Source organism: Neopelma chrysocephalum, unplaced genomic scaffold (assembly GCF_003984885.1).
Source record: "Neopelma chrysocephalum unplaced genomic scaffold, ASM398488v2 Primary Assembly neopelma1_23, whole genome shotgun sequence".
Lineage (NCBI taxonomy): Eukaryota > Metazoa > Chordata > Aves > Passeriformes > Pipridae > Neopelma > Neopelma chrysocephalum.
The window spans coordinates 27,305,759-27,430,463 of record NW_020897691.1 but is presented as its reverse complement, the minus strand read 5'-3'; the positions used below and the strand labels follow the sequence as shown (position 1 = coordinate 27,430,463).

The 124,705-nt window shown below is 41.0% G+C and overlaps 2 protein-coding genes across 11 annotated transcripts; one reads left to right on the top strand and one right to left on the bottom strand.

The window, feature by feature from the left end:
• The first annotated feature begins 26,251 nt into the window (after positions 1–26,251).
• On the top strand, positions 26,252–37,648 carry RNF146 (ring finger protein 146). Of its 4 annotated transcripts, none has more exons than XM_027691569.1 (3): positions 26,252–26,341; positions 32,093–32,249; positions 35,879–37,648. In XM_027691569.1, exon 3 carries the CDS (start codon positions 35,880–35,882, stop codon positions 36,936–36,938), a length of 1,059 nt encoding a protein of 352 aa, XP_027547370.1. In that variant the 5' UTR covers positions 26,252–26,341; positions 32,093–32,249; position 35,879; the 3' UTR covers positions 36,939–37,648. The 4 variants fall into 4 exon arrangements, with proteins under 4 accessions (XP_027547370.1, XP_027547398.1, XP_027547388.1 ...); XM_027691587.1 differs by lacking the exon at positions 26,252–26,341 and adding an exon at positions 26,518–26,536; XM_027691579.1 differs by lacking the exon at positions 26,252–26,341 and adding an exon at positions 26,805–27,236.
• A 1,630-nt stretch (positions 37,649–39,278) lies between these two features.
• ECHDC1 (ethylmalonyl-CoA decarboxylase 1) lies at positions 39,279–85,887 on the bottom strand. Of its 7 annotated transcripts, none has more exons than XM_027691676.1 (7): positions 85,660–85,887; positions 76,945–77,046; positions 75,268–75,489; positions 69,656–69,798; positions 64,195–64,247; positions 62,196–62,276; positions 39,279–42,950 (listed from the first exon to the last, which is right to left on the bottom strand). In XM_027691676.1, exons 3-7 carry the CDS (start codon positions 75,485–75,487, stop codon positions 42,545–42,547), a joined length of 903 nt encoding a protein of 300 aa, XP_027547477.1. In that variant the 5' UTR covers positions 75,488–75,489; positions 76,945–77,046; positions 85,660–85,887; the 3' UTR covers positions 39,279–42,544. The 7 variants fall into 7 exon arrangements, with proteins under 7 accessions (XP_027547477.1, XP_027547470.1, XP_027547451.1 ...); XM_027691669.1 differs by lacking the exon at positions 85,660–85,887 and adding an exon at positions 82,266–82,496; XM_027691650.1 differs by lacking the exon at positions 76,945–77,046.
• Positions 85,888–124,705: the final 38,818 nt, after the last annotated feature.

Genomic DNA, 124,705 nt, shown 5'->3' with positions numbered 1-124,705 from the left:
AGCCCTCATGAGTCACTATCATTTATTTTTTGCTTCTGTGGTTTTAGGCTCTGAAACTTACTGAAGGCTTAACTTTCTGATGCAGCATGAATTTACCATGACACTTGTACTTAACTGCTGTGCATTGCTATTTGTAGAGACAGCACTGCATTTAGTTCACATGGTTCACATGAACTTGCACAAATTCAAACAAAAACCTCTGCACAGGATGACGTAACAGCTGATCATGGGAGCCACTCTTCACAGTGACATTCTGCAAGCGTCAGCTGCAGCTTCAGCCTTTCCTAAGTCCAACAGCAAGGGCTTGGTCACATTTTCAGGCTCAGATTTGTTACTTCACTGCTGTTACTTAGCACAAAGCTTGCACAGAAAAAACCTTGCACTTTTACGCAGTAAGCACACTCTGCAGTTACACATCTTTAAATAATTCTCCCATATGGACTCTTGTTAATGGGGGAGTTAGATTTTTTCCTAGTATTTTTCAATAAATTAGCATAATTTAAAGAGAAGTTAAGTCAGCATGTTTGTTCACCATTATAATAATCCATCTGTCCCTTACATCTTCCTCTCCTAACTTAGTTGTGATATTCCTAGTAGGTTTAAGTCTGCCCTTTCAGATCTGGAATGCTAATTGTATTTCAGAAACAAGAGTACCTATTGATTGCCTTGACACAGAAATTTCTGGGTTTTCATGGGCAGATGAAATATTTGTTGATAGTGTTCTATAGAGTATTTCAAAGTACTGACAATGTCCATATCAATCCCTCATACATTCAGTTTCCTAAAAATCAACCCTCTGCACTCCTGCAGAAGGCTGGGTGAAAGTGAATCTTGCCTGAGAAACATTAGTTAAATATCTTTTAGATATAAAGCTGTCTGAGAATGATCATGCATATCTCAGCAAGAAAAGGGGCATTTAAGGATGTTTGAAATTAACCATCTGGTGATGCTTTTTAGAATTTACTAAATATTTCCAAGGAGTATCTTTAAAATATATTTCAGCTCTGTGGTTCTGTTTCCAGTTCAACCTTACATCACACAATCTGGCCTGTTTATGGAAAGGTTATAACAGGTATAGTACTCTCCACTTTCCCAATGCATGCACACATCTGCACTTACATTATGCATATACCTAAATTTCTCTGACAATTACTAAACTACTCACACAGACACTGTAAGTGGATTTGGGTTTAGATCATTAACCATTGTCCTTTATGACTGACTTTTCTTCAGTTAGGTACACATACTTTCTGAATTTGCTGTCACCAGCCAAACTTTTGAAGCTCTGGTCATTGTGGTCACACAAAAAAACGAGTGGTCTCACATTCACCTCTCTTCTTGCTTCTTCCTCTTATCCTCTCCACTGTCCACCTAAGTGTCCTCTTTCTTCTGCATTACCACCGTTCTTCTCCTACTTCTGATCCACCTTGGATATCCTCACTGACGGATCTGTTGCCCGAGTTGGAAACTGAGTGTATTTGATTTCTGAGTCTCTATCTTTCTGAATCTTCTTCCTTCTCTTCACACTTCTTCCCTGCTTATCTTACTTCAGTTGGTTCTTCTTATGAAGGCTATGAAATAAAGCAAAACTGTCTTGCTACCAGACTTGCTTGTAATCATGTTTGCCTGGGGAGAGGAGGGTAGGGTAAGCAGTCTCTCTTGGATAAAATCGGCGGCACGACTTTTTCTGTAGTCACTACTGTGGAGGCAGAACAAACTCTGCAGGTACCATCAGAATATGAGGCAATATAGCAAGGACAGGATGGGAAAGAGTTGCAGCTGGTCTGCCACCTTTAAAAGGGTGATGTAAACAATATTAAACTAGCAACAGCAACCAAGTTTTCTTGTATAAAGGTAATAAAGCACTAGGATAAATGATCCCAGAATTAAACCAATGGGTTTCAGTTAATTTAGTTCTCCACATGGCTATAGAGGGAAACCAGAGATGAAACAAATTAATGCAGAGAAGGGAACAGCAGACCGGCTGGCTGCAGGTAAGCAAAAGCAGAAAAACATACTGTCACTATTATTTAATCTATGCATGAAATAATCTCCACTCATTTATAGTCTACTCCACTACACCAATGGCTAAACAGATCATTAAAGTTCTACAGATGTTCATACAGACATTATCCAGGGGACCCAGTACCAATATCTTGCACTAGTGAAACAGGTGTGTTCCCAGAGCATGAGATTAAGGAACTGCTTTTGTGGTTTTAAGGGTTTTTCTGTGACTGAAAAACAGGAGGGCAGTTCCCCTTTCTGCTTTATGCTATAGTTCAAAATATCTGGTTTTCAAATGGTTTGATCCTCACTATATTTCAATGTACTGTTTAAATATGCATCAGTCCATAAAACAAGCTGCTATGAAAAAAGTAAATGTGGATAATATTTCTTAGAGAAATCAACCTAATCTGCTCAGAAGTATGTTCCTTCTTTATAAGAAATTACACATTGTTTTAATCTTCTGTCAAAGTTGATCAATGGTAGAAACTGAAAAACATCTTACAGCAAAAGCACAATTCAAAATGGTTGTCCTAGTTACAGGGGCTGGGACCAGTTTATCACTATGTGGGTATAACCAAAACTGTGTATTTTACACCCTCTATGTAATTTCTGATGGACTGTTAATAATTTTGTGTTTATTGTAATCTTTTTTAGTAAATTGTAACTCTGACATGTAATCTTTCGAGTTGGGTTCATTTCTTTTAAACCAGCACAATGGTAAAGCAAGCTATTTTTCACAGTGATGCTTTATTCATAAAAGAAATCTCCAGTGAGTAAATGACAACACAATCTGTCATATAGCTACTCTAATAATTCTGTTCTCTGGAAACGGGATTTACAGTTTCAGACAGCAGAAGGGGACTAAAAATGAGTAAATTCTGTCCACGTGACACTGACAGATATCAGTGTATCCCTGCTAGTTATTGGAAAAGTAATGTCCAAAATAATAAATAAACCCATGGTCATCCTTTTACCACCTGTTTCCTCCCACTGTTAATCCTAATCTAGCTGATAAAAAAGCATCTGATTTTGAAAGCCAGAGACCAAACAGCAAGCACTCTGCTTTTAAACCAAGAAATTTCTTGAACAGTGGCCAAAATGCACAATTCTGTCATGTTTGGTGATGATGTCTCCCATGTCAGATACTTATGTCCTGTTATCACACTATTCATTAATAATATCTGAGATATTACTGCTCTTCTAGTGTGTTCCTTCCATTGAAGAGTGATTTTGACTATTCACAGAGCATGATAAGCTTCTATTTTTTTCCAGATTCTGGTTACTTCTTTCTAAAACACATTTCTACCCACCAGCCCTTGCCTTCTGTTCCACAGATATGCCATATGTAGGATAACCAACCCAGTTCTGCTGAGAACCAGATTGCATAATTTAGATGTCTCGTGTGCGTGTATGTGCACTGGGGTCAGGGATGGAAGGATTGGTGGAGACTGCATTTTGGATCAAACCCCTCTAAAAGAATGAGGATATTAGATGAGCCACAATTATAGTTTAAAACACCTTGAAAGCCTATGGGAGATCATTCACACATTTTAGTCTCTTGTAGTCATCCTTGCATTGAATCCCAAGAGTTGAGGTGGAACCCATGGGCTACAGGTTTGGCCCATTTCTACACAATATATCGTGTTATTTCTGTATTACTCTCCTCAGTACAGATACTCAGCTCACTTCCTAATGGGATTTGTAATAAATGAACAGTCTTCCTGAATGTTAATTAAGTTGTTTACATTATAGTTAATGAATAGTGAGGACTGAGCCACTTGCAATTTTCTGTCTTGACGAATAGTCTTCAGAGTATCTTTTGGTGATAGCTTTCCAGATCATCTTAAGCTCGAGTGCATATTCTATTCTTTATGAGTCCTTTTACCTTGTTGGCATTATCTGAGCTCCAGTAGCACATCAAACAATGTAATTAGCATCTCGCATCTGTGGTTTCTTTTCACAACCTGTTTCCTACAACTTTACATTTGCTGTGCCAAATGCATTACTGAAGTCTACACACAGTGTGCTTGCTTCTTAGAGGGAAAGAAAAAGAGAAACAAGTATTCTTACGGCAGTGGAAATATTGCTTGAACTATCAAATTCTTGTTTTGGTTTGTTTTGCTTTTTTATACACAGGAGAAATGTCAACACAAGACAATTTCTTAAGCACGCACCCTGAGACTTACATTTTCAAAATTAACCCCAGGGGAAAGAAAAGAATGATAATTAAAAGCAAGTATTTGAAAGTCAGCTGGACACCTTAAGCTAAGATTCTGGTGCACCATTAGGGGGCCATCTAAACACAAGATCTTAAGAATGAAGCTTTTAGAAAGACTTAGAAGTTTTATTCAGCCGAGACAGACTTGCTAAGGGATAAGTAAGAATTCTTTGCAATTTTCTCATGGGTCCTGCAGAATCCTAGGAGCAATTTCATATATCAGGAAATGCAGGTCCACTGCACTTTAGTGTCTGTCAGTGGGTGGTTAAAAAGCACAATGTACACATTGTATCTAGGCTGTAATTAAAGAGGTATCAACTATTTTTCAATATAGAAAGCTTTGTCTTCTGACTACAAGAATAAATAATTCATTGCTCAGGAAATGCTGGACAGTCATAATTTCGTGCCTATAAATCATACTTAGTGTGTTTTGTAACGAGTTTTACTGAAATGCTACTTCATAAAAAATCACACTTGCAGCACCATACATTGTATTATTTATTACTACAAGAAGGCAGAAGCACCCTCCTCATCATTCAGCTATCTCTCCCCATGGGAGAGCAGTAATTGCCACGTTTTGAAAAACAGTTGACAGTATCATAAGGAATTTCAATATTAATTTGAAAAGTGGACATTCCATGCTTGCTATAAGACAACAGGCAATGCAAAGAATTAGAGGATTATTTAGAGGATGCATTGACACCACTGTGTATTTTCTTAAACAGCTTTTAACTTGATTTTTTAATACAGTGACACAGATATGTAGTCAGTATCTTTTCACATCATTATATGCAAGCAATAACAGTGACTTATAATTCCATATAAAGCTGTCGCCACAAAGACGTGTTCTCTTGCACAAGCTCTGCTGAAGCTGATCTGAAGCTCCTGAAGTCTCTTTCCTCAGCCAGGCACAAGAACAAGTCTCTCAGAAGGCTGCAGCCAAAAGCTGAGAAGGTTCCTGTGGGCTTCTGCAAAGGAGGAAGATGAAAATCAAAGTGGAAAACACAGAGCACCACATGAAGGCAGGAGCATACAAATTCAGAGAGTAAGAAGAAAAAACCCTTAGGCAGCAGTGGTAATTCACAGCTGAATGTAAACAGTGTCATGATATCACAAAGAAAGCAAACATCATACTGGGACACACATGCAGAAATATAGTCTATAATATATATGAAAAAATTCTTTTGTTCTACTCAGTAGTGCCAGAATTCTCAGCTGAAGTACAATGTCCCATTAAGGCACCACAGTTCAAGAAAGAAGTGGTATAACTAGAAATAGTTCAGGCAAAAACTAAGAATGATCAAAGCTCAAAAAAATAAGTTTCAGAAAAATGTTTCCACACCTACCTACCTACCTATGAAGCAGATAATAGGCATACAGCAACACTGCCAAAGATGAGAGGGATATGGCCATGAACAAGAATCACTGGGAAGAAACAGAAATAAAGAATTCTTTATCTGTACAAATTTCTCCCTGTCTGGATATAATAAACAACATAACTCACTGAGGGCAGGTAGCCAAAAAACCCAAAACCAAACCAAACAAACAAAACCCACAAAAACAGAAAACACTAAAATAAAACAACCCAGCACTAAAATTAATATATCTCTTCCATGCCATTTGTAGTCAGTTTATAATTTTACCTTTTCTCAGGATATGCAGTGTTTGCATTTGTAGCTCCCAAATCATTCATTTAGACAAGAATAACACCTTTCCTATTCTTTTCCAAACAAAATTTATCCTCCTTGTTTCCCAGTGACTCAAAGAAACACTGGAGCCTCCAAATTCAGAAGAAAATTGCAAAACATAAAGTTTATCATCTTTCTTAGAGGAACTTGTGCTATCATGCTGGCCATCTGGTAGGGAGCTGTCCCAGCAACTTTCTGCCTTCCTCTCTGGTTTCATCCTAATTTGAGGAAAAAAAATCCAAAAAATTTAAGTTTGTACAAGGCAGGCATTCAACAGACAGATCCTGGGCTGCCAGTCAGCACGTGCAGACTTCTAGACCTGTTTGCAGGGGTGCTGAGAACATGGGGCAGTGGCAGGGTCACTGGGGAAAAACGAGAAGGGCTGGGGCCCAAAGACACAAATGCAAAGGAAAACTGGCTTCCTTATTTTTGGTGCTCATTGAGTGACTTATTTTACTTTCTAAACTTAAAATTTTTTATTCATCTTCATGTTTTTGGAAGGAGGGAGAAAGGGTACAGGCAAACAATTTATGATTTCTTAAGTACTTGGTAGGACACCACTATTTCCATACAGAAGATGTACCACCGGATCAGTGGTACCTGTCAGCAGACAGGATTGTGGCTTTACATCGTACCTGAGGGACACTGCTTGGGATAGCAGAGCCCCTGCTAATATGACACATGAGCCTACCCAGGCAGACTGTAGAGGACCCCATTAATGACCAAAGCAGCTGAACTGTACATACCACATGCCACACCTGCTGCAACCCTGTTTAGTTCAGGGAAAGCTTCTCCAGTGAGGACTTGAGTGCAGAAGGCAGATGAGCACTGCAGGTTGCTCCACCCAGAGCAAGTGGGAGGGAAGATACAAGAGAGGGAACACACTCCCATCACTGCTCCACCAGTCTCCTTGGTACCCCGTCTGTGTGCAATCCCCCCAGTGATGCTGGGCATAGAAGCCAATGAGGAATGGTAAAGCAGGGCCACACCAGTAGTCCCTCTTTAAGAAGACGGATGAGATTTTGAGAACTGTTGATTCTGTCATCTGAAGATATACGTACACACATTAGACCTAAATCAATAAAAATTAGGATCTGTCTTGGATTTTCTGTAAGCCTTGGAGCTAGATTAGAAATCCAACTCATTCCTTTTCTGTCACATATGGCACTTCCCAAGCTCGAGATAGTCCCCCCCCTCCAAGTGTATCCCGAAAACAAGGTCCCTACAGGATCCTCAGAAATCAGAGCAAAGAGCTATCTAATGCGGTCAGAATTAAAAAGTGAATTCTTGGACTGAATCTTCCAGCTATGTGCATCAATGTCTACATCCACCCAAGATGAGTTATTTCGTGCATATGCTGTGACCTGGAAGTCAAAGGAACACATGCAAGGGGACAGGGAGCGACCTCTACTCCACATACCAGGATCCCAGACAGTGACATTGCACTGGACTGTGAGCTGGGCTCACAGCTGTGTCCCAGTTTGGAACAGAGATCGAAGTAGAGACCAGGGCAGAGCAGTGTTCCTACTGTGTGACTGTTCCAGCTTAGAGCATGCATGCTAAAGCAACTAGGATCATATGGCCAGGAAGGCAAGGAACACTTATTTAAAAGAAAACCTGTTTCAAGATCTCTTTGGCACTGGCCTCAGTGCCTGAGCAATGTAACATCTGCTCACCAGAAAAACACAGGTGTGTAGGGCAGAAAGTGATGTGGGTAGAGAACTGATCTGGGCACAAGGAAGGAGCAGTTTAAGGAAGGCAGTGGTTAAAGGAGCCCCTTCAAAGGCACCACAGGAGGCAAAAAAATCAGAAGTGTCAAGGAAGAATGCAGCTACTTGAGTAACAGATGGGACAAAAAATTTGGTCATGATAATATGTCAATAAAACATATTTTACATGGAACTCCTTTACTTCCTGCTCTGGATCATGTTTTTTCCTCCAAGTTTCCATTACAAAAAGAAAAAACATATTAATCACGCTTTTGTTTTGACCCTGCGCAGTATTCCAGACTCCCTGCAATTGGCTTCAGCCTTAAACCTGAAGATAGGATGTGAGTGAGTCATGTTAAAATTATTCTCTGTATTTTCTGACTCACAGCAGTTTTGTATTTCAAAATTTGAAGTTGTTTTTGCACTGTCAGCCATCTTAAATAACATGGCAAATTCCTTAGCTGCAGTGTTCTCACTCATTTCCTACAGAAGCTTAGGCAATACTGGAGAGCTACCCAGGGACTTTTTACTAACTTTTGCTATTTGACACTGTGTCCAGATGATCTGTTTTCATTTAAAACTCAATTATGCATTAATAACACATACAAAACATAAGATTTATTAAGATCTTGGCCTTAACATCAGACAATAACAAGGATGTGAACAAATACTTACATACACACATTAGTATATTCTCAATTCTAATTTAGAGGACTTACTTTGTGGTAGAAATCTTGAAATGTCATCTCTGTCTTTTTTTACTCTATTTTCCATGATTTTATTAAAACTGAATGATTAAGACCAAGACTCCCAGCCATACCCAAAGGAAAATGAAATGCAACCTTGAAGAAGGGCATGAGAAGTGATTTCAGCCTACTTTTATTAGCTCAAATAAGGGAAAAAAGAAAATGTGTCATCACTGTTTACCAGCTGGAGAGTTCCTGTATCATTTTCTGGTTTCCAGTAACTAAGAGAGCATAAGTCGCCTCCCAAGGTATTTGAGGTACATCCCAATGAAGCGTTGTCTTTCCTGGCAATGTTCTGTTTGGCAGGTGGGTAATTTCAGTGACTCAGACCATGGAGTGATGCCTCCATAACCAACAGAGTCAGGCATGAAGCAATCTCCATGTGGGAAAAATTTGAATCACTGATTCAGGGGTTGCTGATTGCGGATCTGAGACTCAGAGGGCCCTAACACTATAATTTTCTTCATTCTTGTGTTGTGGACTCATAATAATAGGTTAATTATGGTTTTAATTTTGGAAATAGAGATTATTGTGCTTCAACACACAGGCCAGACATATAATGATTTCTTTGTTGCAAGTCTGGCAGAACACAATGCTTCTTGTTTATAACAGCAACTGGACAATTTATTTGCATGCAGGAGGTAGTTTGTTCCACTGGATACCCTTTAACTTTTACTTTTGCATTTTTCAGAAATAACACAGTATACTACAGTTATAATTATACTACAATAAGCCTTCAATTATTGGGCAAACAAACTTAATTAAACAAGAGTATGGCTCATACACAGCTGCAATTACCTGTAAAGTTATGGATACTGCCAGTCAACAATACTGTCTTTCACTGCATCTTGAGAAATGACATACCCGAATTTAAATATGCTCAGCTATCAGCAAGACTCCCGTTGTTAAAGAATATTATGGTAATTATTCTATTATGGCATTACTCCACCTTACTACCCACAGATGGACAGCGGAAAGATGAAAACTTTGGTGTCCCTTGTATACGTTCTCTTTGCTGCCATCACAGAGTGAAATTCTATGTATATCTCATTATATATTAAAAAGAACACAAGTGTAAGCTCATGGGATGCAATTCTTAAGCATCTGCTGTCAGGGCACAAAAGCCTTTGCAGCCTTGACCAGTGCAGCAGCTATCAGCGCTGTTAGCAACAGCCTCTCTTTTGCGCACAGCTGTCCTTAAGACCTCTGGCTTTTGCCATCACATGCATGCTTGGGCACAGACAAGCATAATCCCCAGCAAGGAAGAGGAGTTTCAGGTGCAGGACACAGTGACTTACTGGAGCACAACCCATTGGCCGAATCAGCCTCTCTGCATGACCTCTCTGTTTCAGTGCTGAGGTAAAGGACAAGGTTCCATCTGACATGAACATGCCTAACTGTTTCCATGGAGGTGTCTGCACAAGTTAGGTGTCTAAAATTCTCTTTTTGTCAACAGAGAATTGGTGAATCCAGCAGTAGAGCCTGTAAGGTAATGCAGCTGTCCAAAGGTAGGAGCCCAGAGCCATTTTACATTCTCTATCAAGCCTATAACGACTTCCAAACAGAGCTTCAAAAAGGGCATGTGTCTCCTGTAAGGTTTGTGTCATATCTGCAATGATGCATGGTTCTCGCCTACCCTCTGAACCACTTTAGGGTAAACTGAATTGATCCAGTGACTCTTCTGACTGTACTGCTTAGAAGTTCAGTGCAACTGCCTGAACACGTCATGGATTGCCATCCAAGATGCTTTAGGACAACTTGCCTGGAGTTCAGTTACCACTGCAGAAAGACATGGGTATTCCAAAGGCCCTGTGTCACATGTACCAGCTGCAAGTGGGCATCTCAGAAACCCTAAGCATCTCAAGAGGCACAAGACAAATGTACAGAGGCACCTGAATCCTACCTATATTTCCATAAATTTAAATGGATGGCATAACTATAGACACTTACATACAAAGCTGAAGTGTGTGACCTAGCTTTGACCTGTTTCTTCTGGTTTAAAAGTTTATACAATGACAGTTATGGGTACTCGACTAAGAGCATCAGCTCTTAAGCTGTCATAACTGGACTATTTGTCTGCTCTACACCAAGTTAACAATTTTAAATTAGTTTAAAATATGAGTCCTCCCTTCTTTACCTTTCTAAGTCTGCTATTATCTCAGGTGCCTGTCTAATATGGGCTTTCATTTTTTCCACAGAGATCTTGACTGCTATGGCCTTTTAGCTGAGTGACCAGTTAGAGAATGCTCCTTTATAAATTCTTGTTCTGTGTAGAGCTTCGGGTTCTCTCACACTCTAATTTTAGTTACAAGAGCTTTCTATCCCATTGCTGGAGATAATCTTAATGATAAAAACAATGCCACAGGCTCCTAAAGAAGATTCAGGTAATCAAAGAGGAATGATGGTACCTCACTGAAGAACAAAGCCTGATGATATCAGAGACTAGAACTATAGAATGAGTAATCATGCCACTGCTAACCTTTTCAGCAGAAATATTTGGCTTCTGCACTCATCCAGCAACCCCTGTCTACCACAATTGTCCAGATATCCTGAGCTCCAAATATTCCTCTGCAAAGCTCACAAAACTTTCTGCCTCTCCTGCAAGGTTCTGCAATTTATCCCTTCTGATGCCATTTTACAGCAAACTAGAAACTGAGGCAGGATTAATGAGATGTAGTGACGACGGTCAAGAATGTGCTCAGACAGCAATTAAGCAGGGAAAGGCACTCGGCATAAGGTACAAGGCAAGGCACAAGGCAACTTTATTACAACAGGTTACAGATATTTATACTTTTCATACAATACACATGTCAACCTGTTATTGGTACTTTCATGTAAATATACATCACACCATACACATGTCAACTTACTATTGGAACACATACATCAGGCCATATACATGTCAACTTACTATTGGTACTTCTATTCACACGTCTGAACTCATCTTTTGATAGGTGGTTGACACTTCTTCGTATGCTGGCAAATCTCAAAACCAGCACATGTTATTTACAGCAGTTTTTCTCCTTATCTGCTTTCTCATTCTGGATTGTTTACATTATTTGCAACTTCACAGCTGCAACTGCTCAAATTCAAGGCCTACCATCCAGTTGTTTCCCACAATGTAGTAAGCTAGATGGTGCAAATAATTACTCCATCAACACAATTAGTTGATATCACATCGAGCTGAACCAAAACCACCAGCACTAATTTACCTGAACCTACATAGATATCTACTTTGCTGGGCCTGAGCATCACAGAAATTTGCCACAGAACATAAAGCATGATGCATCCTCAACTGCATGTGTGAGGATGTATACAACAGCACACATTCATTAAAAATCCATAGATACTTTTCACACCATGGAATTGCAAATAGAAGTACAGGTCCATTCATCATCTTCTCTCAAACCAAGCTCACTATGCCTCCTATAAAATGTACTGCTTAATCTTTGTAATCTATAGACTTGCAGAGTCTGTAATAGGAATCAGAAGTTCATTTGTTCATTGATTGATTGATTGATTCATTCATTCATTCATATCTGATCACCTTTTCTAGCCTTACTGCTCAGTCTTTAAGCCGTTACAATCTGTTTCAGCTTTGTTTCAGTGTCCAATTGTATTGGAGTCTTGGATGAAATCATAAAAATAAATCTGTGGCTGGTGTAATCCAATGTCACTTCACTGGAACTCAAGGAGTTATTTGCTCTTACAACAGCAATGAATTAAATCTTGGATCAATGGAATAACAAAGCTCCAACATCCTGCTCGAAAAGAATAATGGGGGCAGGTACCGGTCTCGTTGTACCCCAGGTGGGGCAGCTTTGAGCTCCCAGGTAAATAGATGCCACAAATTCAGCCCTCATATAAATTCAGGAATTTATACTATTGGTGAATACAACAACCTATCTTGCCTTTCACATACTTGTGTAGTTTAAAGGCTATACATTATCCAGTGCTGATGTGAGTAAGTGAAAGCCTGCTGAGCTCTGCTGGCTGTGTGTCCCTGTGGCATTGGGCAATACACAGCTAAAGTCAGTGGTGCTCAGTGGTGACACAAAATGGAGACATGCAAAGTGAGATTGTTCAGAACTTGTTTCAAGGTTAATGGAAATTGTATAGCCATTTCTTTTACCTGAATTTAAAGAAGCCTAACAGAAATTCCTTGGAGAGAGGACAACGGTGAAGGAACTGATCATTGTACATCTGAATGAATTAACTGAAATCAGTGAAACTAATTCTAGAGTAAAGTGCTACCCAGTAAGAAAAAGGGCACAAAAAACTGAGCCCAAAGTAACATCCTACTCAAAACCAGGAAAGGTGGTGAACTGAAACTCATCTGTTTTTAATGGGAACGCCTCATGGGCTTTTATCAGCGCTGCTGGAAGTCAGGAAGCAAGAACACTTTACTCCATTGCTTTTTTCCCTAGCTTTCAATGCTCTACATAATTAGAAATGCAGCTCATTTGAGGACTTCAACTGAAATAACAAAATGCCTGATCTATTTACCCTAGCCCTTTAAAAGACTCTTGAAAATTAATGATACATTAATACATCAAAAGTTTTTCAGGATTATAAAATGGACCTAAACCACAAAGAAACTCCAAGCTAACATTACAGATGTACCAAGAAACCTTATTCACACAAGAAGAAGCCCTAGAATAGCACTCTTAAACTCCAGTGAGGCCAGTAATTATGAACTGATGCACATAAAGGCTAAGGCTGAGTCATTCCCAGGGTAGCACCACCACAAACTGAACAAATTAATTACATCTTGAGATCCTATCAACCAAACTAAATAAAATAAAAAATGCAGTAAAGAAAATACAAGCAGATATAAACTCATGCATACATAATAAATGTGATAATTTATTGTATACACAATAAATGGTAAGTAACCGGAGTTTAAAAACAACTGCTTTCCTCAGAGAGTCCCCTGATGACACTTAGGAACCTGGAGAGGATTATGGTGTGAGCAGAATACTACCACTTTGTACTTTCCATCTTCAAAGGATTGTAACTAAAGAATCCTCACAAGGCTCCTGTGAAACAGGTCAGTATTATAGTCAGTATTATAGTCCATCTCACAGGTTGTTAAACTGACCAGATTTGGCAAATTTGGGATCTAAGAGGTACTGTAATCCTTTTCTGAACTTTGCTTTTCTGCCTTCCATTTTTCTTTGCTTGCTCTCTTCCTTTGAGTCCAGAGAGGGAATATAGTATTGCTGCAGCTAATTTTTGTCATCCTGTGAAATCCACAGAACTGACCTGGGCTCAATCAGAACAATTAGGACTACTAGAGCTAACAGAACGAGCAGGAAATGACCGAAGTTGAGGGATTAAACATACAGAAGGAAAGGGCATTGCACTCCAGGCTGCAGAAAAAGCACCCCTTCTCTCTAGAGGTTTCAAGTCATTTATCTTCTACTGGAGCACTTCTTCCTGATAAGTGATATTAGCAGGGCAGCCTGCTTATGCCATTTCTAAACCAGTCTGGCAGCAAACTCAACCAGGATGTAGATTTGTCTCTCTCTTCCCCCCAAAGAAGATCTACACAGGGGTTAACTGCACTCTAATGTTTTCAAAACCTCCTCTATGCCTTTCTTCAGGAGAAGGCATAAAAGTTCACATGTGCCCTTGGGCCAACCCAAGCAGATTGCAGGCAGCAGGAAGTTAAACACACACAGGTATTCACTTGGGCAGTCTATCCTGATGCATCTAATGAAACTACTTGCAAAATTTGTGTGTAAGTACTGGCCTGGGGGCTATGTGGGTAATCAGAATTATTAAATTTTGACTGTATTATTTATTTTGCAAGCTATGCTGGACATCCCTTTATCAATGCTTATGGATGCTATTTCCCCTTACTGAATTTGTTAATTAAACTCTAAGATATGACAGGCAGTACAGCATTACTGATTAATGCATGCCTCAGATCCTAAATAAATCCCATCAGCTCAAACTTCATGCCATTAAGAAATGCGCTTTTCTGTGCTATGCTGTCATATTGTTTGTGAACACTTTATAAGACAAATGCAAAAGCAAGTAGATAGTGTTGTTTCCATCCGCAACATCATCTTTGCATTAAACTGTCTCACTCTGTGTGGCTCTTAGATGTAAGTCATCAAAACTGCAATTATAATAATTATTTAAGCATTGATTAAAATTTATTTCCTTCAAAGATTTTACCATAACAACTTAATCTTCTTTTCCTTCTTTATGGAGAAAAAACTGTGGAAGCCATAGAAAGAAATACCTTCTCATGGATGTTCATTTAGTCTACATTATTGGCATTTAAAAATTCAAATAATATTAAGAAGCATTTCTCCTTGAAATTTATTCTAAGTAGTACTCCATGGAAAACTACTTCAACTGCATAGGTGAAAAGTGTATTACAAGTCTGACCTAATCTTGCACTTTCTGTAACATCAGTCATCATAGGCATCACACTGGGAGTGTACAGAGAGAGACTAGACTTCAAACAGGAACATTTATCCCAGTCTTTTAATTTACATCATGCTGTTACTCCTCAAACAAGAAAAAAAAGATATGCTGCCACACCACATGGCTACCTGTAGCCAAGACGAATGCCTCTTTTGGGTGCCATAGCTACTTATTCTTACTTTTCTGTGCCATAGTTCTATACATTTTCAGAAAATATCTTCTCTTGCTGGTCTTAAATGTTACAGAAATTGGTCTGTTCTCTGAGCCTCAAACCTGAGACCTGTTTTTGGGGAGCTCCCATTTTGCTGTGGAGATTGTAATGGAGGATGGTGCTGCATCTCTTTTCCTGTTTGCTGCCTTAGTGCCATGCTGGGAGATTATGCACCACACAGTATGGTTCTGCTCCTCACCCTCTTCCCTCCTGAGATCTGCTTTGTCCCATACTTTCTCTTCACTACTGGGATGGGAAGGACACAGTAACTTGTCAAACTCTGGGGAGAAGCGTTTGCTCCGAGGGGAGCAAAGACTCAGTGGGATTAGGCTGTGCAGAACAGAACCCTGCACTCTGAGTCCTTCTCCACAAAATTTCGTGCTACTGTGGAAACTGATGAGAAACTGTTATGGAAGCTTCAGATGATACTGTCTACCATAATGGGTCTCTCACCCAGAAGGCTGCAGAGTCTAAGCATATGAGAGACCAAGGGAATGCAGAAAGCACAAACACCAAACAGCAAAGTAGCCTCTCAAAACTGGACACATTTTTTTTCTAAAAAGCACAAAGAAAATTTTGGCCCCTACATGGAACAGGAGAAATAAGATTTAATTGTGGAATTCTGTCTACAAATTTTGATCGTGAGACCCTTTTCACACAAGTAAAGCCTAGAGGACAGAATCATCCAGACAAGTTTTAATTTTGAATTGAAAATTTTCAAACTTACAGTGTCATGAACTACTACAGCAACTACGTGAAAATTGGTCCATTTAAGTTGATGAACTGTTTATCCAAGCGGAAACAGCAGGAAATGCTCCTGGTTCTTTTATAACATAATAACAAAACCGTCTCACTTGTTAATCAAAATACTAGAGTGCTTGTTAACTTGTATCTTATCTGTTAGAATACTTTTATGTTCTAAAGTTGTAGTGTTACCAGGTCCTACCAAGAGCTCAGGCAAGGAAGCTTTCTTGAGTCATGTCAGCCTTTTAATGGATTCAGCAACAAAATTTTTCTCAGTTGCTAAAATTCACACTTATATTTTATAATGTCGGAGAAAAAATATTTATGGAGTTTTTTTGGAGGTCCTTTGCTCATGGTTTTATTATTTTCTTACTTGTTTCCTATTCTACATATTTTAAAATATACTTATAATTGTTATAGGAGATGGTGTTTTGTTTAGAATATTGAGGCATTCAAAAATATTACTTGAAAAAATAAAAATATGCCCTGTATTGTAAAAGTAGGTGCTTGCATGACAACTATATGGTAGTTCATATAGGCATAATTAAATTACAAACCTAAACTTGCATTGGTTCTGTCTCCATAAGGGCATTTACACCTATTGAGGACTCACCAGCAGGAAGCTCAGAGAGTCTGATGCACACAGTTTCAAGACTTTGCTAACTTTCCAATAAAGTGTTGGTGTTTTCAAAGATTTCAATACAGAGTTCCCCTTTTTAAAAATGTAATACTGAGTTAGAGGCATAGCTATGTGCAGTTTCCCAGAAAACATAAGCACAGAAGCACTCGGCAAGTTTTGCCACTGCTTGCAAAAGGACCGGGGTTTTGGTACAACAAGCAGCAGTTTTAGTTGTCAGGAACAGTCTTGCAGGCATTTCCTGTGTAAGCCAGGAGTCTGGTCAGTGCAATAGCTGGATCAGGAGAGACAGTAGTAGCTATACTCTATCAAAAATTTTTTGAAGAACTCAGCTTCCCTATAGTTACCATATACCATCTAGTGCTACAAAAGGAAATTGCAATTTCTAATTCACTATTCTTTAAATGAAAGATGAAGATGGCAACAACATATTTTTATATTTTGCTTTTCTTTCACTAAAATAAAATATACTATGAGTGCACTACCTCCTCCTTGTGATTAACAGTTTTTCCATTTATCAAGAATCTTGAGATTCCAGCTAATTTTCAAGATTTCATTTCTGAAGATGTATAATTATACAAAAATTTCAGCTTCAATAAAGTTGAAATAAAGTCTGCCTTATAGCTACAGACATACATCTTATATGTAGTTATATAAGTCCTACAGATGTAAAACTCAGAGGCAAATTTAAAAGAAATACAAAATCTAACCGAGTAATTTTTGTAAGTATCATTACTTTGAAGATCCCAAATATATTTTTTTCTAATACAAGGTTAGTATTCCTTGTTGATGGCGAGGAAGTCAAAGAGAAAGATATTCTAGTGATGTTGAGACTAAGGCATTAGGTTTGCTGTTGGGAAAAGAAGGCTTTAATCCTGGAAACTCTCTGACTGGAAAACTAAAAGATTTAAGCACATTGTATTGTAATGTAGTAATTGTTTTGGGGTGGGAGTTTTCTACTTGTCTGCATCACCATATGGATGACTTCAATTCAACAGCAACATATAGTGTGATATGATTCTCATAGCTAGGATGATGGAAAAAGTCAATGTTTACTTTTTGGCAGAAGAAAATTTTACCTTGTCTGCCAACTGGGGCAATAAAATAAATTTGTTTTGTATGCTGTGTGGACTTTTTTACTGCTACTAAATGAAAGCAAAACAATCATGAACTCTCCTTGGGAGTTCATAGACAGAGTGGGTACAGATCCACCAAAAGTAACAGATTGAGAGAACTGAAAAAAAGAATTTGCCCTCAGCTCCTCTTCTCCCACTTCTCCTCCTCAGCATCATTCAGCTTCCTGTTTTTAAAGCAAAATGGGATTGCTTTCATGACTAACCAGCACAATCCTTCCAAAGCGGTTAAATAACAGCATTTTTGGCAGAAGTTACATATCTAGATTATGTAAGCAAAATACAGATATTACAAGAGGTACAGTAGTTGCATTTTCATACGCCATTTCAGTTCATAACTATCTCTCTGTTCTGAATCTACAAATAGTGACTGGAAATCAGTTTAGCTACAGTGCAGCAGGATGTAAGTGTAGATTGCTGAAACAGACATGAACCTCAATTTCCAGCTAGTCAAAATGAAAACCACTTGCAAATCCAAGGAGGCTTTGGACTCCCATCGATCAACTTACATTTTGTACATCACCAGCACAACTTCAATAGAATTTCAAGGAAGTTGAAGTGATTGCCATTTTGTCTCACTGACACCATCTTGGACACTGCCCTTGCACTCTTTGCCTGGCTGCAGAGAGCCAGGATTGCCAGGTGCCAGTGATAGAGGATGAGGGAGGCAGCCTGATGCTGGCTGCCTGAGGAGTCCCTGGCTAGCCTGACTGGCTGCCAGGCCACTCTGCACTGCAAGCACATTTAAAATACTTTTAGCTCAGGGGACAAGCTTGTGTCTTGGACTGTAAAAAACTACAAGTATCATTTGTAAAAAGAAATAATCCTGGGAAATTTGTGTATCTTAGTCTTTGATGACTGTAAGAAATTCATCACTTCAATAGAAATGGCACTACAATATGGGGAATCTCATGCTCTAGGACAGTTTAGAGGAAAGGAATGCAGTGAGTGATAAGCAACAGGCATTCATGAAATTAATGTACCACTGAACCAAAATTAGGATTTGTGTTTAGTATATTTACATGTTGGAACTTGATTCTCAGCCCCTCTCTGGCTCCTTACACGGAAGAGCCAAGGGTACACTTGCACTCGAGCAGAGTGCTGTCACCTTTACATGTTCTCTGTTCAGTAGAGAGGGTTTGTTGAAGGTGCAGGAGTGTGGAATAGGTATGATATCAGACATCATTCACGCTTTTGCTTCTAGTGCAACTTGCAGTAGTTCTGAGGTTCTCCACACTAACTCCCCAAACTGACTGAAAACGACAGCAGAAGAAAACTGTTTTTCTCCCCTCTCATCTTAACTGCAGCAATGATTGAGCTCTTGATGAATATAAGACTGTATTAATTAATAATTTAGTGGCAAGCAAAAGATGTAAGTTCCACAGTGATGACATTGTAGACAGCAATAAAAATAAACAAGGAGAAACATAGGAGACAACAGAACTGTGAAGCAAGCAGAGGTATAAAAGATATAATGGAGGTGGCTTCAATTATAACAGGCAGGTACAAAGAAACACTAAAAAGGATATTTAAATAATATCCATTCTGACTGAAATAAGAGATGTTACTAAGGACTGATAATAGTGTAGGTAACGTTTTAGAGGTATAATCTTAATAGAAATTAAGCAGATCATTTCTGATGCCCTTATTCCAATCTATTCAACTAGATACCTTCATGCTCCTTCTTTCTTTAGCCTAGTAAGGTGTAATGCATTTAATTCTTTGGTTACTAGCTTTGACGGGCCCGCGCGGGGCCGTTCTCCCCCCCCCCGGCGGGGGAAAAGAGAGAGGGAGCTTCACCGGCATGGCTTTGTGCCCTCATGAGAAAGGAGAGTGGAAGCCTCGGAGAACACAGAGGTTTGCCAGTCCAGTTTAGGGGAGGGGGGCGGGGGGAGGGGAATGGTACCGGGTGGGCCGTGGGGGTCCTCGGACTGGAGGGTGGGCAGGTAAGTGGTGCGTGGGAAGATACAAGGTAACACGGTGGGGGGAGGATAAGGTCAGGGTGGATAATGGTTTCCTCTGGGGGGTTGGGGGTCTCGGCCGAGCTGGGGCCTTGAGAGGTACTCGAGCCCTAGGTGGGTATGGGGGCCAGAACGGTTTTGTTCGTTTGTATGTTTTTGGCTCACCGGTGGCTACTGCCCAGGTTCGCTATGTTCTGGATATATTCATTACATCCTGAAAGGGTGGTCAGGACAACGGGTTCTTCCTGGGTGTTTCCTTGGGACTGAATATAGATAGGTGGCAGAAAAGTAGGAAGTGTAAGACTTGCCCTAATCGTTTTAATAGTAGGAATGTAGCCTGTGTAATCCTATGTGGTTGCAAGCTATGCTGGCATTGGTACACGCCTTCGGTAGGGTCGCCCATGCCAGACAGGTCAAAACCGTAGGGTCAGATACAATACATCCTTGGGCAGGATGAGCTCGTTAGCCTTCTGGCAGTCATCCTAGGAGAAGGACATCTCTCATCCCAAACCTGGGCAGATGGAGCTCGCTTAGCCCTGTAAGACCATCCATCTAAGAGAAGGTCACTCTAATCAAACCTACGTCCTGAGGACCTCGCTGCCACCGTCCAAGCTCGCTCGGCCCTGGCAGATGAACCTTAGGATTAAAGGATAGGTTCAGTTCCGCGCATACTGCATCTCACCTAAAAAATCCATTGCGCAGGCTTGAAGGCTTTACCCACATTCACAAAGCCCTGTAGCGACGGGCGAGGGTCAAAACAGCAGGTGAAAGGTGCACTGGAAGCCGCAGATCCAACCCTGCATGCAGGCGGTTCAGGATATTGGTCATTTGAGACTGACCAGAGATGACAGTTTCTTGGGGCAGCACCCTGAACGATCAAGCAGCCTTTTCAAGGACAGCACTGCTTGCTCCACTCGGAGAGGGGCCTAGAAAAGGTGGCCTAAACAAAGCTCATCTCCACCTTCACCCGGTTGGTTAACCGCAGACCAACGGGCATCTTCTTCCAATGCGGTCACACAAAGAGCAAAAGACACAGGCATGCACCTGCCTCCAAAGGTGTACCCAAATTAACTCTAGCATGCTGGAACATCAGAACCATGCTCGATTCTGCGGATAGTAGACGTTCTGAGCATTGTTCTGCCCTAATTGCCCATGAACTGGCTCATCTTAACATCGACATTGCTGCTCTCAGTGAAGTTCGCCTTCATGAGGAAATAAGCCTCAGAGAACATGGTGCCGGTTACACACTCTTTTGGTCAGGTAAGCCCAGAAACAAAAAGCGTATCTCAGGAGCTGGCTTCATGATCAAAAACTCTATTGTTCCCAAACTCGAAAATCTGCCGACAGGTCACTCTGACCGCGTTATCTCCCTACACCTTCCACTACACAACAAGCAACACGTTGTCCTCTTTAGTATATATGCCCCAACTCTCCAAGCCAACCCTGCTGAAAAAGATAAATTTTACACTGACCTGTGCCGCCTTACCCAGAAGGTGTCTGCAGATGATAAGATCATTATCCTTGGTGATTTCAACGCCAGAGTAGGTAAGAATTCTGAAGCCTGGAAAGGAATATTAGGCAAGCATGGTGTTGGAAACTGCAACGATAATGGTCGACTTCTGCTAGAATTCTGTGCGGAGCAACAGCTCACCATCACTAATACTATCTTTCAGCAGAAAAATAGCCTGAAGACAACCTGGATGGATCCTAGATCTAAGCATTGGCACCTCATTGATTATGTCATGGTGTGACGGAGAGATGTCCGTGATGTCCACCATACCCGTGTGATGCCCAGCGCAGAATGCCAAACAGACCATCAGCTTGTGCGCTGTAAACTCAACTTCAATCTTAAATTCAAACCTAAAAGGGGCAGTATCCCAAGGAGAAGACTCCAAGTTAACAATCTCCAATCAGCCACAGTAAGAGACAGATTCCAGGCAAACCTTCAAACTAGGCTCGAAAACCATTCCACAGATTCTACAGATTCCTCTCCTGAATCAATTTGGCACCATATTAAAAACAGCATCCTGCAATTCTCTGAAGAATCCTTAGGGTTCTCCTTCAAGAACAAGGACTGGTTTGATGAAAACAATCAAGAGATCCAGGAATTGCTGAGGAAGAAAAGAACCGCTCACCAAGCACACCTTGCACTGCCATCCTGTCATGCAAGAAAAACAGCCTTTCGTCTTGCATGCAGCAAGCTCCAACAGAAACTCTGTGACATCCAGAACAACTGGTGGACCGATCTAGCTGAAAAAAATCAATTATGCACAGATATGGGTGATCACAAATGATTCTATGAGGCCCTGAAAACAGCATACGGGCCTACATACCAAGTCCAAAGCCCTCTACTCAGCGCTGATGGGCAAACGCTTCTAACAGATAAAACCTCCATTCTGAATCGATGGTCTGAACACTTTCAGACTCTTTTCAGTACCAATCGTGTAGTCCAAGACTCAGTAATACAGTCCATCACACAACAACCGGTGAAGTACAAATTGGATATTGCCCCCACTTTAGGAGAAACCCTCAAGGCCATACAGCAGGTGAAAATTGGCAAGGCAGCTGAGGTTGATGGAATTCCACCATAAGTCTGGAAACATGGGGGCCTTGCACTTCATGCTAAATTTCACGAGTTTGTGGTGCGCTGTTGGGAACTGGGTGAACTATCATCAGACCTTCGTGATGCAGTCATCATCACTTTGTGTAAGAAGAAAGGTATTAAATCAGACTCCTCAAATTACCATGGTATTACTCTGCTCTCCATTGCTGGCAAAATCCTGGCAAGAACACTCTTGAACAGACTAATACCCGCTATAGCAGAAGGAATTCTACCTGAAAGTCAGTGTGGTTTCAGAACCAACAGGAGTACCACAGACATGGTAGTTGTTCTCAGACAACTGCAAGAGAAGTGTAGGGAACAGAACAAAGGTCTCTTTGTAACCTTTGTCGACCTCACCAAGGCTTTCGATACTGTGAGCAGAAAAGGTCTATGGCAGATTTTGGAACGTTTAGGATGTCCCCCCAAGTTCCTTCAAATGATCATCTCACTCCATGAGGATCAGCACGGCCAAGTCAGATATGGCAATGCACTTTCTGAGCCCTTTCTAATAAAGAATGGTGTGAAACAAGGCTGCGTTCTCGCTCCAACCCTATTCACAGTCTTTTTCAGCACGGCAGACCTCGATGATCAGGATTGTATCTACATTCGATACCGTACTGATGGAAGCCTATTCAACCTAAGGCGACTGAAGGTCCACACCAAGACCTTAAACCATCTTGTCCAGGAGCTGTTCTATGCTGATGACGCCACCCTTGTTGCCCACACAGAAGCAGCCCTGCAGCGTCTAACATCCTGCTTTGCAGACGCTGCTGAGCTCTTTGGGCTGGAAGTCAGCTTAAAGAAGACAGAAGTTCTCTATCAACCAGCACCTCACGAAGTCTTCCATCATCCCCATATCACCATTGGTGAATCAGAGCTTAAATTAGTTCAGCAGTTGAATTACCTAGGTAGCCTCATCTCCTCAGATGGTAAGATTGACGGAGAGATAGACAACAGGTTAGCAAAGGCATATAGTGCCTTCGGAAAGCTTCATAAAAGAGTTTGGTGAAATAAACACCTGAAGAAAAGTACAAAGATCAGTGTTTACAGAGCCATAGTGCTGTCTACTCTCTTATATGGATCTGAATCATGGGTCATCTACCACCACCACCTGAGTCTCCTAGAACACTTCCATCAACGCTGTCTCCACACAATCCTAAACATCCACTGGTCAGATTATGTGACCAATACATCTGTTCTGGAACAAGCAGCAGTTTTGAGTATTGAGGCCATGTTGCTGAGAACACAGCTGCGTTGGGCAGGGTCCGTCGCAAGGATGAAAGATCATCGCCTCCCTAAGATCCTGCTTTATGGTGAACTTGCCACCGGCTGCCACAAGAGAGGAGCCCCGAAGAGAAGATACAAGGACTCCCTGAAACAACATCTCAGCCTTGGCCATATTGATCAAAATAACTGGTCTACTCTGGCCTCTACTCAGGAGGTCTGGAGACACACTATCTTCAACGCTGCTGATGTTTTTGAGAAAGCACACAGGTTCACTCTTGAGGAGAAAAGACAATGCAGAAAGAAATGTGCCTTGCAGAATATATCTCCTAGGGAGTCTTTCTGCTGTGCCTTTTGCAACCAGACGTGTCTATCTCGTATTGGCCTTTTTAGCCACCAACGCGCTTGCAACAAATGTGGGTAGTGCCCTACGCAAATCTTTGTTCGCAAAGCCTAGCCATGATGATGATGATGATATTAGCTTTAGCACTATCAGATATTCCTTTAACTGCCATGCTTGCTCCATAACTCATGGAGTGTAAAATAAAATCTTTCGTTCACTAGCATATTTTCTCAGTTGATCTACAGTTGCAGTGAAAGTCATAAACCTACCCAAACACAGCCATAGAGTTCTTTTATACTAAGTACAGTCTTCAAAGGTGCTACTTCTCTTAAAAAGCTGCATGCAGTGAGAGTAGCTTTGGTTGAACTCTGTAGATCCCTTAAGAGCACAAGCCTGCTTTCCTTTTTAAGGTCAAATTCTAACAGAAACTGACAGGAATTTGGCCTCAATAGCTTCCACAGGATCAAGGATTCCTGTAAATTTCAGTAAAGGATTAAGGCTATTGTTGCTGAGCACACACTGCCAGTAAGGGACCTTTCCTTCTCTCTAACTTCTAGTCTTTGACTCAGCCTCACACAGACCTCCTTAAATAGCAGCACAGGTTACCATGTAAATGTTTGTCCTTGGATGCAAACATGTCACATTTATTAAAACCAGAGGTTTTAATGGGTAGGCTTTTCTAGACTATTAGAAAATATAAGTGATTTAACCAAATGCATTTCTTTTACTGTTCTTGATTACATTTAGAATTTAGTATTCTTAGAATTTTCATCTTTTATGTTTTCTGATGCTTGTGATTTCTGGATGTTAAAAATCCACAAGTATCCAACAGTAACTTTAGGTCTAAGAAGCCCTTTCCTAGCTTGCGCATATAGTCACGTTGAAACATTTAGTTTTCCATTTATGTGCAATGAGTACCTGGACACAAAGCCTCTCCTCCCCCATCTAAATGAATAGCATTTCAGCCTAAATTATGTGTGGATTACTGTTTCGATCCTCGTTTATTCACAAGTTAATACAGCAGACTTCTGACAACAGCAGGCAGCACTCCATCTAAGGGAACAGCTCAGCTTTGGGACAGTTTGACCCCCTGCAGTTACATCTGGGTCATCCTCACTGTGGGAGGCCACCAAAGCAGCCAAACCTCTACAGTCACCCAAACATGGCCCGGCAATGCACAGCAGCACAAGTCACCGGCCTGGTTAAGCTGGAGCACTAACTTCACCTAACTGTCAAGCCATCAAAATTTCCAGGCAAATGAGCAGCAGAATGTGCTCCTGGAAAGGGCAGCAACTCTTCATGCTTCCTGATGTATCCAGCCTCTGGCCTCATCAGTGGGAACAGGCTCAACCGCAATCTGTCTTCACATTAATGAAGCATGGCAGAGCTGTGCTAGTTCATCTCCCCCAGTGCTGCCACCAGCCACTTGAATGATGAACCCCTAGGAAGCATGCCTGTCTACTTTCTGGACAGAAAGCTCCAGAGAATACACACACTGAGGCTCCCACCACTTCCAGACCTTTCATCCCTGGAGGGTGTATTTGGTTTGTGTAGCCAGGAGGCTACAGGAGTGGCTTCTGTGAGAAGCTGCCAGAAGCTTTCCCTGTGTCTGATGGAGCCAATGCCAGATGGCTCCAAGACGGATCCATTGCTGGCCGAGACTGAGCCAGTCTGATGGTGGTAGTACCTCTGGGATACCTTTAATAAGGCAAAAAAGTCTGCACAATGACAACTTCAGTGGAGAGAGGACTGAAAGTAAGTGAGAGCAACAACTCTGCAGACATCAAGGTCAGTGAAGAAGGAGTGGGAGGAGACGCTCCAGGTGCCAGAGCAGAGGTTCCTGTGCAACTCCTGGTGCAGACCATGGTGAGGCAGCTGTGCCCCTGCAGCCCAAGGAGCTCCACGGGGGAGCAGAGATCCACCTGCAGACCCTGGAGGAACCCACAGCAGAGCAGGTGTGTGCCCGAAGGGGGCTGTGACCCTCTGGGAAGCCCACGCTAGGAGGACCTGAACCCATGGAGAGAGGAGCCCATGCTGGAGCAGGTTTGCTGGAAGGACTTGTGACCCTGTGAGGAACCCACATTGGAGCAGGCTGTTCCTGAACACCTGCACCCTGAAAATCAGGAGTGGGAAACTAGAAATCATCCTGGGAAGAAGAGGAGGGAAGGATGGCGTTTGAAGATTCGGGTTTATTTGTCATCATCCTGCTCTAATTTGACGGTCGCAAATTAATTTCCCCTCGTCGAGTCTGTTTTGCCGTGACGGCAACTCGTGACTGATCTGTCCCTGTCCTGATCTCGACCCAGGAGCCTTTCACTGTGTTCCCTCTCCCCTGCCCAGCTGAGGAGGGCAATGATAGAGCGGCTTTGGAGGGCAGCTGGCGTCAGCCAGAGCCAGCCCCCAAAAGAGGCGAACCTCTACATCGCAAGCCTGTCCCGGCCGAGGCCGCCATGACACCACCGGGGTGGGGCGGGACTGCGCGCGTGACGCTTCACGCGCGCAGTCCCGCCCCCGCGCGTCACAGTGGCGCGTTCGGCCGCCCCGTCCCGCGCGTGACGTCGGCGCGTCCCGCTGTCCCGGCAGGGGCCGGAGGGAGCGGCAGGTGGCGGCGGAGCCGAGCGGAGCCCAGCCCAGCCCAGCCCAGCCGAGCGGCGCGGGCCGGCTGGCGGCCCGGCGGGTGAGTCCCCGCGCTCGGTGGAGCGGGCGGGAGGAGGGGGAGGCGGCGGCTGCGGCCACGGCCACGAACGGCCGCTCCGACAGCGCCCCCTGCGCTGCCGCCCGGGGCCGGGCTGGCGCTGCCTCTCCGCGCCCCCCCCCCGCCGCCGGCGGGGAGCGGCCGAGCCGGAACGGGCGGCGCGGCCTCCCCGCGCGGGTGGGTGCCCCGAACAAAAGGCCGGCGGAGCTGCGCTGAGCGGGGCAAGGGGCGACCGCCCGGCGGGCAGAGCCCTGCCCGGTATTGTTTTGGCGGCGGGGAGGGTGGGGGGTGTCACCCACCGCCGCCCCGCCCGCGGGGTCACGTGCCGGCTGTCGGAGCTGCGGCGGCGGAGCTTTTCTCAGGAGCCCTTCCCAGGAGCCCTTCCCCGGAGCCCTTCCCCATACACCTTTTCCGCTTCCCCCCCCCAGAGGGGCCGGGAGGGAAAGCCGGGACCGCCGGCAGAAGCCTCCCGGTCCTTCCTGCCTGGCTGGGTTCCTCCCGCGGAGCCGTGTCCCTACGGGAGGCGGCACCCCGGCGCCGGTGCGGGGCGAGCTGCGCGCCCCGACTTGGGCTGGGCGCGATGGTCTCGGAGGTGTTTTCCAACTTGCTTGATTCTGTGACTTGGGGGTTTCGTTGTGTTGGGCAGTAAAATAGGTCACGAGCATTAGTTGTGGCGGCGTCACGCGTGGCGGAATCCCCTGGCCGAGCCGGCGCGGCTCTAATTCCCAGGGCGATGTGCAGCGCTTTAGTGTAGCTCCGTCCCTCCGGGTGCCGCCCCTGTGTCCGGCCGGCTTCGATACCTGCCGGCAGCGGCTGAGCGGAGCCGCAGGGACACACGGACAGTCACGGGAGCGCAGCGCGGAGCACCTAGAGACAAGTAACTAAGTGTTCTTAATGGAAGTGCTTTTGTTTCTTTGTGCTTGACGGTCACTGCTCAAGTGTTTGTATTTGCATCCCTTCGGAATGTTAAAATGGGACATGAAAACGGCTCCCGCTCTTGGCGTGATACGTGTTGCGGCCGCTGAAAAATCGTTGCAAAATATGAAGTAGATGGAAGTTTTTCGTAGGAACAAGACAATCGGAATGGTGAAATAGTTTAAACCAATTACAACGGAGTGGGGGGTAATTTTAGTACAACTTTTCTGTGTTATGACTGAAAAATACTGTAGGTTTTGTTACTGGTGTGTGGTATGCAAGTATGTATTAAAAGATTTCAAGGAGGAGTAGGGAGAAGAGCTTTAAAACGTTTTGGTTTTGTCAGGTTTGTAATATTTAAAATCCCGTCTTGCTTGCTTTGTTAACTGCTGCCTCTGGACAGTGGACTACTCAAAAATAGATTCTGAAGCATCTCTAAAATCACACTACTAAAAATTAGAGTTTGTAATAGTATTGAAGGCACAGTGAAATCTTAATCTTCATTTGGTCATCTTGAGTAAATCTTAAATATTGAATGTTTTTGCAAGAACTTTCTTTATGGTTTTGTGTGGTTAAAACTGGTTTCTTTCTAAGTGTATCAGAGTGCCAGTTGTTTAAATTGCTATAATGCAAAATCCGTACTAAGTGAAAGACAAAGTTCTGTTCTTGTTTCCTTCAAAATATATTGCATCAATTTAGATTTAATTGAATCGTTGTTTATTTAGAGAGCTGGAACTGCAGTATTTTTATAGCCTATTGAATAGTGGTCTCCTGGTAAAGTCTTTATGTTGAAATTGATTTGTTTTCTGCTGTCTTCTGTGCATGTTAATCAAGTCTTATGTATAGGAAGAAATGTACTTACTTCAGTTTCTGAAGCATTGATAACTTACGATGAACCAGTCTCTACTTCACTTTTTGCACACTGATTTTATTTGAGAAATGAATATTTTTCTTTGTTAAATAGATAAAAATATTAAATATGCTCAAAATTCAATATTAGTGCTCTGATTGTAGCATAGAACAACCTCATTTTCAATACATATGTAGCATTTTAATACCGAAATGGTTGACTCTTCTGCACTTGACTATTCCTTTGTGATTCAGTTCCAAATGTACAAATAAATGTTGAGGGATTATTAATGAGTAATAAGGAATAAGGAATGACAGGCAACTTGAAGTCTTATCACAGTCAACAATTCCTGAAGATACTCTAAGTTTAAGAAATGGATACAGAAAAGTAGGCAAGAATGGGAAACAGGTTATTTATCTGTTGTGCTATCCAGTGCCAGGGACAGTTTTAAAAATATTTGATAAGACTCAGTACCTTCAGCTGATACTATATTGACAGTAGCAGACCTTCAGACAGGAGAGTAAATTTTCTTGTTAAATAAACCAGCCACCTTCTTTCTTCCGTCGCTGTTTGGCTCCCAGTGACCTGGGGGGAAGGGCAAAATTCTAGGGATCTTTTTCCCGCTCCTACCCTCCCCCCCGTAATTGAGTTACAAATTAGGGAGCTTGATGGAAAAAAATCCAAGTATTTTATTACAGAAGAGAATTTACTCTTACAAAGTAATACTGTAGCTGCTGAGTTTTCAAGTGAAGAAATGGTGAATTTGTGATAGATGTTTTAGAGTAATCTATATGGAGTTGCTGAATTTGTGTGATTAGCTGTCATTCGAAGTGGGACTCAAATAATAGTTTTTGTTTGGTTTGGTTAACAGCTAGTGTTAGCTAAATTTACCAATGGTTTGTGCTTGTTTGTTTTTAAAAAGCTACGATTTTACTCACAGAGGAGGTTTAAGACTGTAGGTAACTCATCATCAACATTTAGGAGCCAGCTTGTTAAATATGTATGTTTCTGGTTTTGTTGTTCTTTTTTTAAATTTTTGCTGTTTTAAATAAAAAAGTTGAAAAATTGTGCTGGGCCTGATAACTTACTGGGCGTGATAATTTGATAGGCACAGTTGACTGAACTGATGAGAAATGGTTTCATTCCATCTTGGCCTAGTAAGAACTTGACATTGTTCTTAAGGAGAACCTGAAGTCATTTTGGGAGATAGGTCTGGTGGGAAGTCCAGCACTTCAAGATCTTAAAATTGCATTAAAGGGGACAAAGAGAGCAATTACATGCTGGCTGAGCTTCAGTTTAGGAAGGGATGTTGCCCAGTTTGAATTCTTGCTCCTAATCGTTGTCCTTTATCTGTGGCATCTTTAAAGTTTCAAAGTAGATGATATTTCAGAACCGGTGATAGGATGCAGGGCTTTAGGAAGGGATACTTGCAGGTCGCTGCAGAGATTGTTAACAGGAAAAAAGAGAAAATTAGTTGCTAAGTATAGAGCACAGCTTTTACCCACTTGACTTCAAAGGAGGAGTCATCATGCAGGAAGGGGCACGTGTGTGTAACCACAGGTGTTTGTCAGTCTGTTTAGTAGAATTTTCAAGACTGGCTTATTAAATAAATAACCATGTCATGAAACATAGAGGTTACCTGATGTCAGTGTGCGAACTAGTTCTTTTCAAGAGCTGTGCAGCAATTGGAAAGTTGCTCTACCACAATCTTGTAATTATGCTTTAATTGGATTCTTCTAGGGATAATTACATATCTTGCATGCATTTTTATTTCCTAAGAAATCTCCCAGAACTGACCCAACCTTTTTCTGCTATCTCCACATAACATTTGGTTTTATGATATGCTACCTCTAGTAGTGGATTGTGAGAGTAGTAGATAAAAGGCTTCAGGTGATACCTACGGAAGTAACAGAAAGCCGGCTCCCAAGATGAAGGACTGAACACCACACCCACAGCATCAAGCTTGTTGCAACTGTCTCTCTGATCGTAGAAAACATAGTATCTTGTCTGAGTGGATTAGTAGAGCCATCATTTTAACGCGATTGCAGCTCTTGGTTTCAGATTGACGTGTGAAGAAAGGAAAGCTGCTAGAACGATGAGGGGAGAAAAGGTGTGGATAGGCTTGTTAATTTTTGCATTTTTCCTTAGGAGCTCTTTCTAAAAATATCTGGACAGAACATTACATGGAGCTCAGCTATAAAGTAAATAACATATTTGAGTAGTTTCTTACACTGAAGGCATCTGACCACTCTTATGTTGTTAATGTTAAATGTTCAATCATTTGCTGAAGGACTATAGCATAGAGGGGACCCCTGGTGGCCTAGTGGTTAGCATGCAGGACTCTCACCTCTGCGACCCAGGTTCAAATCCCAGCCAGTCCCCCGGGCAGATGGAGCCCGTTAGCCCTGTAAGGCCATCCATCTATGAGAAGGTCACTCTAAACAAACCTACGTCCTGAGGACCTCACTGCCATTGTCCAAGCTTGCTTGGCCCCGGCAGATGAACCTTAGGATTAAAGGGTGGGCTCAGTTCAGCGCAGGCTGTGTCTCACCTAAAAAATCCATTGCGCAGGCTGGAAAGGTAAAAAGACCTTTCCCCAAATCTTCGTTCGCGAAGACTGGCCATTATTATTATTATAGCATAGAACACTATAATGCTCCATGTTCGTTCAGGGACTTACCACTCCTTGACTGTACTCAACTCTTACATGTCTGATCTGTAGTGTATTTATGCTGAAATGATTCTTTACTTGAACAGATTGAAATCGAAGAGGTGACATTCTTAGGTCTGCTTCAAATCATTCCCGTATGTAATGTTTTGCAGCAACTGGAAATTGTAGTTCTAAATTTAAGAATCATCCAGAAAGCTACAGTCCAGAAGGAGGATGCAACTCTGTGGCTCATCAGTCTTTTTACAGAGGATTCCCTGAAAGTGGTTCTTTTAGATCAAGACCTTCCTGTTTAGGGTGTGAGAATGCAAGAGTGAAATCTCGATGATCTCCCTTCCCTACTTTCCGGTGATTATTATATATTTGTGAAATGACTTGGCTCAGATTCTGGTTTGCGACATATGCCAAATGTAGAGGGGTATATCACCTCAGAGGTGTGGAGACTGAGTTGTATCCTTGTCAACTGTTTCAGAGATTGCATGCCTTTCCATTGATGAACCTCAGAGCTCTTCAGCATGTTTTAAAGAAATAAAGGAAGGTTCTAATTAATTTTTGTTGTTGTTTATTTACCCTGTTAAGTATCAAATCGAGGTCATAGAGTTTGTTCATAGGCTAGTCTGAGGACATACATATGTAGATTTATAAAGAAAAAAGTGCTGAACAGTTCTGATGTTCATTCATTAAATGAATGTGTATGATTTCTCTAAAAGAGGACAAGGATGCAAGGCTCTGAGCCTTGAAATATGGAGAGGACCCAGGGGAAATCAGCTGTTCGCATGCGCTGTTTTTTCCTTAAGCATCTGATAGTAGTCCCTGTTAAGAGACAACACACAAGTCTAGATGGTCCTTTAGAATGATATGATATGGATAGTTTTATAAACAGCTTTAGGAAGCCATTGTGACTTTTTAAATTGCCTGAATATAAGGGGTCATTTATCAGAGGTTAAATTTGCATAAACATATTATACTCCTAACTTTGGTCTTGTTTCTCCTTTTGTGTACATGGTCACTGCATGGAAATGAGCAATTAACTTACTGTAATAGAAAATAATTTCCTTTTATAATACTTTAAAAAAAAGATAATTTGCTTAACCAAGACATCAAAACAAAAACTGTGGGCCAAAATTGATTATTGCAAAAAATAAAACAGAATTCTAATGATATTCTTGTTGAAAATAGCCTGCATCAAGTAAATAAAGGCATTTATTACTCTTTTCTGTAAGAGAACCATGGCATTGTATTTTGCTTGCTTGTACCTCTGGACAACATTGTAATGGTGGTATTATTTGCTTTCCATTAGTTTGCAGAGAAGCTGAAACACTGTAGTGTACCACTGGGCAGGACAAGTCAGGAATGAGCCAGCCTTGGGAAGGAGGACCTGCCATCCTAGCTGGAGATGTCTGAAGAGAGGACATTTTAGTCTTGTGGCATGCTTCAGTAGAAATTATTCAGAAAAAGTAAGCTGTTGTTTTGTTAATGGACTCATACATGTCAGCTCCTTGATGGACTGTTTAGTTGCAGTTAGAATTTGCCTGGAATGAAATGAAAACATACTCAGTTTTGAGGTGGTTTTGTGTGAACTTACCTTTCCTTCCATTAGAGTCTAAGAAGGCCTGGGGTATTTTCATGTAATTGTTATACATCACCTCTTCCATACTTTGTGTGTTGATGAAGGCCCCATAGCTTAGAAATTAAATGTATGTTTTAGTACTAAAAATAAAAACTCACGAAAGAATAATAGAGAGGTGGGTTGGATCTGGCAAGATTATGGACTAATTCCTTCTCAGTTGGTTTTAGGCTGTATTATGTTAAAATGCAGAGTTCAGGTGCTTATTGTTCCCTTATTTATACCTGAATTGAGGATCCTTCAAATACAATTATTTTTAGATTTTTTCCTTGTGTTTAATTAATTTTTAGCCTCACTGATCAATAATGTGATGTTCTGTGTTGCCAGGAATGTCTTAAGGGAACCCAGTCCTCCAAAATACAAAGCTTTCCTGTTTGATAACAGTTCTGATATGGAGCTTATTTTGATTGATTGTTATAAAATACTGCTCTTAATTTCAGGAAAAATATTATGTAGTCAGTTTTGTTTAGGTTTTAATACCGTGTAGTTGCAATGAAAGTGCTTCCACAGGCATAATGTAGCAGAATAGCAGTCCTAGATGGTTTTTTCCTCCTTTCTGAAGGATTACTTCTTCAGTAAAAATCTATGTACATGTACATCCTCACAGGAGCTTATAAACAAACTCTGTGACCTAGATTGGATACTTAAAAAGGTAAACAAAAAAGGATTAATTAGGATCTTCCTTTAAAAACAAGAAGTGAGACAGCATCAGTTTAGTTGATAGGAATCTTCGAGTGCATAATTGTCCTACATTCTGAGCACATGCAACTGCAGTTGTGCTTATCTTCTAAGAGTTTTATGTTCCTGGGTAGCATTTTTTAGAGATAAGGGTTTGCTCCTCCAGCTCTATTTATTTTATACTTAATATTTTCCTTAGAGTCATTAAAAATCAGGTAGGAATATCAAGATAAGGCATTTATTCCTTTTCATATCCTGCACTATTGTCTTGATCTAGTAAGGAATCAAAGATCCCTAAAATTAATGGGTGACTGATTGAGCACAGTTCAAGAGTTATAATTTTTTGCTTTCAGTGAGTAGGTGAAAACTTTTAACTCTTCTTTTAGATTACCTTTAGTTTAGCTCACACCATCAGAATTTTTTTTGTCACAGTGCATGGCCTTTTTAACCCCTGCATTGCATTTAAATCACCTCCAAAATCTTAATTATGATATGTGACTTTTATAGAAGTTACTTACCTACAGGTTGTACTAATCTTTTCTTTGCATCTGAAAAGGATAACCTTATAAAGGATATTCAGGGAGAAGCAGCCTTTTGTAAAACTGTAGCATGGAAGTAAAAATCTCTGCTGCTTTGCCTTTTTGCACAGTAGTATCTCATTATGGGGGCACTTGAAAATACAGATCCTTTACCTCAGCCATGGTTAGTGCAAATTAATCAATACATGGATTTCCGTCAGCTCTTCTGTTGTGAAATACTGGTTGGGTTGTGTTCATGGGTATTCTGAAATCTCAGGAGATTTTCTTCTCCCCTTTTTCTAGTAAGTTTCTCATTATAAACCCCTAGTTTTGCTGTAAAAAGCTGTTTATTATAAAAATATAACCTCAGAAGTGTGAAGCTTCCAAAAAGCAACTTGTTCACAACATTGTTAGCATGGATCTCACATAGAGATGTGTACTGTGGAGTGAAAACATAGTTGCCAGCTGGTAGGTAATGCTGTGTCTGCATCTGGCCTGCTGATTTAAGAACTACTATGCAGATTTGTCATTAATCTCAGAGAAAGAAATTCAAATACAAAACTGAAACATAGGTGTATACAATTATGTGCTACTTCGGGAAAAGTAGCCATAGAGCTTTTAAAAGAATTATTTGATAAAAAAGGATTAAAGAGGCATTGATCTTTCAAGAGGAAATTATAGTGATAGAAGGGAACAGACAGCATACAGAAATATATTTTTAAGAAAACAGCATATAATACATTATTGTAAAGATAAATACAGATACTGAAGCTTTTTTTTTTTTTTATCTTAGCATGTATTTATAAGATTTTTAAAGCAGTGGAGGCTTTTACAGTAATACTAGGCATTTTCTCTTGGGGTAACACATTCTGCTAGAAATGTGTGTAACATTAGAACAGACTGTCCAGGGAGGCCGTGGTATCTCCATCCTTGCCCTTTTCAAAAAATCTCAGCTAGACAAAGCCACGGCTGATTTAATATAGTACTGGTGTTGGTGTCATGTGGGGCAGGAGACTGGACTACGTGACCTCTAAAGGTCCCTTTTGACCCACATGCCTGTGGTAGTTTTGCATTAACTATTCCTAGCTGCCTGTACAACAAAGACTACTTTCACTGAAAGGCTGTTTTGTTGAATATCAGTCTCAAAGTTCCTTAGGAATGTAAATGAAAAAAGGCACCTTTTTAGACCCTGTTCCCCAAAGCCCATTCTTCTTCCTCATTTGATATCTGGTGTTTGGTTTTGACTGTTAATAAGTAAAAGGAAAATTACCATGAAACAGACTGTGAAAGATTGCCATGGCAAAAATGTAGTTGAGAAGGCATTTGCATATTTAGGCTAGAATTTTTCAACCACTTAAATCCTACACAATGCCAAAGTGACACAGTTTTGCATTACCCGTTCTCTTACAGTTACAAAATCATATTTAATGACAGAAATAAGATATGGCCAGAGAAAGTAAAGGCAATGACTTCCCAAGCCAATCAAGTCACAGCTGTGTGTCTGCTGGAATATACTGCTGCTTCTGCTGGTCTGCAGTGATTCCTTTCAAGAGGCACTCAGATATATCAGGGAGTTCTCTTGATGTTTAGGAAGAAGGAATCCAAGGTATTTTTGAAAAGACTGCCTCAGTTTTCCAGTCTGGTTCTTTCTGCAGCCCTGTGGTGGTTCTGAGCCCAGTTTGAGGGATAGTGTACCATGGTGCATGGGAACTAAGAAACAGAGTGGGGGAATACTTCAGCTGGGTGCTGTTGCCAGGCATATTTTCTACTGTGTAAACCTAGTGTGAGGTACTGTTCAGGCAATCCCTTAATCAAATGAGTGATCACCAGTAGTCTGAAGAGAGATTAAGTTCAGTGTTTGCAGCTAGGTCACCTCTTGAGGAAAGAATCAGTTTCTTTAAATTTCCTGAGGAGGCACCAAAATAACTGGTTGACTGAAGGTTTATTAGTCAACACTGCTTCAGCAAATGAATAGAGGTAATTCCAAAATTTGTTTTCTAACTTGGTATGTTAACATGGTGAAAATTAAACAGATAAAAGATTGGTGATCAGCAAAAGAAATTCTCCCAGTACTTGATTTAGTCTGTCACTTCCAGGAAACTGAATGTAAACCTATCAATATTTTTTTGAGTTGAGCTTCATAAATGGTAACTTACCTTAAATTAAGGTGTCTCATTCTGTGGATATTGAGGTAAAATGTGATGCAAGGTGCCAGTTTAAGTTGACATAATAAACTGATTTAAATCTCTTTGATCCTCTGCAGGATGGCTGGTTGTGGTGAAATAGATCATTCGATCAACATGCTTCCCACAAACAGGAAGACAAATGAGTCGTGTACTAATGCAGCACCTTCCCTGCCAGTCCCCGAATGTGCTATCTGTCTGCAAACATGTGTCCATCCTGTAAGTCTGCCTTGTAAACATGTTTTCTGCTATCTGTGTGTGAAGGGAGCTTCTTGGCTTGGGAAACGATGTGCACTCTGCCGGCAGGAGATTCCTGAGGATTTTCTTGACAAGCCAACCTTATTGTCACCTGAAGAACTCAAAGCAGCAAGTAGAGGCAATGGAGAATATGCTTGGTACTATGAAGGTAGAAATGGTTGGTGGCAGTATGATGAACGTACCAGCAGAGAGCTGGAAGATGCCTTTGCCAAGGGTAAAAAGAGCACTGAAATGCTAATTGCTGGTTTTTTATATGTAGCAGATCTTGAGAATATGGTACAGTATAGGAGAAATGAGCATGGACGTCGCAGAAAAATAAAACGGGACATAATAGATATACCAAAGAAGGGAGTGGCTGGGCTGAGGCTGGACTGTGACACTAACACTGTCAACCTGGCAAGAGAGAGCTCTGCTGATGGTGCAGACAGCACACTGACTCCGGGGGCTGCGGCTGTGCAGCCTCTAGCACCTATTTCTGTGAGGCCCCTGCCATCACTGGATGGTCAGCTGTTGAGTCCTTCAACACCATCACCTGATGCAAGCAATTCTCTAGAGAACTCTTTTGCCCACTTGCAAATAAATGGAGACAGTATGGCTGAAAGGAGTCATAGGGGAGAGGGAGAAGAAGACCACGAATCATCATCTTCTGGTAGGGTGCCAGTCCCCGACACCTCTGTTGAGGAGACCGAATCGGATGCCAGCAGCGATAGCGAGGATGTGTCTGCCCACATTCAGGAACGCCCATCCTCTGTCCAGCAGAGACATTTGAACGCCAGCGCGAGCCAGTCAGGAGCAGATAGACCAGTGGCAGGGGGTGGGGTGGTAAACACAAGTGTAAGATCTAGAAGGCCAGATGGACAGTGCACAGTCACTGAAGTTTAAATCTAGAGCCATGCGGAAAAAAAAACTCGCTTGTAATTTTCTGTAAATTTTCTGTCCACATTGGCATCGCACTCAAACCTAGCAGTGTGTTTGGTGGGAGGGTGGGGTGAAGGGGAGAAACAGATTTGGCCTGTTTTAACTTAAGTCTCTTAACACGTCTCAGCTGGAAGATTCTTAACCGTAGGAAACTGGGTTGTCCTGTTAATGGTTTGAAAGCTACTTAGCAATGCCCAGTTTTCTTGAGAATGTCTTGTGTTTATTTTGTAGCATTTTCCCCTGGAGATACTCTATCCCTCTTTAGCCAATGTATATCTACTGTACAACTTGAATTGTCTTCATTACCTGACTGTTGCATTAAGTGTCTTACTACTTTCTGCATGGATTGATGTATGAAAAGAACACTAAAGCAATGTGGAATCAGGCAAGGTGTTGGGTGTGAAGCAGGATGCTTAATTTAATGTGAGAAAATAGATGTGAGTTTGGAGTTAAAATGTGTTTTTGCTAGACAAGAGCAATCATTTACCTTCTTTCAATGGAAATGTAAAAATGCTGTTAACTTGTGTTGCAAATCCTACATGCTCTCCATGGCTTTTTCACTGGCTTTGCCATCTAGTCTTTGTAGTTTTGTTTTTGAGGTCTTTCTTGATCTGTCTTGTTTTTGTTACAGAATTTATAATTTAATAAAACTACATTTTATCAGTAACAGTGTCTCATGTTTCCAGTTTAATTGAACTTCACTGGAGGAATTTGAAAGAAAATTATCATAAAACAACTTCCTGTTTTTGCCAGAAGAGAGGACTAGCTCTGAGTGGCATCCTGAAGTTCTTGCATCTCTGACTGGCTTTTTCTCAAACACAATGCTGTAGGAGTATAGTCTTTTCTACTGAAAAATCATGAGTTGCAGGCTTAATGCTCACACAGACAACACTAATTTCTCATCTGAAGAGCTGATTAACTCACTTCACTGTTCATGGCGGGCAGAAGTATCACACACAACCTTAACAGCAGAAATATTGAAATGAAAGAGCATAAGTTATCAAAGTTGACTCTGTAACAAAGGACATGGATATTAAGGACTGTATTGCTGTTTATCTGTTCATAGCAAAATTAGTGGCAGCACAGAAGGGGTAGTTTGTGCATGTACTAGCAATCTAGGAGCTGCATTTCTGCAAATGGACTTCTGCTTATCACAGAATGTTAGAAGCCAGATCTTGAAAAGCACAACTTGTCTTTTCTGTCTGTGGCAATTGTTTTACATTTTTTCCAAATTGAGAAACAGCATTAGTTGATTCTGGATTCAACCTTTATAATCAAGATAATTAAACTCCAATTCTTAGTGTCTGTGTCCCTGAATAGAAAGGGACAGTAGCTGATATGTAGCTACTACAGATCTTAAAACAAAAGTTGCTTTAGAAAAACAACCATTTGAATGGAATGAAAAGAGATGATTTTTAAAGATGCTAGACTTAAACTTCCAAAATGTTCTCCTTCCTGTAATGATGGCTGACATATCTAATCTTGGACAAAGTTGTGCCAGCCCTCTAGTTTGTTTCCTCTGCCTACAGGTGAGATCAGTGGGTCAGGAAAGTGCAGAGGAGACTAGGATGAAATAAGGAAAATTTCATTCTTTCTCAGCTAGGAATAGATGCTCTTGATCACAGATATTTGCTATCATCTTCCAGTTCCATAAGAAAATAAGCCAGTAACATGGACTTCAGAAGAAAACAGGATGGAGTGGTTTTTTTCTCTTTGTTAGCTGTTTTATATCTCTGTTTTGAGTTAGCACACAGTGGCTCTAATCAAAATCTGACTTTGTGCTGCAAAAGCCTTCAGTAAGAACATTTCTGCTATGTGCACACGTTTTACTTTATGTGAGGGATATGTGTTGAAGAAAGCAAGAAGCTAAATACAAGAACTTGACTCACTATATACTTAATTTCAGGATTTTCAGCCCAAACAGTCTACAAATAATTTCATCAGTGATTATCCTTGGGTTTTTTGACCAAAGCAAAGAGGCAGACCTCTATTTAGCCCCCCACCCATGATGCTGCTTTTGGTTCCTGCTGGCTGACTGCAGCTGTGAAGTACTAAAATTAAAGTATGGCTAGTGAGAGATTAATATCCAATCATCAGAGTGGTAAATGCACTCCCCAGATCAAGCCAGGAAAAAGTAGTAACTGGTAATTCCCATCTTATATTTAAACGATTACCTTCAGTAGGGGACGTGCTCTGTCTGTTTTTGCAAAGCCACAGCCACATTGCATTTTGTGGTTTTCTGTAATCCCATGCATTAAGTGATTTTCAACTTGTACTGCACAGCCAGAGAAATGCACAGTGGAGCAGAAGGAAAAAGGAAATTTAAATACTACGTAATCTACAGCAAATCTTCATTTCCAGGAGAACAGATAACTACAGATACAGGAATCCTATGTCATGGTTAAAAAAAAATCAGATATTGAACCAAGAATTCTGTAAGAACACCTTGCTTATCTGGATTGACCATTTGCTTAGTATATTTCTATCAGCAGCAAATAAGACAGAAGTATTTTTATTGCTAAAGGTGATCTCCAGTACCCAACCCTTAAATGCTTGGTGCAGAATCCACACCCCCATTAAGCCCTCAGCATGATCCACTACACAGAGGAAAGAACAAGATGGGCATTTCACGATGTAATAGGAAACTTAGTTTGCTGAGGCGGGAGCTGGCAAACTAGTCCCTAGGAAGTACAAAAGCTAGCATGCTATTTAATTAGGAGACTGGGAGTATCAATTTTGATGTTTCTAATTTATTTTGTGCATTTAGAGCTTGCTTGGTTTTAAGCAATTTCAAAAGGGGGAAAAAATCTGAGAGGAAGCTTGTAGTCTTTTAATAAAGAAAATACAAATGCTTATCAGCTGCTGGTTACAGGTATTTGTCACTTTAAGATGATAAGCAAGTATTCTATGAAATAAAGCATTTAGCTTTCAAAGGGGGAAAACAGGATTCCATTTCATCTCAGTCAGAGCTCTCATCCTAGCACTCATGGTGGGCTGGTTTTCATGTGAAGGGCTCTAAAATACCGTTTCAAATAGAAAATAGACCAGAGAATATGGTATTAGAGTACTCACAAAATCCTTGATCGAGACCTGTAATGATCTTCAGAATGTCCTGTACCTATGTTTGGTATATTTATGATATCAACAAAATGAGTTTCCATAACCCTTTCTGTCTGAGCATGTCTTGCTCTGTAGGAGTTAAATATTTGTCCTGTTTTCTTAGAAGCAAATGTTGACCTTTGATACAAGTCAGAGAGGGTGGCTGGGGAAATGCATTTGCTGAAATGAGAAAGAAGCTCATTGTCTACAAATCAAAATGGAAAGAGATCCAACAGGTGTACATACTGAGTTTCACTTACTGGCTGCACAGATCTGGTTCAAAATGTGAAGGAAACCAAATTCTGCTTTTTTGTTACAATTTCCTCCTTTTCAAATTTGTATTACCCAGTACACAATACATTTATGAGCCTAATACATTAAAGGAAAAAAAAATTCAAGAGTCTTGCTCAGGTTCCAAGCAATTTTCACACCCATTTTAAAAATGTAATTAGGCTATTAGTAATGGCAAATCTGTTCTTGATACTAGCAAAGACATAACCAGTTGCCCTTTAAAGCACATTTATTTTGACTCACATCAACGTGATATGCGATTGCTGCAAAAAGCTGGATGAGTATGGACTGGAGCATGCTTTGAAGGTTCAGTGATGCTGGCAGTCTGGAATCTCTCATGAGTCTTGAGGAATTCCATGAAAAGCAGAACAGTTTCATTACTAAACAGTCAAGTGCAGCCGGACTATATTAAAACATTCATACCTGTGAAGTAACAGGTTTGAAGTCCTTTAGGGTACAGGAAAGAATCCAGCTACACAGGGGACTAACAACTGAGCTATTGAATAAAAAGGGGCAGGGGGAGAAAGAGGCACAAACCAGAACACTATCTCCCCATGTTCTCATTCCTGTCTCTTCTCTAACCTGAAAGTAAAAATTGGACTTTATTTTTGGGGAAGAGACATTTGAAATACTTCTCCATCAGTGCTTCAGATATTAAGGCAAAGATGCAGGATCTACAGAGTGGAGGCAAGTTCCTTATCTTCTCTGAGGTGCCAACTCAAAACACATCCCTTTCTTCAGCATTTCTCTTGATTGCTTCAGGCTCCTTGCTGTGAAAACCCTATAGTGAAACATCCCCAGCAGATCACAGCATCTGCTCGAAACCTGCAGAATCTTAACAGGCAATCCAAGCCAAATTCCCATCATTGATTTGTCCCCAAATCCTCAAACATGTAGTTACCTCACTGTCTAAAACTCAGGAATCCTGCCACACTGTGGAAATTGTAACATGGATTTCCATCCACGAAATTGCCTTTCTTAGGGGAGCTTGTTCCATCATCTGGAGCTAGTTATGCCTGGTCAGGCCAAGCACACAGCCCAAACTTTCCTCGTTAACATGCTCCCACGAGTACTTGGGTCCTGGGCTCAGATCTCAGTCTCTGCTGGATTTAGAGACAAGAGTATCCTAACCAACAGTACATGAAATTCTCAGTCATAGATATATCTGTATGGTTTTGCTCTCATAGATGTTGAATTTTAAGAATCATCTGCCAAAGCAGGGACTCTGTCAGTTTCTAATTTCTAAAGATAAAACCCTCCCCAATGAGTTATCTAATTACTTGAATAGTCACCGGCATGAAGTGGAGACCCAGTTCCAAATCTTCTGATCAGCTCAAATATGCCCAACCATAAAGAAAGATATAGACATATCCACACACAAGTCTTACCAGGATGCTGATGTACTCTGACACCTAGTCAGTTAAGGACATCCCATTTGGGAGTATGATTCATCATGTCCTTCCAAGATTTCAACTAGATTCTGTGTAAAGAACCAGGTCAGCAGCTTTGCACAGGTCCAGGATAAGGGCATGCGCAGATGCATGTGTAGGTAGTTGATTCCTTGAGCGGTGAGAATACTCCTAAATGCATTTAAAAACCTGAATCAGTGTCAGTGAATGAGGGCTAGAAGGTCTCAGTAAGTTAAAGCTTCTTCTGTAAAAACACCATTAAAATTGAAGTATCCTTGGATAGCGAAGAACTGAGTAGAGATGAAAAAATAAAAATTATCCTCTCACTAGTTATTATCCTTTCCAAGCTGCTTAAAGACACTGGTCTCATGTTGGGGAACTTGTATTTTGCAACTTTAGATGCACCTGTTCCGCAAATAAATAAACATTATAACTTTCAAGTAATTAATTTCCATACCAGTTAGAAAAAATTAACTCCAAAGAAAATAATCTTCAGCTTCATTCCAAAAGAATTATAGTTCTATTCTCAGCACAATATTTACCTTTACATACTAATTTCACTAATCTCCATTCAGTGGGTGATTAGGACAGTAAAGAACCTGCCAGGGATTTCTCTGTGGTTGCACACCAAATATGTCTGTCTGAAGTGAATGGCAGGAATGTTAATGCCAGTTTTAAATGGGCAAGTCCTTAAATGATTCAAGTGCAATGCCTGCTTCAGTGAAAGCTTTGTTTGCAAAAAGGTCAGGAACATTTCTTATACATTGACCATCATTTATGTTTTGGTCTTCTAACCAATGCCTGCAAATTGGCAGGCCCACCCCATACAGTTCCGAAAATGTCCTTTTCTGTCCTTAGGGCATCTTCCAGTGGGAGCTCTCTTCCTGCTGTCACCACCTTTTTCACAGCCTGTATCACACTGACTGGACCCTCTGTGTACTGATTCAGCCAGGCTCGGGCTTCTTCTAAGGCCCTGGTTTCATCTGAAGATGACAGGGTCTGCTCTGATAATCCCAGGCGCAAAGCTTTCTCAGGGTCCACCCGGGCAGTCCCGCTCAGCAGCTGCAGGGCTGCCCCACTGCCCACGATCCGCACCAGCCGGGCAGCGCCTCCCCAGCCTGGCACGAGACCCATGTGCTTGTGGACAAACCGAATTTCACTTCCAGGGGTCATCAACCTGCCAATGAAGAACAAACACACAGAGGTCAATCCATGCATTGACATTCATTGGCATTCATTTGCAGCTCGACAGCACTTAACTTTCTATTTTCTCCTCTCCTCTGCTTCCAAAGGCTGATACAACTTGACAGCCTGCCGATTACAGCCAGAGCTGGAGTATCTTCATTTTTACATCACACAGTGCCTTAACTGCAGCATTTGGCCCTTCTCAAAATTAGATACATAGGCTACTACAAGTAAAGGTGCTTAGTGCCCACACTGATACCTGTAGTCAGTTCTAAAAAGTGTTGAAAACAGAACTGCAGACATTTATACACAGTGTCAAAACTCCTTGCTAATTCATGCCTAAAACAACAGGGTATTGGGTAAAAACTAATCAAACTAACGTACAAAACATTTCTCAAGAGGATGAATTGTGATCTTAGTACTGATGTGCACTGGGGGAGGTTCTGTCTGCAACCTGGTGCTTGATTACAGCACAGGTGGGACTTTTTTGTTCCATATTTTTGAGGATCCATGTAAGTTTGATTTCTAACTGCTCACTACACCAAGGGAAATCGGGATGTATGCTCAACTTATGGCTCACAATTTATAATAGAATTGCTTTCTATTTATGCTTGCAATGTGTAATAAAATTGCTCCTCTCCTCAAAGTAAGTCACATTCTTCCTTTCAAAGATTTCCCATCTTTGCTTCTTTTCTACAGCTTCTCACCTCCTTTCCTTAAGAACTCACCCTAGGGTGATTAAGCTATAACCCTGGAGGAGCTCTGCTCCAGCAGATTGTTCTTCTTCACATAGTGGTCACACTGACACACATTAGATTAGTGGAAAAAACTTCTAGAAATAGAAACATACAGAAAAGATGTACAGAAACAGACTAGTACTTGCTCTCTCTCAAGGCGATGTTCTGCAGTGTGATTGCTTGCTGATGTTTGTAAGACAAAGGACGGAAATCGCACTTGTGAAGTCAATTAGCTTCTACTTCAAGCACTAATTGGCTTTCTGAAGACAAATCTTGTAATACTGAGATCTACACACAAGTCTGTTTCCTAACAATGGAGTTTTCCATAGTGAAAATACCAACAGGAACAGCTTTGAAAGGGTAAAGAAAAGGAAAACCTTTAAAAATGCAACTACTTCTAGGACTCGCTGTTCTCAAATCTGCTTAGTTATTGTTAATTGTAAGTTTGCTTGGTTGCTTTTTTTTTAACCAGAGCACCATCAGCATTCATGCCACACTGTACAGCATCAGAACTGAAGAGCTTACGCTTTATCCCAGATGCAGCACAATGCACAAAGGCAACAGCTGACCAGCCAGATTGCATAAAAGCCTTTTTGTAGAGATAGCAGAGGAAGGTTGTGTGACAAAAGGAAGAGAGCAGAGTATTGCGGGGGGGGGTTGGGGGGGGAAGGCTTTTAGCTAACATTATCAAGTGCTTCCCAGCTAACCCAGCAAATCCCAGAGAGCTCGGGTCTCTCCTCTTCAAAAAGAAAATTCTGCAAGTATTCCAAAACTCCTTTACTGGCTCAGCTTACTCTTTAATTTGCTGACACCCAGTGTCCCACTGGGAAAACAATAGTGAAAACATTATTAAGGGTTTAATTCTAGCTGTGCCGAGTGATGTGAGACATTAAAAAAGAAGTGGTCATAAGCAGCTGGGCATCTGATGCTAGACAACCTGTAGGCAGTCTCATGCGACAGCCACTGCAGGTCAGTGAGGTAATGTTGTGGTTGTATGTTGAATCTGAGACTGTCCCAGACACCTGGGACAGGCAATTCTGTGAACATCCTGAGGGCAGTGTAAGGACTCATCTGGGGAGTCAGGTCAATGTCCTCTGAAGTTGGCATGGAAAGTCAAATTTTACACTAGAAGCACAGCCGATCCATCAGCACCAACAAGAAAAAGAGTTGAAAACATTCAGTATGTGGGAAAGGCTCTGTTGCCCTGCAGAGTCTTTACTTCCCTCTAAGTAAATGGAACCAAATGCAATGCGAGGAAAATAAATGACTGACAGCTTAATCCACAGAGAGACTGCAAGGCAACAGCTTCTAGGATCTCGTTGGGATTCACCTCTCCCTACAATGCTCCTTTGAACATGCTCCACAGAAAATACTGAGATAAGCGGTGGTCAGTGGAAGGTGTAACTGTAGTCTTGGACTGCCTTCAGGCTTAAGAAAGGTATCTGTGGTTTTTCAGACTCTTCAACTGTGAATCCTCTCCTGAAGTCGCACCGTTTCTTACAGAAACCACCCATCACACTCTCTGTTAGTATACTTAGTATACCACTCACTTTTTACTGTCACCACCTGCGTCTCCTAGAACGCTTCCATCAACTCTGTCTCTGTACAATCCTAAACATCCACTGGTCAGATTATGTGACCAATACATCTGTTCTAGAACAAGCAGCAGTTCTGAGTATCGAGGCCATGTTGCTGAGAACACAGCTGCATTGGGCAGGACACATCTCCAGAATGAAGGACCACCGCCTCCCTAAGATCTTGCTTTATGGTGAACTTGCCGCTGGCTGCCACAAGAGGAGCCCTGAAGAGGAAATACAAGGACTCCCTGAAACAACATCTCAGCCTTGGCCATATTGATCTTCATCACTGGTCTATTCTGGCCTCTACTCAGGAGGCCTGGAGACACACTATCCATAACGCTGCTGCTTCTTTTGAGAATGCATGCAGGATCACTCTAGAGGATAAAAGACAATGCAGAAAGAATCGTGTCTTGCTGATACCATCCAAGGAGTCTTTCTGCTGTGCCTTTTGCAACCGGACCTGTCTATCTTGCATTGGCCTCTTTAGCCACCAGCACGCTTGTAGCAAATGTCGGTAGAGTCCTTCCCAAATCTTCGTTCACGAAGCCCAGCCATGATCCATTCACTTCCAGTCCCCATGCCCAAGGAAGCAGTGGAGACCTGAGCTCATGTCTGAAGAGGTGTATGCAGTTGCCAAGCCAGCCCGGGATCAGCCTCTGAACATCACCAGCTGCCACCTCGCATAAATATTTCCCTTTTTATTGTATGAGAGGAGTTGAATCTACCTTCTGAGACATGACAGATCTGATCTCCCATTAAAAGAATTTATGTAAGAAAAGCACATCAAGCATTACTAAACATAAAGAGGCAGACATCAAAAAGCTGGAAAGACCAAAGTGCTATTCCCTAGCTGTTTATACTTTATTCACCTATTACTGGCCCTGCCTGAGACAGAACAGTAGATGAAAACAAAATTAACCCTGAATTGACTCAGTATATCTGTTCTTGTCTTCCAGGTCAAAGGAATTAAAATCTGTGTCTCCTGTATTGCAGGGGAAGGTCATATCACTAGACTCCTAGACACGTGTCTTTGCTGCCCTAATAAAGAAAATTTGTTGCATGACAGTACTGAAAAAATATTTATTCAATGTAATTAATGTCAAAGTGACTGAAGGCCTTACATGCACATCCTTCAGAAATGTGAAGGGTAGCAAAATTCTCACAACTTAATTTGGAAATAAGAGGTTAGGGTAACATAAGCACCAAAGTACAGCTGAAACCTTCTTTTAGAACATTTTATTCCATGTTACAAGCACTACAACCCCCCTAGGAAGAAAGCACAGCCACCATGGGCCACATCCAATTTTGTATTAGTCATCTAAAGCAAATGAGCTACAGCAAATGTTCCTCCTGTACATTTTAAAATGTTCTCATCTGCACTAAATCTTATAAATCCTCCCTCTTTGATCTGAGGATTCCTTCATTCTGTGACATCTCATTGTACCCACAAACTACCAACTGTCGTGCCACATCTCATCACATCACTGGCAGAGCACGAGAAGAAGACCTTGTCATTAACAAGGCAACCTAACAAATCCCATCCTTATAAAGGTACACTTGCTTCTCCAAAGGCAGTGCTTGCTGTGACCTAACAGCTATGCTTTCCTTGGCTTTTTACGAACACTCATGTTACTGAGCTGTTCCAATAGGTACAATCAGTTCCTTGGGCAGAATTAAGATTATATTAATACCTGTGCTGGCCCTTACCTTATAATTTCCTGGACTTTGAGTTATATTCATCTTTCTGACAAGGCAAAGGCACTAATCAAGTTTACTAGGGAGGGACAAATACCACCCTCTATTTTAGGCATTTTAAAAGCTCCTACAACTATGCTGTTAAAACCCATGATAGAAAAAAAGATGCCTAAAACACTAAATGTGTTGTCAGCAACCTGGATTTTGTTCCCATTCCCTGTTTGACTCCCAGTGTCATGTAAGGACACAGCTCCTGACTTCTGATCTCCTTTTAGCTGGCATGAGATGGCACACCACAGAGGGAGGCAGCTGGCATCGTGCAGTGCTGCAGCACCTGGTTCTCAGCTATGGTTATACTGAGAGAGGGCAGCCAGAACTGCAGGAGATGACTTTTATCTTCCCCCCAAATACTTTGGCATCCTGCTCTCAAACCACCAATCAATATAAATAATAAACAGAGCGTATGTGTTCCGGTCACAGTAAGTTCCCTCACCAAATCTGCTACCTTCTTCTATAAATTTCAGTAACACCTACCTACAATATGATTGAACCAACACAAAGTGCAAAATTCTCCAAAAACGAGAGTCAAAGGCCTTGAGATACAATTAAAAGACATCCATAATTTTAGCATGCTGTAGACAAGAGTTATAGAAATAATAAGAAATCTTCAAGTAGAACTAGATATTTTATAAAACATAGATACAGAACACGCAGACACAGGAAGACCAATGACTATGGTCAATCACACACTTATTTTGGCTCTTATTACTCAGTGAAGACAGCAAGAATGCAGTATTGATATCGAAGGCGTTCAACCAAGCATCCAGACCACACGTGGAACTATTTTAGGCACAGGAAAAGAGAGATATTGCAAAAAAAGAAAACCACCAAAAAAATGGTAACAGAAAGAAGGTTATCAAAAGTCAAACACTTGCTTTAAACAGGAAAGAACAGAACAGCAAAGTTGATGTGCAATGCCACCATACACTTTGCCCAACATGTATGTGTTTCTAACACATTCATCAATATGGCATCAGCTTAAATTAACTCTTGTTAAATTAAGTAACAGCAGTGTTATGCTGACACGTGGCCAAAACAGCTTTTTAAAATACACACTGCTGGGGAGTGCAAGTTCAAGAATTTGTTAAGAGGTCAGGTATGACATTATCTGTGGACAGTGTTTATCATGCAAATGGAACTTTGCTAGGTGGACATGAACATTTGATGATCTTGCTGGCAAAGTGGACAAAAGCTCACGTGTAACTAGTTTAGGATTTTGTAACTTTGCTTGGTGAGTGCTACCAGGACAATTCACAGCAGCTGCAGCTCTCAAATGCATGCTGGCCCTTCAGGGAGCAAGAAAGTCAGTCCATTGTCCACTTCTTCCCTGTTTTCCAAGTGCGCCTTCTCAACACTAAAACTACAATCCCTGTCCCATCACTTCACGAGCAAATTGCATCTCATAGTCTCATTCCATTTTTCTTACACTTCCTCAGCATCCCAGGGGACATAGAAGATCTCAGAATTGGTGGTGGCTTCTTGAAGCAAGTGACTGTGACTCAGGCAGCAGACAGAGTTACACAGGTAATAAATATTATCTGATCTCTCTTCTCTTGCTGATGCAGGCAAAATCCACCAAAAATAAAGTGTTTCTCTTACACACAAAGTGCTGCTGAACACATGAAGTAGATGGGATGTTTTAGTCAACTAAACTGTTACAGTAAGTTAAAACAAAGCAAGGGAGAGATGTGATTGTTGAATTTGTAGTGTCAGAGCAAAAAATAAGCTACCCATTCCTTTTTCTGTACAACAAAAGCACTGATTTCTGATTAAACAGAAGTCCTTTATTTTAGGTTGGCTCAGTGCACCACATAAACTGAGTTATATTTTCTAGGCAGTATACTAAGCTTTGTAAAAAAAACAAAGGAAAAAAAAGGCAGCTTTAAAGTGGATGGGTGAAATGCAGTAACTGTTCAGATAAGGTAGAAGTGGGTAGCTGGATTTGAAAGCAATTCCATAAGAGAGAGATGTCACCTTTGCTGCAAATGCAGCCAGACAATTCTGTAGCTTCAGTTCCTTGGCTCAGGCAGGGATGCTTAGGGATCATGCCATAGGCAAGTGGCAGACCTGAAAGCTGGACCACAAGGAGCAATTAATTGGGACTGCAAATGCTGTTAGCCTGAAGCTTGGCCAAGGACCGTGACATAAGCAGTCAAGCACTGTTGCAACTTCATTCTATCTTGTATGGTTCATGTAGCACATACTGAGGGGTTTGGAATCCTCCTGGCTTGCTGTCTTCTCCCTATTTTCTTTAGCATGACATGCGGACCTAACAAAGTTTAAACTTGTACCAAGCACTCAATCCACCTCTGATATCTGAGTTCCAAATCTTAGAGTAAGAAAGATATACCAGATATCATGTACCTTCCCATTTAGTACATCTAAACCTTATTCTCGCCACCATGGATGGACAGATTTTAAAGCACGTATAAGAAACTACAGAACTTCCTTAGCATTAACATACAAATTCTTGAGGCCTTAGCAAGTTGCTGCAAAACTCATCTCTATCTTCTCCAGAATCTTTTAACAACAAAAGTAATTCCTAAGTATAGTCTTGAGAACACAATCTGAATATGAACCACCACCTTGACATTTTCACAAAGCCACAGAGAGCCTGAAATGAAGAGTACTCAGTAAAGTTAATGCTGCAGTTTGTGCCTGCAGAGACCTAACCTGGAAACCTAAATACTGATAGTTAATTACATGACAACATTGTGTTCTAGTACTGATAACTTGTCCTGTGTAAGCCTTGTTCAGTATTCCAATACACAAGCCTTTCATAGTTATTACAGAAACTCACCTTAAAACAACACCTGCATGAACCAGTCATTTTTGAAATAAAAATGAATTTTGAACAGCAAGGTACTGTGGGAAGAATATTCTGCAGAAGAAATATGCAGTACTACACTAAAATAATTTAGCCAGTCAGCAAAGTTGCTGATTAGCAGCTTCTAGTCCTTACTTCAATTTTCGTGACATATGCTTTTAGAATTAGACCCCCAAGAATAAGATAGTCCCCTCCAAAAGGCAACCTGGGACTAATTTATCCATCTCTGCCTATCCAGTGCAGTGTCTCAGCAGTGTCTTTTATCACTGCACTATCAAATAATTATCTAGATACACTGTAAAGGGATTATCTAGACAAAATAGCTAAAGATTTTTCTGAAATTCAGCTTACAACACACTCTCTACCACCAAAAAACACACCCTAGTTCTCTGAAACTATTGACAAGTGGATTCATCCTGAGAAAAGTTAGTCATAATTTCACTTTTCTCTCAATCTCACTTGAGTAATTGGATAAGCTTTAAAGGACCAAAAAGCCCCAATTAAACATTTAATCAATAATTTGCTGCTAATTCTATTTAGCAGACTTTTGAACTGGAGTAATGCACTGAATATTGGCAAGCCACAATTTTTCCATGCTTTCCCAGCACAGCTTGCTAGTATTAATTCTCCCTGCACCTCTCCTGTATCTTCTCTCTCATAGTGAGCTTCTCATGTTTCTGCCCTATGCAGAGAAATAATAAGGCAATTGGATATTGCAGCAATTGCTGCTTCAGAGCTGTGAAAACACAAAAGTGAGACTTCCAAAGTGAAAATACTGTAAAACCAATAAAACTAGAGATTTGTGCTACATGCTTGTGGTCATAGCCTGCAGACTGGTATCATAAAAGCAAACCTCCCCAAATCTTCACTCCTTCTGAAAATCCTTTAGTCACAGATATTCACTTGACAGATGACAGAACGGAAACTACTAAAGAACATAAAGAATATAAAAATGAAGACAAAATGGTTTAGTTTGGGGAAACTGTGTATTGTGCTTATCTTAGATACATTTGCTCAAAGCTGCTCTGCAATCCCAAATTTCCATAGGCTAAGAGAATACTGTGCACATTCATGATCTTTTCTGTTTATCTGCTTTACTCTGTAACCTTTTCTACAGGAATGCAACGGAAAGAAGTAGGTCCAGATACTATTTTAATAAGCCCATCAGAAAGTCACCCCTCTCAAATCCTTTCAGTGATTAAAAAAAAACCAAACCAACAATTCAGTTCACAAAACAATATACCTTTTTTACTTGAAGTTTAAATAAATTAAAATGAAACTCAAGAACCAAAATAAAAAAAATCCTACCAAGCCTTCGAAGTACAGAGTGTTCTAGCATGCTCTAAAACTCAGTGTCAAAGAAGTAGGCTTGATGCCAGCCTAAGAAATTTCAACAAAACAAGAGCTTGCTTTTCTCACAGCTCTTTTCAAATTGTCTTACAGATTATATGGACATTTATTTATAGTTACTGAATTATTTTGTAACACTCTTAGTGCATCAGTTTTCCCCCCACTTGCCACAAAAGCTAAGAATCAAACTTTACATAAAGCAGCCTAGAAAAATACCTCTTGTCTCCCTAGCACATGTTGCCTTTAGCCCCTACCTTTGCTGACCTCTAGTCAGATTTTGCAATGCATTTTATGGAACCCTAAGGATCAGGGTCAAAATCAGATCAAATAAATAGACTCCTAATTACAGATGTCTTTTTTTGAACAAGAGTTAACACTCTTCTGAGTTGGCTGGGAAACCCCAGGGCACTTCCCAGAGGGGAACAGAGGGACCTAAACAATGAAAGATGCATTCTTCAGATGAGACCTTAAACTAGCTATTTATAATGCCACTCTATTATGCTTTCTCACATCACCCAGAGTCAAATGAAATGCAGAAAGAAAAATTACAAAGTCATACTTTCATCCGAAGACACAAAACATTTGGTCGATGCTAAAATTCTGCAAAATGGAGTTCTGGATCTAAAAAATGGAAGATGTAGTAACGAGAAGAGTTAGAGGCAGAGCTGGAACACAGGGATATCAGAGCAGAAATTGCTAAACAGACATAAGCCATTTTAGGAAGAATATGGTCTCCAAGATCAAACAGGAACTTAAGGTATGGATAACTCCAACATCTACTGCCAAATATTGCGATATTCAATGGAAGATGAGCTTCCAAAAGCAACAGACTCAAGTCAAAGAGGATGCAAGATTACCAATTCCAAAGAAAGCCATTCCAGGGAAAACCCACAAAAATAATATTGTTACTAGAAGAAGATCCCTTGGATAACGGGAGTTAAATAATAATAGGCAGATACAGAAAATTTTATGCCCTAAAAAAAAAAAGCATCTCATCCGTAAAAAAGTCTGCACTGAGAAAAATTAAGCACAGGCCTATCAGCATCACAAAGCAGCTCAGTAAAGCAGGAGAGCACACTCTCTGGGATTTGGCAAGACCCAGAATAAAACTGGTCTAGACATGGCTGCGTTAAGAACAAGAAGAGAAGTGAAAAAGGTTTTATTTCTTAAGCATTTACCTGATCAAATGAGAGGGGCTAAAAGAGGGCCAGAAAGATTGTTCATTTGAGAGAGCAATTACAGAACGCAAGAGACATGGGGAAAGAAGCTGGTGCTAATACCCTGCAAGGGGAGTAGGGCAGCCTCAAACAAAAGACAAGGTAGGTAAGGCCCCTCAAAAGTCTCCTGCAGGTGATGTCTACTGTCATACTGGCTGCTATCCACACAGACTTCCAACCTCATTCTGGATCAGAATCTCCCAGAGTCAGGCACAGATGGAGGCTCACCAGCAGACCTGGATCAGGGGTTTTAAAGCTAGTTTTTTACCTCAGGCTTGACACTTTCTCACCCATGGCTTCACAGAAGTCAGAGAGAAAAAAGCATGCTATAAAAAGCTACATTTCTTATAAAAGGGATAAATGAAGCTGAATATTAGAAATTGCAGGAAGACATTTTTTGTAGCAGGAATGAAAAATTGAATTAGATGGCAGATCACAGGGCAAGAAATAGGGACCCAAAAAAGCATGACTGATTAAAACTCCACGAGCAGTATTAAAAGAAGTAAGATAAGCCTTTTTATTTTATTTGTTGTTTTTTTTTTAACTCTCCACAGTCATTTTTCAATAAACTGTCAGGAAAGAAAATTATTGGGCCAAACTGCAAAGCGAATCTGCCCCATTTCCCAGGATACTTCTTTAGGTCCGCATGCAATGCTTTCAAGGGGTTCCCGTAGCCCAAGGTACTGTCCCTGCTGTGATGGGCTGTGTGTGCTGGTGGGTGAGCTTTGGAGATGGGGAGAGAGCTGGCCAGGGGGCTCGTGCAACCCTCCATCTTTCACCACCACCTCGCAAGTTGGTGTGTGCTGCACACACATAGAGTGGCCCCTCTGCAAGCTGTGATGCGATGTAAAGGCTGTGTGAGCACACAACATTTCCTCATCCCAACTTGTGCCTAAGCATTCAAGTGAGCTGAATAGTTCCAGAAAACATAGCAAAATTAACTTAAAAGGCCTTTCCCAAGAGAGACAAATTTTTTACAGTTATATAGATAGCAGTAAAAGAGTTCCCCATCCCATGAGTGCTGCCTTGGACCTGTTTGACAACACCCTCATGTGCACACTGGGGAGGAGCAGCATGGCTTTACAAAGGCTTATTGAAGACACACAAGGCTTAGATCACAACTTAAGAACACACAGAACCAAGAGAATAAAGCACATAGTTACATTGGGGAGCTCTAATTCCCCTGGCGTGTGTAGTATAAACTCTGAAAATGGCATGAATCACCCAGAGCCATAAAGTGGGACTGAAGCCCCATCGTTCAACAGGCAGTGCCTGGATCATCCTTACTCCCCACAGTCGTACAACAACAATCCATAGTCTACCACCCCAATTCTCCTCCTCTGCTAATGATGGATGTCTTACTGGCATTTTCCTCTTCTAATTCCCAGCTATGACTTCATTTGTATTACCCTGGTGTCAGTGGATCCCAGGCACCTCGGTTACCATACAATTGTCTTCAGAGTAGTTCTCACCTTGACATAGCACTTGGGTCTTACCCATGAAGCAGGTTTTTGCTATTCTTTACAGGCTGCCTCAATATACAAGTGAGTGAACGCCAAAATAATGCTCACAGAAAAATTACTCATGCTGGAAATCTGAAATGGTACATGAGTCTTTCCTTCCCAAAAAGGAACTAGAGCTATTTGGATTCCACTCAAGCAAACATTTTCAACAACAGATATGTCTTTTAGACTAAAGCAAAAATTTCCATCAGAAAAGATCCAGTGATATTTTACCAGATTCTTTGATGAAAAAAGACCATCTGGATGTAAAGGTGTTTGATAATTTCAATTTTTAGTCAAATGTGAGTGCCAGTATTCATCTAGAAATAAAAAAGGACAGTGGAGCTTGTTTTCACAGAGAAAATACTGTATTTTTTTAAATTATGTGCACACTTTCATGTAGCATATGTAACTACGTTTATAACTTTGGTTATAAACAATATATCCCACATCTTTATTTCCATCATATATGTTTATCAAGACCAAAGAAAACAGAACAAAATTCTACTGGACCAAATTCAAGAGTCTGTTAAAGCAGGAACATTTCAGTCACATTCTCTGCTCATCTCTACTGCTGATACAGAAAGGGGAGTAGGAGCTTCCCAACACTGTCTCAGAGTTTAGCATCTAAAATGTCAAAAAGGCAAGATCATCTCATTCACCTGAACTCACCTGACTGCAAAGGAACAACATTTTTTGGCATCAGCCCTAAGAGACACAAGGTTCGAGCTGCCTTAATACTTTATGATGGATTTGATATATCAGATTTCTGCAACTCACAGCATTAAAGGATTTAAAATACAATTTAACATCACACTAACAACCCTTCACAAGGCATAGGGTAACAAGACACACTTTGAAATTCAGCTGTCTCTGCATGTGGTGCTACTGATGCTGCATTTGCACATCCTACACAACAATTTCTGAGCAAAGCAAAGAGAGGTCATACACTTAGCTGAAATCACTGGTGAGTAAATTATAATGAAACGTTTCCATTTTGTCAGGATACCATGTTAATTTCAAACAAAACATTTGTTTTTTTAAGAATTATCACAGTGGCTGCGACCTAAGTTTCGAGTTTTCCAGATATGATACATGATTTCAGAGATTTTGTGTGTGTGTGGGGAGAGCATAATGACATAACTCAAAAAGGCATAAATGGGATAGATAATTTAACATTAAAATTCTACAATAAAGCAGTAACCTGCTACTTCTCCTCTTTATTTTTAATATTGCATACCAGTTATATTGATGGGGATCTCAAGCCAGCTTCAGATCACTAACTGCCTGGACAAGAAGCCGGCACATTTTCAGCAAACTGCAACAGATCATCCATAAATATGCCTAAGAGTGTGACCAATTATGACCAAAAGTATAATTTCCCCTACTATATTTTTATTTACAATCTTTCTCTCTTTCACACACAGAGAAATCTATGCTAATTTAAATTATTGGGTTTTCCTCAGTCTGTATATTTGCTTTTTGTTTATGAATATGAATCATCAGCACACAAAACCAGACTGGAGGATAACACCTAGTAGTAGACCATGGATACAGCAGAAGTTCTTGCAGATACAACAGTTTAAGCACAATAAGAATCTGTTTAATTTAAGAATTTACACTTTCATTTATTCTTACTGTGACTGCTGAGTTACAACAATAGTAATTAATTTCTTATTAACTGCAGAATCCAGGAAGTAAGATGGTGAAGCCACCAAGGTTAAGAGGTTCAAACAGTTTGCAGTCTTTTTTGCACACAATTTTCAATAAATCTGGAATAAGAGGAACACAGAGGACCAGCCTGTTGGGCTCCAAATCTTCACTAAGACATTGGGTTGCTCTGGATCAGAGACAAAAAAAAGAAATGGGGGTGAAGAGAAAGACTGTAAGTTGCAATTTTGAAGGCAATATTTACAATGAAAGTAGGTTGAGATGCACACAATGCCTGCATACACTTGCAAAAACCCAGGGAAATTGAGTCATTTGGGGAACATCTGGTCATTTCAACTAACAGTAACTCTAATGTGGGTGATCACCCTTCAGAGATCTGCAATGTTAACTATATTGCTACTTGGAGTGAGAAAGAGAGGAAGAGTTCTTCTTTTCATAGTCCTTCATACATGACAGGACTGAAAAATTAGATAGCTAACAGGGACTCAGGAAGACATCCTCTGGAAGCTAATTCAGTGCAAAGTTAGGCAGCTGAAAGTTGTGGCTCCAGGGGAAACTGAGGCTAGCTAACTGCTCCCTTGACCCAAAAGAAGATTGTATTCTTATCCCCTCCTGTTCTTTGCCATCTCCTAGAGACTTTGTTCCTCCTTTACACTGGCCCTAGCTAATACTATATTCCTTTACAAGCCACTTTAACTCATTGTAAGAAAAGGAAAAACTTAGTCTTTCTGTTGCTTTTTAGTGAGATAATTGACTCAGACAGGCATCTTCACTGGGGATTCACAAACCAGAGGTAAACAGTGAGCCGGGAATATTCAACAGGGATACCCTCCTCCCACATCCAGCTAAGCTATTCAGGCAGTCTGTCCTTGTGAGGCCACAGCTCAGTATAACCCCAACTCAAAATCAGCAGACTGGAAAACATAAGTGCTTCTCCAACTTCATATTATCCAACTTGTGGAGCTGATTATATATATATATTTAAAAAAAAAATAATGGTGCAGATCAGTGATGGTACGTCGAACTCAAATACCTGCAGGCAGTTTAACTAAACTGGGAATTAGTCACTTCACAGATGCAAGCATAATGGACAATTTCAGTGTACTCTCCCTAGACTAATTCTTTTTGAATGTTGAATGCTTCCCTACAGTGGACCAACAGCCCAGTGTATCAGCAAGTATCAGCATGGGTCCAGATATGCATTCTCTAAAATCTGTCTTATCTAAGTTTTCCATTATCTGAACTCTCTCTGTTTATTATTATCATGCAGCACATTTTATCAGCTGCAGACAGGACTGTTCAACAGAAAGGATGTAAGATTGCATAATACAAGTGGTTTAAAATGTAGATGCAGGCTGATAAGAAAAATCCCATTTACCCTGGATAAGACGGTTTAGCCTCCTAAAGAAATAAAAAGCCATCTTGGAATGAAGTAAATCCCTACAAAAAGACAAGTTCGGAAAGAAAACATCAACTCAAATTCATGCTTTGTTGCTGTTATTTACATTTTCACTAAAATCAAACAGTGGTAAATTTGAATTGTAGACTACATCTAAAAATCCTCTGCCTGGAAGACTGTAAACACATAAAATTCAAATCCAAATGAAAACTGGAAAATAGAAACCAATACCAGTCCATAAATACAAGCCAAATAACATAAGCTCCGGAGTCCATTTCTAGCAGTGCTGTGATTACTTAACCAGATGTCAAAAGTACCAGGTAAAAAATAAGAACAGTCTTCTTAAAGGCAGGCAACGTGAAACTTTTAAAACCATAATCCATCTCTCTGAAAATTCATCAGAAACTTGCACTAACAAACCTCCCAGGGCTCTAAAAATGCAAAGTGATGTATGACTGCATTGGAATTCTAAAATTGTCAATTGATGTCCAGGAGATTTTACATACACACACACACGTTATATACATATATATATATATATACACACAAAAATTTTATATAGTTTAAAAAAGTGATCTGTGCCATACAGCAAGCACTTGAAGCTTTGAGAATATGGTGTTCCACCCTTAAGGAGAAGGGAGCACCAAAGATTCTCGGATGCTCATGGTCAAAAGGAATGGCAAAATTCAGAGGGTCCACAAAGGTTTACAGAGTTTTATCAGTAAATTACACGCTTGGCATGGAAATTGGTATGTTAGTCCCTATCCTTCTAGTATAAGCACACAGTAGTGGGTTTTGGATAAAAGGGTAGAGTAAAAGGGAAGAGAGAGAGAGCTGAATTAAAGAGGAATAGAGAGAAATAAAGGAAGAAAGAGAGAAAAAGAGAGATCACAGGTCCTGGCTCCAGCGTTGATCCAACGGGTGTGTCCAGGGCCCTGGAGCGCACATGTGCCCAGGCTTTGTGGTGGTACCTTTATATAGATAAGTTTTCCCCATCCTGGAGATAAGCTTCTTGCTTTTTATGCCAATTAGTTACCATGCTCAGTCCACTCTTCTAGACCTTTCTGAATGTGGGTTGGAGGGCTTTGGGGGTCTTTGGTGGTCTTGTTCCCCCCCCTACAGTGCATGCCCACTGCTCAACCTCATTCCTGTGCTTGCACTGTACTGTGTTGCGCTGATTTCCAGAAGCTTGAACAAAGATGTTTGTCCCAGAAAAGTGCTCCCCTACCTCCATATGTCCCCCTTCTCCAGCCACATCCTGTTCTTTCTCACAGTATATTATTACCAACAATCCTTTGCTGTTATTAACAACAATCCTTGGTTGGCTCCACGGCTATCCAGCTATCGGTGTTTGAGACATACACATTAGCCTCCTTATCTTTTAGGCTTCTATAGGGAACCCACTCTCAGATTTGGCTACTGATTCTTCTCCTGATGATGTGTAGCAATATTACAGAGTCACATGAATGAAAAGTGCTTTGTGAGCCTGGACTTTGCAAGAACTCATGAATATGTGAATCCCATTACACTCATATCATGCTCTGCCCAGTAAAAAATGCTACTGTGTACTGAGGTGCTCTTATTTAAAGCAGCAGCATACTGTGCACCTAAATGCTCCTCCCGATAAAACTAAAAGCCCGAATCCCTGCACAGAGCGAAATACAGAATACTAAAATCTTTCCTCCTTGAAGGGTGAAACAACTGAAAAGTTGGTCGTAATGAGCTTACGTCTACGCAGCAGTTATATTAACGTCTGCTCCTTTCATTTCCTAAAAATGGCATTTAATGCACTAAACACATACTTGTAAAAGTAAATAACCATAAGTTATCACAGGAAGACACACATCAAAGCTATTGTTTCATGTATCTCTTCTAGGTGTTTCATGGAACATGCCTAACACCTTAAAATGTAATAATAATCATGCCTACATATTTCCCAAGAATATAGAAAACACACAACTAAAATGCAGGAAGGGCAATTTGATATAAGCAGTGTTATTAGCATAAGCTAATAATTAACTCAGCAGTTCCAGAGTAATAAAACTGGCCCTTTGCAATTTAATTGTGCAAAATCAACTACAGCTGAAGAAATTATAGTTCATTAATTTATTTTCTAAAAAAGAAAAGGAGAATACTGGTGTCTTTACCTATGAGCCCATTATGAGGTCAGTGGTGAGAGAAATGGGCAGCTTTCTATCTTTGCAATCTCATCCTCTGCCATGAGACACCACCTTTTAAATTTGATTGACATGGTGGTAACACACCTTAAGGAGGAAAAATGGGGTAGGGGGAAAGAGACTATATGTTTCAGAAGCACTCAGGTACAATGGAAGTCCATTTGCCAAGTGACATAGGACAAACTTTTCAAAGTTGTAGATGTGTCTAAAAGACTTACACAGACATTGCCCGAGCAAGATTTCTCAAAGGCACCAATGCGACATAAAGACAAGATAGCTCAGAATTTGAAGTCAGTTATTCTGGCTATTGGTTGATAGTGCACTGCAGCTACTGCGCTCAGAGATTATTGTGATCTACTAATTGCACAAATAGATTCTTTACCGACTGTCTCTTCTGATACACTTCAAGTTTCTGCATATCGGGAAACCGTACAGGTGCTTCGATTATTTGTAAAATCGCATCGCTGAATCCAATATCACATTAATTTGTGCACCTGAAATGGCTGCAGTGTCATGCAGAACCACAAGATACATTAACATTAGGCAGCAGAACTCATAAAATACCTTCACAGGCTCAACTGTGGCATACTGAAAAAAGTCAATATTTCTTGAAGCAGTACTAAAAAGCTCAGCTGTCTGAACAAGTTCTACATTACTCAGTTTTACAGTAACAATTGAGATAAATAACTATAGTGTCAGAAGCCTTATCTTTCAAAACATTTCTGAAAGGACTTTAATTACCTTGCTCTTGTCTGCACTTATTTGATTTTATTTTCCCCCCTAATAACATGTTTATGATCTTTATGAGGATGCTGCTTTTCTGAAGAGTCATGATGCAAAAATCCATAAAGCAGCTAAGACTGAAGAAGATGTTTTGAAAAGACCTCTTCCTCCAGATCCAAAGTGGACTGACCTAAGCTGCTTTCACTTTTCATCATTGTCCTTATGTCAGCAATAAATGTGCCAAAGTTCACACAAGCCCTCCCTAATCCAATTTAAAATGAGCCGGCTTAAATCACAGTGAGACAATTAGCCACAAGAACTGCTACAGGAAGAATGTATCAGTAATATCTTAAACTACCTCAGCTATTTTAAAATTGGGTTTGTCCACACCTCTACTTTAGTAGAGATGTGCATCGTGCTGCCAGAGCACTTTTCAGAGGAAATACAGAGGTCATTTTGGTTCAAGTTGCTTCAACAGTATCAGTACAGTTAACGTAGTACAAAGGGGCAGAGATAAAAATCTGAAAATATTTCAGGCCAAAACCAAGCAGTTTGGTAGCTTACACAGTAGCTGTGGAAAATAGAACTGTATTTAAAAATTTAGAATTAAAAGCAGCCACAAGAAACTAATTTTGTTCTTAAAAAATAAAATGTCCAAGCAGGTCATTCAAGGAAGAAAACAAACCTCTCTGATTTCTGTCTCAAGTTCCTCTTTTGGCATCTAGTGACTCAGGATAAAATACCTGTTCCACTAATATCTATTTATAGTTCTCAAAAAAAACCCAGGAATTTTTTCCCCCAGTATTAAAATTCTCAAATTCAGGAGCAATAACAGCACAGAGTATGTTTCTCTATCTTGTTGCTGTTATTAATTAAGTCCCACTTACTGTTCCTGAATTGCTGTTATTTAGTTGCACTAGATGGGTGTGTTAGAAAGTAATGGAAGATGGATCAACAGCTGTAGTTATTATGAAAATTATGGCAGTACATGAGAGGAATTGCAGCTGCTCAATTCATGCAAATAAGAGCTACTTGACAATGCCTATAATTACACAGTATGTCAAAACAGCATAGCTGGAGTATAAGTAGAGACTACATATTTTAGAAAGCCAAAAGATTTGCATTTCATTATGTTCGCATTTCCTAAACTCCTATTTAGGGATAACAAGATGCACATTCTGTCAACGGGCTCACAAATACAGAAAGGTCTACTGAGTCTCCCAGGTGCATTGTCCTGTCAGTGCTGCAGCTGTCAAACACGGAGTCTCTCTGCATGTTTCCCAGGCATTTGTAATACAGCCTGTGCTCACAGTCAGAGCTGGGGTTTCAGCTCACCGTGTGCTGAGTAGATACGAAGAAAGATCCAGCCACAGCTACTTTCAAAGCAAAGGAAGATTGCTTCCGAGTGGCTCAGACAGTGCAGATACCATCTCCTCTATTCAAAGAGTGTTCCTGATATCTGGCACAGCACTGTAATATTCTAGCTTACTTTGCTTAGTATTGCTTTTGAATGTACCTACTTTCAGCTTGTTCTGGATAATTCCTTTCCCACTTCAGCCACTAAGGCCCTCTTAAAGAGCACATTTCCTTACATAAAAACTTCACTAAAAGCTCCTCATTTTCAGAGAGGCTGCCCAGAGTGCTCATCCTGTTACATCTGTAGGCTATTTGCACATTAGCAATGGTTTATATAAGGCAACATTTGATTATTTTAGTTTCTTCCCATTCCCGTTCTGCCTCTTTAACTAAAGCCCTTTGTTTTTCACTAGTTGTTTCATGCTGGCAAATCCCTGCACGGAAAAAAACAGGGACCCGTTTTTGCTTTCCCCTGTATCTCAAACTCTTGTTTCAAGAATTGTAGAGCACATAGTTACATTACAAATAATAAACCCAGAACAAAAAATATCAGATTAATTAAGAGATTTATTTACTTATTTTTTACTTTTGACATTTACATAAAGAGACACAGGGAGATACATAATTTTGCAGCCCTCCTACCTGTCACTCTGGGGTGAGTTGGACCTACTTGGTTTATAACACAGGTGGTTACTAAAATTGCTTACTGCTCTTGTTTTACATAGCAATTCAAACTGCATAACCTGGCAGTAAATAATCTTTCCTCTGTACTATCAGGACATGCACTTTCCTGTGAAGTCTGCTGACAAAGTCTAGTTCCAATGCCTTGGAACCCAGGGACATGACTCTTGGTAAAAGCGGTACCTCAAGCGTCCCACATTTCAAATGGACAGTCACTAAATCACTGACCCAACATAACAGCTACTCAAATTGTTAGTCTTACCTGAAATCACATGCTGTGGTAAGTTCTGCTCCTCCTCCAAAAGCTTTTCCTTGGACTAGTGCAACACTGATCAAAGGCAACCTACACAAGAGAGTTTTGCAAGCAAAATTCAAGCTTTTAGTCTTTTAGAAATTAGAAAGCAAGTCAACCAAACCATCTCTATAGTAAAAGTTTAGAAAAATATATTGTTCCAATTCATTTAAATAACAACATCTTTGTGGGCAAGCACAATACCAATTCACTTATGTAAAAATTACTATTGCATAATTGATATGGAATCCCAAAATTAAACAGCAAGACAGAGATATCAAATGGAATCAAAACAAAGAAGATCATGTACTGAAAAAATACATGTTATGAAACATACCTGCTATAGATTATACCTGCTATAGATTATATAGACTATCTGCAAGGAGGAGTGACAGGACAGCAACACAAGATTCTACTTTATGCCAGTACACTACAGAAAGCAGCAGAAAGGGACGCAAAGGACTGAAGGGCTGAGTTATCTAAAAATAATGAGATTTACCATGACAGCCTCAACAGCTTCTTCAGAGTGCTACTATCTCAGCGATCAACAAAACTTTTTTCTTTTTTTTTTTGAGAACAAAACCATTTAAGGAAAGTAGCAATCTGTTACCTTTGTTGGTGTGGTATTTAATCATGTTCAAGGTAATTCAAAGGACAGAGGGAAGGAAGAGTATGTTTCCCCACTGCCATTTTGAAATGAATACTAATGAACAGTGACTTTGGATAAGCCAAGTTCCCTAAGAAATGAAGACAATTGGTTAGTCACAGAATTTGCACGCTGATACAGCTGTTTCATCTTTTACTATGAAGAAACATTTAACTTATTGAGCAGTTTTCAAACCACATTCAAAAGTCAGCTTCCCGATCGTGACCACATGTTTGGTTTTAGTTCTACTTTAACAGAAGCACCAATACTTTCTTTTGGCCCAAGTTCACTTACAAGCTGCAGCATGCTTCATACAATACATGGCACGTGAACCCACTGGAAGAGGGCAGCCTCATTTTTCCTGTGGTTTATGACAAACCAGAAGACATGGGTCCAAGACCCCTACATCCACACTTTGATCCATTCAAGGCATCTCTTTCAGGATCACAGTCAGCATCAGCTCTCTCTGAGGGAGACTAACCCCATCTACAACAGATGTCCCCAGAGAGCAGCTCACTGCTCCCCCTGAAGCACTGCTTCAATGTCTGCTAAGTCAACACACCTGAGGTGTGGGGGGGTTAATCTTCACACACATCCTCCTCTGCTTTGCATTTTGATTATATGGAGACTCAAATTGATTCCAATCCTGAGGATTCCTTATAGTACTACTACTATAAGTCTCCTGGGCAATTTTACAGATAAAAATGTTAATTCATAACACTTTCTCATATAGATTATTTGAAAAGAAAGAATATTTGAAAACAAAGAGTATTTATCTTCAAAGAGCGCTGAGCAGAAAAAACACAGACTTTACCACTAATGGATTTAATAGGGAAGCTAAATTTGAAGGAATGGAAAAAGTGTTTTTCAGAAGTGCCAGATGGTAAAACTGAATACATTCCTCTTATGAAGTGGGAAGATTAAATAGATATATCAAACAAACGTTACCTGTGTAGGCTGCATAAGCTGTCCCTGCTTGTTATTTAAGAGCTACCAACTTTCACAGAGTTATAGAAGTCAGTTCCTGAAAATTTGAGGGCCTAGATTTCCTTAACTCTAGGTATCTCTTAGCTCTACACATGTAAGCCTAGGTTGGTTTTTCCTGTTCTGATCTCTGGTAAGTCTAATAGTTGCAAAATTTCAAGGTCTAATTTTAATCCATAAATACCTACCTGATTAACATGTGTGAATGCAAGGTCTGGGATTCAAAATTACATACTTAAAACTGTGTATTAAACTTTAAACATCTCATTAAAGAGTTAGCTAACATACATTCCAATACTTATAATTACTTCATAAAGAAGGGTAAATAAAATATATTACCTCATAAGTCTGGTTAAGGTGTTTTGCATAAACATGCACATATTCATCCCATCCTACAAAGAATAAGAAATTAAAAAACATTAAGTGATCTTAATATGAAGCAATTAAACACACAGATGGAGAAGACAGGAGTAAGTATTCTTTATATTTAACTTTAGCTGGGTTTTTTCTCTTTGGTTCATCTTGCTCAAATTCCAGTCCAACCCCACTATGCGCAAATAAAAAACTGAGTATAAATTAGGTCAAAAAAATAAAATCAGACCTCAATCAACTTATATAAACTTCAGTTATTATTAAGCCACCATTAAAGTAATTGCAAAAGGAAGACTCTTCTTATTTCATCCTTTATGTTTTAGTTCACCTTGGAACCAACAGTCAATAAGGTAAAATTGTTGCCTTCTAAGCTGTACAAGAACTAAAGGGCTCCAAATAAAGTAAGTTGCTGCTACGTTCAAACCAAATATTTCTTCCTACAACGTGTAATTAAAATGTGGAAAACTTGGCAGCAGGGTATTACATCCTCTACATGAATTCAAGAACAACTATATAAACTCATGACAGAAAAAGTGGCAAAAGGTTATTACATAGAAGGTAACACCTCTAGCTCTAGAAGTCTTAGTCACAAGTTGCTGGGGACTAAAAGAATATTTTAAAGCTGAATCATTATCTATCTGCCTCCCCTGTTATTACACTCTTTCTCAGACATCTATTATTAACCAGGAACTTGACAAATAACTGGGTTAAATGACTCAGTATCACCCTGTTCGTATACATACTGAATTGAACTACACATACCATTTACTACAGATTAAATAAAAAAAAAGTTTGGACACTGCAGAAATAAAAAACCCTGTAGGTAACAATTTCAGCATGTCTTTTAAATCACAAGTAAAAATAAAAAAATCCAAGCAAACCAAAACCAACAAACATTTCTTTATTGGAATTTAATAATTTCTAAAACAACGTTTTACAGGGGTTGGCAAGTTAAAGAATCTGCCTGAATTAAAAGCTTCTGACTCATGCTCCAGGAAAAGAAAAGATACCCAGTAAGTCTCCAGTACATCTTTGGAGTAGGATCTTGAAATAATAGTAGGTCAATTTCAGGTGCTACTCTGTCCAAAGTGAAACAGCATTATGGTGTATAGGCACAGATCTCTGGCAGATATAAGCTGCCACAACAATCACTATACAAGAACCAGTGAATTCAGTTTTATTACACTAAAGGCCTGCTTGAAAATTTCAGCACATATTGATCTACAAAGAGGCTTTTAGTTATGACTCTAGCCATCTACACCCATTAAGAACAGTAGCAATATCTCCATTCTAAATTAAAGAACATGATAGCTATTTTAATAGCTAAGTTCAAAACCTACACAAACATACAAGATATCAGTTCTCAGACACAGACTTGCACCATTCCCATACTATAACTGTCAGGATGAAGCTGCATGAAAGCTTTTCAGAAAACATAATTTTCCACTTCATCACAGCAGAGTCCTTGCATTGAAACTGGCCCTCTCAACTCATGTTGAAATCCAAAATGGTGATTAAAGATTAATTCCAGAACAGACCAGCTTGATAAACACAATTATGACTGAGCAGACAAAAGGTCTTCATACTCTCAGGTGGTAGAGAGATTACTGTGTAACCCATGGAAAAAATGCCCACACAGAAAACACTCTGAAAAAAAAAGAATCACAATTTCTTGAGTCCTGGCCAATACACCCTTCAAGACTTCCTGATTGTAGTGGGTTTCTGTGGCTGGGTTTTGGTAGCAGGGGGGCTACAGGGGTGGCTTCTGTTAGAAGTTGCTAGAAGCTTCCCCTGTCCCGTGGAGCCAATGCCAGCCGGCTCCAGGATGGACTTCCTGCCGCTGGCCAAGGCCGAGCCAATTAGAAGTAATAGTAACGCCTCTGTGATAACACATTTAAGAACAAAAGATTGTTGCGCAGAAGAAATTCCAGCCAGGGAAGAGTGGAGTGAGAACATGGGAATAACAATGTAGACATCAAGGTCAGTGCAGAAGGAGGGGGAGGAGTGCTCCAGGTGCCAGAACTGTGGCCCCTGCAGCCTGTGGTGCAGACCATGGTGAAGGAGGTTGTCCCCCTGCAGCCCATGGAGGACCATCGGGGTGCAGAGACCCACCTGCAGCCCATGGAGTAAGTGGATGCATGAAGGAGGCTGTGACCCCGTGGGAGGCTCAGGATAGAGTGGGGTCCTGCCGGAGACCTGGGGCCCGTGGAGAGGGAAGCCCACACTGGAGCAGGTTTTTCCCGGGTAGGACTTGTGGCCCCTGTGGGGGACCCACGTCAGTACAGCTCATTCATGAAGCACTGCACCCCATGGAGGAGTGACCCACAAGACAGCAGTTTGGGAAGAGCTGCTGCCCAAGGGGTCGACTCAGGCTGGAGAAGTCCATCAAGGACTGTCTCCCATGGGAGGGACCCCACAGGAGCAGGGGAAGGACTCCTCTCTCTGAGCAGCAGCAGAAACAACAACTGACCGTAACCCCCATTCCCTGTCTCCCTGAACCACTGGGGGGAGGAAGAAGAACATGGAAGGAAGGAGGGGTGGGGGGAAGGTGTTTTTTTAAGACTGTTTTATTTCTCACTCTTTGGCTCTTATCCTGTTAGTAATAAATATAAGTACTACCCCCACTTTGAGTCTCGTTTTGCCTGTGAAGGTAATCAGTAAGTGAGCTCTCCCAGCTCTTATCTCTACTCATGAATTCTTAGCTGGTTTTTTTTTCTCTCTCCTGTCCAGTTGCAGAGGGAGAGTGAGAGAGTGGCTTTAGTGGGTACCTGGTATCTGGCCAGGGTCAACCCACTATACTGATAAGAAAAATAAGGCTACTATTCAGATAAAATACTCTAAGAGATATTCATTGCAGTCTAGTGGAATAATTATATTTTCAGTTCTAATACTGTCCTTGAAGTAAGAAGAAATCTAATACGCAGAAAAGGAGGTAAAATATAGTATGCAGTACATATGGAAGAAAAGGATTAATAGCTTGCAGTGGGGCTAGGGGAGACAGGGAAGAAGAAAGTCATCTTCATAAAGTAGAAAACTGTAACACTGGCTCTTATTGCTGCAGGAGCTTACAGTCCACTTTCGTGACAGATAGAACAGTATTTCCAGATTATCTCCAACTGCTCCAAAGTCCTCCCTCCATGGCTTACTTCTTGGGAACCTCTGTCCTAGGGCTTCTAGACTAGGACCAAGGAAAGCAAAATTCTCCTTCATGCCTTCTTTCTCTCATCTGTCCTTTCAAGAGCCACTCCTGCTTTTCGGGTAGCCAGCTTTTCAAGTCTCACTCCAGAATGAGGTTCTCACTCTTGGGAACCAGGCTTACAAAAACAGAAAGAAAAGTATTTTTTTCTTTAAATTCCACTACTCATTTGCCTTCTGTGATTTGGTTACATAATGTTAGCAAGTCTGCAAAGAAGAACAGGCAGGGGACCTGAGGTATTGTTTCACAGTTAGAAACAACTGAACATGCGAGAAGGTGGAAAAGAGAGAAGAATAAAGAGGAAGAGGAGGATGAAGGGCCACTAGGGGGCATGAAAATCCTTCAGCATTCTGAGCCATTATTCTGCCTATCCTGCACCACAAGGAAAAGCAAACTGGATTTAAAATCATGAAAAATACAATCTTCCCTCAACCAACTGGTTGAACAAAAGTGTTTTCTGCAATTAGTAAATGCTATGGACTAAAGAAGCCTTGCAAAAAAAGAAAAAAAAAAGAAAAAAGAAGAGAAAAATATACCAGTTCAAGGCATGAAGCTATTCACTATTTTTTTTCCTTAGAGATGCCTGTGGACAGAAAACTTAACCTGAAACCACAAAAAACTCTCTCACCTGCAGCAATCTAGAGAGAAGAGTTCTGTAAGACTAAAGAACAGCAAATGCTGTTCCATATTTTATTAAAGCTTTATTTAATATAACTATTAAATCCCAGCAAATAGACAGTTTAGGATCTTGCTATTATAAACAAACTCTCGTTAAAAGATAAATAGCTTGAACTCTCCAAAGGAAATAGAAAGCAACTATGTTTAACTATTCGTGGAGCATTTCTAGTGAGTTTTAGACTTTATTTCAATACTAGCATGAGATCTAGATTCTGTGCAAAGAATTTTCAATGAAGTTATAATTAATACCTATACATTTAATTTTGCCCATTATATCTGTTATGGACTCTAATCCTTACAAGAGCCCTCTCTGCCACTGCAGTGGCTCCAAGTAATTTATGTAAACATACAGAGAGAATACTAAACATATGGAAGCAGAATCACTGAGATTTACTGAATGCAGAACTCTGAAGGAAAGCCTAGACTGAAGATAAGAAAAGAACTGGCCTTGCTTGGTTTCAACTCCTTTTCTGTTGCTATAATGCTAAAATAAGCAGATTTTAAAAAAGACAATTAAAAAAAAATCATAGATACATCTATATTTTTAAAATTACCAGTGCTTATAAAGTATCCAAATGAAAACTCCCTCAAAACCATTTATACCTATAAAGCATGAAATTTCCGTATTAAGAAAAGAGCATCTCTCATGGCGTTCCCCAAAAGCAACAAAGTGTCCTATACCCTTTGAAAACTGGACTGTCCTACATATTTTACCAGGCTAGAATTTGGGGGGTCTATGACATTTAGTTTCATCAACAGAAAAAAATCATCACTGAAGACAAATACCAGTTTAACAAGTTTTTGTGTTGGTGTTCGTACTGGAATGTCCAATTAAAAGTTTAATTTGTGTGGTTAAATCCTGAAACTTGAAGCGGCCACAGAAAAGCACCAGGATGTCAGTTACCACAACTGCAAACCAGAACAGGAAGACCCCCTTCTCCTGCAGCTGATAAAGTCCTATTTTACACAGGGCCAAGTACCACACATTAATCCATAAAAAGAATTGCAGCACATGTGAAAGTTGCCAAACGAGTGATGAGCAAAAAATTGCCATCAAACCCCTAACCTCTTCAACCCCATAGTTACACACAAAACTTACCTGACTCAAGTACAGCACAAGAATTGCATCTGTCCTTCCATTTTATGCAGTTCCAAGCACAGTTTTGACAAAACAGAAACCTTTCTGTAATAGCAGCCATGCCACTTAAATTTGCTTTTTTACTTTAGAGTATATGAAAAATTATTACTTGAAACATCAAACTACAGAAGCACTGCTTATCTGATGTGTAAATTCACTATATACTGCTCTGAGAAACTGAAATTACATTTTTAAAAGAAAAGACTAAAAAGAATATGTAGGAATTTACAGTTATGAATCAATTACAATAACATTTAAGTCACAGCTTAAAGGGGCTGCTAGCGTTTTTTCAAGCATTAAAAGCTCCATTCTGTGGCATGTAAAATTGCAGCAGAAGTGTAGTGCAATTCCTCTGTTTAAAAAGAATCTCAGAAAGCTCATTTTTCTCCAAAACCATAATGAGTATTAATACTTGCCTGGGAGTTGGATATTTCTTTGACAGCATTCAAATCTGATCCTGAGCAAAATGTGTTTCCTGCACCATAGACGATAAGGCCTTTGCCATCCGTCCAGTTTTCCAGTTCAGTTATCCTCTCCTGGAGTTCTACCATCATAGTACCTGTCACAAGTGGGGAGAAGCAAAATTTTTAACAGGAAATTATTATCACTATCATTTTTTGTGTTACATTTTCCACCAATAAAACCAAATCAGAATTAATAAGTGATAGGCTTAAAACCACAAGGGAAAGTATCCTGCACACAAGCACTGACATACATTTTTTCATCAAGGGTGCACTTCCTGAAATTCTGAAGGATGTTCTGCATGAATGGTATTTGTGTTCCACTCAAAAAAACCCCCAAAACAAAATAACCAACAACAAAACAAAGCAAAAACAAAACAAACAAGCAAACAAAAAAACCCTCTTTATTTGATTTATTCCTGTTTGCAATTGCATACATTCTGGACACATGAACTTACTTCTTTCCATCCAGATCCGTCCAACTAGTTATTTTGAAGTTTCTGCCATTTCACCCTGCTCAAAGAATTGGCAGAGAACAGAAAAGAACCATGTGCAAGGTGGGCTCAAGGCATAACCAGTTATTGTTAACAAAGATTCCTAAAAAAAGGCCAAAGACCAAACTGTGTTGGAGGTCAAAGACATTTAGAAGTATCCATCCAAAAGAAAATAAAGATATATTTGAAAATAGGAGCAAAGTATCTTTTAGATTTTAAAAAAATCAACTTTCTAAAATGTCTTTCATTCCCTAGCTGGAACCTTTATAGAAAGGATCCCTTTACAAAGTATGTCATTGAACTAGCTTTTTATTTCTAGCTTAAACACCATATTCTCATATATTTGCTTAAGTACCCTTCCTGACAGAGAATTCTACAAACTCGTGTTCCTAAAGCTCATCCTAGACTGCGGCATCTTCCACACCAAGGGAGCTTACCCTACATTAACTTAAAGCTCTTCCTGTCTAAATGCCTATGACTCTGTCCAATTATATTCTTAAGAGGAAATATTTACAGAAACTAATTACAGAAAGCAAGCTACATACAGGCTGATTACACTCAGCTTTACCCTCATTTGACAAGAATTTAGATGGACAGGCCTACCTTCTTCAGATAAAAATGTGCTTTTGATTAATACTATCAAGAGCTCTCATCTGCTAAGAGTGTTGCTTTTTTAACTCTATGCCTGCATGCACAGGACTCATCCTGTTCTGAAAATGCCTGTTAGCAGTCAACCCATGGGAGATTTATTTTTCCTTCCTGTTTGTTTTTCTTGCACTTCCTTATGAAGTAAGCTTCCCAGCACCAGATCAAGAGTGAACACTTAGTCAAGCACTTCCCCCTTAGGCTTGGTCTCAGCCACTGAAATAGCACGTTTTGACAATGTTTCTGAGGAGGCCGATAATTAAGTGGACATTACATATTATATACCAGAATGAAACTGGTTTTTTAACCCACTATCAAATCCAGACAATGATCCTCTAACAAATCCCTGCAGTTTTGCCAGTTCCTTTCCCTTCTGTATTTATAATTTGGCAATGCTTTTTGTGTGCAGCACATTACATTTGCTTTCATTGAATTTAACCTTGCTTATCTTGAGCTCTTTATAGCAAGATCACTTTGAACGTCACACCTCTTCTCCAAAGAATAATCTTGCAAGTGTGAGAGACTGAAATGTTATGGTTAATGACTTAAACATTGTTAAGAAGGACTTTTGTCCACTGTAGCAAACTGCAAAGATGACCATTGAAGCCCACTTCCTGCCAGAATATGCCTCCTGGATTTCAGGGAATTGGACTGTTCCACCTGATAGGAACTTGAGGTAAGATAAAGGTGGTCCAAATCATCCCAGGTCTGAGAAGAAGTAAACAAGGGTGGGGACAAGAATGTAAATCCAAACTCAGCAGCTGTGTTGAAAATCAGCTTGGGGGGGAGGAGGAGAGTTTTTGGGTCTGTGATGGCGAAATCTCTCTTCTTAAGACAGAGGGAGTAAAAACCCATCCTTCCTTGCACAAACTGGCTCAGTTGTAAACCTCCCCCACAGACAGGTGGTATTTTCTACTTAATCTGTCTTTCTGTCAGTCTCTTTCTCTCCCCTCGTCTTTCTCTTTTCTATTTCTTTCTATCTCTTTCTCTCTATCTCACATTTACTGTTAAATAAACCTGGACTATTGACTTCAGCATATGGGGTCATCTACACCTTAATTTGGGCAGAGGCCTCTCTCTAATAATTTTAATAACAGATCTTAACGGCAAGCTCTCCCAGTTTGGGGTCATCTGAAAATTTCAGGACTTCATCTTCTATTTTATCATCTAAGCCATGAATAAAAATACTGAGCAGAATTAGGCCTAGATGAGATTTTTGTGGGTCTTCATTTGAAATGCTTTTCCAGACTGATGGTGCACTTAGCAACTTTTCTGCAAATGCTGTTCAAACGTGTGCATTAACCCTGTGGATTTCACTCATTGCTTATTTGACAAGTCTTCTTACTAGAAAGGTATTTGGGCTGGCATCCAGGCTTTGCTAGTGTCAAATACAGCACAAACACTGTTCTTTTAATAGACAAAGCAGTGAGGTATTGAAGAGTCTTTCCACACAGTATTCCAAGCCAAAAATGAAATGAAGGAACTGTATAAGCCCTTTACATGCAATAGCTCAGAACAAGAGACATTGGCCAGAGCCTGTCCCATTCTCCTGGCACAGGATCCCTTCCATTCCTGTCAACACTGAACTATTATTTTACCAACAGATATAGTCCATGATGTTTGATATAATGATGAGGACACAACACTAAAGCAAATCCTCATTCAGCCAGTCTTGTCTTTCAGTATTTGATACCACTAAGCTCATACTCTTTAGAGAACTAAATCTACTTGGAATAATAATTTGTTTGCATCTTAACTATAATCTGAGAATAAGTGCTTTAAAGTAAATTCTAGAAAATAACATTATCATCATTATTATCTAATTCCTACAGGCTGGCTTTCTTCTCTTTTAAATTACATTCAAGTTTCGTTCAGTGATTGGTTGGGCTGCTGAAATTGGTTCCACCAGGCTTAAACTGACATTATTACCATTTGTTTCCAAAGAGACCATTTCAAACACATGGCTATCAGATTCCAATTAAGAAGAGAAAAAAGGCATAACAACCTCCATATTGCCCATTAGCAATTTGCCAACAATTTTGTTCTGTTTTTGATTTCATGAGTTGCTCAAGCTTAGAATAAACACAATTCCTTCGAGATAAAAAACTGCTGTGTAAAGTAAATGCCTGGAAAATAGAATCTCCCTCAACAGTTTAATGATATGTTGTGGCTTTCTAAAGGAAGCGTACATGTATGCATAAATTCACATATACCACTATTCAGAAGCTCAGAGACACAAAATCAACAGAATTTATTTGCAGGGTGAAGCGGGGTGGGTCAGTAGATCTACAGGCTCTGGCTGATGAAATCAACCATGTCCTGCTGGGGCAATTTAGGGGCTCCTTGAAGAGTATTATTTGATAGACAACAGACGGAAAAGGATCAGGTTCTTGGTTGTCCCTCAGCAACTACAGTTTACAGACAGTAATGTTAAAGTGAAATGAAGAGCAAGATAAATTAAGATGCCATACCACTAACTGCAGCGGCCAAAAGGCCAGCCTGATTTTGCTTCTACTGTCCCTCCTGTTACAACAAAAGTCTCTAGCAGAGGTGTACAGCAGAAAGAAGCACTATTTCTTGAACTGCCACAGTAAGATTTTCCAGAGCAAATTTTTGTGGCTACTACCTAGCAGAATGGAGTACTGCTCTCTACAGGGCTCTACACACTGCTGTAAAACAGAACTGCCTGATCCCATGGCTCATTTGTCATATGCTAATTAGGGTCTGAGACAAAGACAAAACTATTCATTTCCTCAGCAGTTTTTGTAGGTCCTCTTTGCTACTAGAGCATCTAATTCACATACACTAATATGTTATTTTCACAGCAGTCTATAAGAAGAGAAGAGATTATTTTACAGACCACTAACTGAGCCAGAGAGAAAATATCTACTAATTTGGGTGCTTGAGATGTGTGATATGATTTCAGTGCATTAACATTATATAGAACATTGTGTAGGCAAAGAACAGCTATCAGTTGCCTAAATGGCAGCTGCACCTGCTCAGCACTTCAACATATCAATTCTGAGCCCCTTCTGCCAAGCACATAGAAAACAGTTGTAAGTTTCTATTAAAGTTTAGTTTAAGCAATTTGACTTTTACTACACCTGATCTCCATAGCAGACTGGGCTTTATCTGTTCTTTCTCCTTTTGCTATTACATCTCATTTCTCATGCCCCTTTCAACTTCCACAACAAATAAGCTAAGAGAACAGTCTACGAAGTGCAGATTACACTGTTTTGAGTCAAAAACGGAAACCAATCTGCAGTAAAAGAGGAAACTACAATGTAATTGTGATTGTATAACAGCATGAATGCTGAATTCTCAAGTTAGGTAATGATTTTATATATGAGCTTTCGAAGGGAAACAAAAGAAGGCAGACACATCTAGGGGCATTACCACCAATTCTGTTGCTCTACTAGGTTCCTTTCAGCTAACAATCATTAGTTGAAAGGCAAGCGGCTCTACACTTTGTTAGTGTTGCAAGTGTACTTGCTCGCAGCAAAAGAGTAGTGAGAGTTGGGCAAGAAAACAGAACAGCAAAAAAGAAATTAACAAGATTACACAAATTACAAAATATTAAGAGATAAAGACATTCTTAAAGGTTTCTGCACAGCTCCAGCTAAAGCAGATTCAGACCCTCAACCTGTGCCACTCATGTCTGAAGAGAACGACATAAATTGGAATATTCTAGACAGTTAAGGAGAGACAGCAAATATATTCATCTTGGAGAACAAAAAACCTCTCTCACAATACAAGATTAATAAAATAGGGCAATTGGTTTTAATAGATAAGTATTGTCCAGTGTATAAACATATTACATAGATCACTGACCCACAACAGCTGAGAATACCCAGCTCATCTGATCTTTAATTAACCAGTCATTAATATTTATAACATAAGGCAAATGAAGAAGAAATGGAAGCCAGTTTGGGTGAGCGAAAAAGATGAGACTACAGAAGGTTAAGTTACAGGGAAATAAAGTGTAATATATATATAAGTATATAAGTAAAGAATAAAGAAGTAAACTCAGTCATTCCACACCACCTACATAACAAAGATGGTATCTTCTCACCCCCACAAAAATGCCCTCAATGTTTCCAGAGCAGTGATGACAAAATGAGAGGAGATACAAGAAAGAGCACAGTGGCAGAATTGTGCTAACATTTAAAAAAAGGGGGAGAGGCATATTCTGTGAAACAGTCCCTATGTCATTAAGAATTTCTTAAGATTCTTATGACATTTATAGCAAAGTTACTACACAGAACAGTGGACATTTGCTGCACGTCTGAATAAAACTTAAACACTTATTCTTTTAATTAAGAAATGGTAAGACATAGTGTTTCACTTTTTTTAGGCAAAATACTAAAATGGGTAACTGAACAAGGGAAAAGCCAAAACCAACCAGCAATCCCATCAACTAATTAATACCTGTAAAAGCATTCATTAACTTCGGGTTGTTCAAGGTAAGTATTCCAATGCCATTATCTTCTTTGGAAAGGTTGATGGATCCACCAGCAAATTGTTGAAGTTTCTTCTTTATCAATTCTTCCTCATAGCCATGAGCACCATTATACAGTGACAACTTTCTCTGCTGTAGTATCCTTTCCTTTGTAGTCTGAAGTAAGTTCTTCCACAGAGGAAGGGCCATTTCTGGAAATATATGGCGTGGGGGAAAAAATCAGGAAATTTCCTTTGAAATTCACTTCAGTCCTCTGACAAAGAGGGAAGTAGGACAGTAGAAACTGATAAAAAGGTGATGAAATCCTAAAAGTCTATAGAAATCACTGCAGACTGTATTTGCAAAATTCTTAGTTTGAATCTACTCCCACAAAGTTAACGAAGGAGTTTTATGGATTTTAGTAGTTAAGCCAGAAATTAGCATATTTTTAAATGTTTTCTTGTAAAAATTATTGAAAAAGTATTTGTGAACAGAACATGAAAGAGGCTCAAGAACTATAGTAAGACTTTTCTGTATTCCACTAGACCAATTCACTCTGTATTAATCTTCCAATCCCTCCCTCACCCTTTCCCCCCAAAAAATACCAAAAGCCCCAAACACCACACCTGTGATGGAGGAAAAATACTATCAAATCCCCTAGTTTTCAGGATCTGGATCTCCTGCTTTTCTGTAAGCAACTATTACAGCAAGACCTTCCCAAAAGAAATACTTGAGGAACATAAAAATTAAGAACTGAAGACCATTCCTATATTGAAGTCTGTTTCCTGTCACTTAATTCCATTAACAGAGTTCATCTTAAAACTACTTAGTCTGCTAGCCTCTGATAGTGCACTTCGAGTTGATTGCACTTGAGCACCAGATCCTGTGCAGTACTCCAAAGGATGAGAAGTGTACAACTGTATTATGCATTGAGCATTACACTTGCCTTTTATACAGGTACATAATATTGGTAAACTATTTCTACGTACCAGTATACCCATGGCTTATTCCTCTGCTGTTTCCACTCTACAGTGCATGACTGTATATCAGACAATAATAAGAAAGGAGTTATATTATTCTTGATCTGCATCTCTGCCTTATTTTATTTACTTTGGAAAAGGGTCTACTGGACAAAGTGGTTTACAAGTGATTTGAAAGAAACAGAGTAAAGCCTGAACTGGAAACAGTTGATCTGAAAATAAAGTCACCTTAGAAGCCACTCAGAGTGGGAATCAAAAGAACCCTCACAGGACATGGAAAAAGGTTTGTTATATTTAAATCTTGCAATTTGCTAGAGTAGTCCTACCTTTTCCCCTTTTTAATATACACAGCCATTCAGAAGACATGGTACGTGCTCACTTTTTTGATAACTGGAAAGAGACCTTCTTTGTTTCTTAATCATATTTGGCAGAAACAAGATTCTTTCAAAATTGGCAGCAGCTCTTGGGAAGTTTTTCTAAGGTGAACCCACAGCACAAACACATTCACTGAGACAGAATTTGGTGACAGCTATATTTTATGCTCTGTTCAGGGCATCTTACAGCTTACAGACTCAAGTTTTTGAAAACATTTATTACATAATCACGAACAAGCAGATGCACATTATAAGCTAATTGCATGTGTTTTTTAATGAAAAAAGTGAACAGTCCTGTCAGGTGAACACTTACCTTGTCATTGGCTGTACCATTCTACACTAAACTGGAAAAAGCTTTAGTTTGTGCAGGTATAGTCCTCATTGAAATGGAGGAGGAGTTTGCAGAGCAACCACACTGTGGTATATGAAGGAATATGCAGGAATACCAAGCAATTTTGAAGAGCCATCTATGCCAGTACATTCATGCCTGTCCTGCCACATTGCCCCCACCAACAGAACACTATCTCACAAGCTCACCACAAAGAAACAAGAAAGGCCCACACAAATCTATGCATTATAAGGTCATCTACGTGGGAACAGGTTAAGGGATGATTTTTTAACATCTGTTGAGACACAAGGTTTTAATCTGTAACAATCAACTTTTCTAAAGTGAAAACTAATAAAACTAACAAAAATTTAATCAAGTTGAAATCTAATTGAATACAAGATTCATTACTTCATAAATAACATTCCCCAACTGCTGCTACACCCAAACACTTTCCATCTATGCACATTCTAATACAGTCTGCAACTCTTCAGCCACTACCTTTCAGAGCTTTTAAAATCACTTCTCTTAGTAAAATTTTATTTAGAGATTGAAAATGGGTTTCCAAAGCTCATTTCTCAACTAATTAATTCTTTTTATATTCAGGCTCTCAAAAGGGAGACAGCCTTCCCTTTTCTCTAAAACCTCAGTAGTCATTCCTCAGCATACATTGATGCAATAAAACTTTCCATCCAGCTCAGGAGAGAACAAACATTAAATACATGGATAGTGCAGGCTTTCCTTGTAAAGCATAGCTTGAACAATCAGCTCTCAACTTTTAATGATTACAAAGTATCCCCAATCCTCAAAGGAAAACAGACTAACCGGAATTCTCTAGGAAGCCCCAATGATTGGCTTGAAAGCAAAGTATGGGGGGGGAGAAGGCTGTTCTGTTAACCTAACTCCTTGCCAACAAACTTTTTTAATGACTTTTATGCATTACTAGATTTCTCATGACAAGAAATATACAGAGCAAAACAGACTTAAGATACGGAAATTTTATTCCAATGAAAAAAGAGTCTGTAATTTTCAGCTGTGTGGTTATACGCATTAACAGCTCTTTAATATTATCACTATGGTAATAAAGAGCATCAGCAATTTCGGGATTAGAAAACAAATTGGACACCACTGCCAGCTGATCATGACTCATGGTTAATGACTCATGCAAGGTATTATCATTTAATTATTTTCTTTAAAACCATCTCTTACAGTACTGCTTAGTACCCAATACTTTTTAAAATAAAAATAAGATTATTTTAACAGCTCAGTCTGAGAGAGCTAACCACTCAGGAAAAGCATGATATTTAAGCTAGAACTCTCTCAGATTAAAAGGATTTCTGCTGATCTCTGACAAACAACATCCAAGCTTTCAATCAATACAGAGCACTCGCAATCCACAGCATGACTGAGATTAATTTTTTTGTATTGTAAGTGAAAGCAAGTGAGACAGACGGATGTTACAGTAACATTTACAGTGTTGTAGGACCAGCCTAGAGACATTTATTAACACTAAAATTTTCAGATTTTCAGTTTAACATAATCTCATCCATTTAGACACACTTCTAGAAATGGAGTCTTAGTCTAATTTCAGAAAGTCAGACACGCTATACTCATTAACATCTCTAGCACAGACAGTTTATGCACAGTTTCTACAGTGAAAAAAAACCTGACAATAACAGTGGTTAGTTAGCACCTTTCAAATGTTTTGAGTGCTACAGCTTTACGTATCACTGGTGACAACTAAGATATAAGCCAATAGTATTGACATCAATAGTTGTTCATTCCACAGTTATTGTATCTCTTACATAACACAACAGTTTAAATCCCATTTGGCACTCAAATGATTTTATAACACCCTTGCCTGTGGGCTAGCAGACTGTGGGTTAATATGAGCACCTATTGAATGTCAGCACTTCAATACAAAGGAATGACACGTATTATGCAAGAGCGATACATGTATCTACATACAGACAATCTATGCACTTTTGTGTAAGCATATGTATCAGAGTCCTTCCGAAAGCCTCTTGTAACTGCCTACTTAAAAGTCACACCTCACAATGTTAATAAAAAATAGTACTAACAGGGATAACACCAACATCAATATTACCTGAGCAGATTCTGGGAAATTAGTAAGCCCCAACTCTTGAACAAGCACATTTGCCCTTGCCATTAACCAATACTCTGTTGCAACTCCAATTATTCTCTTAAAACATGCTGTATCAAACAGTAACCTCCAGCAATGTTGCCAGTTGCAACTGCCACTGAGCATAAAGATAGCTGGCCAGAGCAATGGGGAAGGGCTGGAGGTAGCAACTTCCTGGATGGGTAGAAGAACTAAGACAAACTAGAGACCTGAATGTCGGGAGACCAAACGAGCATTCGAGCTGCCTGCTCAAACAAGAAACACTGCACTACAGAGCAAATTAAATCAGCAAGGTAAGGTACATGAACAGGGAAAATCCCAGCTCAAAAATGGTGCCTGAATTACTGACACAAGTCAGGGAAAAAGAAAAGAGGGAGAAAAGATGCAGGGATGTGTTTTCAATACATCAGGGAAATAAGTGCACCTTTGTATGTGAGGCAGGATGTGACAGGTGTGATGTGCAGATATAGTTACCGCAAAAAAATAAGACATCAACTGAATTTCTGGGTTTGGATGAAGTGTAAGAGAAACAAAGGGATTTAACAGACAAAATCCACAAAAGAAATCTCAGGAAGGAGAAAATATTCAAAAGGCATAACAAAAACAACGAGAAAGGCACTTTTGTGACACTGCCAAAGGTGTTGAGGGCAGCTGACAGGTCAAGAACAGGACAAGTTGACTTGATGAAGTCCTCAGGCAGCTGCATTTTCATTGCACAGAAGTCCAAAGACAGGTAAGAAAGGTCAGAAGATGTGAACTGAAGATGATGATGATTTACAACTCAACCCAGTGTGCATGTCTTATCAGTCACTTTAGAAGGCATTAATTAGTAATAGAGAGCAGTGACCATGACTGTCAGATGCTTTACCACATCCCTGCAGTTACTGACAAATGAATGGAAAGCAAGTGGTGACCCAGTGCTGAGGACTGGCACAACTGATCCTATAACGTGAAAACAGATGAAAAAGCAGAGTGATGGAGAACCAAAGCATGAAAATAGGGCATTTGTACAAAAAAAAAAAAAAGTAGGTTGAAAAGGAGTGAAAGTCATTAACAATGAGTGGAACCTGGGATGGAGGATGATAATGGCAGGAAAAAAAAAGAAAATAAATTCTTATGTTGGACAAAGAGAAGAGATTCAAAACCAGCAAGATCAAAGGGGGTCAGCTTGGATGCAAATTAAGACAAGAGCATAGGTCTCATAGTGAAGAGGAATCTCTGTACCCTGTCTTCAGACACAAAAAAGGTGTAGGAAGGAGGTCTCACATGCAGGGTTCCTCTGTTGCCAGTTGTTTGTCACCACCCCTCACCTGAAGGTCACAGAGCCCTTCATCTACCTCATCCACTTCTGCATCTCTGCTTTCCTTCCATGATGCACAGGTTATGTTAACTTAAACACCTCACCCAACAGGTTCCCCCACTCTCATAATTACCAGATGAAGCAAGATGAGGGCAGTCACCTCTCCAGCTGGCTTTCCTACTGCTGAAAGCAAGCAGTGAGTAGATCTTAAGTATGCCAAGGGATGATCAGCAGAAAACCTACTGACAAAACATAACTTACAAATACAGAAACTAAACAAAGCTGGAGAACTGAGGAAATTCTTCCTCCCTGGGAAGGGGACTGATCCCTCATGCCTTTCTGGAGAGGTCATGGGTCTCAAACTTGCTGAACCTTGTTCAAATTTTTAATACATTGTCTCTCGTACCCACACTGCAGATAAATTGGATGGGATCAACAGTCCCTACAGTTCAGTGAGAAGTTACTTAAAACAGGCTTTAGAAATAGCTGGTATTATACAGGACGACTTTTTATCCTCTGTATTACTGTTGAGAGAACAAAAGGTTTGGGCCTCCTAGTTTCTAGATGACAGCATTAGAAACAAAGTTTATCCATCCAGAAGCTGAAAGAACAAGAAGTGAGAAGATGTCCAAATTAACTAACTGAAATGGCATCAAATAATGCACATGTGAAATAAACTGCAGGAACAAAAACCTTTTAAGACTGTAAGTAAAAACCCCTCTTGTCTGTGGTTTCAGTTTTAAGCTGGCTTACTCTTTACACCTCTTTTCTGCTTTTGTCTCTTTTTTCCCTTGTTATTTTCATTATTTCTGAGCAGCTCAATTCTGGGGATAGCAAGCTATTCGGTTTTCCAAATTATTTGTTCTTTGCTTAGTTTTGTATTTTTTAATGATCCCTGCAGGGTAGGGTTTAGATGTGAATTGTCTCTCTGTCTTAAACAATTACATTCTCTTTTAATCACATTTTAATTATTTTTAAGAGTAGTCAACAAATCACAAAGTAACATACCAAAGCCCACAGAAAAATAAAAGGATGCAAAACAGCAGAAAAAAGGAGCCTTTCCATGAACACACAATAGTACCTAAAAACATTTTATTTTTGTCACATGGTGAGTACAAGATTCTGAGTTTCACAGTAGAGGGTGAGAGCAAGAATCTGTTATGTTCTGGAAAAGACACTCAGGCCCTTTATTTTTTAATGTTTCGTTAATGTTTTTAAATAAAAAATGTTAATTTTTAATGTTTTGAACCTCTGAAGAGGTTCTCTTCACCCCTGTCAAGAAAGGGCCCTCTGTAACAGTGACAGAAAGCACTTTAAAGTTCACTGCCCACTAGGTGTGTTTTAGAGCCCTTTAAGACAAGCAGATCCACAACTTCACAGGAATGGAAACAACCACAAACCAACTCACCATTTGCCTTTCAGTCACTAAATCCTAACCTATAAAAGCATGAATTCAATTCTAGCTGTAATCACAAATATTGACGCTTTCCCAATGATTAATTTGCCCAGAAAACTGTAAAGAAATTTTGCAGTCAAGAAGTGCTCAGAATTCCACTTAGTACACTGTTCTTTACTCTTGCTCTCCTTACCACCACCATCCATAGATGCTCCTGCCAACAGTAACACCAAAACCACATCCTGACATGTGAACTGGCCATGCAGCATGATTTTCGTGCTCCTCCTGTAGCAACATTGGGAACCAGAAGCACACCAGGACTGCCTGTCACTGGCTTCCTTGTCTCTATGCGCTAAATTTCGGAAAGCACAGGCACCTTCCCTGCATAGTATCACCCCGGGAAGAATGTGAAGGCTTGAGGGGCCAAGGGGTGGAAATTCCTTCCCCAGCAGAAGTTTCTTGCTGCTGACCTTGCGCAGTGCCAAAATCCCGACCAGTGCGCTGTAGCACTTGTCCTGACAGAGGAAAGCTTTCTCGACGCAGCCTATTTTTTCTTTTCTTCTTTTTTTTTTTTAAACAAAATTAGTTATTTTAAATCAACCGTCAAGGAAGGGCTCAGTGCTGAGCAGGGCCGAAGCGCCACCCGAGGTGTCTGGGCGGAGGCCGTGGGGCCTCGCAGCACAGGACATTCCCAGGCAGAAGCACCACAGCACCCAGCGGCCCGCGGGGACCGGGACACACCGCGCCCGCCCCGCCGCCGGACTCTGCCCCGGCGTCCCGCAGGAGCCCCTGTTTCCGCCTGGAGAGTGGAGCCCGCGGGCGGGCACTGACCTGGCTCGACCAGGCACTAAGCTGGCCCCGCCGCTCCCTCCCGGCGCCACTGCAGCAGCGCGCGGCGGGCGGTGCTGCCGGGAAAGCGGCCCGGCCGGGAACCACCGCCGCCGCGGCCTCCGTGCCGGGCCCGCCGCCGCCCGCCCCTGCCGCGGGGCGAGCGCCGGGGCTGCCCCAGGGGTCAGCAAAGGGGGTTAAAGAGCCTATGGAGCCCCAGTGAGTTGGAGGCAGGTTTGGAGTTGGCAGGGTCTGCGTTCTTCCGTGCCACGTCTGTAGACGGGTGTCCCAGAAAGCCGAGAACTCTGCCTAAATTTAAGCACTCTTGCCGCCGAAGGCGCTTGTTAGCTCCCAAGCTGCTAAACGCTACATGAGCAGGTCGTTATTGTTGTTGCCTCCTGCACTGGGGGCCTCTATCGCTAAAAACCAAGCTCTGGGTTTCTATCCTATCCAAGCCAGTGTAATTAAAGATCTTTGTTTCTCCGCTGTCTCTGAACAACGTCTCGCCGTAAGTCGCCCTAGTCAGGACATGGATCTCCGCCGGGAGGATCCAGCCTGGACCGATGGGGCTGCTCGCTGGCCTCCCGCCCACCTCGCTCTGCCTGGTGGTTGCCGTAGGCAGGAGAGGTGTTAGTTCCCTATCCATGTTGCCATAAGGCGAGACTCGGGCTCCCCGTGTTCGCGTATATCCATTTTACCTGCCAGCCCAAGTGTGAGCCCCTTCCAGCTGTCCTTTTCCTCACCACTGTGCCTCCCCAGCTTCAGGTGCCACTCACCTGCACCCACGCTCCAGCATCTGGGCCAAAGTGCAGAGCCAGCTGCAACCTACCCTGGCATCAAGCTGTAATTTTATGTAAACTTGCAGCTGGCATAAAATAGCACTGTCGCACACAGCCCTGTCCTCTCTGCTCTTGGTTTCCCTTCTTGGAAGAACAAATGCTGCCACACCAGCAGCCAGAACAAGGGAAATAAATTGTTTCAATGTAGATCACGTTGTGTATTCAAAGTAATATGCAAATATGAGCCAGTCTTTCTTACAGAGTCCTTGTTAATACATAGTACATACATAAGATGACTCAGTGTTAAGTATTTGTAGCATGGCTGGAAGTTGTGTCTGGAAATACATCTTCTCTACCTTTAATAAAGCCATTTTTCAACCCAACTGTCAATACAAATTTCCCAAAGGTGGTCATAGTTGATTAAATATTATGATTGAATATGTAGAGGATTTCAATTAATCATATATTTAGAAAAACAAAAGCTTTGCGTGTAGAACAGATACTTTCCATTTTGTATTGTTAAGGGAATTGAGAATATGAAATAGTCTAGTCCTAGGTGGCGCTATCTTTGTACAACAGAAGGATTCATTCCCTTATTACAACACTGCCAGTGTTGTGCAGAAATAATGCAACAGGCAGGCTTGTCTCTTATTTTTCTTCTTGAGTTCACAAATAATTTTTCCAGTAGGATTCAGCCCTGCATTTGTTTCTGGAAAATGTCAGTACCGAGTTAAAGATCTGCGTGAGGGAAGCGGCTCTCTCCAAGTCCTGCTCCGAGGCCTTGTCCTCTTTCAGAGCAGAGCAATGCCCACACATGTCCCAGCTCGGCGCAAAACAGAGGAGAGCGATGGTGGCTGGTAGCTCGTGATTTTACAGGTAACATATTGCCACCTAGCAGCGGTTGCTGGAAGTGGCACAACACTGATCTGCACATCCATAAAAAAGTTTGCCTCCTTTTGGTTTTATGGCCTTGTGTCATATAGGACATAATGATTAGACCAGGATATACTCAGAGTCCAGAATGAGGTCTGTAGCAAAATGAGCAGGAGAATGGGATCCTCTTCGAAAACAGACACTAAAGAACCCTTACAGGCTGTAACTTTCAGCAGCATGGTGACTCTAGTCCCTGCATGTTTGACTGTACAATAAGTTCAAAAAAGCACCAAATCCTGCAAAGTTGCTTATTCATTCAAATAATCCCACTGATTTCAGTAACACTTTCTCCTTGCCTTGCTAGATCAGTACTGACCTAGGAGAATCAGGTCACCACATGAATTATATAGTATGCGCCCATCCTCTATCACTGACCCAGAAACTTGTGATGGTTTACTGGCTAAAAGACCAATGCTTCACTTTCAGATCCAAGGCTGCCAGACTGAAATATTGAATTCCAATAGGTACAGAGCTCCCAGATGCTATTTTTATCAGCTCCTTTCAGAGCCATGGAACAAATAGATAACAGATCTGGGTTTAGATCTCAGGAATTATTGGATACTAACCAACACATAACCCCACAGCCAGTTCATAAAGGGTCCCTTGATTGTAATTTTTAGGAGGCAAATATCATCAGCTCTGTGTGGAAGTGTAACAGGCTAAAGGATGGCCTAATGCATACTCCAAAGACTAGACCCACAGAACAGAGATGCGGATACTTGCATTCTATTTCTAAATTTCTGAAATCTTTCTAAAATTTAGATTTCTGGGTCCAAAGTCATGATATTCAGTTTCTCCTTACAGCCTAATCCTGGAGGCTCCCAAGTCCCATTGGTGCCTGACAACTGTGACTCATGGGAAGGGACAATTTATATCAGCTTAGCTAACAAGACTACCACCCCAGCTGTCTCTCCTGTCCTCACTGCAGATATCTGAAATACCCCTGAGCTGCCGCAGCTTTCTAAACACAGCCCTGCATGCCAAGTTAAATTTGGGTTGATTTTGTTAGTCAGGGGCTGGCTAGGGATAGGGCAGTCGCTGTGCATACCACAGAACTGCAACCTTATCAGTACTTGTATGTCAGCCCATTCACTTCATGCATCAAAGCTGCCAGCATGCAAGAATAAGGTTATTTCCCACACACTATTTGGTCACTGGACATGTCTGCAAAGGGCTCAGTTCTTCCCAGGTAGCTCCATACCCATCCTATCACAATATGTTGATTTTATGTTCTCTGTCCATGTTGTTTAAGGGTCTCTTCCTGCAGAGCTGACTCCAAGCTCCAGCAAGGCATGTCTGGAAAAAGAGGTAAAGAAACACCCACCTCTGTAGCATAGAAGTGTCATAGGAAGTATCACTCAGCAGGGCTGACACTGCCTAAGCAAACCAGCTCATTTCTCTGGGAAAAGTGCTCTGATCAGCAGGCTGCAGTGTGTGTTCTCGGGAAGCTGAGGGAAAGGAGCCCAGGCCCCCATGGCAAAAGCTGTTTCACTTGGTATAGAATAACGAAATATTCATCAGGCCAGAGAGCAGGAGAGAGGTTCAGCATGGCCACAGCTCGGTGTTTGCTCACACTTTCAGTGACCCATCAAATATTGATGTAATAATAATAATAATAATAATAATAATAATAATAGCCAGTCTTTGCGAACGAAGATTTTGGGAAAGGTCTTTTACCTTTCAAGCCTGCGCAATGGATTTTTTAGGTGAGACACAGCTTGCGCTGAACTGAGCCCACCCTTTAATCCTAAGGTTCATCTGCCGGGGCCAAGCAAGCTTGGACAATGGCAGTGAGGTCCTCAGGACGTGATGTATTTAAACATTAATACCTATGAAGTTATTGCATGACTCCATGATCTCAAAGGTATTTTCCAACCTAAACTATTCCATGATTCTATGTCCTATCAAGCAGTTTGAATAGGTAGGTAAAGTGTGTTCTTGCTGTGCAAAATCATGTCTGGTTAGAGCTCACCACTAGAAATAGTGGCCTCAGTCCAGCCAAAAGGGCTGTCAAGCCCCTGCCACGTGCTCTCACCTTTCGCTTTGTCAACACTGTCATTTGATTAGACTTTCATTTTCTCACAGAAAATATATACAGTACAAAAATATGCTTGTGCATTGTTTACCTTCCTACACAAGATAAGATCTGATTTCTCGTGAGAAAATACCAGCCCACCTCCACTGAGGGGTAGTGATCCCACACTTCTTCTTCCTCCTTCCTGGGAGCGAGAACCAAGAGCCAACTGAACTCACTGACCTGGCAGGAAACTCTTTTAGCACAGCAACTAGTTTTTGTTTTGATTTCAGGGCTAAGAAAGTGAACCAGCCTGGCTTGCTACCTGAGGAGACTGAGGGACACAAAATAGGGGAAAGAAGATGGAGAAAACTGGAGGAGGAAAGCCATCCTGTTCCAGCAGCACTGAGTTGTCAAAGGGGCCCACCTCCCAGTGGCGGGGAGGTCATTGCCGATTTGAGGAGAGGGAATGGTTTAGAAATAAGTGGTCCAGGGCAAAGCTGAGAGGTGCATGAGTGGGTACCACGCTTTTGAGGGGGCTCATTGTACTGGAAAACTGGAAATCAGCCACTGAGACAGGATGATTGTACTGGAAAGCTCGACCCTAAATCTCTTTGAAGATCTGGCTTTGTTTCCTTCCTCTTCCTTAGGTCTCTGTTGCCACTGTTCTGTAAAACTTTCAGGGAAAAAAAAAGCATCGTGCCTTTTTCTCCAAGAGCATTTGAATCACACCGAAGTAGGCCAGGTGATAATTGCACAGCATATTGTAGTGCTGCTTAAATGTCAGCTGTTAATTAAAGCCTCTCCTGAAAATGGGCCATTAATTAGGGCAAATGCAGCCATTCTTTATGGGTTCTGACTAACCAGTGAATGAAAGCATTATTTCAACTTCGTTGTGTCTGAGGTGTGTTTGCTATTGAAAGAAAAACAACTGAAAAAAATTATAACTCCTTGAACTTATTGTTCTTTCTTTTAAAGACTGTTTTAAATAAATACTCTGGCACAAGAATATTCACGCACACACAGATTGCAATAGGGAACATTTCAGTATTAGGTCCAGATGTCTCTAGCAGTTGTATAACCTTGTTAGGAATGCTGACATTAAAATACAGCTCTGACCAGCAAAAACAGCCTGTTGTGGCGCTTCACTTGTGGCTTTTTGTTCTTAAGAAAATGGCACTATCTGCATGAATAATGTTGCACAGACACCAACATGTTTGCTAAATCAGGACCAGAAAGTAAGGCATGGATTTCATTTGAAACCTTTCTAAACCACCATGAACTATTAGGGATAACCATAATATTGATAAATAAAATGTTGATAAAATATTAATCTAAGTGTTCCAGACTTAAGATATATTTACATATTTATGTATATATATATATCTCTCCAAGCCTTGCAGCTTAATCATCTTGCTTTTTGTCTCTTTGGCCTGGATTCAGCAAAGCAATTAAGTCCCTAAATAGTCCGATTGATTTCAGTGACACATAGGCAGTTGGTTGAACCAGGTCCACTCTGCCTGCATTGCTTCCTGCCTCCCAGTGTATTAGAGATTATGGAAGAGCAGTTCCAGTTATTATCAGTAGCTGTAACATGAAATCATGGTATATGTTGGCACTTCTATGCCTAGATACCTCTGCTGGAGGCCCATCTATGAGAAACTATGCAGAGATCTGGCTGAAGATTTCAGTCTTTCACAGCAGCATTGCCGCAATTCCACAAAGTGCGTGGTTGAACACACCACTGCAGACACCATCCACTGCATCCATGGCAAGGCTTCCATCCTTGGAGCAGCCAAATCTTTGCAGCTAAAGCAGTGACAAGCCCTTGATTCAGGACTAATCTCTGAAACCTGGATATTGGAAAGAATCCCCTGTATCTGCTGTGCCAGAGAGGCAACTATCGTGCATGGAGACCGGGGGGGGGGGGGGGGTGAGTCCTGTAGCCAGGATGGGCACTGGGGTGGGGTTGGGTGACACACTGACTGCCAGATCCCCAGCTCCAGCTCCTACAGTTGCTGGTCACAGAAACACTAAATTGAAGTTGTTTTTGCTTAATGCATGGTTATAGTTCCCCTTTTCACATGAAGAGATAGTGATTCTGGGTGAAATGGAAAACACTGTGATGTGAGGATTGCTGCTAAATAAGAACTGGAATATTTTTAGGTACCTCCTTTTTTAAAGTAGCATTATCCCCTTGTCTCATCTGCCATTTCATTTCTCTTTGATCTTTTCTGATCATTACTATTTGTTACTCATAATATTTTTCTAGTTTTCACACTTTACAGGGAAAGAAGAAATTGTGAGAATTAAGTGATGGCAGGAGCTGCAGATCTTTCCTCCTTAAAAGCAGAGATGGTTTTATTTTTCTGAAGTACATGTTACATAACTGTATCAGTTCCACAGCTGAATTATTTCAAAAAATGGATAATGAGGTTGTCAGCTGAGTCAAGGCAGAGCTGCTTGCTGAATCCTGACTATATGTTCATCAGGGCTACTGGACTTTACATGGGAAAGCTGACCAACTTAGAGCTTATCTTGTAGTAGCCAACATTAAATAGAAGCACAAAGCATGTGAAAATATTGTAATGGTAAAAGAGGTATTTAAAAAAAGAAAATTCTGACTGTCACCGGAGACTTCATGGTATTAAATCTGGATATTTTAACAATATTAAAGAACTGTTGATGGCCACGATCATGTCTCTGACATAGTTAGTTTAGACTAAATTATTTTATGTTAGTATTTTTTAACTATTATAAAATGCTTGGGTTTTATATAGTTCTTTGTTTTCACAGAAAAAAAATATTGAATATCTACTGTTCTTAAAGCCTTTAAACATTAACCAGGCCCTGCACTTTTTCTCCATTGAAAGCATAATCCTGTACAGATCTAATGTTCTAACCCATCACTCTTTTTACAGTTTCAAAATTTACTGCTTTTGTCATTTAATTTGAAGCTAAAAGCAAGTGCAGAGAGATTTGGAAGCAAAATGAACCTCTAGAGATTCTTATTGTGACACTGATGCTTCTTGCCCTGGCCCATTTCCCTCTGCAAAAGAAGACAACTGGACAAACAGCATGCAAAAAACCTCAATTAAGTGTTTGGGGGTTTTTAAATAAATAAATATAGCCTAAAGTAACACCCGACATATGTAACACTGCAATATTAATATCTGTGAGTTACCTTATCATTCATACTATGTTTTCATTAGCAGTGCAGTCAAATCTTATTTCACCTAACTTGGTGTAGATAAGTGCAGGTTGCCAGCTGGCCTGAAGAAACAGGTGCAAAATCTCTGGACCATCAAACGTAACCAGGCTGGAGTCAGTGTAAGTGCAAATTTATACGATCTGCGTCCCTGAAGCCCCGCTGCTCCTGCTTGCATTGGTTGTGCATAATCTGGTTGTACATTCAGACAGCTTTCTTCAGGATGCTGCTGCAGTGTACTTCTGAAAATATGGCCAGCCTACCCTGACAGGAAATAGCATAAAGAAATGAACACTTCATCGATTTTATCATCTTCTCTTACCATCTTTCAGATGCATGTGAATAAAATAGGATTTGAGATACTAACAAAAAGCCTGAATCTTCACAGATGCCTTTCTGTCTTTCTGGTGCTTCAACAACATGTACTTCTCAGTAATAGATCAGGAAAACAAATGGTACAAGCTCTTAACTGCTGAATCAAGTAAATAAATCACAGTTAATTATTTAATGTAGACAAATTTGTTTTTCTATTCCTATAAAGCTGGTGATGAGGTACCACGTGATCATTTCTAAAGGTGCCTAGGATTTCTGTTGGTCTTCCCTCCACACTTGTTATCAGCTTGGAGGGCAGCTGGCCCATGCGCGCGTGTGTGTGCGCGCGTGTGTGTGCTGGTGCAGTGCTGAGCATGGCCCGTGGTGTAGTGTCACACAGAGGCAGAGAAGCTACATGAGCTGGAAGTGGGGAATGCTCTGCCTGTGGGGTTGAGCTAACTTCTCTGCTGAGAGTGAGCAAACATTCTCCATTGATGAAGATGATGGGCACAGGCAAGGGGAGCCTTCTGCTTTTCCCTTTACCTCTCCTTCCCCTTTAACTCTCCCTCACCTTAGCAGAATGATGGATTGATGGCTAGACAGGCATCCTTTATAGTGTGTTTTCTATCACTAGACATTGGTATTATTGTTCATCAAATGTAATCAGACATTTGTGACCTTATGGTGTGCTGTGCAGTATTCCATTTGCTGTTTCCTCATTCAGGTAGGAAAAGATGAATAGGAAGCATAATCACATATTTCAAAAAAACTGCAAACCACATCAAACAAAAATAGCAGAAATTAATCCTTCTATAGATTCAGCACAAAGATGCTGTACGGGGTATTAGCCTCATCTCAAGCCCTACGTGGTTAAAATCCTGTTTGTAACCTGGTACCCAACCTGTCTGCAATTGTTTGGGAGCCTCAGAGCAGCTGCTGTGCTCTAAGTGTCACTGAGGAAGGGTTAGGCAAGCAGAGAAAAAGTGAACCAAGAAATTTGTCTGAATACAGTACACAAGACAGGCTTTGTCTGTCGTGTGCCAGGTCATGCAGAAAGGGCACAGTCCCCTTTAAGTAGCTTTAGCACTCACATAAATTGTGCTGCTCCACAGCACTTCAGTTGCTTCCTGTATTGCTCTCTGGTGCATCTCAGCTCTTTGTCAAACAACTGCAACAACAAATCTTTTCCAAGTACAAGGGAGGCTGAAGAACCACCTGAAATGCATGTGGTACAGGTCTTTGAGAGGAAGGTGGAAAAAATGTTCCACCAAAAATGTAGTGGCGGCTGTCTGATCCCATCTCTTGGTGGGCTCCATTGAAGCTGACTGGTGGGTGCTCACAGTGGTGTCTGGCTCCAGCTACTGCCCAGACCCAGTCAGAATCAGGAACTGAGCCACTGCTTCTCACAAAGGTTTCTCAGAAGAGATAAAGGCTTTTTCCTTGCTGTAATTAAAATCAGTCCTGTTGTAACTTGTAAAGCCTTTGCCAACACAAGATGCTAATGCAAATAAGCTCTTCTATACTAGAAGATAGAATGAGGGTTTATTGGCCTAGGAACATGTACTTCAAGAGATCTTTTTTCAGGCATTTTTTGGTCAAACAATGACAAATAAGAAGCAGAAAACACTAGAAGTGTTTCTCTGTGTTAGCTGCCATGTGAGCTCATTCCTTTTACTACCGTGCCTTGACAACACGTAAGAACCTGTGACTTTTCAGGTCCCTGATATACTATCATGCCTCTTCTTTGCCATGTTGCTTTTGAAGTGGAATCAATACCTGTTCAGACAGCACTGAAATTCCACTAATTTACTAAATCATATTGTATATTTAGGGCTGCAGGGAGAGAGAAGATGACTGACTACAAAAAGACCAGCATTCATTACCCCCTGCACTCCAAGCTCAGGAGACTCAGTATTGGGACTGACTGGACAGTTTTTTCTGTGAGCAAGAAAACCAAGGAGGTGTAATTTCCTATGGATTTGTGCATGCCTGATGATTCATCTAACTCCTTTGCAACAACCCAATGTTCTCCATAGGGCACCCCAAGTCAGAGGCAGCATACCCCAACATATGTACTGGCTGTGGTGCAGTGGGTGACCACTGCTAGATAGAGAGTAACAGTTGTTGCTTAACTTAACCTGGAAGGGGAATTCATTTGAGTCTGATTTACCTGAAACTTTCAGGAATCTTAATACCTGTGAGACTCAAAGATCTTTGTCAGACTTGGCAAAGTTCTGGGTTCAGAACTGATGTGCAGGCAGCACAATTCCATAAAACTAATTTTCAGGATAAAAATCATAGTAAAAAATGTAATGTTCATATATGTGTTTCTTATCTGGATTCTTCAGACTCATGAGAATTTGGATCACATTTTTAAGAGTGCTAAAGAAGGAGTAAATTGAACTTAAAAGATTAAAAATGGATATTCTCACACAATTATTTGACTTATGTTTGGAAATTTAAACTGACAAAATTCCTTGGAAATAAAGTAATTGAGTAGGTAGGGGTAAGTGCACATTAAAGTTTGCCTACATCTGACAGATGCTGTAGGTTCAGGGAAGTCCTGGTGGCAAAGCGAATTCTTTTCCATTTTACAGGTAAGGATTTTCACTGGGAGAGGTTTCTTTCAGGCTAACATCCTCACTGGAAATCCCTGCAGCTGTTGGAATGCAGCCTGGTAGGGGGACAAATGCCCACAACCTCCAAGACTTCTGGCTTGCAGTGTTTGTTGCTATGACAGTAGGTCAACAACAAGGATGGACCAGGCAGCCTGTAAAGAAGGGGAAGCTTTGTAGTGAGTTAGATCACCTGCAGTAGAAATTTCCTTTATGTGCTTTTGCTCCACTTCTACCCCTTGTCTTCTTGATAACTGATTTAATTATGGCATTAGTTTTTCTCCCAGCTGCTTCACTAAAGAAGGTTTGTCTATCTTTCCTTCCATTTCAAAGCATAAAGATGCTTTCCTAAGATTCCACCTGGCCAGATGGCTCCTGCTAGTCTTAGTGCTTCAGCAAGTGAACATATCACCCTCTGAACATATATGGATTTGAATACGTTACTTGTTTACAGCATTATAACTTCAGAGCTAATCGTGATGCAGCAAGAGAAGCAGGGCCGAGGAATGGGGCCCATTAACACCTCTCAGTATGCACTGGATTGGCCTGCAGACCAGGCATTCTTTGTGCTGGCCTGAAGTGACAACTAACTGTGGCTAAAGGACCAGAGACTTTGCATTAATAGCATTTCCCCATGTTTGATAGCAGTGCTGCTGCAGTTTCTGTAGTACTCTACCTTCCTCTAGGAGCTCATTCCTAACCCAAAACTCTTTCATCATCTCGTCACAAGGGTTTGTGTGTTCAGATTTGAATCCATGTTTTGGTTTGGATGACATATGGCACAGCCAAGACAGCTAAGTTCTCTGATCTAGTTCATTGCATGACTATACAAACAGTTGTGCAAGGCACAGTAAAGGGGGGAAATATGGTGTAAGAACAAGATGCCAAGGTGAAGAGGAAGAAGGGGTCACTTCGGCAAGCCTTATCACAGTATAAAAGGTCCAAGGAGCTGTAACTCAGGCTGCTGTAGCAGAAACTAATAATTCTGATCATTTCTGCACCAAGCATTATCTCCTTCTTCAATAAGGTATAGGGACATTAGCCCTTCTTGGCAGTTTTCCTGTCCTTTTAAAAATAAATTTTCAACAATAATGTAATATGTCCGTTAAAATGACACAATGTAGCCAAGGCATCCATCTGAGCTATAACAGCTTTTTCAATAGAATAAATATAAAATTTCCTGCTTTCACTGTTCTTCAGAATATTAATGTCTTTTTGACATTTTACCTGCATTGTCCTGTACTCTGAGATCCCTTTCCAGATGCAGTCAGTCTGATACATGGAGGCTTAAATAGGCCACAGCTCAAATAATTCACATCAGGGAAACCTCCTGCACAGGCAGTCAGATGTGCCAGATATTAGCACCATTTGTGGTACATATAGCTGTCCTCTGACCCCAGATTTACACACATAAGGCCTGCACTGTGTGCGTACCTATCACCTGCAAGGAGAATGAGTTTAGAGAAGAAATTTATTGTTGTAATGGGATCATCTGCCCAAGATGTTTAAGACTGCCTGGCACACTTTCACAAATATTATAGCTCGTGTAATATGGGTAGTTTAAGGACTTCAGCTGCCTTTTCTGGCTCTCCCAGAAACACAATGGCAATGTGGGAGACTACAACCCAGGAGGAGTGTAGTTTTAATCCCCTTATAGTAATAATATTTATTTCTTTCCAAAGGGGCTGCTCCTCTCTTCTTGCCTTATAAAGTCAAGACAGGAAGAAACAAGGAGCAAGACATTAATAACAATGGCAAATTTATACAGTGAAGCCAGAAGATAAGTGTCAGGAGGGAAACAAAAATTAAGAGGAGGGGAAGAGGACAGGTGAGGTGCTGTGCACAGATTGCTTACTTGGTTTCACCAGGTTCAGACACAATCAAATGTATTTGCAAAGATAACATTGTCTAGTCAATGCTTTTGTCATGAAGTAGAAGGATCCTTTGCTCTTGCTATGGTTTTTGTGCTTTCAGCTGCAGGACTTGTGCTGATAGGTAAACACTATGTTGTATATAAATGCCCAGGTGTTATCCTGTCTGAACAACAGAGGTTATAATACATTTACTGAGGCTTGGGTAAGCAAACCAAGATTAATTTCTCTAGCATGTGGTGACCCTTCATGGTGACCCAGCTGAAGAAGAAACCTAGATAGGTAGAGAGAAGGTGGATAGACTGAATAGATAGATGTATTAGATAGATAGATTAGATAGATAGATAGATAGATAGATAGATAGATAGATAGATAGATAGATCTGTGTGCCTACAAAATGATACCGGTCCAGTTTGACATCACTGTGCTCTTTGAAATATTGGCATATTCTGATAATCTTGAGGTACCTACTCTACATAGCCTTGCTTCAGCATAAAGCAAGAATGACAGTTTTAGCAGCAGGACCACCCTAGCCTGAGACGTCTGTTTGAGTTAAGGGTGGATCCTGAGAGCAGGCACAGAATTATTGTCCAAGCACGTCCTTTAGCCTCAGGTTCAGGTGCTGCACTGATTTTCTAGAGGAAATGCAGTGAGGGGCTTCGCTTAGTCCCAGGCACTCGAAAGTCATAGCAACAGTGTGATTCACAGGAACATACCATGTGACTCAGCTGATGTTTTCCCCAGCACAGAGATGGAATTGCTGCTTTCTTTCCCAGAAGGAGCCACTGCAGCCACGGCAGACTGGGTGTGAGCTTGCAGCATGGTTGCCCACAGCTCACAGAGGCCAGAAAGAGAGGCTGCAAGCTCTGATGCTCCTGCTGCTGTCTGAGACAACCTGGGACTGGGGTCGGGGATGATCATGGGGTTTGTTTTCAAACAAATAATGGATTCATTTCTTCCAGATTAAACAATGTTGTTAATCATTAGTGGTAGTTATACGCAATCCTGAAGTAACTGAGCAATACTTTAGCAAAACAAAATGGAAGTACAGTATTTTTACAATAGTAAGCCAATTCAAATTCACTGTAGGTCCAGACAAATGAGGTAACCCAGTTTTTGAACCAGAATAGGGGAACATAGGGCAACATAGCTGGCACTTTGTTGATGTTAATAAAACTCCAGAGAAGGCAACACAGCAATCAATATGCATTTTAGTTTGTCCTGGTATTCCCAGGACAGGCTTGACTTCAAGAAGGAAATAGCATGAAGCCTTGCACCCATGGCTTACCTCAGAGTGGAGACTTTGGGAGTTGTGGCTTCTTGATAGGAAAACACTTCATCTCCTCATTTACTACTGACTTCACCTATCTGTGAGGGATGGCCACCCTTCCCACAGCAGAGATGCCAGAGCAGTTACCCTGACAGGGACCAGTGCTGGTGAGCAGGCAAGGCAGGCAGCCCATGCCAGCAGCACTTGCTTGCACCAGGGGAGTCTCACAGAATCTGCACTGAGTCTTGTGCATTGCCTATGCCTTGGCTCGGTTTTGTCATCCTCATGCCTACACCTGAACAAGGTGTCAGCTTCTACAGGGTCCTTTGTGCCAGCAGAGAAAAAGGTCATGATGTGAACTAATGTGAAACAGTTAATACCACGTGATAAATCCTTCATGTTTTTAAGTGAGAAAATAGACATCTGTTTTTTGAGCACAGGGGTGGAGTGGGGAATTAATCATGGGAATAAATGCCAAGAGAACCAATGGGGTTTTTATCTCTTCACGCTCATTTGACTCAAACATCTTCCAATCAAATTCTCAAATAACTGCAGTGAGTGTAGGAATAAATGGGTGAAATGCAATGCTCTGTTTTGTCAGGTGGTCAGAGGAAGTGGTTCCCAGTTTGTCCTGTGCTCACAGTTTATAAGTCAGTATCCAGTACACTCTGTTACAGAAGGATAAAACCAAGCATTTTGAAGAGTATCACTGTGGGCAAGGAACGTATGATGATATATCCTGAACTTCAGTCAGTGGTGTCCCAAACTACAAACTGTAACTGTCTTACAAAGCCTATGTACAGCTGTAGCTGCCAAAATAGGACTTGCCAGCTGTTTGCTTGTAATCCAATAATCCAGTATCACCCCTGCAGCTGGCCTGCCTCCACTCACACCGTCACAGGCAGGCAGCAGAAGTTACACCACCATAATTATGAGGTGGCCTGGACACAATCATCAGATAGAAGCAGATATGTATCCATCTTATTGGAGGTATGATATTCCAACATATGCTCCATGAAATGTATTTTCAGCTGTCTTGTAGAAGACTGCTTCCCAGTCCAGTTGTGGGAAGGAATCAGCTGTCTGCTGGCCATGAACTACTTTCCCAAGATAATGTATAGAAGAGGTGACCAGCTTTGATCAATAACACAGGGAAACTGGTGCTGTATAATGCTGATAAAGTTGACTTTTATGAGGGATCTGCAAAATGACCGTGGTCTGTGCAGCTGTTTCCACCACTCTGAACTAAACTGCCTCAGCCCAGCCTTTTTACTTAGTGATCCAACTCCTCATGATGCCTAGGCAAGTTGACCAGAGAAGGTGACCAAAAAGCCAACTTTCTAACATTTTGTGCAGAACACGTATATCTGTCATTTTAAGCTGAGATTTTCCAAGCTGCCATATTGGGGCCAGTTCCCAGTCCCTCTGTGCCCTCAGCTGTATTCAGTTCATGACCTTAGACTTCCATCACCACACAGCAGCTACAAAACACATTTCAGGGTTTTGGACACTGTACCTGTGGTGCTACAAAACAGCAGACCAATGGATCTGACCAATGTGGTAATAAAATACGTGGGAAACTGTGTGGGACCAAGTGGGATAGTGTAAAAACAGTTGACTATAGGCAGGGTTTTTTTGGAGAATTGAGGAAAAAATATCCTGCAGTGGTGAAGACAGATGATATTTTGAAATTGCTAATCATGGTGTTCAGTTATTGCTCTGCCGGTCTATGCCAGGGAATACTCTATTCTCTTCCACCCAGTTACCAGGGAAATTAAATAGGAGGTTGTTACTATTTCAAGACTCAGAATGAAAAACAAAAGTACTGGTTTGCTGCAGCACAATGAATTTGCAGGGACCCTCCAGGCCAGGGTGTTGAAACAGACTGAAAAGGGTGCATGGGTTTTTATTTTTCATGTCAAAAGCAGACTTAGGCTCTGATTTTCCAAGGAGGAAAAACTGTAGTGGAAATTAGTTCCCTTTACCTTGCCTGCAGTATGAAGTGAAAGAAAAATGTGCAGATGCTATTCAGTGAAGCCCAACTTAGTCTTAGTTAAAGATGTTGCGAAGACTTTAATGGCAGGAGTGCTTTTCTGCTGTTCAATTACTGCTATGCCTCATTTGGAAGACCTGGTAGTTACTCTGACCGCTACACACTGATACAATGAAGTATCAAAGAGAGGCTGAAAGCTGCTCACAAGGCTCAGTGATGTGCTGGGAACGAAGTAAGAACCAGGGCTTCAAACAGGAATTTCTGTGACTTGAATCAAGGTTATTCCCTCCCCTCTCTACCGGAAGTCTGGCTTTTTTCATTACAAAGCTAAAAAAGCTCGAATGTATATTGGTGCAGGGGTCTGGCATTAAACGGTGAAGGTAAATGTGGAGAAGCAGAGTTACTAACTATACAGATTTATTGCTCCAAGTCACTACAGGAAAAACAATGGCAAGCAAAACCATTCCCTAAGTTATATTTTGATAACCTCATAAAATTAATGACATGGCATTACATCCTGAAATTCACTTGCAGTTTCTCTGAAACTTCCTCTGTGCTCTGCAGAGGCACATGAAAAATTCATCCTCTAACATTACTGCTTTGAGTCAGAGGAATGAATGATCTCCTGTGAGGAACTGTATCTTCACTGCACTGACAGCTTATCAAATACCAGAAGTCCTTGGTGAGTTCTGTTTAAATGAACGGCAAGGGGAGAGGGTAACAACAGATCACGTATCAGATACTGCTGAAGAGTGACTCTCCCCTGCAGGAACATGCTACCTTGGCTGACTCCAGTGACCACTGGAGTAGCATGGAGTTAAATGGTGTCACTGGCAGAACATGAGTCCTCTGAAAATAGAATAGCCTCTCGGCAGAGCCAGACACTGTCCTGGGCATCTGATGTCAGCCAGCCACCACTGTACCTGGAGGTGCAGCACTGCTGTGCCCTGAACTCATGTCAAAAGTGACACAAGTCATCAAATGCTGCTTCAGACCTCTGCTCTCCTCCTCCCTCTCCCTGCCCGTAGCTACCAATGTAACATAAGGGTTTGTGCCTGTCAGCTTTGCAAAATATTTACCATAAACATCACAAATTGTGATTTTTGCTAGAAATGCCACAAGGGGGAAGAATTGGGTTATTTACAGGGCAGCATTCGCTTAAAACATTTGGTTTGTTCAGTTGAATTAAGACTGAGATTGCTCTACAAACCCTTTGTTGGGAGAGGCAGGAAGGAAAGAAGAGAAAGGATAGGGTGAAACTAATCCCTGAGATCTAAGGAAAACTCAGTCAAGCAACCCTAGTTCTGTATCTAGACAGGGCATACTGAAGTTTTGCATTGTATTGGTTCAAAAGAACCCATACCTTGCCCATGCCAAATCAATCCTTCTCAAAAGGGCTCTTAAGCAAACTGGTTTTGGTTAAGCTTTCCATTTATCTGTTCAGCAAAAGGTTTAACAGACTGCCCAGTTCTACACCTGACAGTACTTCCTCTGGCTTTGATAATAAATCACTGAAACCAGAGGTGGGGTTGACAGAGGCCTGCCATGGCAGCACAGCTAGTCAAAGTGCCTGCAGGGTCACTGGGTACAATTCTTTTTTAAAAAATTGTTTTCCTCATCACTCTAATGGCATCTAAGCACCTTAATGTAAAATGAAAATCACAGCCACCCATTTCAGGTTCGTTTCAAGGCAGCAGTGCTTGCTTCGCCAGCAGAGCTGTACCTTGCCAATACTGTGCTAGAGAGCACATCTGTATGACAAGGTGCTGGGTTTTTACAGAAAAGAAGCAGAGGCCAAAACAACCTTCTGATTCAGATTAACACATCAGCTTTACAACTGTAAAGCCATAAGTGCTAGAAATGCATGTCTATATATGAGAATATTGTTATACTTATGGATTGACATAATGAACACATGCTTTCATGATGGTGTCATTTGGACACTCTTAGATATCTGAGCAGTTCAATGAGAGAGCAAAATGAAATATGGAGTGCAAATGACTTTAAAACAACCTTGGATGTTCCCAAACTTTTGCCTGACTGGTTTGACTGTATGAAAAAAAAAAACAGAGGAGCACTAAATTAGCATTCCTGGGAAATTAATAAACTATTGCAGCCCAATCAGGAAGGCAAATACAACATTTTCTCTCCTCAGGAAGTAAGGAAAGCTGACTTCATGCTGCAAAACATAATGTGGAGTGTTTGTCATAAGTTAAAAACCAATGAACTCTAGCTGTTCCTGTGGTCCTGGGAGTTTCATTTTCAATAAAGAAATATTTTTTCTTGCTGGACTATTCTAGAAAATAGACTTCACCCTCAGTGACAGTGTGAAAAGTCAAGTTGGATGGAACATAGCTTTCCAAGCTAGTAGATAGGCTCCCTGATGAGCCCTTAAAATAAAAAATTATCTTCCTAAATGAGAGTATTAGCCCAATATTAGCCCAATTAGAAAATCAGCAGAATGAGACTTTCCTCCTCTTTTGAACAGAGGTTCAGCCTCTGTTTCAGAAGCCGTCTACTTGCTTGCCAAGGAGCACTTTCTCTTACCAATGCATTATGCTAAATTATGCAGAAGACAAACCAACTTCTGGCATGAACCAGACTATCCTTAGGGTGTCTATCTAGTAAAATATTTACTTATCTAACCAAGAAGGCATCTCTCTAACCAGAACAGATGGATCATGCAGGATTTTGGCTTCTTCATCTTCCATTCTGGATCTGCTTCCTCTTTATCATCCAAGAAAGTCTTCTGGTTAAGTGTCTTGCCTCTGCACAGGGATTGTAGATGCTTTAAGTCCCCTTTGAATAGGAGGAGATGCCTCAGTGTAGAACACGTGTCAGGGATTTGGATCTCCAGTTCTGCTTTTTATTCCATATGGGCATTGCAATAAGCCTGTGTGATGGCAAAGAGATGAAATTAAATGCAAACTGTGCACCCAGGCAATCGATCTGATAGTATTCTATCTCCTGTTGGAAAAATATCCCACATTCAGCCTGTTTGGGTAGAAAAGAAATGAGTTCACTGTTTCTGGAGTTCTTGATTCCTGTTCATGTCAGTGTCTTCCAGGGGAAAAAAAATATTGTAATGGTATTTTTAAGACAGAGTTGGAGCCAGGTAGTCAGCCATCAGAAGCAATCATGTCACTCTTGAGAGCAAGCACAGCAAGAAGAGGTGTGAGGGAGAATGGCTTCTGTGTCCAGCTCTAAAAATGCCAGCATATGTGTGAATTTAGCCTAGAAGCAGAGTAGAGGAAACCCACCTGTATTGCAGCAAATAAAAATCAAATTCACAGAGCAGTTTGGTTGCTAGCAGTTATTCACACATTGTGAGTAAATAACTGTGTCAACAGGAAAGAAAACAAGGGAAGTTACAGTTAAATCATAGTTCCACATTCTTTTTTTAGGAAGTGTAAAACCAGAATAATTTCTTAAGGAAAGTGGGAATTTGATAGCAAATTTGAGCCATGACTTGCCAGGAGTGCAAGGCTCGCAACTAATTAAAATGCAATGTTTCACAATTTTTATCATCTTCTGATGGTGGTGCAACCAAAGGATTACATGGTCTCGCCTACAATGCTGAATTTAGGTACTGCATTATCTGCATTAAATGTAAGTTAAGTGCATTGATTTTCATGCTAAAGCTATTAAAAAAATGGGAGAGGCTTTTCCCCCTCAGTTTCCTCAGGCTGCACCTTTCTTGTAAAGTTAATCCTTGTCACAAGCTGCAGTAATAAGCAGTGCTTGCACAGAAATACATTTTTCTGATGTCATGGACTTGGATTCAGTGAACTTGCTTTGGAATTTATTACCATGAGTGAATTCAATTTACCTTAACTGATTAAAAAGACAATTTTTAAACTACAACCAGTCCTCTGTAAAAAAGCACCATTCTTTTGCAATCAACATGTGCTCAAGAAAATAATGTATTTTTCTTAAAAAGGTTTAAGTAGGATTTTAAAAAATCTGGATGTGCAATATAGCCCTGAGTCTCAGTGGCTTTCCTCCGGAAGTCACAGCAATAATAATCTACAAAAGATCAATGGCCTTCTGTCAGTATTTCTGGTAAGTCATAATATATTTGAGAAAATCTCAAGTCTGGAAGTGTTCAAACAGAACATAGAAGAAGACTCAAATAATCTATTCTGCACGTCATCTATCCTGATACCATATTCAATGTGGCATGGTGTCAAACAACATAGTCATTAAAAACATTTAGTGTAAGACAGCCTTGATTTCACCCACTGAAGAGTTCAGTTGTTAAAAGTAGCTTTCACATACAGCATCTTAGAATCATAGACTCATTATGTCAGAAAGGGCTTTTAAGTTTATCAAGTCCAACTGTTAACTCAACACTGCCTAGTTCACTACTAAACCATGTCCATAAGTGCAACATAGAATGATGGAATGGTTTGGGTTGGAAAGGACCTTAAAGATTATCTAGTTCCAACCCCCTTGGCCATGGGCAGGGACACCTTCACTAGACCAGGTTGCTCAAAGCCCCATCTAGCCTGGTCTTGAACCTCCAGGGTTGAGGCATCCATAGCTTCTCTGGGCAACCTGTTCCAGTGCCGCACCATGGTCACAGTAAAAAATTTCTTCCTGGGATCTGTTCTAACACTACTCTCTTTCAGTTTTAAGCCTTTCCCCCTTGTCCTATCACTTCTCATCAAGGAAGAAGAGATATAAGCTCAGCTGACAGACTGAAAGGCACTATGCTGGGGAACAAACAAGCAAACAAACAAAATTACCTAAAAAGTTTAGTCATGATGAAAAAGATGGCATGGCTACATGGTGACACTTGATGAGGAAATACATAGGGTTTCACAGAAATTTCAGAGAATATTCTGAGTTGGAAGGGACCTACAAGTTTGAAATATCTCTAATTGTGTAGACATAGGGTTACAATAGCTGTGGCTGGAAAATCAAGCAAAGCTAATTGATATAAGAAATCAGATATATACCTATAACCTTCCTTGGTGTTTGTGCATGTGTGTGTGTGTGTGTGTGTGTATACTTATATAAACCCAGCAACCCAGAACAAACTGAATGGTATGACAGATTCTCCATCACTGTGGTCTTTAATTTCTTCCCAGAAGCCTGATCTAAACTCATTACTTTTGCGTCAGAAATGAATTATTGCACTCAGTACAGGAATAGCTGGATGAAGTGTGTTGACCTGTTGTTTTACTGGAAACCAGATTTGAAGATCTAATTGTTCCTTTAAATCTCTGAAGAAACAAATTAGCACCATAAGCAAAGTATTAGCAACCATTATCCAAAAAGCTAGTCCCAAGCTAAATATTGAGTCAGCCTAAGTGATTATGTTTTGCATTAAGGCCCCAAAATTATTCTCTAGAAAAACCATGATATTGGAGATTGTGGTCACATTCTTAGACACCCTACGCCCAGTGAGAGATTAACTCATAAATCTACTGTCCTTTTTTTGGTAGTGTCTTTTTCCTGTGGCTGATGAAATGGCTTGGATAGGCAGTGTGGACTGAGTGGGCCAGGGACTGCCTGCTGCATGGTAGAAGGCTGCACACGACTTTTTACAAAAGTTGGTTTCTTATGGATTTTATTTGCACATATTGATTCAATAAAAGAAAGTTACATGTGAAAATCACAAATGCAATTTTTGGAATCTAAACAGGTTTTCAATTTAGATGTTCAAGGAGCAGAGACATGGAAAAAGACAAAAGATAAAAATCAAAGGAGGTAGACTATAAACTACATCATCCTCAATATGTTACTAAACAATCCTGTCAGGGCCCTTCCTGCCTATCACCTTCCTGTCTTGCAATAACAACAGTAATTCTTAAGAATATAAATCATTATTACACTATTAAAGGGTTGACAAATATGATGGACCCAAGAAGGCTGAAATATAAACACTAGGAAAATTCCAGATGCAGAAAGAGACCAGAGTCTTTCTTCATGTAGGCAATGATTACAAGTGCAGCAGCTGGCATCATCTAGAAATACAGGCCATCATGCACTCTGATACTTGCTTGTGTCTTCAAATACTGCCTCAACACTGCTTTAGATTTGGCAGTGCAAGAGAGGTCTGGTTTGATGGGAGTACCCAGCATATGACATGAGCATTTGAAAGAAGACTTTCACAGGGTAGGAAATGAATGAGAAGGGAAAGCACAGGGCTGGAGCTGGATTTCACAGGCAGACAATAAAACCCAGCAGCCAGGAGATGGAGCAAGTTCAGAGCCTGTTTCTGCACACCCCTGTTTTCCTCATTGCTGGCTGTAATAGAAATGCTAGTGAGGAAACTAATCTGGACATTCAAGACAGAAAAGAGCAATTTGGGTTGTGATGCAGCACAGATACATAGTGAAACTGTCAAACTTCACTTGAGCTATTCCGCCTTCACTGGGTCCCACCTATTTTTATATTTTATTTTGCAGAATACACAAGTTCACTATCATTTTACAAACTTCGCATGTCAGAGGGCCTCTCGCCTTTGAGGTCATTTTACTCAGGCAACGTAAATGTCAGCTGCCAGTTGTAGGTGTTATTATTTATATGGAGATGTCAAGGAGTGAGGGGAAAACGATGCAGGCAGCTCACTTCTGTCTTAGTTCTCAGGAAAGGTCAGCTGAGCCTTTCAAAAAGGGCTGTCAAAGACAAACCATCTTTCAAAATACATTCGGTACGAACAGTGCAAAAAAGCACACACTTTAAAGCCAGCCAAAGTAGGGCTGAAGTGACTGTTTTTTTCTGTTGCCAAAAGGTTCCATTAGTGACTACTAGTGGTGTAAGAACCCAAAGCAACCAGAGAATGGACAGAGCTCACTCTAGTAACTGCATCCAGCTGCATTTTGTTTACTTTGGGGATTATGTTTTTTAGTCTTCTGTTTGACCTAACTCACATCTGAGCAAATTTCATCCTCTGATGAACATCCCCACATATCCCCATTTCATCCTCCTGATCTACCAGTACGCAGAGCAGCTCTCTACTCCATGACCCGGATGGGAGCAGAGGAAGACCAAGATGTACAGCCTACAGCTGTAACAGTTAGGGTAGATTTTGTCCTTGCAAACTTGGCAAAGGAATATGGGGGGTATATGGCTGACAACACTAGGATTCGAGGCAGATTATGGCACTTAGGTGTGGATAGACTGGCCAGAAATTTTATAAGTGCAGAAAGGAGATCTCTTCACAGAGGTTTGGCTTAAATCCCAAAAATATTTAGGTGCCTGATTCCCAAGGAAATCAATAGCAATCAAATGGCTAAATGTCCTGCCAGTTATGTAAAAGAAGCAGAAAGAAATTCCTTTAGTTCTCCTATAAGAATTGCTGATGCAGTTCTGTGAAAATGTCCCAAAGGGCATAAGAATAAAGGAGGAAAGGCAAATTCCAGATGAATGCAATGAATAACTTCTAGTTATCCAGAGGTACTCTCTCAAGAACATCCCAGCCCAGAAATGCTCTGTTTCAAGCATATTGAGTTCTAGACATTCCATCTTCTAATAATTCCATCTTCTTTTTTTTTCCTTTGCCCAATTAAAAAAAAAATCAGGAAACCCTCAAATTTCCCTGAAGACATCTAAAAGAGACAAGAGACCCACTTAGTATTGCTGTTGCACAATACTTCAAGAAAAAAAAGTGAGCAGGACTTTATGATCTCTGCCCACATCGATATTTACTGTTCTGGCTCGTCGTTAGCCAGGTCCGCGTTACTAAAAAATGAGATCTGTCCCCACCAGGATGTGAGTGAAACCATATAGGAAGAGTGAGTCCCTCCGTCCTGCTCCCAGTTTTCTGATCTGAGGGGAATGCTGAGCCAGACTCTGTGGTTACAGAGCCTTGCCCCTTTCGACATGGCTACCATGTCTATTTTTAATTTATTGGTGTGCTCAGCTGTTCTTTTTCCCCTTGGCCCATGTCATGCTGGGATCTCAGCTTCTGAGCCCTGCCTACGAAATTCACAGGCACTGAGACAGAGAAGCACTAAAGTGAAAAATAGTTTCATGTGTATTTAAGCCTAGCGTTGCTGTGGGGCCAAGTCCTTTAAGGAACAATGTACTTAAATCTGAGCTTGTTTTCAACTGCTGTTTCTGATTCTGCCATAGGAGGTCCTCAGGAGCAGAAGCACGTGAAGAAAGACAAAAGCCCACTGTCAGATCACATTTTGGATGAGGTTATCACATCTTGGAAAATGCACGGCTCTTTTACCCATGGGGCTGTTTTCCCTTTGACACAGAGTTTGTCTTTGCTAGCATATATTGAAAGCTGGAAAGACTTGCCAGAAGTTGTGTTCATGAGGGAGATGGAAACATGGATTCTTTGGTTCCTCTAGCTCTTCACCCTCATCTCTGCCACCTCTGGCCATCCCAGCAAACTGGACACCTTCCTGCAATAAGCAGATACTGGTTAATATGGCTCCTTATCTCCCAGTTGAAGAGGGGGCACTGTCTGATGCTAGGGCTCGAGAGAGCTGCCTGGAGTTCACCAAGGTTTCTTGCAAGGTGGTGGACAAACCCACATATGCCAATCTTCACCTTCTCACCTGTAAAATGGGAGGAGAAGTGTTTTCCCACCTCATGCCTCTTTTTAAGTCATCCATGAGTAGGAAGTGCTTTAGATTAAGGGTTTATCCAAACATCAGGCCTTATCCTTTCTATGCACCATTCGTTTTTAGCTTCTTATCTCCAAAGAATTTTATTGGGAGTTTGTTGTTCTTCTGCTTTACTTATTCCCTGGAGAGGTATATAATTCCCCCCCCACACCTTTTTTTATTCGCTCATTCTCTCTTTTAATTATCTTGTGCTCTTACTATCCAATCAGTGCACATATCTTCTCGCAAGACTGTGGTTTTATGATAATTAGTACCAGACCTGAGTATTACCTGTCCAAAGAGGACAAATGAGATCAAGCAATCATGTTCCTGCCAAATTAACCCAAGGCCATAGCAGCGGTTTCTGACAGCAGTTTCTGGCAGTTTTTTTCACAAGAGCTGTGGGAGAACAGGCAGTACCTGATGTGGTGTGAAGTTAAAACAGTGACATAAAGCCAGCTGATAAAAGCCAAACCTTTCAAGGTTCTTTGAAGAAATGTAAAATGGAGTGTTTGTTGCTGTCAGATTGATTTCAGGGGACTGGAGAAGTTTTGATCCAGTACTAGAACCCCGAACTTTTCTAGTCTTCAAGTTCTTGTATTACCAAACTGCAGCCTTATGCATGTAAACATACCAGCTCCTCCATCTCCTCTCCTTGTCCCTCAGCACTGGTGAGCTGCACCCTTTCCCACATCCCTACCTTTCAATGCTGGTGTGTGGACAAGAATGAGAAGTGAAGAAAAGCAATACAAGGCAGAGAGCGAGGAAAGGCTTTCACTGACAGTGTAACACCTGAACTTTTGTTTAGCAGTTCCCCCCTTTATAATTAAGAAATAAATAAAAAAGATCAGGAATGACAGTGGTCAAAGCAAGTTTTGTACTACTTCACGGAACTGAGTGTATAAGTGAAAGTCTTTGCCAACCCTGGGGCACTGCTTTTGCTAGTCAGCTCCCAGGTCACTGCATGCCTGCAAGGACTTCTCATATGCTCCAGGCTTGCAGCTGGGCTGTGTGTGACTGTCCCAGTGGTGAGGCTGGCCGGGCAGGCATCCTGGAGCTGATGATGGTCTGCCAAGCTGCAGTGCTGCCTTGTCTGCTATGTGTGGTCCTTACATTCACCTGGAGAGCTGTGTCAGGAAAGGTCAAACTCTCAATATCCCCACCTTTCCCCTTTGGAAAGTCTGGCATTGGGAAGCCTATTATTCCCACACATAAGAATAATTTTATTTCTCTGACATCAGGATAGCTCTGGGACTGATATGTCAGTCAAACATTGCAGAAGGAGAGAGCATACACACTGGCATAAATCCTGAAAACCTATTTTTAATTAAAAGGAAAACCAAAATTACACAACCCCACAGCTCTGATTCATTGTAAAGATGGATTTTTAGAATTAAAAAATGATAGAATTTAGGGGAAAGAGTTGTTACCACTAAAAAATTTTCATATAGATTAGCCCTGTGGGCAATTTTGTAAGTTTATGTGAGAAGGGAAATTAATCCATTCAAGATGCCCAGTCAGCCCTTTCCCACAAATAAAATAAAGCATCCAATCACATATTGACAATAGGAAACAATGTGTGTGTTGCAAGCTGGTCTGGCTGGAACTGAGTGAATTTTTTACCTATTCCCATCTATTTCAGATGTTCTGATACATTTATTACAGTGAAAATGCTGAAAAGTACCCTTTCAAGGCAACCTGAGAGGATCAGCCACCACTTTACCTGTGTCTATGTGCTCTCTCCCTATTTCCCTGACCTCGAAAGTCGCTTTGCAATTTTTATGCAAAGAAGCCAAAAGCCAGCAAAAATGTGTGTTGCCTCGGTAGAGGATCTGCAAGCGTGTGGGTGTGTGTGCTTGCACAGAGAATATCCTGAGCAGACAGTTTTTTATGGCCCTCTGGCTCTGTTCGTGCTCTCACAACACCAATGGCATAACTGCAGTAAACAAGTCTGAACAAAAGTCTTGTCTAAAGCTCATGTAGGACCATGTTCAGGCTTTCTACAGCAGGGACCCTTCTGGCAACCATTTTCTGCAGAGGACAAACCAACATGGACAGGAGCACCCTGGATTAGGATCTTCAATGCAAAGGCCTGGTAGACATGAAAGCAAATGCTGTGAGGAGAAAGGGAAAACCAATTCTCCATGTCAATAACAGGTAAAACAAGAAGGAAAAGTTTTAAACGAAGTGAAATGTCAGATGTCCTGTTTAGCCTTTGGAGAAAACTCTCCCAAGATTAGGGATAATAAGGCATGGAAAGGGAGCTCTCTGAAGCAGTTCAAATCTGGCTAATCTTGCCTGGATATTTCAGACTCTTCCTGAAGATTCTTCCATCTCTATTTCCTATCATTTTACGAGCTATTCCAAAATGCAGATACCTTTTACTGGAACTAAACTAGCCTGACCAGTGAGGCTGTCCTCTGTTTCAGGCCTTGTGTCATACAAATATAATTTTTCTTTTATTAACCTCAGATCATCTGGGAGTTTCCCAGGCTGTTGCATGTGCAAATAGTTTTAGTGTAATTTGCTTATGTGCAGAAATGCCTGTACTTCCCTGGGAATTTCTGCTTTAGCAGGTAGTCGTGCATCAACCAACAAACTGAGAAGTCCACAGAAAATATAGCTAAGGTCCATGTTACCTATATATGGCCATATAGCTAATATAAGCTAGTAAGCTAATAAGAGAAACAATGGCAACTTTATAGCACACTCTGACAAACCACAAGCATGTAAACTCTCAGGCAGCCCTTACTGAAGAGAAACTGAGCTAGCCCAGTACTTTCCAACTTATTTTGTTTCAGAGCACCATGCATTTCCCAGAGAAGGAGACCTTTTTTCTCACTTTCCTTAGCTTGCTTTTCTTTCTATGAACTCCTTAAGAATGGTACACACAGCTGACCACAGATGCTGCCATGGGTGACGGCTAGTTCTACATTTCTAAGGTAATTGGAAATACCAAGATGCAGAAGGAGAAGAAATGGACTGGCAGTTTCCATGGCAATTCCCTAGTGTATTAAAAATAATCAATATAACTATAGTAACAAGTAAAAACTTGCTAACACAGAGCAGGGAAGCAGGGAGCAGGTTCATGCTGTCCACACCATACCAACGTGATGTTCTTGAGATGCTGAAATGGAACTACCAAACCAGAAAACTGCACTTGACCTGATTTTTTTTCTGCATCCAGAAACATCTCTGACATGAGCAGAAATTGTGTGCGTCAGCATCTCTGAGAAACAAGGTTCTAACAAGCATATACATGAACGGAGCATCGGGACATGGACCATAGCAAAATATAGCCTGCTCATACACAGGGTTATTTACAGTCTGTTTCAGTCAGTATTGCTCTATTTCTAATGAAATGCCAGAGCCCAGATCATTTCCCAAGAACACTTACATCAGTAAGGAAAGAACTATAAAACCAAATTAATATCTCAGAAGCTTGGTTTAAGACATTATAACCATGACAGTTATGAATTAAACAAATCTGTTTTCACATGTGTAAGCAGTAAATATGCTGAGAATTTTTACTCTTGGGCCAAGTATTTGTACTATTTTTTCTTATTCAGTAGATCTCATCAAATGCATGCTCTGTTTTTATGTTGTTAAGTGATTTTCATTACATTTTCATGGAACAAATGCCATTCCTTCTGCTGGATATCCAAAAGAGCTTGCTGCTTGGGCCATCTGATTTTTACAGAATTTTACTTTACTGCTGTCTTTAAAGGAGTTGCTGCGATGGACAAACGCCTCCCCATGCAGCACCACAGGCAGGCTTCTCACCACCCCTCCAGTATGTTTGCAGGGCTATCACACCCTCAGTGCACACCGACATACATACCTTCTTACATATGACAATAAAATGTGGCTCTCTAATGTCACATGCAGTAAACAAGATATTTAAAATGCAGAAAAGTATTTAACCACTACATTTGCTAATGCTTTTTAAAGCTTTCAACATATTTTAGCACAGAGAAATTCCTTAGGAGGAGAGCTCCAGTGCGTGGTGTCAGCCTGTGCCATCTGCTGAATGCGTTTATCAGCAGCCTCTGCTCTGGGGTGCTAAAACACAGCAGCTTTTGTTAGGGATGTGCATCTCCATGGGCATTAGCAGAAAGACACTGGCACAGCTGGAGGGTGGCTTTCCATACAGGCAGTGGTACTAGCCAGGGAAGGGTTTGTCCACCCTGTGGTCAGCCATACTAGCCACGTGCCCTTGGTACACGTATCAGGGTAGACATGTTCCCAGTGGTGGGGTGGGGGGCATGGAGAGGGTGGGTTGTAGGGTATGGGGTGGGAGCATACATGTCACTGGTGCCAGTGACAGAGCTCCTACAGCCTGTCAGGCTGACCTGTCTCTGCACCGCAGCCATGACTATGCCCTCTTGCCACCCGCCCTCTACTCTCTGGGCTTCAGCCAAGAGCCTCCAGGGACAGCAGCTGCAAGAACAAGCCAAACCCAGCAATGCCACGTGTATCTCTTTTTTGTGTGCAACCTTTCCTTCCCTGCGGAGCAGGGAATGGAACAAACTGTGAACTGTGTGGCTGAAATTCAAACACTTAGGGTTAAGGAGCACATGAGAGATTAAAAGCAGCATCACGCTATCAGGTGAAGCTCATGACAGCAGCAAAAAATGATGGAAAAACTTCCCCCCAGTCTTAGACTTGCTCTCATAGCATTGCTTGCATGCAATAAAGTCTCTGCTCTGTGAATTTGGCAGTATCAGAGGACACAGAGAGTTGGCTGCCTTTGGGGCTGAATTCCCTTGCCTTTGTTCAGCCTTTGAAGCAGGAGAAGCCAAGCCAGCAGGAAGTGACTGGAAAGCAGCCCATTCCCAGCTGGCCAGTGCCCAGCAGGGACCTGGGGTCACCCAGGCAGAGTGGGGAGGCATCACCACCCTGGCAAGAGAGGGTCTCCTCCTCCCCTCAGCTCCCATTCTGAGAGGGCAGCCCTTCCATCAGCACTGCAATATCAGGCTGGCTATATCCACTGGTGAGACTGCACCTTGGCTCCCTACCTGCTACCCAGTGACGTACAGCACAGGCATGTATCTACAGCATCCAAGCACTATACCATCCATCTGCAGGCAGTACAGCAAACACAGCTTGGTTAATTCCTCACTACACTTTTCCTCCCCAGTGACAGTTAATGAACAAAAATACTAGAATGACCCTTTAAAAATAGGTCTGCTATAAGAGCATGTGGTTGTAATTACCGTCTTTATGGACAAATCTATTATTTTTATTTCCTTCCATCTCCCCTGTGTTATAGGAAATGTGCCAGTTTTCAAGCATTCTGCTTCATTACTATTGGAAGGAAGTTTCCAAAAAGTAGAGTTTGTTTAACACAGGTTTCTGAGCCCATCCTGAGAGTCACCCTCAAAAGCTGGGGTGGAATAAGTTTGAATGAAGTTTCTAGAAGTCCCAAGCACTTCCTTGCTTCTTCACTGTCATTCTTTATTTATCTCTACTACATTAATCTTCTGCATGTTTTCTTTCCCTTTTTTTCCTTCTGATTCTTCTTACGCCAAGTCCAGCCTCCCTTCACCTTCTTCCCATTATCTTTTGTCTTTTGCATACAGCTTTCCCGTCAGTCCTCATGCTGTCTCCAATGCTGGTCTTCTTCCCATGTCCTTCTGTCATCCCAGGCAGTCCCTTCCCTTTTTCAGCACCTGTTTTCCCTTCTGGGTGTCTGAAATTGTCTTCTCTCCTTATTTTCCCTGTTCTGTCCTCCTTTCCATGGTTTCCCATGTCACCATCTTTTCCCCCTTCTTTACCCTTCCCTCAGCTCTCTGCTCAGCTGCCCTCCATCATCCTCTATCATCGATTTTCTTCCTGAGGGCTTTCATTGTAGGGCTCCCCCTCTCAGTCCCTGTTGCCTCCATCCACCACCTTCAGCCCTCCCTTGTGCCTTCTTTGCTTGCTATCAGTGCTGGGGTTATCATCCAGCAGTGTTCCATCACTCTCCCCCCACATCAGCTGGGTCTGGCAACAAGGTGGCACAGAATTCGCTGGGGGCCATGAGATCTGAATGGCTTGCTGGGGGGTTGCCACTGTGCTGGAGTGTTGGCACTCACTTTCCACCTCCATGTTGCCCCAGGGAATCACTGTTAGAGCCAACAGGCACAGGGCAGCGTGGGCTCCAGCTCTACTGTGAGAGGTTTGTTTGTAATGGAAACAACCCTGATGGATTAAGGGAAGCTGTCTCTTCCAAAAAACACAAGAGATTTCAATATTAAATGGGGAGAAGTGGCCAAAATAACATGACCCACAAAATACCTCTGAACTTTGGAGTTTTTGGCACAATGGCAGCAGGCACGGTGTTTCATTCAGCTACCAAACCAGTCCCACTTGCATGGCTAAAACCACTCCTGCTGCTGCTGCTAAGGGTAACCACAGAGCCCTGCCTCCTACCAGAGAATTTTGGAGTGCAATGAAAATAATTGATGAGTTATCAGAACACTGAGCGCATATATATATTTTCATTATTCTCTCGCACACAAGGATTCTGATCAGGCATAGTATGTATTTCCAGTGCTACTCACCACCTTCATTCTCACATCATTTTGATACAAGATAGTCTTGCAGGTTGGCATAAGGCTTGATAATCCAGGAAAGTGGAATAAGGGGCAGGCACTGGAGCACTCAGAAAATTAAAATGCATTTTTTATAGTATTTTTGGTTCAGAGATTTGGGGATTCCTTATTTTTAAAAATTATTTTTAGAAGCTTGAACACTGGCAAAATCTGAAAATGCAAATGTGCATATTTAGGTTATTTCTATGTTCAAAAACTGAACAATTTTTAGGGGAAATCTGCTCTGATATGCAAGGCTTACATCTGCCACCTTTGGTGAAACCACTCTGTCACATACCTGTCTCATGCATAGACACACGTGCACACAGTCAGAGTACTCCTCCTAGATAATGTAGTCAGTGCACCCCATGAAATAAATTCCTAGTTTTTGCAGGACCAGAACTGATCATTAATTCATAGATTTATGTCTTTCCAGAATAAAGTAGGAAAACCTCAAAATAAATGGAAAATATTGGAAAAGTAAATGTACATGCTTTTAAATTTCCAGTATTATTTTCTTTATTGACATAATTTATTATTGAAAACTATTGGCTCAAGCTGGTTTGAGTTTCCAGGAAGTTCTCTGGCCCCTGACTGCCCATTACTGTCAATCTCAAGTCTGTGCACATACTGACATTCCAAGTATGTAGTCAGTGTTTCACTGCAGTTCAAAACAGCTCCTAGAAACTGTCAGGTGACCAGTCAGGGCCAAGGCAGGCAGTAGCAAATGAATGGGCATGAAGGGAGAGGGGTGTGCAGGGCTGCACATGGAAACAGTGAAAGAAGCAACAGGAGATTACACTTTCCTAGTAGACAAAACCACAGTGGAAAGGAACAAAGTGTAGTGTAAAGAGAAAATGATTGGATCAGGCATGTACAAATGGAAGAGGAAACAAGAACATAAAAGCTTAAAGAGCAGAAAAAATACACAAGTAGAAATACAAGTACTAATGTCAGGCATGCACAGAAAAGACATGAGATACTTGCAGGACTGAGCCTCATGTAGATCACAAACATGTTTGTTACGCTAGAATGAATTGCTGCCTTTTATATGAGAGGGAGAAAGGGCTTGCAAGGCTGCTCCCCCTACCACCACAGGGTGCTTATGCAGGGATTGAAAGAATGGCCAGTCTTCGCGAATGAAGATTTGGGAAAGGTCTTTTACCTTTCCAGCCTGCGCAATGGATTTTTTAGGTGAGACACAGCCTGCGCTGAACTGAGCCCACCCTTTAATCCTAAGGTTCATCTGCCGGGGCCAAGCAAGCTTGGACAATGGCAGTGAGGTCCTCAGGACGTAGGTTTGTTTAGAGTGACCTTCTCATAGATGGATGGCCTCACAGGGCTAACGAGCTCCATCTGCCCGGGGGACTGGGATTCGAACCTGGGTCGCAGCGGTGAGAGTGCCGCATGCTAACCACTAGGCCACCAGGGGTCCCCAATGCAGGGATTAGACATCAGGAAATCAACCTCTTGAAGAATCTATCTTTGAGAGTGCACAAGTCCTGACAGTTTTGCCTAGGTCTTTGTACAACAAGACCTACATGAGAGACATGACTGGAAACTAGAGATGTGGAGTGCATTTCTCCTGACTCAATGGGAGTAGCCACCAGCTGCCATTAGCAAAACCTCATGAAAACAAGAGAAGCAACCTGTGAAGGCTACACAGCATGTTGTGGTGCTGAAGTTTGCCAAGTCACGAGCCTTGGATGAGCATATGAGCTAAAGACAAATGCGCGTTGACAGCAAAAACCAAAGAGAAAGCATCATGGGTCTTCCCAGAAGGCACAGAAATCAGACAAAGAGTTCACTGGCATGGCAGGCCACATGGCTAATGCTTATTTCTATTTTAATCTAAAAGAACAGTCCAGAAAAACAGCCTCCTTGAAACAAACCCTTGAATGCTACTCTAAGTCTGACCTGCATGAACCAGTCTGGGGGTTCATGTGCACAGATCTGATTTCACACTGTCATCAAAAGGGACAAGACTGGCCCTGCTGCACATGTCCAAAGCTTCCCTTGCACTGTCACCAGCAGAAGTAGGGACCTAGAGCAGGGAATATCTCAGGCTGAACATGAGTCATTATTTTTCCTCTGGATCGGTTTTCAGCTGCACCTCTCCCCAGATCCTGCCTGCCAGGCAGGGGCACAAGCATTAGCCCTGGGAGTATGCAGCCGGGAGTAAACTCCCCTTTGGCAGCAAACACCAGCACAGGCTGCAGTCTGAGTCAGCGGCACCATCTGATACTGGTGGCATCACAGGGCAACATGACTCCAAGCTATCCTGGGACATGTGTGCCTGAGCTGACCGTCTGCACGTGTATGTGTGACAAGGTCCATGGGTAGGACCTTAGTCATAGACATAGCAGAGCAGTCCTTGCAAGCGTGGAAATTGGTAAATGCGATTTTTGTCCTGACTCGGCTAAGCTTCTGCATATTGCTGTTATTAGTGCATTTTTAACTTTCTATGGTCCAGCCCTCGAGACCACCCTGAGCTTTTCACGGGATATGTTTGGCAGCTACAACTGTTTGCATGCCAATTGGATTGTATTTTATATATCAGCAGCTGTGCCTGGAGCAGCGCCTGATCTTTTGACTTCCTTTTGTGGTGACCTCCTCTTTTGTTCAACGGCTGCATGCTCTGATGCCTGTCAGTCTGTCATGTGCCAGGGAAGCAGGAGCAAGACAGAAATCCTCCAAGGATTTTTATTTTCTTTTTCCACATGAATTCAGGCACAACAAGGAGGTTCATGAAGAGCATCTTGTGAACAATTCAGCTCTTGTTGAACAGTGCCCTTGGTGTCAAGCAGTGGGCCAGCAGGAGCTTCTGCGTTTGACAGCTTTGGTTTACCTGAGGTAACAGTCATGCAGACAACCCAGCCCATAAAAAAACAACAAGATCACTTGTCATCCCTTGGAGATGATATATGTCCTTTGGCTAGTGACCCTGTGAAAGTTTGCAGGTTTGTGCAGATCCTTCCCTTGCTGTACAGTGATTTGGGTGTGCTCTCTAACACAATCTTATGCTGCTATAGGCCTCCCCTTGACACAATATGGTATCTAAGATCAAATTCATATCCCACACCACATGGTCCAAAGGATTGTACCTACCTTTTCACAAACCCCAAGACACTGCTGGCATCAAACCATTCCCTGCAGACACAACAGATACGTTCATATGGGTCTGCTGTCTGCTCAACATAACTTCATGGATCACAGGTAGTGAGGACTGGGACCCATATGTTCTCCTGGGACCCACAGGAATGTGATGGGAGAGGATCCAGCACACTTCACCTGCTCCTGCACCCCCTCCTGCACTTTACCCTGTACATTGGGAACAACATACATTCTTTCCTCCGGATATATGATTTGCTTACTTATATCCAGGAGACACCTTAACAACAAGAAGCTCATGAGGGACCACTGTCACTGGAGGCATGGGATGAAAGCTGTTGCAGAGAAGAGACAGGAGCACTGCTGCATTGCTCCGTGATCCTGCTCACAGGCACCGCTGAGTCTGCATGGAACTGAGAGGCAGATAAGCACATCAGTGAGAAATTGTGTCTGCCTTTGGCACATTTTACCCAATGCAGAAAGTGTGAAACACCTTGAAGTAGACATAAATTCTGTTTCAACTTGATTGGTACTTTTATTGCCCATTTTGTTCTAAAAGACAGCTAAGCCTAAGATATCCAAGTTAATATATCATAGCAATAGCATTTCCTGTTTTATCACACCATGAAGGACAAATGAATGATGTAATCTTGCAAAAAACATTAAATACCTTCAGAAGACTCTGAAACAGCCCTTGGTGCCTATTTATAGCAGGTGCACATTGCTTTGTGGTGTCCTGAGGTCCAGGGTCTGCTGTAGCAGAAGGATGCACAATGTGGAGCAAGCTGTATTTGCTTATGGCTAGTAAACAACAGCATTTATTGTAGGTCATCTTCCACTGCTGTTTGCTACTCACTTTTAAATACTACTTACTTTCTCTACCAGAAAACTATACAATTACTACTAGCAAGCAGAATAAATTACACTCCTAAAATAATTTCCGCTGAAATAGAGACCCTTCCATGGTGAATCACTTGAACACTACATAGCTGTGCTAGGGTGCAAGTAGGGACAAAAGAAAGACTGTACTGGAGCATAGGAACTTGAAAGAATTGTTGTGTTTCCAGTAACTTTCTTCTTTTTCTTTTTGCTTTTTAGTTGGATATTCCTTTGCTATCACCTTTTCCATCCTTTGGCTCCAGTTCAGAACTACTTGGGCACATCTTTAACTTCAAGTAGTTAATTATGTGCTCATGTTCTTTGCTCAGTTGGGACCCTGGTTATTAAATATCGACTTCATATCAGGAAGGAGGGCTCTGTATGATAGTAATTACCTGCCAACCTCATCCTTTGGGGCTCTGGGAGGTTACTCTAAACCTTAGACCAAACAGACTTGTTCAAGAGCATTACAATTGCTATTTTCCCTAGGAACTCATCATGTGTGAAAGCATCAGTCTTGGCCTGTATACATCTCATTCTTGAGATGGTCACTTTCTGTGTCCTCTGCAGAAAGCAGACTTTAAATTAGAGGCTTTGTGTGGTTCTGCACTATTCCCACCCTGCAGCAACAGCTCTGAAGACAGCAGTCACAAAGTCAAACCCTTCATGGCATTCAAAGCAAGAGGTAGGAAGAGTATTTTGCTAGCACATTAGTTTCTCTAGCTGTGTGTGCAGCTGCACTGCATTAGCCTAAAGGTACTTTCCTCCTTACGTGCCTGTTAGCAGGTACCTCATTCAGCTGACTACGTTTTAAAGTGAATTGGGCCTGGCAGAGCACAAGCCTTGCTTTCCACTGCACGCTTCTTTAAGAAAGGCTGTCCTGGGACTGCAGGTTCCTGGAGGGAGTGAAGGAAAAGCTGCAGAGCTGGGCATAGAGCCACTTTTGCAGGGAGAAAAGACTTACATAGTGCCATCTGTCCTGTAAAACTTTTTGGCAATGTAAAAATACATATCGTGCCTTCAACGTATACATACAGAGAAAGCTAACATCCCTCGCTAAATCACACCTATTTTCCCCTGGATTTCACTCTACTTGCACAGATACAGAAATGCTAAATATTGTATCCTCTGACTGACTTTAGCCCCTGTCACTTTTAACAGGCCCCAGTTAGTATGCTAACAGGAATGCGTGTTTAATGCTTTGTTCATGATTGTGCAATGAGGATGGAAAAGCTGTAATGACTGTTCCATGATGCAGAGTCTATAAATAGAGTGCATGGGAAAGGGTGCTCTCTAATGCATTATATTCTAATCAATAACAACAAGCTGACTCCAATTATATTTTATTGTCTCAGAAAAGTATTTACATGGTATAACAGCTGTGAGTCACAGCAGTGGTTTAGTTAGGAGTCAGATTCACTTAGGAGTATTTGAGGCTAATGGCTGTTGTTTTCTGCACTCAGGCACTGCATCATTGACTGCTCTTGCTGCAGTTAATATTTAATCCCTTCGCTGAACTTGCACCACTTACACGTAAGCGCTCTTCACAAGAGCGCACTCCAAGGCCATAGGAAGCAAAAGGTTGGTATTCTAGCTGGATGCAAACCTCAGCAAGCTTATGAATTCTTTGGATAGGGAAAGTGTAGAGATCTCAAGTGCATGTGATCCTTCAAATTCTTTTAAGTAAAGAGAAAGATGACAGGTTAAAGTGATTTGCCCAAAATTGCATAGCAGATGAGTGGCAGAGAGAGGAAAACAACCCAAGTTCCCTAAGCCTTGCATTGTTAGGTCTGGCCACAGACCTTGGGTACCATGTTTTGTTTTCTCAATGGTCTGAGCTGTGTTGCATTACCCTATATCTATGGCAGACTAGCAACTGGTATACAGAATATTACTAGAGATACCCAAGTCTTAGGTGGTACGTGGCAATTAATCAGAAGTTTAGTCATGTGGCAGGGACCTCATATGTCCATATGAGCTTGAGGAAAATCTTCACAGATCAACCTGCAGATACTCTGAACATGAATAAATAAAATCCAAATGCTGTGTATTTAATGACAACCAGACCTGGGAGAAGCACATAGTTTCAACTTTCAGCCATTTTCCCTCTTCAGAAGCAATAAACACTGAGAAAAGATGTTTTATCTCTCTTTTCTAACAGACTTAAAAGCTTGGCTAATAATGCTTTACAAAAAAAATCCCTTCAGTTATATACTGCAATATGGTAAGTACAATGGTAATTATTACAATCTCATGCATCCATTTTCCATAGGAGCATTTTCATCCCTGATTTCACCAGAGCACTTAATGCTTTCAGACAGCCAGTGAGGATGACTTTTCGAGAGGTGGAAAGCAGAACAACTTCAGTGTTGCAGGAGAGCATTCACATTTACGTGGAGGTTGCCTACAACAACTAATGGTATAAGCTTCCTTTTGTCTCCCTAAAGTGACAAATTTTAAGACACTTGCTCGTGTTTTCTTGCTTTTTTTAAACTACCAGACGAGGAGAGAAACATGAAGAAAGAGATCAAGAGTCAGCGAGAGAAATAGGTAACAGTCAAGACCGAAATATAAGGTACCCTCAGAGGTAAACCAGAGTTACTTATGTCTTGGACACAGTTACCCTGTGGTGAGAGGAAACTCACTGCTGTCAGTGAGTTACAGACATTAGAAGCCAGGACACAGAATTACTCATTAGTACATTATTGGTATGCTGGATTTCAAAATAACTTTGCCTTTGAGAAAGGTGAGGTTGGCTTGCTCTAGTCTGTGCCTCTTGACTGTGGAGATTATGGACTCTGACTATGTACTGGGGAGTTGCTAATGTCTAGAGCCTGATTTCCAGAAAAACTGTGCATTATTGGGTTGTACGTTTTGCCAAAAGTTGGGGGTTTTCCCCTCTGTAAAGTCTACGTATTGCTTAAGTAGCCAAAGCAAGCACTAAGTGCCAAGTTACACTTGTGCTAGGATTGTCCAGTGGTTATTCTAACACAAAATGTGAATTCACCTTACCAAATCATGCTTGCCCAACTTTGGGTATCTAACAGAATTCATAGCATGAGGTGTACTTAACTATCATGGTCAATTGGTCACATCCTCCTCCACCGTTGTAGACAACACTATCCAGTTTCACAGGGAGTGCTGAAGCCCATAGAGACAGAATGACCACAGCTGTGTGAATAGCATCACCAGGGTAAATATGTAAACATGTAAGGTTAGAAGGTGGTCAGACCTGATACTTGCAATACCAGACCAGAGTCAGTACCTCTGCTATGATCTTGTCATGCAGAAATGAGTCATTGTTGACCTCCTGAATTTGGTGAGCCTAAGAGTTCACATGATTAATCTCATTTTGCAGTAAAAAGTTTTTTAATATATTTTTGCACAGCTACAAGAAATGCAAGGTGCAGGATGCCTCTTGGTGTGATAATTTACACTAGAGTATTTGTAGATTCAGTAGTTACACTTATTTTGATTATAAAGTTTCCATCAATACTTTCTACCTGATTCTGCTTACATTAGGAACTTTCAGCACAACATTTTCTCATCCATTCTCATGGATGGTCTCTATCTCATCTATTTAATGCTTTTCATGCCCACGAATTCTGTCAATATGTGATTGTATGTGTCTGATATGATGCAGTCCAAATCTTCCCTGGTGCCTACAAAAAGTACTCAACTAGATTTGTGTTTCTTACATTAAAATGCATGTCTCTTAGTATTTTGATGTTTTTAAAGAATTGCCCAGCAAGTGATTAACCTCCTACTTTATTGTGTCTACCCAATTTTAAAGTACATCTTTTTTGGAACCCTACCTTGGCAAAATAATAAATACACTCTGGTAATCTAAGAGAACAGATCACTTCCTGAAACAAATTTATCCACTTAAACACTTCTTTAATGAATCCACAGATCAGGAGCGCTAAACAGGATCAAGGGCTAAGCAATAGGATTCTATACTGCATTTGCATCCTTTAATTATCATATTCTTTAAATGGCGAGAGGGTTATATTTTACCAAACCAAGATAGCTAGCAACTTTAATGAAGCTGTATTACACTAACTTCATAACAGTGAGTTTCAGAGCAGGGGATAACCTAACTTGTACAGGCTGAACTTACAGCCCTGCTTTTGGCTTGAACTTAGACTACTTTCAAATATCACTTGCCTTACATCAGATAGCTTTTCTAGGAAGAAGTAGGGAGATTATTCCTGAGTGGGGTCCAGGATCGACTTCTTCTTACCTGTGGTCTGCCAATACCAGAGGCAATGGGTCTCTGGACTGATTTGCACAGTGGGGAGATGTGCCAGAGAAGCCGCCATAGTGTAGGGCTGACAATGGGGAAGCATTATCTGGCTCTCCCTGGATCGTGTCCAGAAGAGCTCCCACTGGCAAGTGCTGTCGGCAGGGTAAACTCAGCCACATGGTTAGTTTGGGGGCTGATCCTGAGTAGCTGTGAAAGTCCAGCCAGTGAACTTATGAGCAGGGCTTTTATGTATATGTTTCAAGTGCAGCTTTCAGATAGATTTTTCCTGATATAGTTCCACTCTTTGTTTGACCCTAAGAAACCGCTAGTATTTCCACTAGTCATGGGCAAAACTCCTACGGACTTCAACGTAAATTAAATTTCTCTGCAGAAAGAGACATGTCATTTAGTCTGTGGTTTGGTCTCACATTAGTATTTACTGCCCACTGCTATGCAAAACAAAATGACAAGTTTCTAAAAGGAAAGTTTATTCTTTTGCATGTGTGTTTTCTAACCACATGAGTAACAAATAGACATGGTAATTTCACTGTCTGCAAGTGAATGTCTGGAGCTTCTTGAAAATCATCTTTCAGAGACAGCATGTGAACCTGCAGGACTCACTAACTGAGATCCACGAGGTAATTCCATGACAAAGCTGCTTTGAGGTGACTCAGAGACAACTGCAAAGTGACATTTGGTGACTTATCATCTCTCAGATCAGTGAGTGCCCCAATTCCACTTTTTTGTGTGGATGTGCCCCAGGGCATCTGTAATTCATGATAGGAATTACTTAGATGTTGGCAGAAGAAACCACAAAAAAACTCTGCCCAGTCTGCAGCAGTGGTGAAAAGAGCTGATTTATGTCAGAATACAAAAAGAAGGTGATGGAGAACAGCTTGAAATATACTCTGTGTCATTTGATAATTCAAGGAGAGTTTCTTATGCAAAACATATTGTTTACTCCTGTCTATTTTGAGAATGGTATTGGAGACAATTCCAAAGCATAGTTAGAGGCAAAGCAAAAGTCCCCATAAAGAATGCTTGAAAAGTTTGGGAATACTTTCTTAGACTAAATAAAAAAATTCTAATAAAAAGAAACAAGACTAAAAGCATATAAAATTATGCAGACAAAGTTAATGAGGAAGAGAATGAAGGCAACTTCCTGAAAGGAAGTTTTTAACCTGGTCTTCTTTCCTAGATGAAAGAAAAGCAGGTTTAAAAAATGTACATTTTCACTATATGCACAGCTAACCTACGTTGCCATTAAAGCAGACTCCTCTTAATGCAGAAAGGCAAGTCATATGTATTTACAGCTTAAAGCAGTGTCAAGAGTTGTAACCAGACGAGTAAGCAGGGCTCAAATCCCAAACTTAGTTGGCGTGACAGTAGCTATAATGGTGGATGAGAGAGGTGTGGGTTCAATTTACTTCTCTACCCTGTAATCTGTTTGGCTAGAGAGGGATGAAAGACAATAGCTAGGCAGATGCTGAAACTTGGTTTGGAGACCAGAACCCCCTGAGAATTCTCTGGAATTCCACAGTTCAATGCCGTTAAAACATTGGCTCTCTGTGCCTCTGCTCTCCAGCTACAAAGTGGGAACAACGGCATTGCACTCCAACCAAAACATATGAAAGAGACAATCCGTCAATGTGCAAAGACATATATTCCTGTGACCAAGAACTGGAGAAACATTATCTTCAGAAGAAATTAACTCCTGTTCCTACCTCTGGGGTTATTATTGGTTGTGTTGTTTTTTGTTCTGGTTTGTTTTTTTTTTCTCTCCCTCCCCCAAAGTACATGATGCTGTTGACTGCTGCCAAGGTCTAGCTGGGCTTGTACTACAGCTGCAGCCCTAGTCCTGGAGGAGGTTAGTCAGATGCCAGAGTGCCAGGAGGGCAGAAGCAATGCTTGATGAATCTTGCCTGCAGATCAGCATTCTTCTCTTCTGCCTGTGTGCTTTAAAATTCAGTGACTGAACCCATGCTTTCCCTCCAACATGGATCTTTAATAACAAAGCATTAGACAGGGTAGCAAAAGTGACCTCAGAGTGAATCTAAGAACCAACTGTTGTCAGCTTGTTGATCCTTTACTTCCATACACTGATACAATGCTGAAACTACAAGTCCCAGTGTGCAATACCACATCTTTATCACAATGGAACATTGGTTGCCTAGCAGTTAAATATCTTGGTAACAAAATATCTATACTTATGACTGTGTGAGCAGACATTATCTGATTTGCTATTGCTGCCCCCTCTAAACGGTGTTTGAGGTATTTGGTTACAGCAAAATTCAGAAGTCAGGAGGTTCAGGGCACCAAAAAGCTACTAGATTCACACCAGAGAAGAAAAAAAGGGGATGCAACACTTTTTGACTGCAGTATATACTGATATTTAAATCACACAGCAAATATCAGAAGATGCAATTTGGCATTATGTCCAACCATGCTTGAATAATCAGGTCAGTCCTATTTGTTGCTGTTCCAATCTCTCCTGCAAATACTAGCTTCCTTGTTTTATTCTGATTCACGCAGGCCCCACAACCATCTGCGATTTGGCAGCTTTACCGAGTCAGAAAATGTCAGCAGGAGTGGGGAGGGGTGATTAAAGAGAAGAGACAGAAACTTTTCCAGCCCTCAGCTTGCCTGCCTTTTTTGCACACTTTGTGTGAGCTCTGCTGGCAACATCTACAATTCCTTTCTTTCATTAGAACATCTGATTGTGCTAACTGGGGCTGCCCAGCGCTTGATTAAAGATGTGTTTTTGACTGAGACTGTGCAATTAAATGCGAGAGTTGTACGGATCCAAGACCTTAATCAGGGGCAGGAGAATAAAGTATTGCAGATTTGGAACCTGCTGCAAGGAATCTGCTAAATCATACTGACAGTCACAGACTAGTCTGGCTTGAAATCCAATATGCCTTGTATGTTAAATTCAGCAATATTTTAATAACTTTATCCACTACCTTGACAATAAGTTCTTTTGATGAGAGTGCAAAACTGTCACAGCTGGCCTTTGGGACACTCACCTTTTCCCAGCACTAGGACTAACAGTAAATTTTGCCAAAGTGCAATTGGAAGATATTTGTTAATTGAAGAAAAGAATTCTCGTTGCATCTGTTCAGGTCTTTCTTTCATGGCTCATCTCTCACAAATTCAGAATTAGGAAATGCTATCTAAAAATCGATCTTAAACACACATGGCATGATCCAACATGGAAATGGCTTTTAATGATCTTGGTGGATTTTGGATTTGTTACTATTCTTTCTGCACCGAAAAGGAGTTCCTGTTGTCTCTCTTCTAGGTCTGCAGAGTGACTAACACAATCTAAACAGACCAGTCAGTGAAGGAAAGCATTATTATAACCATTCTTTTGCACAAGAGGAACACAGTCTGAGGCCTGCAGAACTATGCAAGTGCCTTACTCACTCCTGTATAAATAAAGAAGCAGTAGGTCCCTATTTCACCTAGTGGTTTGAGCAAGATCTGCTAAGGCAGGTCCTGGTAGCTCAAAAAAACTGACCATGGGTCCTGAAAGTCAGAGTCCCATGATCCATCTTGATACTTTTTATGTTCTTTGGATTAAGCCAGAAAACTAATAGTAAGCATGTAGTTGTTAGACCAGACATGTATGTAACAAGAATGTGCCACGGGAGATCATACATCCATTTTGAAAAAAGACTCTTAAGATTGTGAACACAGATTTACA

Coding starts and splice junctions, on each gene's coding strand:
- ECHDC1 (XM_027691650.1), bottom strand. CDS start 85,681: ATGACACTTCTATGCTACAGAG. Junction 75,490..85,659: donor GACACTTCTATGCTACAGAG/GTGGGTGTTTCT, acceptor ATATATTTCCAG/AAATGGCCCTTCCTCTGTGG. Junction 64,248..69,655: donor AAGAAATATCCAACTCCCAG/GCAAGTATTAAT, acceptor TATTCTTTGTAG/GATGGGATGAATATGTGCAT.
- RNF146 (XM_027691569.1), top strand. CDS start 35,880: ATGGCTGGTTGTGGTGAAATAGATCATTCGATCAACATGCTTCCCACA.